Raw genomic sequence first — 144,179 nt, 5'->3', positions numbered from 1 at the left:
TTAATTTAATGCATGCAATTATTTAAATAAAGAAACGAATTTATTCTCAGAAGCTAGGAATAACCCTTATTTTTATACGTATATAATTTTGTAGATACGTTACGATAATGAAACACATTAATTAGTCAACGTATTACTTTCATCAGTATGGTCACGGACGGCCGCGCGTACTATAACAATAAAGAACCCAGAAATGGAAGCTCCAAAAGACAAACTGACAGGCACAGATAAGTCCATACCGATACCACATAATGGTATTTCTAAAAGGTTGTTTCGGAATGTGTCAAATGGCGTACACGTCGAAAGAAAATGATCTGTTTTTTTTAAGTTCTTCACAGAACGTGCAAAGTGGTGAACGTGCCTGAGCAGACCTGTGTTTATAGAAATTCGGATTTGATACCCGGCAACGCAGCCTTGTCATAGCTACTTCTTGTTCACGAGTGCGGCAAAAGTCTCTTTGCCAGGGATATAATAAATGGCGATATTCTGTAGAGTTTTTTAGTGCTGTACCTCTAAACACTTCCATAAGCGTTCGTCTGCGGAATCCAGCAACAGTCACATAAGCGGATGATGGACAGTGCGGTATAATCGATTCGCTAATTGACGACTTAGCTGAGGAATGGGCTATTTCATTTAGAAATAAACCTTTATATTCATGCACCCAGACTAATCGTACTTTTCTCAAATGCGCAGGCACTAGTACACGGAACACCTTTGTTACTTGATTATCAGCACCAACAGAAAGTGCCGCACAGAGAGATGGGGAATCTGTTAATATGACAGCTGATGTAATTGCTGTATGTAACTTGCGTAAGGCGAGCACTACTGCCAGAAATTCAGCCACAAAAAATGGGTTTGAAATCGGTCAGTCTAAGGGAATAAATCGAAACCAAAATCGGGCTGAAAATTCCAACCACTAAATTTTCGTCACGTTGCGATGCGTATGTAGCATTAACAACGTTTGTTCTATTACTGCAATGGTGATCTTGTAGTAAACCGTCCAAATTATTATGAGGAAGTAATTTGGTGTTATTAGGAAAAATCATGCCAAATTTATTGTCAACACGGTATGAATTATAACTACTCAACATGATGTCGCATATACGTACGTTTAGAGGTTCCAATAAATTTTGCACAAATAAACTTGGGGGGGGGGTGAAATCGTGGTCATCTAACACCAAGAAATTATTCCGAGGTGGAAATAAAGGTGTTTCTGAAGGTCGCAATAGAGATTCATAAATTCTTAAGAATGTCTGATCAGTCAGAAGGAGAATTCTTCAAGAAGAGGAGATACCGTCGATTCGAAATATAACACATTGTTAGCAACTGTTTTGGGCAGGCCAAGGCATAAGCGCAAAGCTTCTATTTCCAGAAGAATTAGAGACCACAACTTGTAAGCTGGAACTCCAGAGAAAAGTACACAACCAAATTCTAAAATAGGATGAACGCACATGCGATATATTATTACCAATGTGTCTCTTCCTACACCTATGAGGTAGTTGCTTAGCCCACGTAATATGCCAATGACCCGCACACCTTTTCCGGCAATATATTTGATATGAGGTCGCCAGTTAAGCGATGGTACTACCCCATCCTAATACCGTTAGGCATAATTCTTCTCCGTTGTCAACCACAGCAACAAAATATAGCACAAAATTTCTTGCAAGTGTGAAACGGATGACGCTTCGCCGAAGATTGACGAAGGATGGCATAGTGGATATTATGTTTTCTTGGCTCCAAAGTAAGTATGTGTCATCAATTCCAGGCTACAAAATAAACAAACATATGCTGGCAACAAAACTATGGTTGTAGTGGCTACCCCGCAGTTGTGCTTGTAGCGGTTACCCAAATTGTTTAAAAAAGCTCCAGAAGCTAGGCTGCTCTTCCAGCTTTAGCAGTGTCTGTGTTGCGCGTTCTGCTCAGGCAGGGCGTTCTTAAAGATGATAGTCTTTCTTGGGCACCTTCGGCGAAAAAATGTTGGTCTGTATGAGTGTCTGTACGTTTATCTGTTTGTTCACCCTAACGACACCTCAAACGGCACTAAACGGCTAACGCCATCCGCAGCGCCCTCCAATATTGCTCAAGGTTTAGCGTTCATAGTTGGGCAATTGTCAATTAAAGAAGCAAGTATTTTGCATATCAGAGGTACCATAACAACACGTCTATGTTTTGTACGTCTGCCTTTAAGACAAGAAAAGGCACACACAAGTAGCTCTAAGGACTGTAGCGTTTATCGCGTTGCGCTGACAGTGCAACGCGATGCTCATGAAGGTGTTTTCAAAACTTTGCTACGACGACAGGTTGTGGCACCTGCCCGTCGCTTTGCATTCTACACCTTATCTTCGGCGAGACTGGCGCGCATCTTTCAACGCGGTCGCGCACACCTTCGTTTTCGAAGATAACTGCCAGATGGCGCTCGTCTCTAACGTGCCTAGATGCGCTTGTTCGCTTCCGCTACACGCTCGATGCACTCCAACGCAGCGCCTTCAGAATACCATTCACCTATTTTCTTGCACAGAACATAAAATAAACGTATTGTTCACTTTCTCCAGACGCAAGACCACCGTTTTTTCGACAAAATTTACACTGTAGCACGTAGATTCGGGCCAAATGTTTTGTCATTTCTACTGTATTGGGTTTAGTCAGTTCAGTTTCTCTTATTACCATTGACATTCATGTACCCCCTCCTGCTGCAGCCCGAAAACGGTCTGCAATATATGAAATTAATAAATAATTATTATAATTAATTCATATAAATAATTATTATTTATTACCTAAATAAAAAGATACCAATTCACTGTACTTGTATCATGACAGGCTTGCCCTAATCAGTATCGTTTCAATTTTTCTACTTCAGAGATTTCCATATTCACATATCATCTGAATTCTTTGGGAAGGAGGTATTCGTTACACAGAGTGAATTTCATTCGGTACGTTCCACCCCGACTTTCTTCAGCTCTTTGTAGACAACGCAATGCTTATCAGTCGTTTTTTTCCTTTCAGTCTTCTCCCTTCGGTCGCATTGACTGAGGCACTAAGCAGTGCAGAGTGATTAACAGCCTAAGCCAAAACAAAATGGCGGCCGAGGCTGGCGGCACAGTCCACCTGCGTGAACGGAAATCTACGGAAGGATAAAACGCGCGTTTCATAGTGACCTATTCGGACTGAAGCAGCAAAGGGCGCACTTGAAAGGGCGTAACCGAAATGCTCTTGTAAATGGGATTCTGATATTCTCTTGAAATGTTCATGAATTCTCTGTGTGAATACATACGCCTGCAAACTCGAAAAAAATATTTGAGAAGGTGACGAGGGACAAACTCTTTGCCGTCTTCTCGAAACAAGATTTATCTTGTTGCAGCTTTTGGTTCCTTGCCATGCTGTTACCTCGTTTCATCTGAAGCCTTCCATCACTGTACTTAAAAAAAATCAGTGTACTTTTCAAAAAGAAAAACAAAGTTAAAAACAGCTCGTAAAAACCATAGGCAGATTCATCAAATAGGAATTAGTTTATTTCACACAAAAGAAAAGCAAGAAGCTATTGAGCGCGACGCGAAGCGTGTTGACGGAAAGGTTTCGTCTCCGGGTGCAAATGTAAGGAAGCCTCATTCAGTGATGCGCCATGGCAGAGGTGACAAGTTTTGAACATCGTCGCATTCGTCTCCGACGGCATCGTTGAGGCTAGCGTACGAGAGTTGCTGCTCAGGGGATAGTTTCCATCCTGAAGCGCGCAGCTCTATAAGTTCGAGCAGGGTCAGGCGATCATCCTCCGGAACATCTGACGACAAGAAAGCGTCCCGCAAGCAGGCCACCAGCGCCGCCATGCGGGCAGGGGCACCTCGTTCTGCAGCTTCACCGGCTATAGTTAGGGCTCTGCGGAGGCACTCGACCTGCAGTGGCAGTTTCAAAATAATAATGTATCATTATATACCTATCAGTCTGTTAAAATGTGTTGTTCGACTGAAGAAACAAATGCGCTGCTCAACAAGGCTTCAACTGACTTGACTCACGAAGGCTCATTAAAGAATCGAAGAAATGGCTTCAAGTCGCCAACGCTCGGCGCACTGCTCCTGATCTTTTCATTGCATCGGTAGTGCTTGAAAATGTGCTAGCGTTGATCCACATCTTTTTTCAGCACAGCTAATCTCGCTACTACTATCTCTCCTCCCTACACCACCTGTTCTAATCCCGCCGCAGCTTCACCTTCATTCTGCTTCTTTCTACCTTGCATGGTCTTCTCAATATTGCCACGCTTTCTTTGCCTGGCTCAAGTAGCTTCTTTATATAAGCCATCTTGTGTCCCTGATATCTTTACCATGTTCTCCCACTTGCCAGGCTTCTTCGCTCTCGCGCGTGGGCTAAAAGTGGGCACGACCAACCCTCGGTTTTAAACAGTTCCTTTGAGGAGAGCTCCATGGAACATGTAAATAACAGACATGAGTCAACTATTCTGCAACAAAGCCACACCACTGCGTGAAAGTTCTTGGAGAAAACACCCTATACATGCTTTATGTAAGGCGAGAAGCCTGGAATCAGGGGAGAGGTGAGAAGATGAGAACACGTGGCCAAAGCGCAGAATTGAACTGTAAGTTGCACTATGTCAACCAGTAAGGGGGCTTGGAGAGCTTCGCTTATATTACAATGGGCACAGTCATAACTAATGTTTTAAAGCAGTATGTCCACTTAACAGATGTAGTAACCGTAAAGCCGAACCGCGAGAGTGAATAAACAAGAAGAATAAGGATGGGATGGAGCACATTGAACACACATTCTAAAGTTACTAAGGACAGTCTACCACTATTCTTCAACAAGAATGTATGTGACAGCTTCATCTTACAGACACTTAACTGCAGAGAAGGAACCTGGAAGCTTACAGAGAGCTAGGACTCAGCAAAAATTGAGGATGACGCAGTGAGCGATTGAAAGAAAATTATAGATGTAACCTTGAGAGACAATAAGAGGGCAGAGTGTGTCAAGGAACAAACCAGGGTTAGGAGTATCATAGTCGAAATCAAGAAGAAATAATCGTCATCGGCAGAGCACGTAGCACGTAGGCAGGACCACCGCTCGTCATTAAAGGTAACTGACTGAATTTTAGGAAAAAGTAAAGGCGTGAAAGGAAGACAGAAAAGTACGTTAGCAGATGAGATTAAGAAGTTCGGGTATAACATGGCAGCAAAAAAGTACAACACCAGGTTGATTGGTGGGACATGGTAGAGGCCTTTGCTCTGCAGTGGGCGTAGTCAAGCTGATGGTGATGAAAATAAATAATCGCCATCGTTCACAATGTAAACAGTACAGCGAAATCTCGTCAATTCGAATTTCACGAATCCGCTAAAAGTATCAGATGTCATTGAATGCCGACCAATCGAACGTATCAAGAAAACAAAGGAAAAATGTCTGCTAGTATACTTCAGTTTCCTTCATGAATTCGTAAGTGCTGCACTTATTGTGCATAAGACCAGCGTACAAGCAGCAACGTTTGTCATTCTGCGTTCTAGTTTCCAACGCGACATCGGTGCCAGACTACCGTGTTTAATAAAATTGACGTTCTCGGCAGACCTCCTTCCTTGCGTGCTTACTGCCACCATTACAACCACCACACGTATGCATTGGCTATGATGAAAATAGCGATCCGGACTCCTCGACCTATTTTCTGCTGGCTGTAAATGCTGTTTTTGTTCTTTCGGGACAAAGAATTGCCGTGTTTTCGGCTAGGCGCACTCCGATGATTGTCGGAATCAACCGATTTGCGGACTAATGTGGCCGAATTAAAAAATGTTTCTCGCCGTTAAGCAACGCGTAGGCTGGCCAGAACCAAAAGACCCGTGCGAAGGATGCTATTTTCCGGATTATTGAGGTAGGACCTATAAAGCTTTAACTGTATTTGCATATACGTATATTTTGGGCATTTAGTATATGCATCCTTTTCACCTGTACAATATCATAATTATCATGATAATGTACGATGAGGATGCATGTGGTTCATGCATCCTCATCGTCGCGTAGCATCATCATCTTGGTTCGTTCATCGTAGCGGTCGGCTGCCAGTTCCTCGGGCCTAATAAAGGTCATCTAAACCAAGACTTCATACGTGGTGGAGTGTGCTGTTAGAACCCCTGCCTTCCTCTCGACCACTCTACCCCGTGGAGCTACGTTCAGATCGCCGCTTGGGCCAGGTGTCCAGAAATATGTCGCACCAAGATGAGGTCAGTGCTGCAGCCATTCCCACTCCACCACCGCGTGCCGTGCCTTGTCACGTCATCAACAGCCTCCAGCGTGAGCCCCATCCCTTCGCTGGTATGCGCGGGAAAGATGTAGAGGAATGGCTGAACAATTTCGGGCGTATCGGCAAAGCTAACCGGTGGGATAACACCTACAAACTCGCTCACGTGTCATTCTACCTCACGGGTGTCGCGAAGACGTGGTTCCTCAACCACTTCATCGACATCCCCGACTGGTCAGCCTTCAGAGATCAGCTTCGCGCTGTCTTTAGCACACTGGCTGTTCGTTCGGCTCTCGCAAAGAAAGCTCTCGCGACTCGGAAATAGCACATCGCGGAGTCGTATACATCCTACATCGGGGATGTTTTTTCACTTTGCCGCGGAGTTGACACACCAGGACAGAGTCAGACAAGGTGCGCCAGCTTCTTAAGGGGATCGCACCCATCGCTCCCTTGCAATCCAGAATCCGGCTACCGTTGCTGACGTTGTGACAACCTGTCAGCGCCTCGAAGAACTTGAGTCTATGTGCTTACAACCGGACAGTGACGTGGCCCGTATTTTAGCGGATCCAAACCTACGAGACTCGATAAGTGTGATTGTACGCGAAGAATTAGAAAGAATGGGATTCAAACTACCTTCAGTGTGTCCCATTCAGTCTTCTTCAACGTCATTGCGGGATGTCGCCTGGGAGGAGCTGACGTCCATGACCCACATGGCCCACTGCAGCCCCCTGTCACCGTAATCTCCCTTCGTTCCCGCAAACCGCCGCCGCGCCACCAGGCACCGTCAGCTCGACGTCTCCGCCACGAAAGTACGCGTCGGTTGCTGCCGCACCTCCCACAAGCTGTCCCACGAGCTTTCCGTCACCACCGTCTATGCCGTCATTTGTCCCTCTCACTGCTCTCTCTCCCGGTGCAGTTAGGGCAAGCTACTACCCTCCTTATCGATCGACTCGCCCAACGTGCTATTATTGCGACTATCGTGATCACAATTTACGGTTTCGCCACAAGCGCCAGCAAAACGAGCGGCAAGGGTACGCCATCGCGAACGGAACTATACCACAGGAGCCTTGTACCAGGGCTGCCGTTATTCGTCACTGCCGCGTCGGTCTCCTTCTCTACCAGCATCGGGTGAACTGCGCAGTAGTCATTGATCAACCCGACGCCGTTCACCATCGCCCTAACGTCGCTCCTCTTCCCCTCTTCAGCCTGCTTTCCTCGCTTCTGATCGGCGTCCGGAAAATTAAGCGATGCAGTTTTTGGAGGACACACTGCATTCCAACACAGGACTCCAATTACTCCAGCGCGTCCTTACAATATGATTGCGGTCAGAGTTGAGGGAGAGTGACGTTGATGAGGGTGGACACTGGGGCGGCGTTTTCTGTTAATGGTGCTAATTTGTGTGCCCGTCTTCGAAAAGTCACGACGCCTTATGGGTTACAGCCCAGGGAACGACGATTCGCCCTTCCGCTCTCTTTACTGCCTGTGTACTAATCAACGAAGTTCTTCATCACATATAATTTGCTGTGCTATCCCCGTGCTCCCGCGAACTCATTTTAGCTGAGACTTTCTTTCCTCTGCTTCTGCGGCTATTTGTTGTGCACAACGTGTCGTTCATCTTACTGACACGGACCACTTACTCAACGACGAAGCCTACAGGCCACTTCGACTCATCACTGCTGTAGACATCGAGTTACCACCGCACGAACATCAATTAGTCACACTTTTGTCCAACGACGTCGAATCTGGTGACATTTTGGTCACTCTGTCGCCCCGTTGCCTTACTAAAGGCATAGCTCTCGCATCAGGTGTGGCTTGCTTCAACAATGGATCAGCTGTCGTTGCTGCTACCAGCACCACACTAGATAAAATTTTACTGCCATGGGGCACTACTGTCGCCTGCGTTGCCGATCTGGAGCCCGTGTGCGTCGTGCCTCTTACCCCTGTCTCCTCTAAATGCCATCTTGCAGATCATGCTCCTCCCTCGGCCTTTACAGCAACCAAAAACAAGACTTGACAGACTCATAGAAGCAGCAGCTGCTTGATTTGTTGGAAAAGCATGCAAACTCCTTTTTTATTTATTATTCATTTATTCACACTGTCAGCCCAAAGACCAAGACAGGAGTGTGGGTTACATATCCGCCACGTACAAAGAACATATGTGGAAACAAGTTTCACACTGTACGCTCAAGACGCACACTATATGAAAATAACAAAAACAAAAACGCAAATCTATATCAAAATACATCCCGCATAGATCACGGATAAAAGAAACATGTTCGAATACATCTCGTACACGTCACCAAAAAGCGAAAAAAGATTTGAATTGACATAGTACATATTGAACTTGTTGATATAGTACATTGAACATGTTCAACCGACAAAGAACAAGCAATTTGGTTACAAATTTTCTGACAAAGCCTTTTCGAACCTTTGTAAATCGCAATGTTCGACTATGTATTGAGATAATTGATTCCAGTCATCGATGCTCCTACCCAAAAACGAATACTTGAATAAATCTGTTCTGTAGCTATGTGGTGTGATATGTTTCGAGTGTTTTGTTCTGGATGTGGTAAATGGGTGTAGTGCGATGTGTTCCTTTAGGTGAACTTTGTAGTCTCCATTGAGTATCTGAAAAAAGAATATCAGTCGATTATGTTGCATTTTTCGTTTCACCGTCATTAAACCGGCTCACTAATAGACTGAGTTCTGGAATAGGAGTTTACGTTCATTCATTCACCCTGGGCCAGACAGCCGCTACAGCACATCGTATTCAGACCAACGGAACATCCATTGTGCACTGCCGTTCGTACCGCGTCTCGCTAGCCGAACGAAAAACATTGAAAAAAACGTAGACGATATGCCGCAACGGGAGATAATCCGACCCTCAACCAGTCCTTGGTCGTCTCCCATCGTTCTGGTGTGCAGAAAAAGACGGTTTCGTACAATTTTGCGTCAACTAGGAAGGACGTATACCCCATGCCACGCATCGACGACGCCCTCGATTCCTTACAGGGTGCTGAATACTTTTCGAGCCTCGACTTGATTGATTGATTGATTTGTGGGGTTTAACGTCCCAAAACCACTATTTGATTATGAGAGACGCCGTAGTGGAGGGCTCCGGAAATTTCGACAGCCTGGGGTTCTTTAACGTGCGAGCCTCGACTTGCGTTCCGGCTATTGGCAAATCGCCATGCACGAAGATGATAAAGAAAAAACTCAGTTTGCTACCCCAGACGACTTATACGAATTCAAGGTTATGTCGTTTGGTCTATGCAATGCGCCTGCAACTTTTGAGCGCATGATTGACACCGTGCTGCGTGGCCTGAAATAGAAGACTTGCCTTTCTTAGCACGATGACATTGTTGTCTTTTCATCGACGTTTTATCAAGATCTGGAACGCTTGGGCGAGGTCTTGACTTGTCTTGCGGGCGCTGGTCTTTAAATTAACACCAAGAAGTGCCATTTCACCAGCATATCTATCAAGTTCCTCGGTCATGTTCTGAACAAGGATGGAATTCGTCCAGATCCTGATAACACTGTTGACGTGGGAGTCGCCCGCTGCGCGCTGACGTGCGCCTTGCAGGACCTCAATAAAGTTTCGCAAACAACCAACTAACCAACTTGATAACACTGCTGCAGTTCTTCGCTTCCCTCGCCCTGAGAAACCGAAAGATTTGCGAAGTTTCCTTGGTCTCGCCTCTTACTTTCGGTGATTAATACAAAACTTTACCTCCATAGCCACACCACTCCATAAGCTACTTGCTTCCAGTATGTCCTTTCAGTGGTCTCAAGAATGTGATTCGGCATTTTAGAGGTTGAAGAGATGCCCTCACGACTGACCCTGCACTTTCTTATTTTCACGAGGATGCAGCGACCTTCCTGCACACAGACGCTAGCGGCCGCAGTTTAGGAGCCGTGCTCCTGCAACGCGACAACTCTTCGCGAGAGCGAGTCGTTGCAAACGCCAGCCGCGTCCTTTCCGCAGACGAGAGGAACTACACGATCACCGAGCAGGAGTGCCTCGCTATCGTTTGGTCAGTGCAGAAATTTCGTCTATATCTGCACGGCCACCATTTCACCATTGTGACCGACCACCACGCTTTACGTTGGCTTTCGACACTCAAGAACTTGTCGGGATGCCTCGGCCGCTGGATTCTACGCCTCCAAGAATATGATTTTGACATCGTATACAAGTGTGGCAGGAAGCATAGTGACGCCGACGCTCTTTCTCGCTGCCCACTACCAGCGACTCCACTCGGGATTTCCGCAATCACTTTGCATTACACACCCTCGGAGTCCACATCTACGGTGGTTTCCTCTCTTCTCTATGGACCAGCTGCCTTCGGACGATACCCACAATTTTTCTTCTCGGCAGTTGGCTGACCCTTACTGTCGACGTATTATAGGCTACCTCACCAGCAGTTCCCATCCACCTAATGCAAAGCTCCGTCGCCAACTCTCGCAATTCAAGCTGGATAACGCGGTGCTGTACCACGAAATTTACCATCCTGACAGTCAGCGCTGGGTTCCCGTTCTACCCCAATCGCTTCGGTCGGAAGTCCTCAGAGCGCTTCGTGACCATCCGACATCTGGTCACCTTGGTTACCACAAAACCTACGATCACCTTCGAAGTCGGTTTTACTGGCCAAGCATTACCACTAGTGTGGCTCGGTACGTCGTGTCCTGCACTACCTGTCAATGTAGAAAACTACCAACATCTGCTCCAGCCAGTACACTGCAGCCTCTTCCGAGCCCAGCCACACCATTCGAAGCTGTAGGCGTCGATCTTTATGCCCCCCTTCCAGTCAGTGCTGCTGGAAACCGGTGGGTAGTAACAGTCGTTGACCATTTGACGTGCTACGATGAGACCTTCAGGCACGAGCACTGAGAATGTCTTGGCCTGCCACGGTGCACATCTACCTCTGGCACTATAGAGGAGTCACGCACCTACCCTATACAGGTTTACACGTCCTGTGAGCCTCTTCGAGTGCACCTTCGTCTGCTGACCCGACATGCACAGCACCCTTTGTCTTCGTTACAAGTAGACCTATTCGCGATGCCTCGTTACGCATAGGCACATGATCCCGTCAGGCTTTGCACCTGCCGTAATCCCTGCAGTGCCTCCATCGACATTGACTAAACCACTGGTGTGCCTTCACATACGTGGAATTTCGTATAAGTCGCCTGTTTATTATATTGCCCTAAAGCAACTGACCTTGGCACATTTAGATGACCGATACAGCGACTCTGTGCACATTTACACCGATGGATCCGTAACTTCATCCGCCTCAGCTGCAGCCTTCGCGATCCCTCAACTCGGTATTTCCCGACAGTACAAATTAGATCATAGGTCATCTTCGACAGCTGCACAACTTGTTGCTATCAAGAAGCCATAAAATTTGTGAACGACCAAGCACCGCGTAAATGGACGATTCTGTCTGATTCAAAATCAGCGCTTCAAGCTATCCATTCTTGCGCAAGAAGAGGCCAATTTTACGAGTTAACGTTAGGAATCGTCCAAGCATTTGACCTAACACACAGGAGCGGTCACGTGATTACACTCCAATGGATTCCTGGACACTGCCGCCTGGTTGGCAACGAAACAGCCGATAGCGAAGCAAGAGCGGCAATATAAAACGCTCCTATGTACGTCGAAGTGCCCTACTCGCGAGGTGACGTCAACACATTGTTGAGATCACTCATGCGCGAATGCGCTGCCTTTTACTGGTCGCTACCAGATCACCGGAACAAGCGCCTGCGGGAAACAGACCCCGGTATGACTTTTCGTATTCCAGATAAAATCAGCCGAAGACATGCTAATATACTGCACCTAATCCCCCGGGCGCCGCCTTCACTCACCACTACACCCACCTAATCGGCCGTGCGGACAGCCCGAATTGTGAACGCTGCCAAGTTCGCGAAACAATAGCTCACATATTTTGTGACTGTGCATTATACGTGGCGCAAAGAAAAATCCTAACTGCAACGTTGGCAAGCATTGGACGAACACCGTTAAGTGAAAGCCACATATTGTCAGCAATGAACGACCAAACAGTGTCAAAAACTGCTACAAAGGCTGTTCTAGACTTTATAAAAACCACTGGACTAGAACCTAGACGGTAAGGTACTATTCTAAGTGGCTACTGTACATACGCACCATCTCTTCTTGTCCCCATCATCACCCTTCATCCCTCTTTCCATCCCATTTCCCTTATACCCTGTGTAGAGTAGCAGGCTAGAGCGAACTAGCTCAGGCCGACCTCTCTGCCTTCTAATAAATTTTCACTCACTCACAGCATCCGTCACTACTGGTTCAGCTTCTGAAATTGCCTATTTCATCCTCCGAGCCATTATACTGCGTCATGGTGCTTCACGTGTATTGCTCAGTGACCGTGGAAGGGCCTTCCTTTCACAACTAGTGAACGAACTTCTTCACGCCTTCGGCACAACTCACAAGACTGCCTTTAGTTATCACCCCCAGACTAATGGCCTCACTGAGCTATTCCACCGCACTCTTGCTGACATGATCGCCGCTTATATTCAACCAGACCACAAAAACTGGTACTTAGTTCTACCATTCGTCACTTTCGCCTACAATACGGCAATTCAGTGGACAACCGGCTACTCACCATTTTACCTAGTTTATGGACGCTCCCCTACTTTTTTACCTGACAAACGGATTCATCTCCATCCTCTACAGAGGAATACGTTTTACGACTCGCACAGTGCCGCCAACGCGCTCGCATAAACACTGAAAGCCGACAGCAAAACAGAAAGTTTATGATGAATCGCATCGTGCTGTATTCTTCCAACCTGGAGACGAAGTGCTTCTTTTGACGCCTCTTCACACACCTGGTTCGTGTGACGAATTTCAGCCACGGTTTATTGGGCCATACACAGTTCTTGAAGAGACTGCACCAGTGAATAATCACGTGACGCCACTTGTGGCCCAGCAGATCACTGTTATCGTACTACAGAGGTCTTCCATGTCTCCCTTATGAAGCCCTTCATGCGACGTTCTTTGTTGGTTTGACTTGCCGCGGCCAGGCTGGCCGCTTTCATGGGGGGGGGGGGGGGGAATATGTGTGGGCATTTAGTATACGCATCCTCTTCACCTGTACATTATCATACTTATGTGTGGCTCATGCATCCTCATCGTTGTCGCGTAGCATCATCACCTTGGTTCATTCATCGTAGATTTAGGCTGCCGGTTCCTCGGGCATAATAAAGGTCATCCAAATTAAGACTTCATCATATGTAAGTGCACAGAGTGCCTTATAAGGAGGCGTAGTGATTGATTTGTTAAAGTAGCAATGACATCAACTTTATGCATGTCACGTTTATGGCATCCACGCGTAGTTCATCCCCTGGTGACGGTTCTGTACTGATTAGGCAACATATGGACGAATGGATATATGTTATCTCGATCAGTATGACTAGAATCGAACCCAATTCAAAATGGGTGAAACCCGCCAATTTTCAGCGCTACCAGCACCGCCAAGCGGTCCCCTCCCGCAGTCTCGCCCCATTTGATCACGCAGCCACAAAAAATAGTGACTCAATTTTCAGTTGACATTTCTTTTGCTTGGCGAACACGTGTATAGGCATGCCTCCGCCACAGCCATCGTCGTCGCCACCGTCCTCAGCGTCCACGAGTGATGATCAAAACACTAGGGAATATGGGATTGTGACGATTCTTGGCGCAGCGAAGCAATGTCGGTTCGATCGTTGTCTAAGGATTTATTTTGAAATCGACGCCGGACCGCACACTGACGAGACAGCTGGAGACGCACGCTTGGGCCATGCTGGCTGGTAATATATATTAACGCTGCTTGTGGGTTACTTGTTCGCGATTTGTCTATAGCTTCAAGTAATCACATTCACGCCCACTAACTTCTGACAAATCACCCGAAGCGGCAAAATGAAAACGCAGAATTAACACGAACGCCCTGCACAAACCAAGCAAAACAAGCATGTGAAGCCGTTGCCAGGCAGCCAGGCGTTTCCACCGGACGGTACCACATGTAGACTCCGTGATGAGAACATAATTGCTGCTCGCTCATCGGCACTTGGTGATGCTTCTTCGCGTGGCCCAAGAGCTTGCCAAATACGCAAAAATACTGGTAATGAGAGAGAGAGGTCAAGGAAAGGAAAAGACGCAAATTCTGCAGAAATAATTGGGAGCACGGCTCAGCGCCTGCAAGGGAGGAGGAGAAGAGGACATTAAAGGTGTGAAGAAGAGAATATAGAAAGAGAAATGACGTCCATGACCAAGGACGTGGCGGGCAGCTTCTATAGCTGGTTGTCTAGTCCAGTGTCTTCAAGGAAGCGAAGAATCACTTTGAAGACCTGAGTGCTGTGCTGTGCAGGAACGAGAAGGCCCCTCTGTGTAGCTGCGGGCAGACCGTGGCGACGAAGTGCGGTGAGCAAGACGCCGCATTGTGTGTGAAGCGCTGGGAAAACACACAACAGGGGCTCCTTGGTTTCATCTGCCCTGCACGCAGTGCACGCAGAGGACGAGGCTCTGCCAAGCCGATGACGCCGGGCTGCAGGCCAGGAGCAGCCGATGCGTCAGCGAAGCAGAAAAGACCTCTCATTCCCGATTGAGCCCCGGTCAGGCAGCCGGGTGACTCATGGCCGGGAATGCGCTGATGAGCTTTGTCACCACCACCTAGTTTTCTCGGTGGCGGTGGCTTTGGATGCTCTTTGCGCTTGAAATAGAATAACTTACACCCAACGAATCTGATTCCTACTTCACTAAAAAAAACACGTGCTTACCAAGGAAACGAATAAACTCTACATATTATCTTTGAATTATGGTGTCACTGCTCCTTGAAAACTTAAAAATGGGATTAATGAACGGCTTGTACTTAGCAACCATACTTGTTAAGGTGCGCTAACAGCGTTTATGACAAGTCCTATGACGAGCCGTGGTGGTGTTGGTGGCAATGATGATAATAACATACCTTGGTGAGGTGGTCCAGCTCAGGCGACCTCAGGACAAGCTTGCAGGAATCACACAGGAGCGCCGCGATGCAGAAGATATGTCCGGAGTGGCATGAGCCCACCGATGCAGCCGTTCCTTTTCCAGGGATGGATGACAGAAGCACGGCCATGAAGCCAACTAAAGCGGTCAGTTGGTTATCAGCATCTTGCTGCGGCGGCGGCTCCCATCGCACCCTTGCAGTGGATCTCCGCAGCGGGACGTCGTGTTCCTTGAACCAGACGCGGCAGGTCCACAACAGCCGCTCGATGAACACCGCGTCCAGCTCAGCCTGTGGTAATTCTCATTGCAAATAAATAGAAGAATATTTGTTGGAGTTTAACGTCTCAAAACTACGATATCATTCATAGACGCTGTCGGGAAGGTCTCCAGAAATTTGGACCACATGAAGTTTTTTAATGTGAACCTAACTTCAAGCATTTTCGATTCCATCAAAAATGCGGTCAGCGCAGCCGGGATTCGATCCCGTGACTTGCAGACAGAAGTCAAGTGCATTGACCCCTAAATCACCGTGGCGGGTCATTGCCAATATAGTCGTTACAAATTAATATCTAATCAGTGCATGGTAAATAAGGGCAAATTTCCGACCCGTAGTTGGAGGCAGCTCGGTCATAGACGACCAGAAATGATAAACCGCTGGCCAGAGACGCCCCAGGAAGTCAATGTCTCCTATTATGTATCTGAGTAATGTATAGCTCGTACCACAGGCCTGGCGAATTTCGCAATAAAATTTGTCCACTCATTCCTACCATTACAGTACGATGTTTGTGGAGGAATTACCAAGACGTGGACGACTGGCGAATGTTATCGCCCCGACTGGTTGCTGCTTAAAAAATCGCATCTGCTGAATAAACTTAAGTTCAAAGTAGAATGTCTGTCCTGTGTACTTCTTGTTTATGTCCCGCTTCATAGCACTTGTCTTCATTGACTCAGATTAATTGAGGGACTCAAAATGAGAATGACCAGACCTACGCAGAAAACGCAGTGCAATCGTTGCCAAATCATAGCGAAAGCCTCTCTAGCACGCTATGTAAAAACTCTTGGGGCAGTCACTTTTCGCAAGTACCCTGTGGTTATCGTGACCCTTCCCTGTCTATTTTTTCCGTCCCGCTCTCCATGGAACTGCAAAGACTGAGTAACGATGTGAACGCTACAGGTCTGCTAATTAAGTCTGTAAATCTACTTATTTTATATTAACTGTATTTATTTTAGTATTCATTCGTCAATTTCTTGATGTGTCACTCCAGAGCTGCAAACGTAACCCTTTTCAATGATGGCCTCCTATCTACGATTGAAAGTACTTTCAGGGACATTTAGACCACAGAAAACCTAACAGCAGCAGCTGCCAATAACAATAAAAATTGCCTGGTCCACTCAGAACACGTAGCGCATTCCCAACAAAAGCTGGAACGGTGTCTTTTCCACAGCCAGTTGTAGACATTCCTGAAGACTGGTACAAGTTCAAGGTACCCTATCCCATGAACCAACGTAACTTCCAGAAAGTAGGGAAGTACCCAATATACGCTCACTTTGTGCTGTTGTCACTGACGTTTAATAGTTATGGCTGAAGCTTTTACAATTAGTTAGAGTATGGAATTGCGGTCGTTGTGCAATTCATATTGAGTAACACTTGTTTGTTATGTGTTGACATGGCTCCTTGCCAGACAGACCTGCATTGCGTGTTCTAGTGAAGGAGTGTTAACAACCACCGTCTCTCTAAGTGCTCGATTGCCGCGCAGAAATCCGGGTTTCAAATCTCAGCCTTCCCGAGAAATATTTTTTATCGATTACATTTTACTTTATGTCTCGCGATAGTAGAGCGGTTGCGGACCCTAGTGCTGGCAGCGGCGTATAACTGCGGCGCCTAAATCGGTTCTTGTTGTGATCTCAATGCAGCTTTCAGTATTATATTATGATAGTGCCTGAGGCCTTTATTGGCACCACAGTGGTAGCCGAAAGCAAAGAACAAATGTTAGGTAGGTAGAGGGTGGATGTATCTGTCGCCCAGGTTGGCTCGATAGTCTGATATCACCAAGGTGAAGAATACGAAACTGACCCCACAGTTGAAGCTGCTCATAATCATAATTATGACAATAAAAGTTGTCTATAATCTTTAAAATTTTCTGGATTCGTTTTCTTTTACTAATTTCGCGGATAGTGGTTGTGGACAACAGCAGTGGTGGACAACAGCTCCCACTGCCACTTCCATTGTTATCTGATAACAGCTTTCACTGCAAAAAAACGCCATCTCCCCGACGTGAAGGAAGATGGAGGAGCTCACTCGGAACTGATCGGGAGAACCCACGAGTTTTCTAGACGAGGCCCTTCTTATAGCAAGGCGTGTTAACGAGCCGCGGCACTTGAGGTGTGTTTCGAAGGCGGCGTCGTCGGGCACTTTCCGCTGCAGACACTGCACGAGAGCGAACTCTCGTTGGAGCACAGTGATGACGTTCTCGCGGGTCTGGTCGTTGCGGCTGGAAACGATGGTCGTGATACTTTTAAACCACACGTGGTCGCGCGGTCGCATACCTTAAATCTATGGCCGAACAAGCGATTCAAAAAGTCTCGCTTGAAGTGGGCGTTGGTGCAACCAAACTCGGGTAGCGACATTTAGGTGCTTGATCGCTGTTTACCGCGACCACTCTGATTACAGATTTTCTTTCCGCAACGTACGTGCCCCCTTTTTTTCGCGGGCTCTCACTTGAGGATCCGCTTGTCGACGAGCCCGTTTTGCTTCGGCTGCGCGTGCCTTCGCCACGGCCGCCACCTCCGGATCGATGCTGGCGCTGGTTTGCAATTGCTGCTGACGCTACTGCCTTTCTTCAAACGCGCGAGCTCTCACTGCGGGGTCTAGGCGGCGGGCCCGCATTGCAGCCGTACTGCGAGGTCTCTGCGCCGCTGCCTTCGCTTAAATATGTTCATCATGAGTAGCTGCGTGGAGATGTGAACTCATTGCGCTACTGCAGCTATCAGAAAGGAAGTGTACCAAATGACCTCGCCTCGATAACTAGCGTAACGACAAGGGACATGCCACGAGCATAAGCTTGGCGAGCAAACTCCTAAAGAAAGGCGTGTTCCTTGATAAAAAGGATTCTTTTCAATTTAACAGACTCGAATTCCACATCCAGGAGAAGTCCTAGCTTGCCGACACAAGGCTTTTTTAAGTAATTAAGGCGAAAGCCCTTCATGCTTTACCAAACGCTGAATTTCATCATCGCCAGTGTACTATACGTCGTCGGTGATTGATGCAAAAATTATCCTAAAGGAAGACTGAATGGAAAAAAAGATTTTTCGCGTATTAGTGAAGTACACTGGCGGAACCGCGAAAACACCCCTCCTGCCACGCCACAAGACGACGTTTGCCTAGTGATAAACTAGCGAAAAAAAAATGCGGGTGGAGACGTTACTGTGAGATTCCCGCACTAAACACCGTGACGAAGTAAATTTTGAAAACGTTTACTCGGTCGTACATAGCATCTACTCAATAAATATGAAGTATCTTGTGTGTCGGTGTCTTAGACCGAGCATACTAGAGTTCAAAAGTTTTCATCCAGCTAATGTCGAGAACATAGCAAAAGTACGTTTCGGAATTTTCAACCCCTAGTGTGGCGATTTCGGTGCGAAATTCAACGATCAAACTTCGGTATAGTTTCTCTACTAATAATGAACTTGTGATAGCAAAACTTGAAGTGTACGAGTTTTTAGAGTGCTCCTTATCAACCTAAACCAGATCATTGCTTCTTTTCAGTGTCTAACAGGTTCAACTCACAGATTGCGAAAAATTAAGACGTCGCTGTGAAGTCATGACTACGCCACATGGTCACGTCATTGCACGTCTGTCATTCTGTGAAATATGAGCTGATCTTGGAGGCAGTGGAAACCGCGTTATTTACAGGAAGCTTTTGTAAAGTGGCGGCGCAGTGTCATTACATCTACCGAAAATAATACAAAGACTGCTACTGCCTTCGTGTCGTCTCAGCTTTATGCTTATGGGACACTGACAGTTCTTCCACGTGGACTCTAGCTGACTCGTATATTTTTCTATTTACCACAGGAATGTTTCCAGTGACAGGAATGCTGAGGACAGTGGTTATTCTGCTAGATTTAACGTTATTTGTAAGAATAAGCCCGTCTAAGGAGTTATTACGACACTGGTTTCGAGATAAGGAAAACGGTTGCAAAGCAGATCACCAGTTTGTTGATAGATACAAATTGGGATGGTATTTGTAACGGTGGTGGCCGCTTTACACGCCGGACAACTGATTACGGAGACGTCTTTGCACACGAAGTACACATAATTTCATTTTAAAATAAAGCTCCCAGGGCCCCTCCAGCATCTTTGTTAGTCTACTCTAATGCAAAGTCCAACCTCTTTTCTCCTGAAGTTGATGTAACAAAGCTTCTGCGGATTCCTCCGAAAGCTCCGTAGAACAAACCTGGTTTTGCAATGCGTTGCCGCCAGGGCCGGAGTTTTTCCAGGCTTGTTGCTTCTTTCTTTTTTTTACGCAGCCTCCGTGATCAGCCCACGTTTGACCAAGCACTGCTTCCGTGATTACGTCACCATGTGACTTCACGTTATACATGACGTCACCAGGACATTGCTATGAGGTCATTTGTTTTGATGATGGGTGGCGTCGTGATGACATATCGTGACATCATCTCAATGATGGTGTCGTAACCTTACTGTATTAACGCCACCGACACTAGGCCGTCTAATCACGGGACCCCAGCCGACGTCCGCATCTGTTGAGGCATTTTCGCCTTGAAATGTAAGGTGCATCGTTGAATGCTAATTGCTCACCGTGATGACGCGGGCGCAGAACCTCGCTGCCGGCTTGGCACTGTCGTCGTCGTGAATGGCTTTCCAGAACACAACGCGCACAAGTCGATCCACTTCCACTGGCGTCAACAAGTCAGGATCTGAAGGAAAGCGGCGAATGGGTCACGTTGCGACAAACGTGTCGTAATTTAGTGTACAAGTGCATTGGTGAGGTGAATTCATACTGAACTTAGGAATGGTTATTACGGAATACATTAGATAACCGTACTGTTTTTACCACTGTTACACAATGCAGAATATGTTGCAAAGGGAATTAATTTTTCGTAGGACGTCTTTGAACGATAATACTATTCCGCAGAAGTGCCTAATCGCGTGGCACTTTTTAAAGTACGAACATTTAGTTACTACTCAGGAAAAAGTTCAAGCCATTGTAGCTATCACGACAGATAGTTTTTATTTGAGCCCTAAATTTTGGGCTCAATGTAAAACTTCATTGAATATATTGTACTTATGAAAACACACAAAATTCTCAATTATTGAGCTAAAAGCCGCATGCACTTCATAAAAGGCGAGAATTTATTAATATTAACACAAGTGATGTAATAAAATCGTGGGAGGACGTCACCATATGACGTAATTATGATGTCACTGAGAGCCAAAATGTTTGTATCACTTCACGTGAATTCACAGATTATTCATGATCAAAAATTTTGCTGACCAATGACGACATGATGACGTTATTACGACCCAACTGTCAATTCGCATCAAAGTCATCACATGGTTCTTCTGTTGATAGGTGGGCCTACGCTGGAAGCAATACAAGACCGCGTTAGTCGCTCAAAGGTTTTGGGGGAGGGGGAGGAAGACGATGAGGTTCATTGCATCGAACTAGAGGATAGAGAAGGAGATGGATAGCGCCTTGAAGTCAGCTCAAGCGGATTGCTAAGGAATCCTGGTCCCGGAATACTGAAAAAAAAAATTCGCAGCATATCCACGGAGTGAATGATGGAGAGTGGGGCGAAACATTCGTCCGTCCATTCGTTCTTGCTTCCGTCCGTCCATGCGTCCATCCACCCGTCAGTGCGTGCGTCTGTTCGTGCGTACGTCCCTGCGTTCGTCCATGTATCCACCCCTGCTTCCGTTCATGCGTCCATCCATGCATCTGTCTGTGTATCCGTTCGTCCATCTATTTAACACTCCATCTACCTCCATCTCGCATCTTTTCATCATATATTCCTCGCATAGAAGCACCGCCATCCAGCGGACATTACAAGGACTAAACGAGAGGTGGCACAAGCACGCTTTCTTACGGCTTGCGCTTCGGGTCGATTTGCCACCTTTAACCACGTCGTGTTCATGGTATATACTAGTTCATTGTATTCATGACACTGCCGCTCAACGCTCGAAAACCCTTCTAAAACTAAGGAGTTTACACCCAGCGAGTATAACGTAGCAACCCTTTCTTGTCAGATAGTGCTCAATGTACATGCCAATGGCTGCTAATGGGGATTGCAGCGTGCGCGTTAACTAAAACCTGAATACTCCTGTCTCTCATTCTTCATTAGCAGCCATTGGTATGTACATTGAGCACTATTTTTCGTTGTTCAACAACGTGCAGAAGGAATGTCTCACCGGCACCACCTTGGAGATCAAAATGTTATAGTTGTTACACACTACAACGGCTACAAGAGATGAACAAGTGCCGTTAAAAAAAAGCTTCGCCCCTAAAAATTTGCAGTGAATCCGCAGCCACCATATTTCTCCATAAAACAACGACAGAATTCCAAAAATAAAGAATGGTATAAGCCATGGAGACATGATCTATTCAATGCTATTCACCGCGTGTTTATAGGAGGTTTTCAGGGCCCTAGAATGGAAAGAGCTAGGGGTAAGAGTGATTAAAGAGTATCTTAGTAACCTGTGATTTCCCCATGACATTTCCTTAATGAATTTAGGGGACAGATTACAGCTCATGATTATGAAGCTGGACACAGAAAACAAATAAGAAGGTCTAAAAAACCAATATGCACAAAATAAAGTAATGTGCAACAGTCTCGGCAGAAAACCACTGTTTGCGATTGGCGAAGATCCGCCGGAAGTCGTAAAGCAATATGTCCATTTATAACAGGTAGTAACCACGGAGCTGAACTATGAGAGTGGAATAACTACTAGAAGAATAAAAACGGAGTGGATTACATCCATTAAGTATTCGCAAATCATTATGGTAATTTGCCACTAACCCTCAAAAGGAATGTATAAAACAGCTGCGTCTTGCGAGTACTTACCTACGGAGCAGAAGCCTGTAGTTTTACAAAGAGCGTTCAGCTTATATTGAGGACGACGCAGTTAGCGATGGAAAGGAACATAATAGATGTAACCTTAAGAGAAATGGACAGAACAGAATGGATCAGGGAATAAACCAGGGTTAAGGACATCACAGTTGAAATGAAAAAGAAATGAACATGGGCCGGGCATGCAACACGTGGGTAGGATAACCCCTGACCAATAAGGGTAACAACCACTGGCTGGATTTTCAGAGAGGGCGAACGCACGAAGGGGAGACAAAGCTAGCTGGGCCGATGAGATAAGAAAAGTTCGCCGGTAGAACGGTACGTGGGAGTACAAAGCACAAAAACGAATTGATTGGCGGATCTTGGAAGAGGCCTTTGCCCTGCTTTGCGCGTAGTTAGGCTGCATATTATGATGATGATGGCATATGTACTCCTATGATAAAGGGGTCACGTCATATTTGTGTCACCTGTATGCTTAAGCACCTTCCCGTAAAGTCTGTCTAGGTAGCACTAGCCAGGGCTACCTATGTTCCTGTTGGCGTTGTTACGAAACACGGAATAATTGGTTAAATAAAACATACGCACTGTTTGACATACGTCTATGCGTCTGTTTGTACATATTTAGCGACATTTTGAAGCGTTTGGCTCAATTAAAACATTACACCAAGTCACCTTCTCTATGCACGCTTCTCATCACGTCCATTTATTTATTTATGTTATTTATTTTAACACCGCAAGGGCCTCCGCAGTGGAGGCATCGCATGAGGGCTGGCACAAAAGATACACTTGGTACGAGCATACATACTTACATGAGCTCCATGATTACAAAATAAATACACAAGCGTTGGGTCAACAACTTGTACAAAAATGTAAATTTCGGTGGACACATGAGCTGGAAATAGCAATCATAAATGCGAAAGGCATCAAACAAAAAAATGGCACCAATATATCGCACAATCCCGGGCGCTGTAAGCGACTTGAACTGGTCAAGGTTTCTTAATTAGACTACGTGATCGGGAAGATGGTTCCATTCCTTTGTAGTGCGTATAAAATATGGCTGCGCAATTGTGTTAGTACGGGGGCGTTTGTATGTTACTTGTAATTCAATATTGCTACAGCTCGATACATGCAGGTTCAGCACGATGTAAGTATTGGGTGATAAAGAATGATAAAACCGGTGAAAAGATGCCAGTCCCGAAAGCTTCGGGCGGCGGCTGAGGGGAGGAAGCGCTAGGCGTGATTTCAAGTATGTGCCACTAGTAAATGTTGAGTAGCCTGAGAAAGTGAATCTAACCGCGCGGTTTTGAATCGCTTCAATGCTATCAGTTAGGTACTTCTGATGCGTATCTCATATCGCGGCTGCGTACTCTAATTTTGGGCGGATGAGGGTTTTAGAGGCCAGTAGTTTTAAGTGAAGTGGAGCAAGTTCTATTGTATTCTGCAGATACCCAAGAGATCTAGTAGCGCAGGCGATCAATTTGTTTATGTGGACGGTCCAGGAGAGATCATTCGCGATAAGAACACCTAAGTACTTATAAGACTTTGCGCATTGTAAAGACGACCCTGATAGAGTGTAAATAAAAGTTAGTGAGCTCGCGCGTCGTGAAAAGGACATTAATTTGAACTTGGAAACATTTATTGACATTTGTCAACTTTTACAGCAGTTTTCAATAGTAGTGAAACCGGATTGCAACGTAAGTTGGTCTTGGTTTCAAGTAATTTTGGCATACAGCACACAATCATCTGGAAAGAGACGTATGTTGTTAGTAATGTCGGAAGGCAGAACATTGCGTTGGATTGGATTGGATTGGATAAACTTTTATTATTGGATAAACTTGCGTTGAGGTGCGTTTATTACACCGGACTGTCTCTATGAATTTAGGGTTCTCCCTTTTGGTCTGTGCTGCGCTCCAGCCACGTTCCAACGAATGATGGACAAAGTTTTATGCGGCTTGAAGTGGTACTCTTGTTTAGTGTATTTAGACGACGTAGTCGTTTTTTCTACGACTTTCGAACAGCACATTGAGCGGCTTGAGGTGGTTCTTCTGGCTATTCGCACTGCCAGCCTCTCTCTAAAACCGGAAAAGTGTCATTTTGGATATGAAGAACTGAAATTTTTTGGCCACATTGTCAGCAGCAGTGGTGTTCCCCCCGATCCTGACAAGGCTATGACAGTTGCTTTGTTCCCGATACCGAAAACAAAGCATGATGTACGCCACTTTCTGGGACTTTGTGCTTATTACCACCGCTTCGTGTCAAACTTTTCGAAAATCGCCGACCCTCTACAACAACTCGTCAAGGATGACGTCGCCTTCGTCTGGGGTCCCAAAATATCCGGCGCTTTCCGCGACCTTCAACAACGCCTACAAACGCCACCGATCCTAGGTCACTTCGACACCGAAGCAGACACAGAAGTACGCACTGACGCGAGCAACCTTGGCCTCGGTGCTATTCTCGCGCAATATCAAGATGGCGTGAAACGCGTCATCGCCTACGCTAGCCGCACGTTGTCATCTGCGGAGAACTACTCGACGACTGAAAAAAAATGTCTGGCGCTTTTATGGGCCATAACGAAATTCAGGCCCTACTTGTACGGATGCCCCTTCCGAATCGTAAGTGACCACCACTCTCCCTGCTGGCTAGCGAATCTGAGAGATCCTTCGGGCCGTCTCGCAAGATGGAGCCTTTGGTTACAAGAGTTTGATAGAACGATGGTTTACAAATCTGGCCAGAAACACACCGACGCTGACTGTCTTTCCCGCGCACCCACCGAAGTCGCTGAAGAAGACAATGATGAACACTTCAGCTGCCTTGCTGATCTCGCATCATTAAACGTGGCTGAGCAGCAACGCGAAGACTTAGAATTGCAACCACTGATCGAATACCTTGAGGGACATCGCTAACAACCCCCACATCAGTTCGCGCGTGATTTGTCTTCTTTCTGTCTAAGCCAAGGCATCCTCTACAAGCGCAACTTTCATTCAACGAAAACTGTTTACCTCCTCGTCGTTCCTGCTGCTCTCCGCGATGATGTTTTGCGTGCTAGTCACGACGAGCCATCGTCAGGGCATCTTGGCTTCGCGCGTACTCTGGCGCGGATCAAGGACAAATACTACTGGCGGAAACTTACGAAAACCGTCCAGCAGTACGTCAAGACATGCACATCCTGTCAGCGCCGCAAAACTCCAACGACGAAACCAGCCGGTCTGCTTCAGCCTTTGCGACCCCCTCACGAACCTTTTGAAAAGGTCGGGATGGATTTACTCGGCCCATTTTCGAAGTCTACGGCTGGTAACCGCTGGATTGTGGTTGCCACCGATTACTTGACCAGATACTGCGAAACACAAGCCGCCCAGCGAGCAACTGCTTCCGAGGTGGCTGACTTTTTCATCAAGAACATCGTTCTCCGCCACGGTGCTCCCGCTGTCGTCATCACAGATCGTGGTACTGCTTTTACAGCACAGTTGCTCCGACAGACCCTGTTGCTGAGTGGCACGACGCACCGAACAGCAACTGCGTACCACCCACAGACTAACGGGTTAACCGAACGTCTCAACAAAAGGATTGCAGATATGCTTTCGATGTATGTCGCCAAGGATCAGAAGAATTGGGATGAAATCCTCCCGTATATAACATTTGCCTACAATACGGCTTTGCAGGAAACCACCGGCTTTGCTCCTTTTCGTCTGGTTTACGGCCGCGACGTCACCACAATGCTTGACACCATGCTGTAACCAACTCTGCCGGACACGATTACGCCGGACGCAGATGTATTTGTTCAGCGTACAGAAGACGCCCGGCAGCTGGCGCGCTTTCGCATTTTATCGCGGCAAAATCAAGATGCTCGCCGGTACAACACCCACCACAGAGCAGTAATATACGAACCCGGTGACCTAGCCTGGGTTTGGACTCCTATACGTCAACGTGGACGCCCAGAAAAATTGTTATGTTGGTACTTCGGACCCTACTGAGTTCTTCATCGCCTCGGCCAAGTGAACTACGAAGTTGTCCCAGCAGACACGTTACACCGTCCTCGCAGACCCCGCTCCTCGGATGTGGTTCACGTCTCAAGGATGAAGCCGTACTATTCTCGTTGACTGCAAGACAAGAACTTTGTGATGTGGCAATATCCTTCAAGACAATTGCACATTACTTTCTTGCTTCTTAATTTTTCATCTCGTCCTTTTTCTTTTCAATGGACACAGACATTTCTTACTACCTTTCGTTGTTTTCCGGAGCCATGGCATTCATTCGATGCCTCTTTTTTTTTCATTGGGGAGAGGGTAGTGCCACGCTGTGTTGGTAGCAGAAGAAGAGAGCGAAGAAGTGAATGGCAGCTGTGGCTGAGTAAACAGTCCTCTACTTCAAGTTTCTGCCTATCGTTTCCTCTCGCGACAATATAAAGAAGAAACAGCAGCGGGCCAAGTATACCTTGTGGCACGCCGGAAAGAACAGGGGTTGTGTTGGATTATGTGGCATTTACCACGACATATTGCTGTCTTGTTCCGAAGAAGTTTTCTATCCAGTTGAATGCAAATGAATCTAGATTTAGCTGTGACAGTTTGCACATTAGACGGCGATGGGGTACCTTGTACCGCTTTTTGAAATCGGGTACCGCTTTTTGAAATCGAGAAAAATTACATCTGTTTGGATATCGCTGTCGAGATCAACATGTAAATCATGGGTGAAGGCGGCAGGCTGTGTTTCGCACGATAGCCCTTTACAAAACCCGTGCTGTGCGATAGAAATGAAGTTATTGCGCTCAAGGTGGTTTAAGATATTCGTAAAAATTATACGTTCCATAATTTCTGATGGAACGGAAGTAATCGAGATAGAGCGATAGTTCAAAGGTAATGATCTGTTACCACTTTTATAGGTTGGAACAATCTTCCCTAGATTCCATTTAGTGGGAACACAGCTAGATGACAAGGATTGAGCGAAACGCACGGCGAAAATGGCACTGACAGGAAATTTACCATTTTTCAGGATTTTGGACTTTATTTCGTCCGGTCTGGTGGCAGACGATAGTTTCATAATTTTAACTATGTGAATAATCGTGCTGAGTGGGATTAAAATTGGGGGCAGGCATCGGTTCTGAAGTTACTGGATGTGAGGAGAGGGAGGGATTCATATCTGCTCCTGTTGTGAACTCTGAAGAAAATGTTGTTCAGTGTGAGAGCAGTGTCACTATCGGTTAGTTCATCGTTCTTGTCGTCACAGAGTGTTATCCTGATTGGGGGAGATAGGTCGACAGCCTTTCGAAATTGCTTGGGGTTACTTTATAGCATATTTGTTAGTGTTATCTCGAAGAAATTTCGTTTAGCAGCGCTATTGGTTTCTCAAGGCTTTTTTACTGCACTTTGGTATGCTTGCCACGTGGGTTGATCATTTCTTGCCTTTGCTTTCCTAAACATTTTTTCGTTTCTTGAGTTAGAGAACCATGACACTGACATCTTGCTTTGATTAGTTACCGTTGGCACATACTTGTCAGTTCATTCTTGCATTTTATCCGAAAACAGCCTCCAGTTTTTCTCGGCTGAGCGGTCGCAATAACCTTGCTCGAAAGAAGTATAGAATTCTTCCAGTTCAGTGCTAAATCTTTTAGAGTTGCCATGGTAGTTAGGCCCTACAGCTTTGTTAGACAGACAGACAGACAGAGAGACAGACAGACCGACAGACAGACAGACATTCTTCACCTATGTAGGTAGGATAACTGTGAATGTGGAGCTCCTGAAAGTTTGGTTAAGATCAGCGTTTATTTCGAAGACCATAGAAGGTCGTACCTGATAGAGCTCTGTGAACTACGCTGATGCGCTTCTTTGCGGATGCGTCATCACGCCGTTCTTGCTTCTTTGACGTTGCTTGAGCCGAGGGAGTGGCGTCTCCATTCTTGACGTTGCCGCTGGTCCCCCGCTTTCTCCGCTGTGGCCGCGTCAGACTTGTCTTCCTTCTAGACTTGGACTTCTTCGATGCACGCTGCATGAAGGAGCGTACACGAGCAAGACGTTTTGTTTATTTATCAGGGCTTTAAGTTCACGTAGCTCAGATTGTTGGGTTTAACTTAGGCACTCTGAGAGCCTGCCTCCTCCAAAGAGGAGGCACAAAAAGCTGTCCCAATGAGCGCGAACTTCAAACATACGTACCGACCTCGATGGCTGGTGACTGCACATTCAAACACATTTCCCAGTGCATAAGCGGGAGTATTTGGGTATTTAGTTGCGGACGCGATCGTCATCCTTGCTCCCCTCGTCTGGATGTGGCGTCTCCGGATTGAAGTAGTGTGCGATTACAACTCACCTTGAATGATCATGCATTTTAAGCTTGAGTTTTTAACAACGTTCAGAACTGTTTTTAATTATCATTCACATTCTAAAATCAGCAACGATACTTATCATCTAGGATCGTTTTTGATAAGAAATTCAACACATGAAATCACGCTGATAAATTAAAAGATGATATCATGTAGAGGTACTCAGATTTTCGTTGTGCATGCTTTAGTGAAGAGGAACGAACGCTATAGTGATTGACTGTCCCCAGTGATGTCTATATTATAGTGTCAGTCTCTGCTAAGCATTGCTGGTCAATATCCTTTGCTCTCGAGGTCCGTGAATTCAGGCGTTGATGAACTATTATACTTTCATTCCACGAACGTCTTTCGGAGGCATACTTGCAAGCTTCCAACGGGTGTTATTCAATGGTCACAAGTGCGGTCCCCGCCAGGGCAAAGTTATCTCTTAGTCCATCTTTCTTTACACTTACATTACAATCACTACTAATGAAATTCGTCATACTTTGCTTGGCGTTTTTGTGTTAGTTCTCATATTTATTAGCTGTCGAAGAAAAACAATCTCTTTAATTTCCACTTCTTTCCCCCCCCCCTGCCCCCTCACACACTCAGAGAGAGAGATAAAAGAAGTATTAGTTTCGTCGTTTTGAATTGTGCCCTATAAAAGTAAGCATTTCATGCGTTTACATGAAGGATGCACTATGTTTCCCCATTCATCCACCCAAACAAAAAAAGGCGAATGTTAGTTTGCCTGAAAACGTATACTGATCGAAACACTTCATTGTCCTTAAAAGGGCACTGACTTGATTTTGAAGCACCCTAAAAGGGATATCTTTCATTTCCATGGTGTGCAGTACCATCAACGTTCTCCACACACCGAAGCCACACAACGCTCACAAAACATTTTACTTTGATTTCAAGGCTAGTCGCCTAGCGTCTGCGAGGCAACGCCACCACATAGTGCATTATCAGGACAAGTCAACGCAGTTCACTGGTTCTGTGAAATTCACGTCCTGCCTGCCACCTAGATACCAGAAGTCAATGTAAGAGCCTCTGGACGACATTTCACTCATTATTGTTTACTTGAACCACGTGTACCTGACAGCCAACATACTGCTTACACCTGTACATCGTGAGTTGCAGTATCTCCGTGATGTCAGACCTCTATGGAAATATCATTGCGAAGTCACATTCCAGATTTTAAACCAAAATCTTTTTAAGGGTCGAGGTATAAAAACAATCCCAGCATATCCACGGAGCGAATGGTGAGTGGGGTGAAGCATCCGTGCGTGCGTGCATCTGTCTGTCCCTCTGCCCACCTAGAGAACACTCCAAGTACCGTCATCTCGTGTCTTTTCATCACACATTCATCATATAGAAGTACCACCATCCAGCGGACATTCCAAGAACCAAACGAGAGGTGGCTACTATACCACAAATATGGGACGTAGAACCCACGGCGTAAGGAGCTTCGCCCCTGAAATGCATTCGCTCCATTCCCAAGCACCATGACATTCTTTTAGGGGCGAAAAAGGAATTCTATTGTTCACCACATTACACACAAATTCGGTTCCACAAACGCATACAAATTCGGTTCCGCATACACATACAAATTCAGTTTCACAAAATTATGGCACTTGATATTTGTGTTCACAATCAATCTATCACATGTCGGCACTGAATTGTTCGGGCACACAAGACAACAAAAGTGGGCTCCTTATGGCGTGGCTTGTGCGCCCCTCGTAGTACGTAACCACCAGTGGCACTTACCCGAAATAGGTATAACATTTGTCCTCCAAGGTGGTGCCGGTAAGAGATTTCTTCTGTGCGTTGTTTAACAATAAAAATAGTGCTCAATGCACATGCCAATGGATGCTATTGGGGAAAGATAGACAGGAACATTCGGCTTTTAGTCAAAGCGCATGCTGCGATACTCATTAGTAGCCATTGGCATGTACATTGAGCACTATCGGACAAGAAAGGGTTGCTACATTATACCGTCACCCCCGGAAGCTTTTTTTAAAAGATTTTCCGGGGGTGACGATTATACTCACTGGGTGTAACCTCCTTATTTTTAGAAAGGTTTAGCGAGCGTTGAGCCGCAGGGCCATGAATACAATCAACTAGTATATACCATGAATGAATTCGAGGTGGTTAAAGGGGGGAAGCAGATACGAAGCGCAAGCCGTAAGGAAGTGTGCGTGTGCCACCTCTCGTTTAGTCCTTGGAATGTCCACTGAATGGCGGTGCTTCTATATGAGGAATATATGATGCGAAATGGTGGGACATGGAGTGTTGAATAGATGGACGAACGGACACACAGACAGATGCATGGATTGACGCATGAACGAACGCAGGGGCGGATGCATGAACGAACGCAGAGACGGGCGCACGAACAGACGCATGGAAGGTCACACAGACGGACGCATGGAAGGACGAATGCTTTGCCTCACTCTCCATCATTCACTCCATAGATATGCTGCCATTTCTTATAGTGTTCCTTACACCCGCGTTTCTATTAAAAAACAGCAACCTGAAAATATTCAGAATTCCTGTCAGTACTCCCATAAGAAAAAAAAATATTAATAATCCCGGCAAATCTCCCTCCAAATTACCGGAGAAGCTTCTTCGATTGCATTACTGTATAAACCGCAATTTTAGGAGTCATCACCGCATAGAGGATAATATCTCTCTCTTAGGGATCAGTGAACCCACCCAAAGCGTAATTAGCCTTTTTAACTTTCTGGTGCTAGCCTATCCCCTTTGGTGTGCTTTTGATGGAGGCCTGGGCAGTCGGTAAGGCCAGAATGAAATCCTCCGACATGGACAGGCTCTCCGCGGCTTTCTCGCTAGGAGCCGAACGCACATGCCGTTGTATCGTGAAGGAGTCGGATCGTTTTGTTAACTTTACCGAGATTCGCGAGGAATATACGCCTTGCTCATACATGACTCACCGATATTGTATAGCAAAAGCTGCTAAATCGCATCATTGTTGTTCGCTGCATTTTTACCTCATACATTTGGATACAAATACCTGAATGGTAAAGACTCTTAAACTAGTACGTTCATGACATTATGCGAATCGGCTGCGCAATATGCTTTCTACCTCGGGACTGTGTCTTCAATGAATACAACCGAAAGGTATACATTACAATCAGCCTGAGTGTTGCTTTCGCGGCATTACATTACGCAGTTGGCGAACAATCCACCCCTGTGTTTCGTGCTATGATTGACACGTCAAAGGTTTCACGGGAGGAAAACTGCTGCCCTGATTCGTACCCTAGTGGAAAGCGATGCGTTCGTTTATGCAATCGAGGAGGGAAATTCTGAGCGAGCTGGAAGATGCGCATCCTACTTGCTCGTTTTCTCTTCGTAAAGTTTTCCTCACCACATGGTTGTTCTAATTTTGTCAACTAGTGGCTAAAAAATGGGACTATGCATTAGGCTTTCGTTTATTTTCAGACGCGGCGCAATGAATGTATGCCCAAGTACCTCTCTTTTTTATGTTAATGTACGTGATTACTTTGCTGCGGTCAATATCAAGTTTGACGAGTCGTATGGTTTGCAGCTTTCCGCAAACCATTACAAAAACTAAAACATAAATCCTTGAATAAATGCAGCCAAAAACAAAATGTGCTACGCATTTTCTGGTGCGAGATTTCATTCAATTTATGCAAAAAAACATAGCAGGGTGAATTTTGGATAGATATACCTTTCATTACTATTGGGAATAACTATTCAGAAAATAATGAACGTATTGCGGCATTAAATACATTACAACATAATGCAGTATGACTTGTATTCGTGTTCAAATTGTCCGTTTGCACACAGCTCTTGATAACTTACGCCTGAAACACAGTTACCACGCCACCTAGCAGCTTTATAGGCGCCTTTCATCGGAAGTGCGAAATCTTGCGGTCGCTTCGTCGGCGTCTCAAAAAGAGAGAGAGACAGAAAACATTTATTGAAAGAAGCTTGTGAGTGGAGGTGAGAGGGTTTCTTATTCCAGGAACCCTCTGGCTTGTAGAGCCCGCCGAGCTCGAGCGACGAGTTGACACTGCTCGACCAGGTCCGGCTGAGAGATCGCAGCTCCCACGCTTCACTGAGGTGGTCTTGGTCCGCATCTGGTGCTGCTGCTCGTAGTCTTGCGACGCTTACTTTGCACTGCAGTAGGAGGTGTGCCAGAGTGTCTGCCACTTTGCAGTGAGGGCAGATGCAGCTGTGTGACGTTTGCCTCATATGGTGCAATAGTACGCCGTGGGTGAACGTGTTGCTTAGAAGACGCCTATAGGCAGTCCCTTCGTCTCTTGTGAGTTTTGGATGTGGCGGAGGGTATAACCTGCGATCGAGCCAATAGTGTTGCAGTAATGCATGGTACGTTAGTGGTATGGCTTTTCTTGCCTCTGATTCTGTTGTTGAGTGGGAGGTGCCTCGGATCTCGTATGGGAATGCCCGGTTGACGCATTCGCGGGCGGTGGTGTGTGCCGCTTCATTTCCCTCGAGACCTTCATGACCCGGAATCCACACGATGCATGTGTAGGGAGGAGGATTGTCTATGCGCTTTAGTAGCCTAATTGCTACCGTGGCGACCCTGCCTTTCAGGTAGTTCCGTGCCGCTGTTTGTGAGTCAGTAAGGACCACGATGGGATCCTCACTCGTCTGGGTGGTGAGTGCTATAGCAGCCTCTTCAGCTGTTTCCGCACGTTTGGCGAGGATAGTCGCCGATGCCAGTACCGCGCCCTTGTAATCTGTGACGGTAATGGCGAAGGCATTACGTCCGGATATTTGGCTGCGTCCACGTATCGCGCCTACGGGTCATTGCCATGCTTTTTTCGGATCATGTTAACCCTGGCGAGCCGCCTTTCTCGGTGATGTTGAGGATGCATGTTTCGAGGGATCTGCTAAATTTCAAGGCTTTCTCGCAGCTGTGACGGTATTTTGCTTTTGCGTTCTTCGTTGGGTTCTAGAGTGGTCTGGTATCCTGTGCGTCGAAGGACGCCTTGCCCTGTTAGTGACAGCTTGAGTCTCTCGACCTGGTTGGTGAGGTGTGCTTCGGTGAGTTCTTCCCACGTATTATGAACTCCCATGCGAAGCACTTGGTCAGTGGAGGCGCCTGGCGGCAGTCCTAGGGCAAGCTTTGTAGCCCTTCGTATCAGCAGATTAGGTTTTTCTTTCTCCGCTGTCTTCAGGTTGAGGTAGGGAGTTCCGTACGTTATGCGGCTGTAAAGGAGAGCTTGTACCATTTTTAGGGTGTCGTGCTTTTTGAAGTCAATGCGGCGCTTAGCCACTCTTCGGATTAGGTGGATGATCTGTGTCACAGTGTTCTGCAACCATGGTATGGCAGCTGAGCCAGACCCATCTTTATGTATATGTAGTTCAAGGACTCGAAGCATGTCAAGTTGTGGTATTTGGACTCCCTGTAGAAAGACTTGTGGGTCAAGAGCGTCGTAGCTTGGTGGTCTACCCCGGGTGTGTGTCGCAAGTACTAACAGTTCCGACTTTTCCGGAGCACATCGGAGTCGGCAGGTCTTGAGATATCGTTAAGCGATGTTAACTGCCTCTTGAAGTCGGTCTTCCTGTTCACCCATGCTTGGACCACTTGTGCTCATAGTGATATCATCGGCGTATAACGCGTGATGTATCCCAGGGACAGCGTCCAAGAGACGTGGGAGCTTAAGGAGGGCCAAGTTGAAAAGCTCTGGTGATATCACTGAGCCCTGCGGCGTGCCTTTTTTAGGGAGTTGAAGAAGCTCGCTCCTGATATTGACAATCCCTACAGTGGCAGTGCGGTTGGTGAAGAAAGCCAGCATATAGGCGTATGTCTTGGAACCGCAGCCGACATCTTCCAGGCTACGCAGAATGGCTTCGTGGCTCACGTGATTAAATGCGCCCTTTACGTCCAAAGATAGAATATATGACTTACTGTGCTTGCTCAAGCGGAGAAGAATATCTTCCTTTATCTGCAAGAGGACGTCTTGTGTGCTGAGCATTTGGCGGAAGCCGAACATGGTGTTCGGGTAGTGACCATTGTCTTCGAGATGTGTGGTGAGCCGCTCGTTTATCATGTGCTCAAAAAGTTTCCCAGCGTCCAATCTAAGTGAAATGGGACGAAGATTCGCAATCGAGATTGGCTTGTTTGGCTTGAGTATCATGGTCACCTCTGAGTTCTTCTAGGCTTGTGGTAGCTCACCCTTTCTCTTGCAGTCGTTATAGTGCCGAAGGAGTGCCGTCAATGCCTGGGGCGGTAGCTGTCGTAGGTGCTTATTGGTCACTCCGTCTTTTCCTGGGCTCGTGTTGCGCGTAAGCTTAGCGAGGACCGCATGTAGCTCTGCCAGCGTGAAAGGCTGGTCTAGTGCTTCGTTCAGTGGTCCTCGGTACTCCGTGGGTGTCGAATTGTTGATGGAGGTAGCTTGCTGGTTAACCAAGCCACGCAGTTTTGCTTGAAGTTCTTGGAGTGACTAGTGTTCTGTGCCCTCATAGTTGCGCATGAGCCGCTGAATTTTATTTCTTTGATTAGGTTTGGTGTAGGTGTCGTTGATCAGGGCTCGAAGAATGCGCCAAGTCTTCTCGGTGCTCAATGTCCCTTGAAGTCTGTCGCAGAAGGATCGCCAGTTCTGGCTCACAAGTTCTTCGGCGTACTCCTGTGGCTGTCTAGTGAGTACGGCGATGCGGCGCTTCAGCTTGCGGTTGAGCTTCTACCGTTGCCATTGTTTAATAAGAGATCTTCGAGCTTCCCATAGGTGAAAGAGATGATTATCGACTGCCGGATTGTCTTCGATCAAGTTTATCGTTTTGGTATGTCCGTTAGCAACACTTACAGTACTGTTTAACCAGGCTTCAATGTCTTCAATAGTCGAGTCATCATCAAGGTCTTTCCTGTAGGCGGCCTAGTCCGTGAGCCGAGCTTTTCCTGTCTTGAGAGAGCGGTGAGCCTGTTCGACCTCTACTTGAATTGTGTGATGGTCACTCCCTGGAGTGTGTGGTATTCTTGTCCACGTTGCGTTGGGCACGTCTCTAATAAACGTGAGATCAGGATTTGTATCCCTTGACACGCTGTTGCCCACTCGGGTTGGATGGAGCAAGTCATTCCACAGCGTCAGACCGTGTTGCTGTCCAGCGTCATGAACACGCGCCTCTTTTTTGGTGGTGCTGTGATAGCCCCAGGCCGCGTGTGGAGCATTGAAGTCCCCAACTATGACGAGTCGGTTGCCGTTAACCATTTGACGGAGCTCGAGGACGAAGTCGTCGTATTGGTGTAACTGCTCCCGCGGAGGGCTGTAAAGGTTGGCCAGGTATAAGCTTTGTTGAGTCTTCCAAGGCGGGATTATCTCCACGATGGTGTGTTCGATGCCAATGCCTTCAAGTTCATGAGCCTGTGCGGTTAGAGTCTTCTTGACTAGAATTGCGGTGCGGAGTGAGCATGTGAGAGTGCTGTAGCCAGGGAGCTTGATTTTGTTTCTGTGTGGGTTTCCTGCAACGCGATCACATCTGGATTATTTGTTTTAACATATTCTTGCAAGTTTACAGAACGAGGTCTGTAGGATTTGCAAGTCCAGGGCCAAATTCGAAGAGTGGGGAGTGGCTCAGACTGTCTATGTGCGGAACCTGCCATTCTGGCAGTTAATTCCCGCCTGGTGCTGGTCATTTGGTGCTGTCAATCAAATTTCCGCTGCAGTTTCATCCCCTAAAGTCTTTCGCTTTTATCGCTTGGTCCCTGATTACTCCACCAGCTGCTCCTGGGTAACGAAATTTTTGTATGCATATGTTATGAAGTTATGCTGTTGTGCCATGAAGCCATCAAGCTTTGCGTCGAGCGTGCTTACAGTAGGGTGAGTGGGTCTACATTTTGCGTAATTTTAGTAACCACTTTCTCTATGGTTATGTCTATGGATACGAGGAGTTTCACAGTCAGGGCTTTCTCGAAAGCTTCAAGGCGTCGTTCGACGAGGTCGAGCATCTTCGCTTCATGTGCTTCTGGCTTTTGTTCTACCCACTTCATTATTCTGGCTTCCGTCTGTTTTAGTATGCTGTCGTCAAGTTCTAGTGTGCTACACTCGGCTGGCGGGCGTTGTTGTACACTCCGTTGTAGATCTTGGACTTTATTTTCTATAGCCCGGATGGTCGCTGTCTGAGCAGGCGAGGTGGTCGACGCACTTGTAGTATTTAGAGAACTGCGCCCATCACTGCCGGTAACTGCGACAGCGTAACTGATTCCCCTAACAAAGCGAGACCGTGATGACATGCGGGATCCAGAGCAACCTTATTTCTTAGAGTGAGAGCGACTTCGGCCAAATTTTGAGGGGAAAGAGGGGCCCGTGAAATTTCTAGTGTGATAACTGACCCGGGTAAATCATTGGTGCAAGTACTCCAGCAATTCGCACGGGCGCGGGCGTTATTGAAGCGCTGACGTCTTACTTGGTAAGGAGGGGGCTTGCTGCGGAGCTTATTCTTGCATTCCTCTCCAGCAGTCTCACGGTCTTCTCCGCAGATCTTGCACATCGGTTGGCAGTCATGTGGTTCTTTGTCCTTGTCGCGGCCGCATTTGTAGCAGAACATCGCTTTCGGCTGAGGGCAGATGTCTTGTCGGTGACCTACGGCACCACAGGTTCGGCAATATTCGATGGACTTCCGGAATGGCTTGCATCGGTAGTCTTTACTGAGGTGCGTTACGTAAAAAGGAACGTGCTGCCCGTCGAAAGTGATGACTGCAGCTGTGGACGTGGTATCTTGGGTCTACGCGAAGTCCTGCATCAATCTCTGTGGGGCTTGTTTCTGGTTCGAGGCCGTAGATCACTCCGCGGAACACATCATCGGGGTGTCGAATGTTCGGATTCACTTGATATATTACTCCACCGAGCTGTATAGCATTTACACTTTGCAGTTCGGAAGCTCGTTCAGTACTTGCTGTGCTTGCGATGATCACATTCTCTACTTTCTTCACCTGCACTCGCGCATGGTCATAAAAGTCCTGCTGGGCCAAGCCACTGGATCTTCCGACGGCACGTGTAACCTCGATGAGTGTTCGTTTTGAAAGATCTAGTCCTGGTTGCGGGCGGATTACAATTTTGAAGTCATTAGTAGGGAATGGCCGCATCCTAGTGCTGCGTTGACGTTGCGGTTGGGATTCGGCGTCTGGCTTCACAGGTTGCATAGCTCGTTCTTCGGCTGACCTGTCTTCTTTGGCTGACCTGTCTTTACGGCCAGCTTGAAGCCACTCAATGTGGGCTTTGCCTGTCGTTTCACCACTATTTTCATCAAACGTCCATTGTGATGCCTTTCTTAAGTTACCCTCCGTGTTGTCCACTTGCATCGTACTCGGGATTTTTTGACGTGGGTTAGACGTCTGCGTTTCCATGAGAGCGTTAGCTCCTTACCTCAGACGCTGCGTCTCTAAGTTGCGCGAGCAGCTTGCGCGTGCACCTACGAGACGCTGGCATCCAGCTCGTTTCGCAGGCCCGTCCTCGTGCCACAGCGGCGTTCACGTGCAGCGCGGCCTCTGAATTCCTTGGCGATGTTGCGTCCCAGAGAACAGGCACAATATGTTTAGAGTTCAATATCTAGTAAAAAAAGTACACTCGCTGCAATGAGTCTGGTGTCAAACGATGCCCTCCAACGTGAGGAATCGCAGGTCACCAAGCGCGAGCAGTGTCCAGGCAAGGCTGCACTGAAAATAGCAATAGGAGCAGAAGCCCATGTGAGGTGCGACTATACACCTCAGCCCCCTGGCGGCTTTTTTCGTCTCAAAGAGGAAAAAGAAAATTACCTGGAGAATCCGCGAGCGTCACTTTCAAGATTAGAATGTAAATGGTCCCGTGTGCAGCAATGGATAGTCTCGTCAAATGTTTCGGTTTATGCTTCAAACATGCCGCAAAGAAATGAGTGACTGTGCTCAAAACATGAGCCAGTTGGCACTCTCCTATAAACTCTACCGCAAGTACAATTGTGAAATTTCTATCAAGCCATATGTATGTATGCATACATTTATCCATGTATCCATGTATGTATGCATGTGTGCACGCACTCGTGCGTGCATGCGTGCGTGTTTGTGTGCGTGTGTGTGTGTGTGCGTGCGCGTGTGCGTGTGTATGTGTAGCTTTTTTTACGTTTTTCGGTAACAAGTGATGAAACGTATTCATCAGCTCTGCATTTGCTGCAGCAAAAAGTGCATTACACACTGATATTGAACCTGTAATGTTCACTGCTGATGATTCGCTTGAGGGCAATTTGCGTAAGGAAAGAACAATAGCCACTAGTTCTGCCATGAATACAGTGGTATAATCTGGAAGTCGAATAGAAAAGGACCAGTTAAAAGGAGAGAAGATGCCAACCCTAGCCTTTTCTTAAGACACAGATGCATCAATCGCAATGATAGTGCTTATTTCCAGGTTAGCCGAATAATCTGCTAACTGGTCATTTAAGTACGTATGTGTCAATTGTTTCATGTTATGAGGAAATATATCATCAAATTGTATGCTAAGCATTGACATTAGGTTGTCTATTGGGCCAATATGTTTAATTTTTACATTTACATTCCATTGCTGTAGAATCACTTGTACAAATTTGATTTGTGGGTCGTGTACTCGCGACCACTGTGTTTCCAACAATAAATTTAGTTCTTGAATGAAAACGTAAAATGGGAGTCCTTGGTGGGAACTGTACATCTTTAAGAATAATTGCACAGTAAGAATTTTGAACTTCTTCAGCAGAGAAGGCAGCCGAGCTTTCATATGCAACACGTTGCTTGCAACAAACTTTGAGACCCAGGCACAAACGCAATGCTTCTCTGTCCAACAGTATTAGAGGTCTCATTTTATTAGTTGCACAGCCAGAAAACAATACACATCCGCATTCCATTATAGGCCAGACATAAAGTTTATATAACATTATTAGCGCATGTCTTTGTAAACCTGCCTTACGGTTTGCGAGCTTCTGTAGCCACCCTCTGGAGCGTGTTGCCTTGAAGTACACACCATCAAGTGGCTCCTCTAATATAATGTATTTTTATATAGGCTGATTAGATATTTAGGAGAATATGCCTGCGGAATGAGCTCGTTACTATATATCACGAGATGTTGATAGGCTGCAGAAAAGAGAATGCAAAAAGTACACCTTTCTTCACTTTCAGCGTCATGTAAATGTTTTTGAGCTATTCTTCTCTCATATTGAGATAATTTTGTAGACTCTGGCATAGGGATTGCAGATCGGTATTACTTGCAAAAAAAGCAATATCGTGGACGTACACATACAACGGAATATTCTCAGTTGATGGAATGGAGCTTGAGAAGATCTTAAATAGAACTGGGGACAGGACAGCCCCCTGTGGTGCGCCACCTGTCTGTCTATATATGTTCGATCAGTACCCATCTTTAAAGCAGTAATAATCTCTGCCTCTGAAAAACTCCGAAACCCACGCAGTGATGTAGTTGGGAAAGTGGTGATATTCAATCTGTTTTAATAAGATTGAATGCTCAACCCTACCACACGCTTTAGCCAAATGTAGAGTATCCAATGCTCAGTATTGGCGCCGACGCCTAGCCAGTTGTATTCGGCTCTATGAATCCATATGCCACACCATATTGAGCAACCAGATCTAAAACCAATTTGACTGGGGTTTAAGACTGCGTTACTACCAATATATTTCATTACCCAGGCATTTAAAACTCTTTCAATTAGCTTAACCGGATTAGACGTGAGTATTATTGGCCTTACATTGTCTAATGCAAATACTGTTTCCTACTTTTTAAGAAGAGGAATCACTTTAGACAGCTTCCATTCCGCAGGTATCCAAGCTTTTGTCAAAAAAAAATTCACCAGATTGAGCACTTCAGTAGCAGAAATCACGAATATGACTTTTATCATTGCATTTGTTACCCCGTCCGGTCCAGGTGTTAAGGAGATAAGGGCCTTATTATCCCTTCCAGCTCATCTAAAATTACCTCCTCGAAATCCTCGCCTGCCAATGGGTTCACAATGTGCAGTGTTACAGTTGACATAAATATGTCCTGGAGCCCTTTCGATACATCATGACATCAATGAGATGCTTCGTTGTTCGAAAGGCCCATTCTCTGCAGGCCGTAAAACACGGCTCGTAAACCTTGCTGTGCTCTCAGAGCTCACCTTGCGTTCCAAGAAACCACAGTACGAAAGCCGCTTTTATCCATAAAGTAACCGTAATCCTTTCATCAACCGTTTTCTTGTGTTAAGCGAGTTCTAATCCAAAAAGGACGGCTCTTAGCCTTATTTTGTACATTACAATTTCTGGCCTTCGCACTGATTACCTCGCGCTTGAGCGCAATCTTTTGTTTGAGATGCGAAGCAGCTCTTTGACTAGCTCGTATAACTCAGTCCCCTGTGTCCACACAAACCCTCTCACCGCAGGTGTTAGATTTGTACGAAGTAGGTCAAGTCACAGCTGAGTGTTGACGTCACACTCTTTCTCCGCACACTCGCAACGCACTTCTCTCTCGCTTAACCCTCTCCACTGCCCGCAACGCTCGACCGCACGTCGAGTTGAAACACTAGGCAGATTCAGTTGCGCGTCCTCAGCAGCCGTTCGGACACGGCCTGCCATTGCAAATGGCCAGCAGGCTGCGTACGGTTGCTGTGAACGCGTGACTAAATCTGTCTGCTCTTTCGGCTCGCTTATCTGCGATGAAATTTACATGAAACCCAACCTTCCTCCCGTGTATTTTCGCTTCAAACAAACGTTTACTCGAGTAAAGGCTACACCAAGTTTAGCTTCAAACCCTTCTTCAAGCACAGACCTCGACGCCCGTTTTAACCGGGCCAACGCCGTGCCCACCGCCGCTGCTTCGCATCCCATCTCGGTTCTCTTCGGAGAGGTGGTGCAATGTTTTAAATGCGAAGCATTTCTTAGTGAACTTCGGCGACTTTGAGCGTATCTATCTATCTATCTATCTATATCTATCTCTATATCTATCTATCTATCTTTCTATCTATCTAGTCGCCTACGACATTTAGCTGTCCTGGCCGTTTTGATTATGGTATCAATACCAAACTTGGTATGGCATAACATGACTGTATGAAGAACATATTTGACTAGCCATATTATGAAAATCATTACATGTATGTCATGAATGTCATGATTTATATTTTCTGGTCCTGCACCTCTTGCGGTGGTTTCGTTCCCATGGCATGTTGCGAAACTGGTATGGGATACCAAGATTACATGGCGAACACAAGCGACAGACCCTAACATGAAGATTATTACATGCGTGTCAATCAACAACATGACTACATGCCACGCTCGTTATGCGCACGCGGCCGTTTTGCTAGCATCACATATACCAAATTTGGTATTACAGTACGTGAATAGATGACGAAGGTATGTGACTGGTGCAAACATGATACTTATGAGATGCGTGTCGTGTAACAACATGACTATCCAGGCTCATGATGCGCTGGTGGCTGTTTCGCTAGCTTCACTTATAGCAAATTTGGTATTACGGGACGAGAATGGGTGACGAAGGTGTGATACTGGTGCTAAAATGATAAACATGAAATGCATGTCATGTAACAACATGACTACATGCTACGCTCATGATGCGCTCGCGCCGTTTCGCTAGCTTCTCATGTACCAAACTCGGTATCACGCAACGCGAACGCCCGACATACGTAAATCACTTCCAAACCTTATAATCACAACATGCGTGTCATGTAACAACATAACTATATGCCACACTGATGGTGCGCTCGCGGTGGTTTCGCTAGCTTCACATGCCAAATTTGGTATTGCGTGACCACAATGTATGACGAAAATATGAGACTGGTGCAAACATGACAATCATGAGAAGCATGTCACCTGAGAGCATGACTACATGCCACAGTCACGGCGCCAATATATTTTGACGTCACGTGGTGCGCGTGCTCGGCGGCGTTCATTTCGTCGCTTAACGCTGGCGTTGCCACGTCAGGTACCGGTCCTGCCATAAACTCGCAGGCGCGCGCCACGCTGCATTGCTTTGACGCAAGCGCCTTTCAGGGCGTCCTTCGTCCCTCCGTCACGAAAAGACAAGACGCAGCGTTGTCTGGGTAATGCATCGGCACGAAGTGCAGCATGTCGCCTTTCGCGCCGGTTGCCGTGGCGCCGCGCCGACCGACGCTAGTCGCCCCTGGCGTCAGACTATAGATAGAGTGCTAGCGTTTTGCTAACGTAGCGTAGCTGTGCCCAGCGTGCGCGCGCGTCAACGATACGTTAGAGTATTGGGCCCTTCATGATGCGCTCGCGGCCGTTTTGCTAACTGCACATATACCAAATTTGGTGTTAGGTGACGTCAATAAATGACAAAATATATGACTGGTGCAAACATGATGATCCTGGCACGCGTGTCATGTAAGAACATGACAAGCCACGCTCATAGCGTGCTCGTGGCCGTTTCGATAGCTCCACATATACTAAATCTGGTATCAAGTGACGTGAATAAATGACCAAGGTAAAAAACACATCCAAACAAGAGACTCATGACACGGAAATCATGTACGGCATCATTTACCTCCACCTCATATCGTCATGCTGATTTTAAAGTGACATATCAAAATTTCTCCTGTGAGCTTCGCATATCATTAATTCCCACTGTACGTGGAATCTGCCAATTGTTATGTTTTGCAGAGTTTTTAACGCTGATGTCAGACACAGATAAATGGTTCTGGCTTCTACGAAGATAAAAAAAAGCTATACAGCAGCTACCACTTCGTTGAGTGAACGGCGGGTGAAGCGTACGGCGATGTCATCACCGCGACAACCATTCACTCAACCAAGTCTATGTCCTGAAAGTGTTGATGCGAACCTAGCTAAAGTACGTTTAAATACCCCAGCCACTCACAGACGTTCGACAACGCGCGTAGGATGACTCACATTCGAATACAACACAGTGACAACCGTGGACTTTTTCGTGCGAGACTCAGTCCCAGTTGTGACCAACGCCTTTACGCCACAAACGCCATCCGCACCACCAGTGGCCGACGACGGTATCTCTTTATCGGCGTTTTTCTCTCTAGACGCGATCATGTCGGCCATGTCTGCAAGAAAAAACATAGGATCATTACTTCAACAGGAACAGACAAGAAGATTGGGTGAGTTGGTGACGTTTCATGATAAAAATATAAAAGAGCGTTTAGACAAAGCTCTTTTTTATAAGACAAAAAATATTTCCGGGGTTTTGTGTCTAAACGGTGATTCATATTTTTATCATGGAACAAAATTAAAATCGCCGACGATAACGATACTTCTTAATGCCAACTTGGAGTGCTGCCTCGTGCTGGGGCAACGCAAGCCGTATATGAAGGTTTGGCTATAGGCACCGTTATAGCATTTTAAAATTCGTTACCGATTGTCACAGAAACCGCCAGCGTTGAAATGATTTTCACAGCACTCAGTGCATCGAAGGCGTCGCGAATCGAACGAAACGCCGACAGCGTCGTTACGACAAGCAAGGCCAGCCGTAGGGCACGGGCCAGCCCTGCTTTATGTGCACCCGAGCTCCATCGGAAGGGCCAGCACGCTTGTCAGAGGAAGATGGCAAGGTTGGAGGCCAGTAGATTGTGTATCGACAGACTCTGCATTCCCTCTCCTTTGTCTGTGTTTGCTCTAACGGTTACGCCGGCAAACCTCTACGCCACTCAGCACAGGAATAGGTGCCTAAGAGATCAACTCAGCGTCTCTGATCAGCTCTATCATCCCTGATGCGTTTAGTTATTTGTTTTGCAACACTGCAGGCCTGAATACCTTGTAGTGTTGTGGAGTTACAGTGGAAGTATTAGAAAATGGGAGTTACAGGAAAAAAAAAAGGAACAGCACAGAAATACTTGATAGCACCGGCAACACAAGCAATACGACAGTGTCGCTAGTACGATTTAAAAAAAAAGAACAAAAAAACAGCTCTAACAGTTTAGAACAACACTCGCAAAACTAGTATTACACCACTGTCAGTTATTCAATAATAAATATGACAAATACTACTCGAGGAATTCATCAGAACTGTCTTCCTCGTAAACGAACTCAGGTACACTGTTCTGAAGCGAAGAAAAACAACTCCGAACTCTTTTATTTTGGCACAAAGTGGGCTTTGGACTATGAGTGTTGGGCGTAGTTCACTGTAGTGGTCGTTAAACTTTAATTTGCCAAATTTACTTGTATACGAAAGCGGAACTTCGCAGTCTATAGTGCACTGATATACACACCGCCACCCGAAAGCTTTAAGCACCCTACGAAGTTTTGCATTGCCTCCGAGATCTGCCCAATGTGACCAAGCGACGATGTCGCGTGATGACGTCCTCGTGTGGCCTCACGATGGTGTCACAATTTATGGCGACCTGTAATATTACGATGACGTCATGAGACGACGTTATCAACTACTGAATTCTTTGATAGCTGGGGTTGATGCTGACGCCACTGATGGTTATTTTTCTCGTTTTTTTCTCGTTTTTCTCGTATTACTTCAACAGTAGCAATCACGCTGAATTAATGAAACCAGGGTACTATTCTCACAAATCTCAGAATTCCATCTTGCATTTCTCTTCGGTTTGTTAATGCATAAAGCGTAACAAATCAGTTTCGGTCGCGTGTTCTATTCCGGCCACGGCGGTCCCATTTCGATAAACGCAAAATGCCAGAGGCCCGTATACTGTGCGCATTACGTGCACTTTAAAGAACACAAAACGGACGGAATTTACAGCGCCCTCCACTACGACAACTCTCACAATTATATCGTGGTTCCGGGATGTTAGACCCAACTTAATATTGTTATCTTTTTCGAACTAGATTACATACGATTGGCTCAACCAAATATCGCATCTACTTCATCTTATGATGAATTTCAAAAGATGAAAAGAACCAAAAAATAAACGCCCGGCAAGACAGCTGCTCAAGAAAACTGCTTTAGAAGTGCACTCGTTTGATTGCAATGTGCTCCAGCGTCGTTTATGTTAGTGTTCCGGTAGTGTAATATCTTATAGGCATCTCAGGCCTAAAATGCTACTAATTAATTATTTCTAGGAAACAGTGAGCTCTGTTCTAGGCGCTCATTAGATGCATGGGAGCGAACGGACTGTATCCTCTAGCGCTGCTCTTCGCACTCAATGTCCGGGCGCGCACGTGTATTCGTTTGTAAGGTATCTTAATATAACGAATGTACCGACACTCATCTTCGTACCCTCTCCCAAACTGCCACCGTGCGGGCGCTGGCCCTATCACCCGTCTCGCGTCGGTTTACTATCGAAAATGCTATGCCACGCTGATTACATGCGCGATGCTCGTGGCGGCCCGAGAGAACGGTGTGCAGCGGCTCGGTTAATATAATGGCGGTACTTTCCTAAAAATAATCAGGGACTTTATTTGTCACTACCTTGTAAAACTAGAGCGGCCTTACCACAATAAAGTGCTACTCCCCTCCCCCTCACCTATGGAGAACTCTGCTCACTCCTACGCTTGCAAGCGTTTTTCGACTGATAACACAAGCATCGATACGCTGTAACTGTGACCCACAATTCATTGATAAATTGATATCTGCGGTTTCACGTCCTTAAACCAGCGTATGATTATGAGAGACGCCGTAATGGACGGGTCTGGAAATTTCGACCACCTGGGGTTCTTTAACATGCACACCAATCTGAGCACGCTGGTCTACAGCATTATCGCCTCCATCGAAAACACAGCCGCCCTTTAATCCCGCCAAATGATTTATTGATATGTGGGGTTTAACGTCCCAAAAACACGATACGATTACGAGAGATGGCGTAGTGGAGGGCTCCGGAAATTTCAAACACCTGGGATTCTTTAACATGCTCCCAAATCGGAGGACATGGACCTACAGCATTTCCATCTCCATCGGAAATGCAGCCGCCGCAGCGGGGTTTGATCACGCGACCTGCGGGTCAGCAGCTGAGTATCTCAGCCACCAGACCACCGCGGCGTGGCAGTGAGCACAATTCCTTCTTTTTTTTTGTTCTTGGCTCTCAAAAACACAACTAGCATACTAGAACTTAATCAGAGATTAAAGTTAACTTGCGTAGCGCGTAGTGAAAAAGGCGTTGGTGGACTCAGTCCATCGCGCCTAACAGAGGACAGTGGCAACATTTATTACACGGCATCTCATAAATCGCAGCAGCGTCTCGGCAAGTGAGGTACGAGTTTGTTTTGGGTAACGATTTATAGTACTATACATCATGTTTCATCATGTACTATACACTATACTATGAGAGAGCATAAAAGGCCTCACAGTCGATGCGGCCCTGTTATGAAAAATAACGCCGTAAACAAGTTCACGACAAGATTATTCCCACGTTTGCCAGTGCAATACTAGTTATACTAGGAATAAATCCTTGGAGCTGGCTTCAACATGTCCAAACAAAACCACGCCACCGTAAGAACAACTGTCGGAGAAACCAAAGTGTAGGGAGCGCCAAGGCACACATCATCCATCCCGGCAATTATTTGGCGCAAGTTTCCTATTTAACGTTTTTCCGGAAGTATGCATCTAGTCTCGAAATGCTGTCGACCTTGACAAACGACAAGGCCGCTTTTTCGTGAGGAGCACGAGTCCTTATTTTAAAGTTCTGGTTATTTCATTTAGGCACATCTTTAAGGCCGGGACTTTACCACTACAAGCGTTGTCCAGCCGTCTATAACCAGGGGCGGATGGGCTCAAGGAGGTTGAATGAAATGTCCCCATCTCCCCGAAGGAAATCGTGAGGAAATGCGAAGGCATTGCTTGCGCCGAGAGAGGGTACTGTTACGGTCAGACATTCGCCTTCATGGACTTCAGACATCGCCTTGAGAGGCGCACAGCCAGCGAGCGGTCTAGAGTGAAGAGCGAGCGTTCTCGGCTCGGTGTAGTCGTTTCACAACGGCGTGTCGAGCACACATTTCCTGATGTCCTTGAGAAGCGCCCAGCCAGCGAATGGTCAAGAGTGAGGCACGAGTGAACTTCAGAGTGGGGCGCAGGAAGGAGAGAGTGAACGGTGAGATTAGGAGCGGCGAAGCTTCGGACTTACCCTCTTCTACGCTCTCTTGCACCACGTGCTCCGTTTTCTAGGAGCAAGGTCAAGCGCGTACGCCCGCAGCTGTTGCTATTCGAGAGGGGGTGAGAGCGAAGACATAAAACCAGCAGCGCGCGGACACCACCGCGGAACACGTCGGGTGTCTGACATAGCCCGGCTCACGGTGCAAGAATAATTCAGGTGAGTGAACTCCGGCATTATCCGCTGCCCGGTAATGTCCTGCTTCGCAAGGAGCCCGAGCGATGGCGCTACGAACTTCGCAAGGGGCTATTACGCATTCACCGAACGTGACTAGAAGGGGAAAGCCAGGCTCTGCCTTTCAACAGCGAAGGTATTCTTAGTCGAGACTTTCATGTCCGGGGAACGTCAGAGTTCATGGAAGGGTATGTGCCAACAAACTTCGTTAAATCCTACACCATATGCGTGCCACCACGCCCACTATTCGCTACTCTTCCAATTCACCAATAAGCCCGCAGCTGCCCCAGGCCCTCCTAGCACGTAATTTATTCTCACTTCATCGCAATCCCATTTCTTTGAACCAGGTTATGTAGTTGGTGAAGACTGAGCCACTAGCTCACTAGTTTCATCAGTGTGTGCCAAGTAGAGCTGCCTGAATTTTTTTTCTGATTCAATTGTGTCAACCCTCAGCAAAGTATCCTTCGGGCCCACTGTTCTAGAAACAGCCCTCCCGATGTCACGTTCAATGCACAAATCATTCAATGTTTCCATCATCCCTATACAGTGGAAAAAGGCACTCTGTGCCCCACTCACCCGCGTATTCCTGAGCGTTGGATGGTGAGTTCAGTCCTATATGCACGTTGATGCCGATGGTCGAAAGAAAGTGGCTTTGTGTCGGGCAGAGCAACAGAAGAACGGTGAGCAGACGTCGGCCTTTCGGTGTTACTTCACGGTGTTTTCAAAAGACAAACGAACAAAAACGTCAAGTTCTCTTGTATCACGCGGCTGCGCCACGGTGCTCTAATTGGACTGTGACGCTACTGCCAGCCACGGGGAACTGCCGGTCTGTTGTCTCCGGTGGCTTGCGTTTCTGGATTCGAGGGACATGGGCGTTTTGATAACAGCCACGATGTCGACGATATCACGTGTTCCTCAGTTGGAAAACTATCGCACGCGAAATCGCGCTCATCTTCGGCGACGCTCTTTGAGTAGGTTATCAGCTCAATAAAATTGTATATTTGTCCAGTCACTTTTCACGCAGCCGGAGGTGTAAGGCCGTTCCTGCTACGATGAGCGCCGCATCTTAGAATACCAAAGCGAAGTAGATAGGAAACGCAGCACTTCGCTGAAGAAACGCATTATGCACCCTTTCAAACGAATAATCCGGTGCCGTGACCTGGCGTGCAGCCGACGTGAAAAAAGTAGAAAACGTGAAATATCAAAAAACAACCTTCGGGCACTTAGCGTTGAATCTGGTCGAATTTCATTTTACGATCTAAAAGCGTGCGGCCACTTCTGCACTAGAAGAAGGTGACTTTATTGAATGATTGATTGATGGATTGATTGGTTGCTTGATTGAGAAAACCTTGACGAGGTCGTGTGAGTGACACCCGCGTCTGGACCATCAGGTCTCAGCCGCATCGCGCGCTTGCTGTACAGTCCAAAGCTTGAAAGCAAAATCTATATTGCTTTCGAAATTCTTTCTAAATTCCTACTCTTTCAAAACTATTTGTTTCTGCAGGGTCGACTTGTAATTACCCTTCCTCACCCGCCTCCTGGAGACGACAACACATTCAGCACTGCCTCCGGCATCAGACTCACTGGAACCGTTCTGCAGTTGATGAGGCTTTAAAGTGTCTTTGGGACTGGCCTACCTCTGACCAAACGAGAATGCCATCTTGTGTGGTCACACATTTTGATGGCTTTCGATGTCACGCTGGTCAAAGGATCACATGACGTCAAGATGAGGTCCCGTCAGCGCTCTAATAAATATTTCTTGCATCGGTCTTCTTGACGCCCCCTACATTCACCATTGATGAGGCAACTAAGGATTCCGTCCTACTTTAAGCAGCTGCATAACGTGGTCGGCAACGTGGCTTCGTACTATAGAGTTAAGTTACACTTGTAATCACTAAATTCGGGCTTCTTTTTTCGCTGAGTTGCTTCCAGGATTTTACAGCTGCTTGATATTTTATTTGTTGGGCTCATTTGCACTTTTTTGAGAATATTAGTTATTTCGTGTCCATCGCGTTCGCCATAGCGCCTTTGGCACTTACTTATAGCACGTTTGTCGATGACGGTGGGTAGTTGAGTCATTGAGTAACATGAAAATTAAAAGAGTGGTCACTCTGGCCAAAGGTGGTGGGGCTACGCAGCTTCCCCCAGGCTTTAAGATGGCAACACATTACTTACTGCTTCAACGAAACACGTGTACTAGTTATTTACTACAGTACCTTTTCTGAAGCATTATACGTCTACGTGTTTTTGCGACTGTGACAGCGGCCTGAATTCGTCTTCATTGTCTGCGATTGTGCGGTGGGATAACATCGGGCTGGGATCAGTCATGGATCGGACGCGAGAGAAGTGCACACGGCGCCGACGCGACGGCACGGTGCGCTACGGTAACGTTGTCACGCTCTGTGTTCTTGAGCATTTAGGGCAATGAACAAGTACGAGCAGCAGCAGGGAGACACCAAAAAATATGTGGGATAACGTGCCTGGCGTGCATCGTGGTCTTCGCTTGTTTCGGCTGCTTCTTACCATGTCTGCTGCTAAATACGAACGCCATATATTTTGTTAAGTGCGCATTGCATTTGTCATTGAAGCCTTACCCTAACGTTTCTGTCAGTGCGACTTCATGTAAGACATCTTTTTGTGTTCTTCACGTCGCGAACTGTTTTTGTGGGTTGCTGCAAAAAGGAAAACTGTATGGAATGTTTCGTAGCAAGGTTGCGAGAATATTGTTTCTTTGGTGAAGAAATCGAGTCACCGCTCAGGTCGCTAGGTTTTATTTCTGCCGATATACATGTATTTGAATTCACTTCATCAGCTAGCTTATCCCGTCGCGGTGGTTTAATGGTTTAATAGCGGCAGCTCCATTTTTGATGGAGGCGGAAATACTGTAGGCCCTTTTGCTGAGATTTCGGTGCACATTAAAGAATCCTAGGTGGCCGAAATTTTCGGAGCCCTCCAATACGGCATCTCTCACAATGATATTGATACGTGTAAGGAACTGTCGCCCCGACACAGCTGAATTGGCACCCAAATGAAGAAGACGACAACGTGGTTGTTGTGGGCTGGACTCTCGAGCTTCTCCCGTTGGCCTGCTTGACTGTGTGCTCTCTAACCCTTTCGGCCCTGGCAGTGTCAACTGACATCACCGCACAAATTTTCCCATAGTATCTCCGAAACGTAACTAACACTGCTCATTCTTGGGGGCATAGTTCTTCATTGATCCCCACTGCATTCGACATCAATATTGCGGCACGTTTGTGGAGGTAGCAGCCACAAAGAAGAAGAAGCGTGACCGAGGTCTTCCGTGAAGCCTGGGCGCGTAAGTTGAGGCGGGTAAGCACCATATTCAGGACGACGTACCGAAGCTGTTTCAGCGAGTATTAGGCTGAAAAGTAAGACGTGGTTTCCATTTTGTGTGCACCATTGATTGGCAGAAAAAAATAAGCCACTTTTTTCATTTTCTAATCACAGGGCCCTAATTACTTAATTTGATGCCACGTTAATTGATCCGAAAATACTTGTGCCATTGGTTCAATTCTTTGTTTGTGGTATTCTGAGGTTCTAACTATGAGAAAATGCGCACAAAAAGTGTATCTGACCAAAATAAAAAAATCCAGGGCTGAAACGGCTAAGCCGTTAGCAAGACCAGCTCTCGGTGAATAAATCTTCCCCGTAACATCTTTTGGTGGAGGTGCTGGGTATGTGCACTGCCCGCGTTACTGTTGCTGGTCAACACACTTCCGTTCTCTTCGCAGTCCTCGATGCTTGCCCACACGACGTCATCCTTGGAATTGACTTCTTAACCGCCCACTCCACCCTCATCGATTGTTCTACCGGTATCTTACGGCTCGAATTTCCTTTGTGCACCGATTTCACTCCTCCAAGTCGCACTGCGCTACGATCCATGGAGTCTCTACGGCTACCACCCCAGGCTGCTATGCACATTCCTCTGTCGCCCTTCCAATCCGTTCCTGATGAAGACTATCTGGTGGCTCCCCTCATTGATTTGACCCTTACGCACCACATCGTACTACCACATACTATAGTGGTTGTTGCTAACAACACGGTGCTACTTCCAGTTCTGAACTTTTCGACGTCGACCCAAGTTCTTTCCAAGGCATCACTTTAGCCGATCTTTCCACCCTTGATGAATGTTCGATTGATTCTTTTACCCCTGACACTAAGACTGTGGCGAAACCTGTCATCACTCTGCAATAAAAAGCGTTCCTCGACAAAATGAAATCCGGCGACCTCTTACCTTCCCAAGTTGCAGCGCTCCGGGGTGTTCTATTTCCTTACCTGGATATCTTTGGCATCGACGACCGTTCTCTGGGCCGCACAAGTGCCGTAACCCACCGCATCGACACCGGCGACGCCAGTCCACTCCACAAACGCCCTTGTCACGTGTCACATGCTGAGCGCCAAGTTATACATACGGAGGTCGAGAAAATGCTGAGTAAAGACGTCATTGAGCCTTCATCGAGTCCTTGGACATCCCCTGTGGTATTAGTTGAAAAGCAGGACAACACCTGGCGCTTTTGCGTCGACTATGGCCACCTGAATCGGATCACCAAGAAGGACGTTTATCCTTTACCCCGAATCGATGATGCGCTCGACAGCCTCCACGGCGCCAACTATTTCTCGTCCCTCGACCTTCGATCCGGATACTGGCAAATTTCGGTCGACGACCGCGACCGCGAGAAGACAGCATTCATCACACCCCACGGCCTTTACCAATTCAAGGTCACGACTTTTGGGTTGTGCAATGCCCCGGCTGCTTTTGAGCGTATGATGGACTCTCTTCTTCGCGGCTTCAAATGGTCGACCTGCCTTTGCTATCTGGATGATGTAATCATTTTCTCGCCCTCCTTTGAAAGCCACCTGTCTCGTCTCTCGGCAATTTTTGACGTTTTTCGTTGCGCTGGTCTCCAACTGAATTCGCGGAAACGCTCATTTTGACGCCGGCAGATTAAACTACTCGGCCACCTTGTTGACGCCACTGGTGTTCAACCCGACCCTGACAAAGTCCGTGCACTCCGAGAATTCCCGGTTCCGCGTTCCACACAAGAAGTTCGCAGTTTTATTGGGCTCTGCTTATACTTCCGCCGCTTTGCCTTCAACTTCGCGGATATTGCTAGGCCCCTCACAGATCTCCTCAAAAAGAATGTGCCCTTTCTTGGGGAAGGGACCAAGAACATTCCTTCACTTCGCTAATTACCGCCTTCACATCACCACCTGTGTTGGCTCATTTTGATCCAGCGGCTCAAACAGAGCTCCACACCGATGCAAGTGGCCATGGCATTGGCATGCTGTACTCGCTAAGATACAGAATGGCACCAACCGTGTGATAGCCTACGCTAGCTGCCTTTTGTCGTAAGCGGAACAAAATTATTCCATCACTGAGCGGGAATGCTTAGCCCTCGCTTGGGCTATTGCGAAATTCCGTCCGTACTTATATGGACGTCCGTTCGCAGTCATCACGGACCATCATGCGCTTTGCTGGCTGTCGACGCTTAAGGACCCTACAGGAAGACTCGACCGATGGGCACTTCGATTACAGGAGTACACGTTCTCGGTTGTTTACAAATCTGGAAAGCTGCACAGCGATGCTGACTGCTTATCCCGGCACCCCGTTGATCCACCTAGCTCCACTGATTTGAAATCCGATGGCTGCGTTTTAGCCATCACTGACTTTCTGGACGTGGCCGACGAACAGCACCGAGATCCATCGCTGCTCACCATCATTGACCATCGTCAATCGCGTTATGCTTACCCTTCTCTTAGCAGATACCTACTTCAAGACAACGTTTTGTACCGCCGCAACTTACACCCCGACGGCACGGAACTTTTACTCGTCGTACCGCATCACCTGTGAAAGGATGTTCTGCGACAATTCCACGACGCTCCAACTTCTAGACATCTAGGAGTCTCCAGAACTTACGACCGCATTCGACGACGAGTATTCTGGAAGGGCCTCTACCGCTCTGTTCGCCGTTACGTAGCATCATGCGACCTCTGCCAGCGCCGAAAGAAGCCTACGACTCCCCCTGCCGGTCTTCCTCAACCTATTGAAGTTCCAGCCGAGCCATTTTATCGAGTGGGGTTGGACTTGCTAGGTCGCTTTCCTACTTCTACAGCTGGAAATAAATGGATTGCAGTGGCCACAGACTATGCCGCTCGGTATGCAATCACTCGAGCGCTACCAACCAGCTGCGCAACCGACGTTGCCGACTTTCTGCTGTACGACATTATTCTCCAGCATGGCGCTCCGTCTCACCTGCTCATAGACCATGGTCGCTACTTTCTATCTCGTGTGGTTGATGATCTACTCTGATCTTGAGCTACCCGTCGCAACTTCATCACATCTTACCACCCTCCGACTAACGGCCTTACGGAGCGCCTAAACCGCACATTGACAGGCATACCTACCATGTACGTATCTACCGACCACACTGATTGGGACATAGCTCTTCCGTTTATAACCTTCGCCTACAACTCGCCTCGTCATGAAACAGCGGACTACTCCCCTTTTTATCTACTCTTCGGACGTCATCCCTTACTGCCCTTCGACACACTGCTTTCATCAGACCACCCATCCTCCACTTCGTACGCTCTGGATGCGATCACCCGGGCCTTCACGGCACGCGCGGTAGCGCGCGCTCGGTTATCGTCGTCGCAGACAGCACAGAAGTTCCTTTATGACCGTCGACATAGAGATGGCGTTTTTTCTGCGGGATCTCTTGTTCTCCTGTGGCTCCCTTCTCGACCTGTTGGCCTCTGCGAGAAACTACTATCGCAATACGCTGGGCCCTACCGAGTCATTTGTCAGGTCACGCCTGTGACCTACAAGATTGCCGCTATCACAAACTCATCAGCTGCTGCACCCAGAGCGGAAGTAGTCCACGTTTCTCGTCTCAAGCCCTACAACGCCGACTCGCTCATTTAACAGGCACCGAGACGGTGCCTTACGGGCCGGGGTGATGATACGTGTATGGAACTGTCGCCCCGACACAGCTGAATTAGCACCCAAATGAAGAAGACGACAACGTGGTTGTTGTGGGTTGGACTCTCAAGCTTCTCCCGTTGGCCTGCTTGACTATGCGCTCTCTAAGCCGTTAGCAAGACCAGCTCTCGGTGAATAAATCTTCCCCGTAACAATATCAAGGTTTTGGGACGTTAAACCCCACATATAAATCAATGAGCGAGGTTTTGTGAAAAGTGCGGCTATGCTCAGTATCGTTATCTGTACCATTTGCAAATTGCCTAAAGCTCCAACGAGCGCACAAAAGAGAAGTGCTGAGCCTAACTGTAAAAACTGGCCTTCAAACGCACGGCATATACTGGTGTAATACTCACGGACAACTGTCATTTTATGAAAACACCTCGTAAACAGCCGTAAAGGGCAATGGACTTATGCTGTATATTGAAACACGGAGAGATTGGTTCTAGTGGGTAATTTTTAAATGTGGTTAGATTGGTTGCACTGTTAAGGTATCTTCCAATCAAAGACCATTACAGACTACCTTTGTTGCAATAACAATTATATGACCACGCTTGACGTGCTCTTGCCACCAGCGTCGCCGTCGCCGTCATGTTCCGTATAAAGACCAAATTGATATCCTTTCTAATCACACAGTTTGGATCGCAGGTAGAACGCAGACGATGCGCATACGGAGCGCGACACAATACAACCAATTTAACTTAATATGTCACGCTCGAGAGCAGTGAAGTAAATAATATTTAGCTATCGTCCTGACATACTGCCAGACTGTCTGCGTGTATTATTTGCAGCGAAGTAGACACGTGCAAATATTCGTGCACAAGGAATACCCAAAAGAATGTCACAGTATTCGCAGAGATAGAATAAGTGTATATTACAACTCTGTGAAAGTAGTTTCATTACACCGTAAGAATGCTATGCCAAGAGAACACCGACTACCAACCCTATTCTGCCCTGCCGCTAAGCTGAACTTCAAAGTTGAATGAATATCTTGCTCTCGCTCATGTTATTCATTTATTAACGGTTAAAACCTTGTTGTACAGGCTTATATTTTATGAATATAGTACTTTTGAAAGTTTACTGTTTTTTACTGGTTATCTCGTTTGAAAGCAAAGGAAAACAAAATAAATACAGATTTTCAATTTTTCTTTCATGGGAATAATTATCGTGATTAAGAACTGTATCCTATTTGGTCAGGCACTCTCCAAGTTCAGAATTTGAGAACTTGGAATGAAATATTTATTGCTGTTTGTTTATGTGGGCACAATTTGTATACATCTTCTTTCGATCAACATTTTTTTTTTTTTGCAAAACTAACTTCCAATTCATTGTTCTGAGCCAAAAACCTGCACGTATAGGTTTCGTCAGAATCAGGAAGGCTGTCCATGGGACCACAGTATGACTATGATTCACGCCTTAGTGAACGGCTTCGTAAATTTAGTCCATCTGGTGTTCTGGCACGCACACTGACATTGCGCACTACGCAAGCTCCTCTATCGAGACGAAATTCAGTCTCACCGCCGCGGCCAGCTTCGATGTTGTGCGAATATAACGTCACTACGCTTTAAAAAAAGGCAGTTCGACTTACCGATCTTGTACAGCAAAAATAATGGAATAAACAAAAATAAATAAATAGTAAAAGGTAAACAGTTGGATGCGTATATGAAGAATGAGAAACGATCTGCAGTGTGTTGGCGACAGATGCACGCATTGCTATGCGAAATCGATCTCAAAGACCTGTGACAATAAAATAAGTTCAGTGTGATAAACAACGCAAACGCCTGGCATTCTGTTACCTGCAGTTCTGTCGCGGGAATTCGCGCCTCACGGTCTCGCGTACCGCAAGTAGCAAAATTGGAAGCACGTACTGCACTGACGTTTGCCGGTCTTTAGTATTTCAAAACACGTAATTGCAATTAAACACTGTTTCGAAAATTGTGAGATGTGCACTCTTTTTTCGTCCCACTTGTTCCTGGAAGTGTTGAGTAAGCTCGAGTGATGATTATTTACTTATTTATTTATTTTAAAACACTGCAACCCTATTAAGGAATTTTTCTTAGGATAGAATACAAATATTTGATACAAATAATAGGGCGAACAAAACAATAAAAAACGAGCTACGTGTGGTACCAAATCTATGCAAATATATATAAAATTGAAGCAACACCTCAAATACATTTTTCAACACAACGAAAAGTAAAATAAGCTAGTTGCCCAATATGGGAGATGAATAAACTCGGAGATGGCTGCAACACCACATTGTTGGACAGTTGATTCCATGCATTCGAGACCCTGCGAAAAAAGGAGTACCTAAAGCAGTTGTTGACGAAGGGAGCGGTTGCCGTACAGCGCGACGTAATAATGACGCCTACCAAGCTTACGGCATGACGTTGTCAAGATACAAAGGTTGTCGCAGAGATAACGCCGTCACCGCGCGGTAGTACACGCTCTGCCCCGAACTATATCCCCCGCTTGCGCAAAACGCGCGTTTGCGGCAGCGCACAGCCACTTCAAGCGCTTCAACAACTGGGCGCCGGCGCTGGATTGGCGCTGGATCCGGGAGGTTTGGCGCGGGCGTCGTGGCGGAGTTAAAGTCACGTGATCGACATTTCCCGCCTTTCGTCTCGGTCGTGTGCGGACTCCCCTCGGCGCACGGGCCGATCCGTTCGAGTGTTAATTTTCGTCGACATATTGTTCAAGCAAGAGACTGCGACGACGTTTGACGATCTTCAGGACAGGACTCGCTGGCAATTTTACCGCAGGTACGTGTGCTTCACTTTGGCTTTTGCTATTGATATTCCACAAAACAGGCACGCAAAACGTATATGCGATCTAAGTAAGGCTCAAGGCGCAGCACTCCCGATCAGTTAGCAATGGATCAGCAAAGCGTATAATCTTTATTAAAAGCATAACGCCCGTGGTACAATGGCGTGAAATAGGGTTCCTGTTGCCAAACAGTTTACAGCTCTGAACAGAGTGCCACTAGGAGGTTCATCTTTTGGGCAACAACCATTCGAGACCGTACATTGTCACCCGTTGAGCGCTTAACGTTTCATGTTAGTGGTTGTTAACGTTTGAGCTGAACGTGTCGCGTGGGCTCATCGTTGTGTATTTGTGTGTTGTGCTGAGAATGGTCAGGGTTTATAAGTTCAAGCTGGCGCTATGCGTTGAGTGACGTAAACACGTGTTTCTTGAGGGAAAAGTACGTGTTGCTATATCTATTGGTGTGCGCAGGCTTCTCCTTCGGGGAAGGAGGGAGGTTTGTCGCAGTGCCCCCCCCCTTCCCCATTATACGTCTATGTGTGGGACTTACTTTGAGCCCCTCGTGCGCACGCCTATTATGCTGTCCGTTGTTACATGTGCCTAAATGCCTCGACCTATATTTTCGCGTGTTACACGTGTATGCTTCGCTGGCAGTGCACGTAGTCACGGAATATTTACTGGAGCCCTGGTGAACCGGTGGAAGTGATCAGGACCCCTTGCAGTGATTGAAAGGTCATGAACACAACATGCTGCGTCAAATAGGTGCCTTTTCTTTCTCTCTGGTATAAAATAATTCAGGTTGCCAATTCGATCTTAGCAGCTTGCCAATGTGTTGAGTGGTGTGATGCCAAATTCTACCTGTTTCTAGCTACATTTGGCCTTGAAATGTGTGAGCATTGAAAAAATATTTCTGCGTGCATATGCCGTAGAAAACCACAACAGATTTTTTTTTACCCATTTTGTGAAGAAAGGGCAACACAAGTCAACTCCGCTGCAATAAAAAATTGTCATTCGGTGATGCATACCAAAAATAAAAAGGAGCAGTTGTTACGGTAGGTAGTGTTTGTTTACGTTTGTTTGCTTGTTTGTTTGTATCAATAATGGGTTTCACGCAACCCCGTTGTGAAAATTTCTGGTGTAAAACGCCATGTGTTTTTTTTTCGTCTCCTAAGTAATGTGTCATATTTCCTCGAGTTTCTGTGTGCGATGCTTTCAGGTAGATAATTAAAGGTGTAATATTACGTAGTGGGTGGCGTCATCTCCGACCTGACACCCATTCTGATCCGACCACTGCCGTGTACTAAAATGTTCTGCGACTGTAATGAGCTGTTTTGTGTGTGTGTGTGTGTGTGTGTGTGTGTGTGTGTGTGTGTGCGTGTGTGCGTGTGTGCGTGTGTGTGTGTGTGTGTGTGTGTGTGTGTGTGTGTGTGTGTGTGTGTGTGTGTGTGTGTGTGTGTGTGTGTGTGTGTGTGTGTGTGTGTGTGTGTGTGTGTGTGTGTGTAGCTCCTCGTCTGCACTTGCGGCTGCTATTGTGGTGTGCACCATGGAACCACTCTGAGACGTTCAGAAAAGGTTCAATACTTAGAGGACCAATAGGCTAATAGCAAGTGGTCGTTGCTACTTGTTTACAGCACTGTATTTCTTATTGAAAGACTCCGTATTCGTCCATGCAGGGCGAGTAAGTGCTGGCACCTTTCGGGGATAAAATGTATTTTCTTTTTTGCTTTACCTAGCATCGCCTTTGTTTTCTTTATCAGTAAGTTTCAGCTAAAGCATCCACGTATTGCAATGTGCGGTCGCGCGATGGTTAGTGTTGTGTCGACGATGATATTGGTTTGCCCTTAAACTTGTCCATCCCGTTTCTCAACAAGATAGACAATCCTTCCTTACCCTTTAATTCCCTTCGGTTGCGGAATCACATCTGATCACAGGCGAATACTGGTGCATAAAATGATGTTAATGCTCACCTGCCTGCGTGTCCCCCCTCTTTTCTTTATTGAATATACTGAGCTGCTGAAACTCGTCGAGATTAGTCAATCGGGGAACGGAAAGGATCACCAAGGATCTGCTTCGCGTCCCAGAACGCGTGCGCCGATTTTCCTGGCCTGGGGTGCAGCATGGCCCGAGCTTCTCGGGCAGCCGAGTTTGCTCGCTTGCGGTAGCTGTGGCACGATGACAGTGTGGATAGCCGTGTTGCTAGAAATGGCTTCACGAATGCGCGTGGCGTTAGAAACACGTGTGGGGCATTTGCGGTGGTTATCAAAGAAACACCGCGTGCGAGCACGTCAGCGTCAATACTCACTCAGAATTTTAGCAGTGCAGCGACGTTAGCGTCATTGTTGGGCTGTATTTTTGCCAACTCAACACGCGCCTCCCACAGGCGTGTTTGTGGACGTATGTCCTCTTTCGCACAGGTTCTTTCGCTCCACCTGCAGCATGGAAATTTTCACTCTCGAAGGCAGCAAGGCTGCTCACGCAACGCTCTCGTGCTGATTCTTTCGGTTCCATCAAGTATTACGGATAAATGTAAGGACAAGTGGTCACCAGAAGTGCTTCCATCTTGTCGGCAACGCGGCTGTGATTGGATATTTTGTGAGCGCGGTTCAATGGGGAATGAGATCATAAGGAGGTTTAAAATAACGTTTGCGGGTGCTGCGGGCATTGCTTTAGTTGCGGGCGCCATATGAGTTTCAGAATAGCGTTTGCTCTTCCTGAGGAAACTTTTACCCCGACCGCAAACCCAAATGCACGGAAGCTACACACAGCAATTCGCGGGCCTCACGGGCCACGGTCGCCGCGTGCTATTTCGGATTTTCTGCAGGCGGGCCGCGAACGGCGGCTCGCGTTACAACGCATGTGCAGTGACAGCTACCGCATCGCAAGGGCTCGCGGTGCGCTATTCTATACCACCCTTATAGTAGCTGCGTGGCTTCCTTAACTTCTGCGTGCGTGTGTGCATAGTCTGTGCAGTAAATCTAAGAGATAAACCATGCGCTCGCTGGCGTTGCGGCGTGAGCACTGCTCTTTGGGAAAAGCAAAAGTGGTGGGGGGATTCAATACTCGCCGCGGGCTTCTGTCAATCGAACTGATGGATGAGTGAACTCGGATACAAAGTCGTTGATTCTGAGAAGGCCCGAGTTCAACTCGTGACTCTGATGGTGCCGCTGCGACTGTCAAGCGTTTGATGCGGTGAACTCTACGCGGCAGCTTCCTTGCATATAAAACATGCGACGCGCTTTTTATCCCTCTCTGTCCGTGCGCGCGCTTCTCTTGAAACGCCTACTGCCTGTCCCAGTGTTCGTGGGCGACCCGGACTGCGTGTCACTGGGACTCCGGTACGCGTTCTTTGCAGTGCACGTGGGAGCGTTCCCGCGCTCTTGTGGGACGCACACAACGCTTTCGTCAACGAGCACCGCTTGAGAGAGCTCAGCCGATGGTTACACTGCCAGTCTCCAGTCATGATAGGTTGCACTTCTGCACTCAGTGAAATGACAAACAAATGAAATAATTAAGATGCCTCTAGTTTGAAAACTCCACTCAACTTAGCCGACCGTCCCTAACGCGATGACTGGTTCGTCATAACCAATAAATCGCAGCGCGCTGAGGGGTGGATTTGACCTTTTTGTACTGTTGGCTCATTCGAAAGGGGGGGGGCTATGAGCCCACAGGTACATCAGCGCACGACTACACCTCGCTTATATGACATGAGACGTAGCAGCGAGTAGTGGGATTTGCGCTGATTTTGTGGTAAATTTACCTGTTCATAATGCCGGTAGTTTCACAGCAAGATCAAATATATAAGACGGGCATAAGCAGCTTCGCCTTTATATCTGCTCAAGTGGAATGTCCAAAATGTTGAGATGCGTTTTTGAAGAAACGTGCTCCTAACATTAGTCAAGTGTATTCCTCGTTATTTTCCAGGAAGGAATCAGCATCGCAGAAAAACTCTCTGAACTGCCACACACCCCTACTATCATTGCACTTGGTATGTTCAAATATGAGCTTTCGTTGCATTGCTATATATGTCTGAATGATTATGTAGCCTAACTTGCATTGAATTTGCCTCACATGTTATCACCACATCTGCTACCTTTATAGTAAGGAGGGCAGGAATGATTGTGATGTCAGAAAAGATTATAATGTGCTCCTTTTTCTGACCATGTACAAGAGTTTCTTTCCTTTGGTTAGGGTTTCTGCTGGCTGTGCTTAAGGAATGTTTTTGTCTTGTGTATTGAACAGGTACTCTTTGTTTTTATCTTTGTTAACTTGTGAGTACAGCTTTTAATGTGCTCTGGTGGTGGAAAACCCTGTAAGTGATAACCACAAGCAGCCTGCACATTCATTACATCACCTTGGCTAGCCTAAGTGAGAAGATTGGTTGAAATGACTACGTAGCGCATTGTCTGCTGCAAGTTGTCATCATGAGGAGAAGGTGGAGCAATTTGTGTGCACTTAACTACTGTGTAGCACCCATCTGCAGCAAACCACATGTCCAATTGACTGCTTAATTAAAGATGTGACTTTTGACACTATCTCTGCCAAAAGTTGTTTCTATGCAGCTATGCAAATGACAGCCATCTAAACTAAAAATCTGTGGTGTGCGTCTGTCACTGTAGAGCCTTTCATTGCAAGTTATCAAAAAGTAGAGGTGCTTTTCACATAAAGCTCTAAAGTCATGCAAGAACCTACCTAAATCAGCTCTCTAAGCACTGTACAGTGTTCATCAGTGAGTAATGAAAGAGATTTTTGAATCTCTTGTGCAGCTTGCTGCGCTCACAAGAAAACAGCTTCTGCTATTACTGCAGGAAGACTTGATCACTGTTTTCCAACAAGTATAGTGTTGCAGGCTTAGCTGCCGCAATGCAAGGGAATGTGCTGCATATTGTATTAGCCCTTCTTCATCTTTTCAAACGTGGTTGTCGCACAGTTACAGCTCTGACTTATTAGAATCAGTTTCATTGCTGCTGAGGGAGGGAGTCTGTATTCTGCTTAGTAGCATTTTTGGAATTTAAGAGGCAGAAACCCTCACCAATCAGTTGATGTAATCAGTATAATTGGTCCTTTTTTAAGTCACACCTAAAGGGGCCTTGAAACACTTTTTCAAAGTAACCATGATATGGATTCATGAAAAGATTTTATGGTTTCATGAATTCAATGCCGCGAAAACTTCAAGAGTCCTTCTTGTGCGAGTGGATTAACAAAAATTTGATGCACTTTGAAATTGCATTCTCTCTCTCTCGTCCCGACAAAAGCGCTAGAAGCTAAGCAGGGAGGTGGGGGTGGGGGATTGGCGTGGTCAATAAAAATACGCCACTCACGCCTCGTGATATTAAGAACTTTTTTTTTAACCGCAGCTTTTTCAGTGGGATCGTGTGTGCACACGTGGACAAGTCACAGCCTCCCGCGGCAATCCCTGTATTGACCGAGCGCGCCATGTTCAAATCACCCATCGTCTGGTAGAAGGCCTTCTACGAGTGCTTTCTGAGCTTGCTCCATCATTTGCTGAGAAGAGAAAGCAATGTTTAGCTAAATTTGATAATTTATTGCGAATTGCATGCCATGTGCCAAGCTATATTACTTAGCTCGCGTGTTGTCAAGAATCAGCAGCATTTTGAGACCATGTTCAAAAAGTGTTTCAGGGCCCCTTTAAGTCACCGACCCCGAACTGTACTCATCACGCGATTTTGTACCGCTGCCGAAGACACGTCACAGATGTCAATTACTTTTCTTGCAGTTTTCAGCTCTAGACAGCAGTTGTTGTCTATCAAAAACCACGTTTAGTGCCTTTCGTGCGTGTTTTCATCTCGGCAACAGTCATTTCATAGTGCTGTTTTGCAAGAAGAATACCAGTGGCAGCATTAGTGGCAACATGACACTTGTTGCCGACAGTGACTCGGGCGTTGCATTTGCCCGGCATAGTGCTTCTGATGACGACAAGAGCAGCAGTGACGATGATGTAGTGAGCAGTTTACATGTGTGGCATTGCGTGAACGCTGATAACCGACCACTTGCGCGATAAACATCTTAGCACTTTTCAGTGTGTTATCATGTATTGCATAAGGAAAATGCTTAGTTTCAGTATGTTGTGACCCGTTACCAGGTCATTCATTGAGTGAAAGCCGCCCTCAACAGCAGTTTTTCTTTTCTTAAATTTTTGTGCGAATTCCAGAAATCAGCGTGATAATAATTTTAAAATCAGAATTGCATAGACATATTGATGTATATCGTAAAATATTAATGATTTTTGTACAATTTTTGGAAGTTAAATAGGCATCAATATGGTTAAGTGGGAAGACCTTTTAGTGAAGTGTTTTAATTTATGTTTACTGAGAGTTAACTGTACTCAATATCACCTTGTTTTATTGTCAGGGGCCTCTATCATGTTAGTATATTGTGCAAACATTCAGTTCTCTGTTGGGAACTGTAAGCCATCTGCAGTGACACAAGTTCTATTCAGCCATATGACAAAATTGCACTTGGCTTGAAACCCAATCATATGTTGTGATCAGGTGCTTTGGATTCAGTAAATGTAGTGGGAACCTTTTTGATAAAGCAGCTATACGTTTCAGGCTGCATTGATTATAATAATAATGAAGTGATTTCAATCCGTTGGCTTGTTTGCTATCTTTTCACAGGAAACACTTTAAAGAAGGAATGCTTTGTGGCCTGCCAGCAGCTTCTTTTCATCGAGGCTGTGAACTTTTCAGAGGCTACCTGTCTTTTACTTAATAGGTACTAAATTTTCAACATAGCTTATGCACACCCTGTCTGGACAACACTGGAATTTCTTCATAGGTGAGTGATTTCTTCATAGGTGACTGATGATGCAATCAGTCTCTGTGTCCTGATCCACCACAGTGGTCTAGTGGTTATGGGGCTATACTGCTGACCTACAGGTCGTGAGATTCAATCCCAGCCATGGAAGCTGTATTTTAAATGAAGGCGATTATGCTGAAGGCTCATTTGCTTGGATTTAGGGGCCGACTAAAAAGGACCTCAAGTGGTTCAAATTTCTGCAGCTCTACCCTAAAGTGTCTCTCGCAAACATATTGAGAATTTGGGACATGTGACCCTTGAAATTGGGAAAACTGATAAGGAATCTTTGAAGCCCAATATCTTGCTAAATCTGAAGATAAATCTGTCAGTACCGCAAGATTATAATAGATGTTTTGTTCCAAATCACCCGATAGTACAACAACACCTATGCCTTCCATCTTTGAATAATGTAGGAAATTTTTTGTGATAAGGGGTTGTTCTGACGTAGACATAAGGGATCAATTTTCAGTAACGATTCAGTTGTCAGTTTAGCACTAGTCCTGTTGGGTGTGTTGCTTTATTGCCCGCATTCTTGTTTTTTTTTTTGTGCTGCTTCAAGTAATTTATAGAAAACAACAAATGAAGGGGAATTTTTTTGAGGAGCTCATTTTTTTGTAAGACGGAATGAAATAAATGCAACAGACACTAAGGCCAAAGAAATTTTTATGGATATTATATACAAATTTTGGTTAGTTGCCACTTGAAGAAGTGCTGTTGATCACATTTCAACATTTAAATAATTTAGTTCGTTTCACATAGTTACATTACATTTCACGTAGTTTAGTACTGAGACACAGAGTGGGAAAAGCTCCTGACACCTTGCATGTCTAGTGTGTACTGAAATAATTTTCCGAATTGTTTTGTGAAAAGTTAAATCGTGTCTCTATTATAAAAAAATGGAGCCTCCTCAGCCGCAGATTCATTCTTGAGCCTGGATTTTCTGAATCCTCAGAAGCTGGGGTTTGTATAGCTTAACAGCACCAACTGGCAGGCGTTATGCTCTAAAATGTTCGAAACATTGATTGTATAGTAAGACAAAGTTTGGCTGAATCAAGCTGCCTGTTTTTGAGCAAACACATTGAGCAATTAGGTCGAGTGAAACTGGCACCGCCGGTATCCGTTTCGGAAGTGTCTGACATTGGAGCAGAAAGTTCAACTGATACGTCAGGTGAAAGAAAAAAGGCCTGCAAAGGTCTGAAATCGCAAGACAATTCGAAATACCACCGCAGCAATATCAACTATTCTAATTTCTCAGGAAATGAAAGCGCAACCATGATTTTATGTATTCTGAAGTGGAAAGAGTGCTTCTCGAATAGTTGAAAAGCATTAGAAGTACAAACCTTTCTGTAAATGGGTCTGTATAGACTGCAGAATCCAAAGCCCTAGACACCTGAATGGGCAAGCAAGATTTAAAGTGCAGCAAGGGCTAGCTTGAACATTTCAAAAGACAGCACGATGTGTCTTAAAATTGATCATTAGTGAAGGTGCAGCCGTGGAGCACGATGTCGTGGATAGATGACGCAAGCGTCGGCTGAGCGCCCTACTTCAGCAGTACGCAGAAAGAGACATTTACAACTTGGACGAGTCCGCATTCTTTTACAAACTATTTCAAAAGCGCATGCACTCTACACAGGGCGAAACTTTATCATGATGTAAACAAATCAAAGAACGCATTACAGTGCTATTGGGTGCTAACAAGATAGGGGAGGACAAACTTTCTTTGTGTCACAGAACGAGCGCTAAAAAAAGAGCGCGCCGCCAAATCCTTGCGACAACGGGCGGCAGAAACGCCGCGAGGTAAAAAGAAAAAAAAAGAAAGCAAACATCCAGGGCTCCCGGGCGCGCGCTCTCCCCGCAGAAGCACGGCTTCGCAGACGAACCTCCTCACCCCACATCGGCGGCCCAGCAAGGCCGCGATTTTTCTAGAACGAAGGAGGTGGGGTCAGACCAAGTGAATCATCCTCCGGAGAGGGCAGTCGAACCGTCTCGCACCTCTCCCCAGCTTTCGCTGCGTATCGCGCCGACGAAATGACGAGAAGCGTCTGGAATGTCGCGCGCAAGGTATTTAATCGAGCGGCCGAGACGAGAAATCAGGAGAAGACGGAAAGTTAGCGCCGGCGCGCGTAGGGATTCCGCCGGGGAGTCGGCGAAGGTGCTGTCCGTAGTGACAGAGCAGGAGATGAAGAGGAGTTCCACCTGTGGGTGAAGGCTCGAGCTACAGGCAAGAGCGGGGGTTTACCGCTATCGAGCGAAGACGCGGGCAACAGCTGCGTGTGGGAAGCCGACGGATTTCCGGCGAAGAAGCTTGAAGCTTGGAGAGTGGCCATTTGAGGACACGAGGTTTCCTGGAAGAGAAACTTCGAGAGCTACGGAACGACAACAACGCTGGACTTTGAGTGAGTGATTCTCGGAAGAGTATCATTCAGACCTTTGATCCAAGGACTTTGGACTGAATAGGTTTTCTATCGTTTTAGTCCTTAAGTGTCTTGGTTGTTCAATGCATGCGACTGCATTGTAGAGCGTATTGTTGTCTGTGTCCGTTGTTTTGAGTGTGGCTGATTGTACTGTGTAGTACGTTGTCTGATTGGTGACGTATTGTATGTAACTATTGTGGAGTGTGCATTCTTGTGTATTGTTTTCGATCTGCCATTTTTGAGAATATAATATTTGTTTTGATTATCAACTCTCGACTCTGACTTGTTCTTTGGGCCACAGCCGGCGTCCGCTGGCGCGCCAAAAAGGACCACTTCTAAATTGTCCACGCTTTCGTGGTGCGGTTCGGGGGGCCGATAGTTCGGCTCTTGGAATTAGCCCGGCGATCGCCTCCCTAATAAACGGGACAGGTGTGACAATTAATCTGGCGTCCGCGACAGGACCTTTTGGTGCACAGTGTGTCCAAAGTAGTGAGAAAGAGCCTCGAGTTGTTGATAGTGCTATCGGAACGATTTTGTGTGTTGTTCAGTGTTCTCGTTAACGAGTGCAGGAGAGTGTTTCGATAGACTGATTTAGGCAGATACTTTTTGCACGCGGCAAGACTTTATTTGCGAGACACAATGGATCTCGAAAAGTTAGTAGCTCTTGGTGAGAAGATGGGTCTTTCTGGCGCCGAACTACGGAAGTGGGTAAGCCGGAAGGAGAAAGAGGCGGTGGGGAGAGAGAGGTTGGCAGCGGAGAGGGCCAAGGAAGAAAAAGCAGCTGAGTTGGAACGAGAGAGGTTGGCAGCCGAGAGAGCGAAGGAAGAAAGAGAGCAACAATTGAAGTTGGAATTGGAGAGAGAAAAGTTGGCAGCTGAAAGGGCGAGAGAAGAAAGAGAAGCAAAGGAGCGACAGCTGAAAGAAGAAAGAGAGGCAAAAGAGCGACAGCTGAAGGAAGAAAGAGAGCAGCAATTGAAGTTGGAGCTGGAGAGAGAAAAGTTGGCCGCCTAAAGGGCGAGAGAAGAAAGAGAGGAAAGGGAGCGGCAGCGGCAGCACGAGATGGAACTCGAGCGGCTCCGTTTGCAACAGCGAAGTGAAACTCCGGTCCAAGCTAGAGTTGAAAGCAGCGAACGGGAAGATCACGGCTTCCGCTTGAACCCAAGCAAGCTGCTCGTAGCGTTTGATGAAAGGAAGGACGACCTTGATGCGTACCTTCACCGATTCGAGACGATTGCGAAGAGCCAGAATTGGCCGGAACATCAATGGGCAACTGCTTTGAGTACTTGCTTGAGTGGTGAAGCGCTCAGTGTGTACGGTAGGCTGACGCCGACCGATGCAGCCAACTATGCCAAGGTGAAAGCTGCTTTGCTGAAGCGATTTAGATTTACTGTGGAAGGATTCCGGGACAGATTTCGGACAGGAAAGCCAGCTGATGGTGAGACGGCTATGCAGTATGCCGCCCGACTTTGCCATTATTTCGACAGATGGATTGAACTTTCAGGGACAGCGCAGGAGTACGATGAACTTAGAGAGCTGCTAATTAGAGAACAATTTCTTACTAGTTGCCACCCAAGCCTGTCACTGTACTTGAAAGAGAGGAGAACTAAGTCACTTGAAGACATGCTTGAATTAGCTGATCAATTCTTGGAAGCGCAAGGTGGCACTAATTTGGCCAAAGTCAAGAAGGATTGTCCCGATGATTCGAAGAAATTGGCTCCCGAAGAAAAGAAGCGTGCACCAGAGAACATTCCGCGATGTTTTCTGTGCAACCGAGTGGGTCATCGCGCGAAAAACTGTCGAACGATCTTTACGAGCCCTACGGCAGTAAAATGTTTTAAGTGTGGTCAGACTGGGCACAAAGCAGATGCATGTCGGAACGGAGTGAGTCAAACTCACCAGGTATCCTGTGTGCAAGCAGCACCGAAATCTGATAATAATGCCGTCACTGATGGATTCGTAGAGTTGAAGAATGGGGAGAAAATTCCTATTGTGGGTGCTGTATTGTCAAAACAGCCAACCGGTGTTACGAAAGGAATGCCAACGCTGCCTGGAAAAGTTGCCGACAAGAAGATTACGGTGTTAAGAGATACCGGCAGCTCCACTGTTATCGTGAGGAGAAATTTGGTAAGGGAAAGAGAGTTGACAGGCAGAACGAAACCGGTTTGCCTAATTGACCGTACGGTTCGGATACTTCCCGAAGCAGAAATTGAGGTGGAAACCCCGTACTTCAGCGGGAAGGTTACTGCTTTATGCATGACGACCCCCCTGTATGACCTTGTCATCGGAAACATCGACGAGGCGCGAGGGCCAAGTGATCCAGGATGTTTGGGAGAAGACCCGAAGATAGAGCCCTCGCCAACACAGCGGCCGCGAGATACAGTGGAGGAGCACCCCATGACGGATCTCACTAGAGCCCGAGGCGAAGCCGCGGCGCAAGAGACAGCTAAGGAGAAGACGATCGTGTCGAATAAGTTCACGGGCCGAGCAACCGGACTTACGTCGGCACGACCTCAACCGACCGACAGTGTAAAGGAGACGGAGTTGGCCAGCCGGGCAAAAAGTAGAGGCATGATCAAGCGGGTAAATAAACAGACACGACCCGTCGAATGTAATGACGCGTTAACGGTGTCGGAAGAGACAACGATGGCTGAGACGACGCCTCAGATATCGTCGTTGGAAAGGGCTCGGCGAAAAGGAACGTGGAAACACAAGAAGAGATCGAGCGAGCACCGCAAAAAGGGGCGCAAGCGCTGCTCGAAGTACTCAGGATAAGTGCTGAGGTCAAAGAAGAATGGGTTTGGCAGTGCTGAGTGACATATGTTGTGTTAATGTTCTTGTTATCCTGTGTCACAAGTGTCGAAGTGTTGTGCCGTGATGTGATGTATAGTGTTGTATAATTGTTGTAATGAGAGAACTTTGTACGTTTGTATTGTTTAGAATGTGTGATGAAGTGTTGTAGGCATATACCTGTGGCTATATTTCATGTGTTGTGGAATTGAACTACAATGTACGATTGTATTGAGTGATATATTGTGAATGTGAAGTGTCATGAGCGACGGATTGTGTTACAGTCTGTGAGAATGTGTGGTGACTGTTCGCGCTCGTTTGTGTGGTTTTGAATATTATAAGATAATATTCTTAAAGTGGGGGGCAGTGTCACAGAACGAGCGCTAAAAAAAGAGCGCGCCGCCAAATCCTTGCGACAACGGGCGGCAGAAACGCCGCGAGGTAAAAAGAAAAAAAAAAGAAAGCAAACATCCAGGGCTCCCGGGCGCGCGCTCTCCCCGCAGAAGCACGGCTTCGCAGACGATCCTCCTCACCCCACATCGGCGGCCCAGCAAGGCCGCGATTTTTCTAGAACGAAGGAGGTGGGGTCAGACCGAGTGAATCATCCTCCGGAGAGGGCAGTCGAGCCGTCTCGCACCTCTCCCCAGCTTTCGCTGCGTATCGCGCCGACGAAATGACGAGAAGCGTCTGGAATGTCGCGCGCAAGGTATTTAATCGAGCGGCCGAGACGAGAAATCAGGAGAAGACGGAAAGTTAGCGCCGGAGCGCGTAGGGATTCCGCCGGGGAGTCGGCGAAGGTGCTGTCCGTAGTGACAGAGCAGGAGATGAAGAGGAGTTCCACCTGTGGGTGAAGGCTCGAGCTACAGGCAAGAGCGTGGGTTTACCGCTATCGAGCGAAGACGCGGGCAACAGCTGCGTGTGGGAAGCCGACGGATTTCCGGCGAAGAAGCTTGAAGTTCGGAGAGTGGCCATTTGAGGACGCGAGGTTTCCTGGAAGAGAAACTTCGAGAGCTACGGAACGACAACAACGCTGGACTTTGAGTGAGTGATTCTCGGAAGAGTATCATTCAGACCTTTGATCCAAGGACTTTGGACTGAATAGGTTTTCTATCGCTTTAGTCCTTAAGTGTCTTGGTTGTTCAATGCATGCGACTGCATTGTAGAGCGTATTGTTGTCTGTGTCCGTTGTTTTGAGTGTGGCTGATTGTACTGTGTAGTACGTTGTCTGATTGGTGACGTATTGTATGTAACTATTGTGGAGTGTGCATTCTTGTGTATTGTTTTCAATCTGCCATTTTTGAGAATATAATATTTGTTTTGATTATCAACTCTCGACTCTGACTTGTTCTTTGAGCCACAGCCGGCGTCCGCTGGCGCGCCAAAAAGGACCACTTCTAAATTGTCCACGCTTTCGTGGTGCGGTTCGGGGGGCCGATAGTTCGGCTCTTGGAATTAGCCCGGCGATCGCCTCCCTAATAAACGGGACAGGTGTGACACTTTGCTTATACTGGGAAAGGCAGCAAAGCCTCAGTCGACTAGCCGGCCGAAATAGACAACTTGCTTGGAGGCCCTGATGAGGAAGATGAGCCGCTAGACTAACAGCTCCGTGAAATACCAACAATGGCACAAAGGCAAAAGAGCCTCCGTCTGTTACAAAATAGAGTGTAGGGCTCGAGCGGTGACCATGACTTCATAGTTTGCCTCAACAAACTCAAGCAGGCAATCCTTGCGCCCAGCCAAAGCACCCGACAAAGATAGCTGAATGACTTTTATGTGTGTGAATAATATGTTTCACGTGATACCACTTCTGGGAAGTTGTCATAGCTAATTTGGCTGTACTTGCTTATCTTTTATCAGGCAGTTGCGTATATCGAATCACTGCTTATATGGAATTTTTTCGCCGTCCCGCTGACTTCGTTATTACGAGGGTTTACTGTACTTATTGCTACAGAAAAACAGAAAGTAAAGTTTTTTTGTAAGTACTTTTAGGAGTTACATATTTATGATCTCTAAAGGACAGTTTAGTAATCATGCTTAACGTGGTCACCCTTCAGTGTCTCCCTTTTGTGGCATCCACTGAGAAGTCAATCAGCTTTTTTGTTTTGAGTGATAATTTTGTTGACTCGTCCAGACAATTTAGGTATACATGTCTTTTATTCTTCGAGGAGTTTGATTGCACTGTGGATGCATTAGAGCCGCTTTATATGTTTCATTTGTTATTGCTAGGTAGATGCAATAGTATTTTGTTTTGGCAAAGATGGCCTTCTTTCATTAGTCGACGTGTCCTAATATTTTCTGTTTGTTGCGTTTCTTTTCAGGTAAACCATAAGGCATGGTGCGATCGGCAAAATAAATTCCACCTGTATATGTTCAGAATGGCTGGATGTTCAGAGTTCATTTTGCAAGTATAGTAGTATGTATGCACACTTCCTGTCAAGGCTATGGACTGTCTCACTCTTTGGAGGAAGCATAGTGAATGCAATGAGCTCAGCTGAGAAATATCAGGCTATGTTACCACAGGAGGCGTTTTATTGCTTTACTGTAATCTACGTGCTAAACTTGAAATGACACTGTTTTCTGGGGCAATGCATGCCACAGGAAGATGTGCTTTTCACAGTGACATGCTACAACATTTGACCAGCTAGCAGAATCGCAATGTTTACTGACCAGTACCAGCAGTTGCTTCCACTAAACTGCTGAAGAAACGCAAGACAGAGTTCAAGCAAAGCATGCACGACCATGTTTTTTTTAAATATTGCTTGCAGTCAGTTGCATTACATTACAAGTTAGCGAATCGAATACACAGTTAAGTACTGGGTAAACAAAAACAGATGTGCATATTTATTGTCCCAGCTTGAACATCTATACAGGTCAGAAAAACAAGCCTGGTTACACTTTATTTACAAATTCACACATGATAGTACGCTTCTGCGAGTAATGAATTTTAAGTTCAAAGTGAATAGTAATTTATCTGGAATAATTTTAAATCGAATTCGAATAGTGTATTTCACATATTATAAAAAATGGCCATGTTCATCGTCATCCAATCAACTTGCACAATATTATTTTCAAGTGAAACAAGGCGCATGCAAATGTCGTTCTTTCTGTTTTTGTTTCAAAGAAAGTGCAATTAACTTTGAATAGTGCTAGCATAATTTGTCTTTCTGCAGAATGCAAGTGATAAGTAGTAAAATATGTTAGATTTTAAGATTTGTTATACTTGGAGCATATAAGCCAGCATAACAATCTTTTAAAGTTGAAAACGAAAAATTGATTCGAGGGCAATATGTCAATTTAACCTATAAAAGTAAGGCTTTGCAGCAGTGCGAATTATTTCTGCAAAGAAGTTTTCATGGCATAGCACTTTTATACAGCAGTGAAACTACTTTTTGCAGGGGATTACCTGCACCTATGTGTTGCACGTAATTTTGAGCACATAACTTTCAATAATTTATATTGGAATCAAAATTATTTAAAAAGCATTAATATTCATTTGAACATTTGTCGTGCTCGAGTATTCCCATAAGCCTACGATATCGCATGAACAGTGCAATATGTATATAAACCGCATGTATTCAATCCACATATGGTGAGTGGTAAAATACATGTGAATATATTATCAATGCAAACGATAATAATATATCAAATTGCCTTATAAAGAATTTTTAGTTTACTTTCATCCGGGATGCACTGCAATATTGTCTATCTATATTCCAGGTGCAAATATCGGGCCTTTATTTTTACGTGGTGTCTTCTGCAAGCACTGTGCATTATTTCACTGCATGCGAGTCTGAGTAAATATTGTGGTCTGTCAGCCCGAGGGGAAGATCAGCAAGGGCTTCACCCTTGCTGGTCTTCCCCTGGGATTCGCATGGAACAGAAACGGAGAAGGAGGAGTTTTGATATTTACTTAATAAATTCGTAAGAACTCCACCACAGCATAAAAACAACACATTCTGGCTCGCAGCATTTCCGCTAGTGAAAAGTGAGGGGGGGGGGGTACCGGCAACGGCTTCAAGGGGCAATCGCCCCTACTGCTCGCTCTCTAGATCCACCACTGGTCAGTACATCCCACAAAATATAATATTGACTTGAAATGACATCAAATTAGTCAGCAACAGTGTCCGTTTTACTTTCTCGCTATCATAAAGACCTACGTATACACTGTTCTTGGAGCGGAGGGTTGCGTTCACCTGTAACGTAATGCGTTTGTAGGAAATTCCTTCATAAGAAAACAGCTGTGAAACAGCCACGGAAAGGTGCTTTTTCCGAATGAAGTACTCTGCGGTGACCGTTTCAGTCACGGAAAGGTGTCTGTTATTAAAAAAGCTGGGACGGGGTGTTTTGTGATGGCCGTGCTAACGTTAGCATTCCGTAAGAGGACTCCTTCTTACAGAAACCGGTCTAATCTGTTTCACGGAAGTGCTCGGCACCGCTATACCTTCAGCCTTCTCCGTGAAGAAGGGCCCTCATTTTTCACAGTTAAGAAAAGTTTGTTAGCTTAAGGTAGGTTGTAACCTTGAATAAACACTACTGCCTCATTAACTGCTTGCAGGACACCTAAAATTGCATCGTTTTGCTGCGGCAACTGCTCATGACTGTTTTTCGCGACAGAGCGTTGTAAAATGCAAAGTATGAAATTAGTGAAATGGTGGCAAACAAAATTTAGTCAAATATTATTTTCTTTTTTTGCATGCCGGAGTCAAGTGTTGGAGTAACTATAGCCGTTTTGCGTTGTGCACTCTATATGTGGTTGTGTGCATAAACTGAAGTTTTACTCTACTCCTGTTCTCTTTATATTGTTGCCTATATGTTTATTTCTTGTGTGCAATTTATAATCATGATACCCCAGCTGTATTTCAGCGTCCCGCAGTGCAATGAACCTCTCTTTGTGCCTGCGTTTATCAAACGTTGACAAAGTTGGCATGTGCTTACCAAGATTATCATTTGAACATAAAAGTTTTCCCTCCTCTAAAGATTCTCATGTTTTAATTAAAATGTGTGCATAGACACACTCTGGCATCGTGTGCTTGCTGCTCTAGCGCTGCAGCTTACACGAAGCTAATTGATGCATGCAAACAACGTGTGAAAAAAAATTAAGGTATGGCCACAGACCAGCACACCAGTAGAAGTGGTCTCGGAGGCTGTATAATATTCATTCCTTGTCGCTACAAAATGGTCTTTGAGACATCCTTTTCTGTGGTCTTTATTCTCTGAGGCTGCGAAGGTTCCCGACAACTGCTTGGAGTGCTGAGACCCCAAATCAGGAGCAGGAGCCTATGGGAGTGTCCCCTTTTAACTTTATACGTTACTCTAAGGTTAAGTGTTGAAGTCAAACATACGTTGGGAGAATCAACAAGTAACATTAATCATGCATTGGCAAACGTGAATTGAAACGAATTGAGACTATACTGGGTATACTAGAAACAATGCCTACAGAGTGAATATGTGTTTCGAGGGATCCGGAAGTTTTGACTACATGATGTTTTTTGAAGGGACTGACAACAAATTTTTTCGACCCCATTTTTTTTCGGCGCGACCGAAAGCTTACCCATCACAGTGTTTGCACCTGCAGTAGTTGTTCCTAGAAGCACTTAGTTATTTTATAAGCAGTATTTATCAATTTGAAAGGCGCTGAACACCGACGTGCCTTTTTGTCCAGCAACGCTGTAATATATAGCGATGTCTGTGGCCCTTCTAGCCATAGAGTTTTTTAAATATACACTAGAGAAAACTCTGGTGCTAGTGTCTATGGGAGCTGCAACGCATGGCGCTTCAGTGAGCATGGGAATCAGAATCATTGTAATTTTCACGTCACACAAAGGAGAGAATGCATGATTAGTATATAGAGAAAGAGGTCCCGTAGTAAGAACTAAATTGGGACCTCCTGTACATGATAACAAAGTCAATAACACAAGTAAATTGGCAATTCCTGGGCCCAATAGTAAGAATAACGATAAATACTAACTCTAATCAAGTAAGGAATAACTTTAAACAGCTTTAACAAAAAGCACCGAACAAGTAATGTACCGTAGTCGATGAGAGTAAGAACAGAGCGGAAGACATTTCAAAATGCAACATAGTAAAGCTCAAACTAACAAACAAAATATAAAGACCAATAAGGGAAATCACAGAAGTATGAGGAAAGATGAGAAGATAGACATAAACTTCCAAATGCGAACAACTAAAGCAGTGAGGAACAAGAATCCAGCAAATCAAGCAGAATATGTTAAAGTTCAGATCAGAACCTAGGAGCATTTATTGATTTTAGAGTAGACGGTAGCGAATTCCCTAAAGCAAGTGCTGAGAAATGTAGCAACTGCTTGCCGTAATTTGTGCGAACGATGGGTAAAATTAAATTATTGTTTCCACCAAGTCTATAATTGTTAGCATTAATGATGGTATTATGGACCCTGGAATATCGTTCTGTAGTGTCCTTAAAACTAAAATGGCGAGATTATATTTATTGGATTATTGTAGGAGTGCGATAAATGATTTGCGTTAACAGAACGTGATGAAAATGTTTTTACACTAATGGCCCGGTTTTGAATGGTCTGCAATCATGACAGGTGGCTGCTGTATGTGTTGCCTCATGATTCAATGTTGTAGTTAAGGTGAGAATGAACGAAAGTGTAATAAATGAATAAGAGAGTAGAAAAGGAGAAATGCAATAGCTCTTTGATAAGATGATGGGTAGCACAAGGATTAGTCTCGTTTTTGTACTTCCGGCTTCGTTTGTGTCCGCGTGACTTCGAACTTTCTTGTTACAAAAAAAAAATCTGCAAATGTTCTGTGATTTAGGCTTACCATTTGAAATCGGGTAACGAAATTCAAGAAGGTTTGCTGTTTCCTTCAAAACAAAACTGAAACACAGTAACAACGAAGCCAAAAGAACGATTCGTCATTTGCAAGTAAGAAGATTATACAAATCCTTGAACTACCCATCATTGCCATGGTCGCTGAACGATCGCAGCGCCAGAGTCTCCTTTAGTTGATATTAAGAAACACTATGCTTCTAGCGACATGTGCATGCTGTCAATGTTCTGCTTTCACAGGAGTTCCTGTAACTATGCTTAACCAGGTTTAGTCGAAGTTTTACAACTATTTCTGAAAACACCTAAAATGCCTTAATACCTAAAAGCAGTTACAATGAGATGATATGGCTTTATGCAGGTTCTCTGTAACCGCATTTGTGCCGCATTGCGGGTGCCTGTGCCCCAGGCTGATGCACCTGTTTCGTGGATGGCTTGTCCCGTCGTCGTCACTTGCTTGACATACGACGAGCCAAGTCAGCGAAAGCGTCACTGCGCGTCATTTCTGAGAGAAAGTGTAGGTAAAAAAACCACGTCACTTCAAAATCTTAGCAACCTGGAAACTGCGTGTACGGATTAATGAGCACAAAGAAAAGTTGACGCGCTGATGAGCACTGGATCACAACATCATGCGAAGGCAGCGCCACTATAATGCGTACTACTAACGCAGGCACATAAGTACATTTTTATAGAGTATTATCTTTTACTATAAAGAAGCAGACAATATTTCACTACTAACAGGAAAATTGTTCACCTAATGCAACAGTTTACGGTCATGTGACAGGGCAACTCAGATATTAGAAGCTTCGGCCACCAGGTGACGCCACAGGCTATTTTTGCGATTTACAAGGAAAAAAACAAAAATGTAATTACTTCTCGATAAAATAAGGTTGGTTTGAGTCGCTACGAGGGACAATCTTTACATCCGCGCTGTCATTTCATTTCATGTTGTAGGCAGTGGTCGGTCCCTTTAATGTGCATCCTGATAACCCTGATAGAGGTCTGTATCAGTCTGATACAATTTCCTATCAGTTGTACAAGTGTTGTATCAGACTGGTATAAAGTCCTATCAGTTCTGGTACACACTCGTATCAGTCTGGTACAGTTACTTACCAGTTGCACCAGTCTTGTATCAGACTGATACAAAGTCTTACCAGTGCTACCAGCTTTTCTATGAGACATATATATACATACGCACGCACGCACGCGCGCGCGCACACACACACACACACACACACACACACACACACACACACACACACACACACACACACACACACACACACACACACACACACACACACACACACACACACACACACACACACACACACACACACACACACACACACACACACACACACACACACACACACACACACACACACACACACACACACACACACACACACACACACACACACACACACACACACACACACACACACACACACATATATATATATATATATATATATATATATATATATATATATATATATATATATATATATACATATAATTAATCGGTCATTTTACGTATGCTGTCTATCAGTTTTTTTGCTGTTGAAAACTGAAAACTTGGTGACCCTCGTATGATGCATCATTCAGAGTGCCACTGGTAGTTTTAGGGTGCATACAATGCTGTTTAATACTCCATAGCGGTGTTAAGCAGTATATGAATGCATTGCATCTCTTCTCTTTTCTTGATTGTTCCTCTTTTCTCCTCTATTTCTGGTTGTTCTATTTCCTCCTGATCCCTCATTTTTTATTTATTTATTATTTTATTTATTTATACAATACTGCAGGCCACAAATGGGCCCAAGCAGGAGTGGGGGTGTTACAGAGCCGTTAGAACAATGATACAATCTTTAGCGAGGTAAAAACAATAAACAGGACAATACAAAATATTTTGAAAACACTGTAAAATATTAATACAAAATTTTACAAGTCAAACATTTGATCAATAGATTTCAGAACATTGTCAGATGAAAGAATTTCATGCGGGAGGTTATTCCAGTCGGTTATAGTGCGGGGAAAAAAAGAATACCTAAAATTCTTAGTGCGCGCTGTGATAGGCGAGAACTTTGCAGAATGGTAATTCCTGGTGGGACGCGATGATAACGGAGTCAGGAAGGCCGATGTTTCGAGTCTGATATTCCCGTGTGATAATTGGAAAAGAAATTTTAGCCTATTCATTTTGCGTCGAGATTCCAAAGTATGGATTTAATTTATCTGGATTAGTTCTGTCGGGAAGTCATAACGGCGGTATCGGTTGTAAATGAAGCGGACGACTAATCTTTGGATTTTTTCGAGATTGTCAATGTCTTTTGTAGTATGTGGATCCCAGACTATGCATGCGTATTCAAGGCATTGTCGTACTATTGTGTTATACGCAAGAAGCTTTATGTTCGCAGGCGAATTTTTCAGTTTATGTCTTAGTAAGCCTAGTTTTCGTCGTGCTGAGGCGCATACTTTAAGAATGTGGGAGGACCATGTTAGATTACTAGTAATTGTAACGCCAAGATATTTAAAGCTATCAGTTCGCGAGATAGGAAGACCATTGATTGTGTACTGATGTTCACATGGTTGTTTTGTGTTAGTAATATGCATAAATACGGTTTTCTCAGTATTTAGTTTCATGTCCCCAAGGTCGCACCAATTATTTATTGCGTCAAGGCTATCGTTTAGAATTTGCTGATCATTAGAATAATTAATTGTGCTGAATAACAAACAGTCATCTGCAAATATTCCTATTTCAACGCCTTCTTTACCACATGATACTGCATCGTTGATATAAATCAGGAAAAGTAATGGTCCCAGAACACTTCCCTGGGGGACGCCGGAGTTAACAGGAAGGAAGTCTGAATGAGAGCCATTTATATCTACAAATTTAACGCGGGAATGCAGGTAAGATTTTATCTAGTTTACGATTGTAGATGGAAGACCCAGTAAATTAAGCTTGAAAATTAACTTTTAATGGGAAATTCTGTCGAAGGCTTTACTGAAATCTATGAAAACTACGTCGGTTTGGCCTGATTTGTCAATTACAGCAGAGAACGAATGGCTACCCATATAGGGTAGCCAACCATAAGCGTTTCTGGTTAACCTTCCTGCCTTCTCCTTTTTTGTTTCCTCCTCCTCTAGATGAGCACAAGGAGGCCTAGTCATGCAAAGCAGGTTTCAGGCTGGATGATCATTTCTTGTTCTACATGTACAAATAAACAATAGGGGTACGTGACAGGTGCCAGATACCAACAGTTTATTTTGACAGTCAATGAATCAACGTGTCTCAGGAACATTAAACTATAACTTATCCCACAGCCATACAAATATATCGTGTAAAACATAACTCACACAACAATACAAATAAAACTTATCACTCAGCAATATACAAACATGACTTTCTAATTTGTAACTTATAAGGTCAGTAAACATGCCAAGACACCAAACTTCATGATTAGTGCACAATTGTGTGCTAGTGTGAAATGAGCATGCTGACACAACAATTCTTTAAAACTGTATGAAGGTTAAAGCCCCAGTGTCTGGGTGCTGCAGTTTTTTACTTTCACAACTCAAGCCATCCCTCACTGCCCCACATGGTGCTTTGCCTTTAATGACAAGTCACTACGCCAGTGCCATTAAGCCATACTGGATGAAATCCTTTAAGGGGAAATGAACCACTTTTCCAAGTAATCATCAAATGACCTTAATATCAGAGTTCATTGTCTCACTTATCAACTGCCACAAAAATTTCAAAGCGACCTGAGTTGCATGGGATTGCTGCACACTTTAAGTGGTCTCTTCTCTCATCCCAACGTGCCTTGGCAGTTACATAGGGAGGGATGGCACATAAAGAATAGCTGAGTAAGCACACATCATGACCTAGAGCACATGTGATCACTTTTACCTGTTGCAATTCTCATATGCATGAGTGCGACTCACTACACAATGTTAGCACAATATGGAGAGCGGTGTCAGCATGTGGCAGCATCCTATGGCAAGAAGCACGTCTGATCGAAACACCCCTCCTGATTTATGTTATCTGTTGTTTTATAACATACAGCAGGGGTCTGAAAGTTCAAAGAAAGCGAGCAGAGGCATCTCTATGAAAAGAGGGCACTTGAGTAATTCACAACTTTGTACATCACTTCTAAACTCCCCTTGCTGCACACCGCTGCAAGGTTTGACCGAGGGGTTTATACGAGCATCTGTTATCCACAGGATGTCTTTTCATTATGTCTAAAGAGTGTTTCTGACCTGTTTAATACTTGGATATAATCCTACAAAAATTATGAACATAAAAAAGCATGTACTAATAAATGTTAAAGCATTTGGCTGTAAACAACACAAAAAGTTCTTAAGAGAATATTACAGTTGAACCCTGCTACAACCAAACTCATAGGACGCAGAAAACATTTCGTTGAAGCGAGAATTCAGTTGTACTGAAATTGAAAAAATGTAGCTGATCTGAGCTAGCAAAGCAAAGGAACGTTTATTCTTAAAATTAAAAAAAGTGTCCGCTGCTTCCTATTCGTTCCCAGCAGTGTCACGACACGATTCACAGTCATGCATAGCGAGGCCATGGTGAAAACCATGCTGAAACAACGCTTACAACTGCTTTCGTGAAAGTACCAAACAGTTGTATTGACACGTTAAAACAAGGAGCTGTCCGCCATCAAAGTGTATCCGAGAACGCCGAGATGGGCAGGGTATCGTGGAGCGGTGACTTTTCCCTTATTCTATGCCATTCTTATCGTCCATCACTCGTGGCTAGCTGATTTGGCTGATAATATGAATGAACAGCCGCTCTGATTAGGTACCACACTCGCGAAGCGCGAAAAAGATTATAGGCATTGGAATCGGAAAAGGCAGCGCTCCGCGTTTGCACCCAGTAGCTGCGTGAAAAAAACCATGAACTGAGCGACTGAGCTTCAGCTTCTGATTGTCTGCAGCTCTAAAGCAAGCCAGTGGCAAATGCAGGGCCTGGCAGGGCAGTCTCATTGCCATCACTATTGAGCAATGGAAACGCCAATGCTTGCTGAACAGCGGTGGTTTCTGGTGGTGCCAACACGTGTTTTAGACTTTGTCGACCTATTTTCAGGTTATTAAAATGCATCAAAATGTTAAAGATTGAGTTTCCTGTATAAATATCAGATATAAATAAATATCTGAGCCTGGAATTGCATCCTGAAATTCGGTTGAAGCGGGACGGCAGAAAAGTGTTCATTTTGGCGACAACATTTATGCATTGGCTCCTATGGGCTGCTGATGGGGAACCGTGAATTTTTCGTTGTAGCGAAAATTTTGTTGAAGCGACGTTCGTTATAGCAGGGTACGACTGTATTGGCAAAGGTTATGAGAAGTTAGCTCTTCATTGTACTACCATGATAAACTGAAGTTTGACTACATTTGTCACTGACCCCCGATAATCGATCTCGTTCGAACAAGTTCGGTACATCACCGACATAGCAAGCACGACCAACTTTCATCTGCACGCACACTCTGTCCAGATCTTCTGGTAAAAGAACATTTTCTTCAGTTTGTGTGTAAAGACTGATGTGAGAAGTGTTCTTGTATTGTTCAGATGCAAGTCGCACACACATGAGTACACACATGGAGTCTTGCAGTTCATAGACATGTAGCAGTGTGCAATACATGACATTTTTGCATTTGTAAAAACAGTTTCTTGTTCTTTCGTGCACCTAGAGTCACTTCTTTCTAGATGTTCGCCATGCACCATGATGCGCTGGAATCTCACCAGTTGTGTCGGGACATAGCCTTATTTTTCTAAAAAGGCACTCCTTTCACTCTCTTTCACTGTGTTACACACAACACATTTTCCCATGGGGTGTGTGTCGACAATTCTTGGAGGTGATGTGGTCATCAAGCGATGGCAGGTTGTTCTGAACCCTGTGGAAAGATCAAGGGTGTTCACAAGTCTATTCTGCTGAAGTTTCATCACAAAGCGTTCAGAAATTAGTGATGGCACACCATTAGCATCGCTAATTAGCTTCAGAAGGGTGCCATTGCCAGATTCAAAGACAAATGCAGAGTGGGACCACAGTGGGCCCAGCTCTGCTACACTTTTCGGAAGGTGGAGTAGCTGGTGCACGTTAAATGATATGGCACCTGCATCATACAAAGGCTCCATCTTCAGAGCGAAATCGGACAGTCTGTCCATCGCTGCCCTGACTTCATCTCTGCTGATTTGATCCTTCAGAAGAAAGTAGAGTGATGATGCTAGCAGGCACATGTGACTGTGGTACGAGCGTGGCAAGATGCCATCCAGGCATGGGTTAGCATAGAAAAGGGCCCACCACCTCCATTCACTTGCCTTCCACAAGCCTCTTTCTTTAATGCTTTGTGGTAGTCTCGTGAAACACCGCGGTGGCTTTACATTAGCGAGCCTGTGGTCCAACTTGCGTATATTTTCTGGCTGCCCAATATAGTATGGAGAGCCCGGCGAGCCAAACCATATGTCTGCAAGTTGCTTGGCCACGCCTTCTAGCACATTGTGCATATAATCGGGGCACACAGACCACACCAAATCAAACCCTGGCAGCCGGGCGAGTGGTGAAAACCTTTTGATGCCATGCAATGGTTCACCCGACTCCAGGGATACCTCCATGTCCCTTCGAAAGGTAGCATCCGTCCTTGGTTCTGGCTCGTGGCCATCTTTCAAAAATGGATATTTCAGTGACCCTGTAAACAAAGAAAACAAAAAATGCACCTTTCAAGAAAGTTGTAACATGACACTGTTTGCCAAAGGTGTACAAGAAGTCGGAAGCGCTGCCCAATAGTGAGCAAACAAAAAATATATATTTACATTTATGTTTAGTCCAATTTCTCATCAAACAATTATATGTTAACATAAAATTACAAGCGTAGTTAAAAGTATGCTTTGTTTCGAATGCTTACTGTTCTAAAATGATCGTTAGTAGATTTCTTAAATGGTACCACTGTTGTTCATAATTAGCAAAAGGCGAAAACTCACTGAATGCAATAAAATATATGCATGTGGGAAACTTGGAAAACTTTTGCTTGGGCACACTAAACTGAACTCTTGCTTCAACAGATGTGATACTCACCAGAGATATAAACGCCCTTGTGGTGACTAAAGCTGCAGCCGTAATACCCATTGAATTGCTTCATGTTGAGTACTGCAGCCCGTGCAGGGGCATCGACGTAGCAGCAAAGAACACTGACTTTAGATGATAACTTGAAACTATTGCAGTCCCACTTTATAGCCCCAACTTTGCTGATGTTTTCAATGAATAGCTCCAAAAAGGGTGCCATTTTCGTATGCCCCTTCCCAAAGTAGAGGCCACAAAGTAGCATGTTGCTCCAGCGCAGTGTTACTGGGAGTTCATTTACAACAAACTGAAAGGGCCACAACGATGATTTGCTGCACTTGAATGCCCTTGCTCCGTCAACGTTGAAAGTCACTGTCAAATGGGACCATGACGCTTCCTTCATCTGGTTTGTGTACAACTTGCCATCAGTTATGTCGGTGAAGTCTGTCTCATGAGCACGTGACTGCTTCTCTTGTAGAGCAGCTAAAAGCCCTTTTGCAACACTGCTGCTAGAAAGGAGCACCTCTATTTGTTTTTTCGCATCAATCATGACAAAGTGATTTTCTGGGGGTTTCAAGGCTGTGCACTGTGGACACATGAATCCCTCTCATTAGGATTGGGTACGATCGATCCACATTCTTTACAGTAGTAATGGCGTTTGACTGTACCAGCCAGCCACGATTTCCATGTCTTTCAAAGCAGGTGCTTGGATGTTGGCAGAATTTGCTTTCCCAAAAAAAGGTTTATCACCCCCACCAGTTTTTCCATATTGGTCCAGTTCAGTCCCGCAGATGTACTGTACGCCATCAAGATAATCATTGCTTCTCTGACGTTTAGGTTCGAGTTCGGCAAGCGTTGATCAGAAAACAAGCGGCAAAACTCATCTTTATCCTGCTCACGATCTGTGTCGCTATCGACATGGCGGTCGCTCATGCTTGCATCGTCGCAAGCCGAATTTGTAGTTTGGTGGGAATCGCTTGAGAGCGAGCTTTCCTCGAAGCCGTAGGTATCGTCGGGACCAGTATTTTCATTGCTGTCACTATGTACATCAATGAAACTTCGTGTGTCGAGCGTCGCTACACCAGAAGCCCCGTTACCAGCTGAAGTTTGAGGAGCATTATTGCTATAGAGCATGGCTCGCTGGCAGATTGCGCCTCGGCCGCTTTTTGATATGGGCTCGTTGTCCGCGGTACTACATAATGTGATCCAGGCTCCAAATAGCGCTTCCTCTTTTTTGATCGAGGCACGGGTTGAATTGAATCCATCTTCCGTCAAGTTGTACGCTAACTTCAAGTAATGCGCTTCATGGTGTCCACGCAAACTGAGGCCACGATGAACAATCTAGGTGGGTCCAAGATGCATTGAGAGAGGTAGGATACACCCTTGAAAGAAGCTTCACATTCACACTTTGCTTGCCTTGACTTGAAGGTGGTGCACGCGGTACCGTCAACTAGTATAAAACATGCAGCGAGACCAGGTGTTCTAAGGCGAGACTGCCATGAGGCCGTGATGTCTCTAAAACAACGCATTAGCGGCGTGGGCCGACGTGAGCGACACCTGGCAATACTACTTGTTTGTTTTCATTCATATTTACTGTGATTATAAAAGCATATAAATTATAATAATAATAATCAATTTTATGGCATGTGGTAAATTTTAAAAAATAAATTCAGTTACTTTAACTCAAAATAACTTTGTTTTGATCATAGAGTTTGTTTCAATGAAGTTGAAAATACTCACTGAGGACACCACCATCGTCATTGTGATCGCAGTGCACGTTTTTTTGTGTGTGTGTGTGTTCTGTGTTGCTTTGTAGCGTACGTGTACGCCGACGATATGTTCGCATTCGTTCGTTTCCGTGACGGTAATCAAAAGCGGATTGTTCCAATCGCTTCTTGTAAGCACCTAGAACCGAAAAGTACAAGCGACTTCAATCATTGTAAGTGGTACAAAGTGTTCTGGGAAGATGACACGCACTGCGGCCACTACCATGCTCAAGTGATTAGGCTTTACGGTGAGTGTGCCTCTTCCTTTCCACATTCAAAAAGAAAAGGAGGAAGCAGTCAGCCTGAAGTTATCCACTGATCTTTTTTTTTTTTTTAGAAACTGAGGACGATGCTCGAAAAGCTACGGAAAAACGAACATCTATTCCTCAGAGACCAGACAGTGACCCGTCTGAAAGCTGCTGTTCAGATGAAGTGGAGGATCTGTCGTTTGAGGAAGTAGGTTCAATCGTTCACATGCAGCCGATGTGATACTTAGCGGCGTGATTATTACCGAGAGCCAGCTTTGATATGGACCTGCCGAGTTGCACACGGAGCAGTGATGCTCTAATGTATACACACGTGCGCCGGTACAGTCATATTTACTCTTGAAGGTGGTGATAAACTTGCAATATGTCGAATAGCTACTTATGTTATTCTTATAGCGAAGTATGAGTGCCGCTTTGCCACTTTTTTCATACAATTGACTGGTTGAGATAATATTGGCTAGGGCAGATAGAGTGCACCACAATGCATGCGCCTTGTTTTTACATAAAAACAAACCATAAGCTGTGTAAATTAATTCGAACTGAGTTATTTCGAAATCTCCCTTAATTCAAATATTTCTGCGATCCTGTATTTTTCAATGTAAGTCTGAACGGACAACTAGAAACGGCGGTCAGCACCAGTCCGTTTAATGGGATAACATTGGGTGCCATGTACGTGCCAATTCCCGATTTCGCCGCAAACAGGTGGAAACAACTGCTCTCAAGAGCCAAATGGCAATGCCACGTAGTGATACTAATGAGTGGCAGCTGAATTCAGCACTCCAGCCTCGATCGCTACTTCCAGCGAAAAAAAAAACGGTCTCGTGGTCAACCAAAACGTGCGCCTGCGGGAAAAAAAAAAACGTGTTTAACTGTAATAAAGCAGTGGCAGTGACGTGTGGGCAGTATGTCGCTCGTTTCTCTCAACGTCAGCGCGTTATCATTTATCTGTTCTTTCTGGGACTGTAAAGAAATTTAATGAAGGGCAGTTTGGCAGAATTCGCAATGTATACGAACCTCCAGATGCCGGTTGCTCCAGCAATTTGTGCACTTGCACTGCTGGCAGAGTTCTTGCTTCCAACGCCTACTTCGAAAACTAGCGCAAAAGCTTCAATGGTCATGCTTTTCAGCCAGAACATATTGCCAATTTCGACACACTGGCCATCATTCAATTCTTTATTTTACCAGGAAGAATTAGTGAATAGTCGGATCAGCACAGCGAGGACTAGGTGACTTGTTACCCGCTTGTCATTCCTGTATTGCTGTGAAGCACATATTGTTTTCTGCAGGCACGCATTTTTGTTTACCACGCCTGCGTTTTTTTTTTTTTTTTTGGTGGCAGCAACGAAGCTCACCATTCCTTCGTGTTTAAGACCAGGCATTGCAGGAAAACATAACCTTTGGAGCCGCAAGCTAGCTGGCACAGTATAGAATCAGCCCTGATTGCTTTGAAGAATTGCAAGTCCCTTGCACCCCATTTATTGTATGTTCTGTTAATCCAAAGCCCACTTAATTCGAAGATTTCTCGCAGTCCCAGTGACTTCGAATTAACGAGGTTTTACTGCATTTTGGGTTGGCTATGCATTTGCAGGACACACGACATCAAGCTACTGTTCAACAGAAAAAGAAGGCTGTTGACAAACACTTCAAAAAAAGGAATCGAGACCTCCTGTTTGGTGATGCTGGCAAAGAAAAGACGGAGGCAGAACGTCTCAAAGAAGATGTCAGTTTGCTCAGGGCTGAAAATGCCAAGCTATTGGAGCGCATTAGAATACTTGAAAAGGCTCTTTGCAACAAAACTTTCGAAACAGGTTTGGTTATTTCCTTATAAATTGTGGTCATGCACTGTTGCTACAGTTGTATACATCACTATGTTGCAGTTTTCTTATATCGATCATACAGTTTTGCTGTAAAGCAGAATGCAACCTAAGCTTATATCTCAAACTTCCCAGTGATGCACACATCATTTTAATCACTTGCAAGTATGCTTTTCCATACTGTCGCAGCTTGGTGTACGTTAAAGAACAGATGGTTAAAATTTCTGAAGCCCTTAATTACGGTGTCCCTGATAATCACAGCATGACTTAAAAACGTAACACCCAGCCTATTATTCTGCTTTCACATGGTATCTCTTCTGCATGCAATATTTGTCACTATATTTGGCCTTGCTAGGTTGTGCACCCTAGTCTTTTCAGTCGGACCTAGGATGCAACTGTAATAAGGATGCGGTACAGTTCCTTTTTCTGCATACTCTGCTTTTTTATTACAGAAAAAAAGCTCATGCTTTGCGAGTGCTGCAGCCACAGGCCAACATCTTTAAAAAAAGCTGCGCCTTTGGCACTACCATGCACTGCTACCGTGGAACCACTATGTACCGCCGTCGTCCGGCCACCAGAAACCGTGGCCATGCGGCCGCCACATACTCCCACCGTGCAGCTGCCACGCACCGCCACTATGACCAGGGGCAGCACTGAAGGTTTTGATCACCGAGTGGTCTCCGCAAGTGTGAGGGAGAACAGTGAATAGTTGCCAGGGCAAATTTTCAATTAGGTGCCCACTAATGGAGAGGTATTGTAAAACTCTGCGTGTAAGCTTTGTCATAAGTGTGTTTGCAGAAATGAGGGAATGTGTATTGACATACTGTTGTGTACACATTATCTTCAATTTGTTTTATAGATGAAACTGGGCAGAGGAATCGCCATATCTGAGGGCGTTTATAGCTGTCTAATGAGCACAAAAAGTGAAACTCGGTTTGTGCGTGAGGCGGCTGTGGCCAATTTTTCAACGGCAGGCCTAGTTAAGTGCTCCGTCACTTGTGCAGCCTCCAACCGCAATAAAGGAGAGGCGAAACCTCCCTTGGACAAGGAAAAGTACACTGTGCTTTCTGGTAGATAAAGTTTCCCAGTTTGCCCAAAATTTATGAAATTGATTGGCTTCATGCTTGTGCATATCAGTAAATTCCGTCGAGGTTCCACAGCCAACTTGTGTTGTAACTACTAAGGCTTCAAGCCTCGTATTTTTGTCTGTTGGAGTTGGGCGCTTTTATGCAAGAATCAACAAAATAATTAAAATTGAATGAAAGACAGTGATGGCACTCGTATTTGTTTCTTTGTCATATTTACTCCTCTGTTTCGACATAATTGTCACGAAACAAGTGTCCATATTATGCTTCGTTTTTGATCATGCAGATTCTTCAGTCATTATTTGAAGAACTCAGTGCCAATTGGAGAAGTCAACGAAAAGATGAAGATTTTGAACAAGGCGCTCGCGAACAAAATTAACGACCTCATGAAGTCCAAGAATTAGTTCATGAGGCATGAAATTAAAGAAATTTGTCTGATTTTTGTGTTCACTTTTATTGTTCGTCCAGCTCGCTCTAATGCAGTGGCGAACCCACCAGTCGGTTAAGCATGCACCAATGCACTTATTAGCTTCTACTAAACAGATTGGGGCACCTATATAATGGTGCACCTATATACTGGTGCACGTATAGACTGGTACACCTATACACTGGCACACCTATACACTGGTACACCTATAGACTGGTACAGCTGTCAATAAACTGATAGCCTATCGGTTTCTCTATCAGAATTTTCGCTAGGTTAACTTGTGTTATAATTACTTACTAAAGCATCATGTCTAGCTTTTGCCTACTGGAGCTGGGTACTTTTATGCAAGAATCCACAAACTAACTTTAAACGATAATAGAGAGGCAGGCTGGTATCACTCCTACCTATTTCCTTGTCATATTGACTCCTCTATTTAGAGTGCACTTAATTGTCGCTTAATAAGTGCCCATAACTTGGTTTGTTTTTGATCATGCAGATTTCTTCGATTTTTTTGAAGCACACTGTTCTGATTAGAGAGGTTGAGCAAACGAGAAACTCCTCAATAAAGCTTTGGTAAACAAAATTAATGACTTGATGAAATCAAAAGATTAACAAAGGAATGGCACATCAAATAAAATATTTTGTTTGACTTCTGTGTTCATATTTGTGTCCTGCTTGCTCTGATGTAGCGGTACACTTGCCAGTTGGCTAAGCACTGATTCACTTGTGGGCCTATCAGAGTAGAATGCTACACTTATAGGCTGGTAGACCAGTACTGGTACACTGATAGATTGATACACTCATAGACTGATACATTTATAGACTGATACACCTATAGACTGATACAACTGTCAATAACCTGATAGCCTATCAGCTTTTCTATCGGAATTTTCGCTAGGGCACGAAGATAAGTTCAGGGATCACGCTTTCATGATGGAGCGCAGATACACACTAGCCACGTGCGTCACCAGCAAAGCGATAAGAATGGCAAGTCATTGCGGCAGTATGTTATTTACTACATGAGTGTTACCCGCAACGATATACTTGTATGTTCAATACCACATCACCACTGTATTTAAAAATGAATTGAAGTTCAGAGGTTGCACGTGACGACGTAGCAGTACCCTATTATGAGACAATTAAGGGGGGGGTCAACTCTGGTATATAGTATTGACCATATATGGTTTCTTAACGGGCACCTTAGCGATAAGATCACGACCTTTCTAAGTGCATTTCTTTGATGTAACATTCCTGCGAGCTCAGCAGTTCAGCGACATTGCTAACGAGCTACCAAGTTGGTGTGACGGCGTGAACAGAGTGTTATCGTTTAGACACGGTTCAAAAAGTCATGTTCCTGTAAGCATGACAAGGGGGTTCTTGTGTCTCGTTGAACGCATCTCATGGTACAACTAAGCTAAGTTTGTCTAATGCTCTCTTCTATGGCTTTTGTTTTTCTTCAATTAATTATACCTTGTGATTCGAAGAAGCCTTGGCAATACTCCTACTGAGCGAGCTCTCGAAACGTGGCTCCAGGACATGCCCAACTCAGGAAAGAGGGAAAATTTCTGTCATCCTTTAAGATTGGCAGCTAAGCAAGTGTAAGGCTCGTTTTCTCGTCTCCTCGTAAGCTCAGCCACCTTTGCAAGAAAGTGAACGACGACAATCCCAAGGAGCATGCAAGCGTCAAGAAACACAAGACGTGGTGCGTTGACTGCGTGAGCAACGTAGTACGACATTTCGTTGTCCTTTGATCTGTCCTATACTGGACACACCAGTCGCTGTTTGAACGGGCGCCTGAGAGAGCACGCAAATAATCTCAGGATTTCAACAAGCAGCACGTTTGCAGCCCATTGCTCCTTGCGCGGCTTCGTCCCACTCTTTCATGAATGCAAGATACTCCCAAGGTATCGTAACAAAACAGAGTGCCAAATCAACGAGGCTTTTCATTACAAGATGAAAGGAAATGTGCATCAGTGAGCCTTCACTCGCCCTCTTGGAAAAAGAGGCAATGTTTTTGTGTAGTTAACTTGCACTTTGCGACTCGTGGACGATTCCTGTTTGCCTTTCACTACTATGTGCATGTGATGGTTTTTCTTCTTGTTTTCAGCTCTATATTTCCATGTATAATAAATTTACACACAGTTGTTCGTCAGCGCTTGTGAAGATTGTGCAATCTTTCTCCATCCCCTTTTTCGCGATGTTCCCCTCAGAAGCATGCTTTTCTTGCTTTGGCGTGTTTCTGTTATTTACCCTTCACAGGAAGCGAAAGGGGTTGCAACATGACGTACTTCGCCTTCTATCTAGAGCAATGTGACGCGGAGTTCCGGCTGGTAACTCGACTTGCTGAGCGGGAATTCAAGGCTGCATTTTCATGCTCGTGAGTAGTGGTGGGCGTGCGCCAACGACAGCGAGAAATTTATTTAATTGGCTCTCCATGCTTAATAATACTGAGTGCAAGAACTTTCCAACAAGAGACGACAACGAATGCTAATTAGAACTAACTTCCAAAGTGTAAACTTGCTGCCCATGTTCACGTTCGGAATAATTTTTCTCCTTTAAGTTTTCAATAGACTATTCATTTGAAATAAAAATCAGTTCGAAGTTACCACTCACGCGGGTTTATTGCTGCCCATTGTCTAAGAGCTTTTTTGTTTAGTATTATTGAGTATGCCCTTCAGCTTGGATCGTGAGTACTCCTCGAAACTCTTGCACTTACGTCGCTATAGGAAAGAAACATTATTGCATTGTTGCCTAGTGGAACAATCACATATGGTCACATCTGACCCTATATGAATTGAAGCCCCTTAATACAAAGTCATCTCACACTAGAATTAATCGTAACAGTAATTTTTAGCCAACCGTGACGCTTGACGTGCTATTCCGTATGTCACCGCGAAAATGGCCATGGGTACATAAAAGAGGAATGCTTTCAAAATTTGACGCCGAATCTGTTATACTCGATAAAGGTTGATACTTGACTCGGGAGCACTTTTTTTTTCGCATTTAGTTCAGTGAGCTAAAAAAAGTAGCGTTAATAGTGGTTACATGCTACTAATCAAAATTTTCTATACACCTAGGAAAGCTCTTGACACACTAGTCTAGACAGTACAAATGTTATTACGGTTAGTCTCCATCGTTCACTGATCGTATGCATGCAGCTTACAGAACTGCTCGGGGTGGTAGCTGCAGAGGCCGATTTGATGAGTATGTGCAACTTTTGATATTACTTCAATTTCACACCATGTTCATACTTGAACGCTGTGCTGTACATCGAAGTCAGGAAGGGGGGAGCGAGTTAGTTTGACTGTAGAGCACCCATGCGCAATCACTTTTAGAGCATCACGAATGTTACGCATGAAAACGTCAAGCTCTGTTCTTGGTGTGATGTGTTGCAGGTTCATCGGCGAGTACAAGGAGTGCCTTGCCGAACTGATTCAAGAAATGGAATGCGCCAAGAGGGCTTTCCTCCTGAACCAGCTGAAGCCGATGCGACGCCACATTGAACTGAGCCACACCCAGTGCAGGCATGAACAGAGGGGTACGCTACACGCAGTCATATTGAATTAGCGTTTCGGTGTACAGCATAGAGTGTATCACATACTCTGCTATGCTATAGGGGAGGTAATGGTTTCAAAGTAGAACAAAAGGAGAAAGAAGTGAGCCCCGCCAATGCCTGCAGATAAGTGTGACACCGCAGCAGCGGCTCATGACGGAAGTTGATAACGAGGGACTAAAATAAATAAAGTGAGAAGTAAATATAGAGAAAAGAGAGAGATTGGAACCCGGTCGAACGAGTCCGATGACAGACGTTGCTGATCGGCTAGAGTACATAGCCTCAGGACTCGGGAGGGTGACGGTGGGTGGATTGGCGAAAGCTACGCTGGCGCGTAGGACATCGTGGAAGACACAACTGTTGAGCACGGAGTTTATCGAGCAAGTTCGCTATGCTATAGCCTGTGGGCCCTATCATCATAATCCCCATCACCCTCACCCTGCATGCAGGGCAGAGGTCTCCCGAGTGTTTCTCTAAATATTCCTGTCCAGTTCTTGCTGGGACCATACCACAAACTTCCTATGTCATTGCGTGTGTGTGGGTGTCACACGAAATGAAACCCCTCGCTAGAATTTAAACGCTTGCACAGCTGGCTGTTGAAACTTCGCCATCTCATTTGGAAACACACAAGGATCAACCCCAGGTAACGCAAAGTATGAACGAAAATTTGGTGTTATGTCCCCCGTTAACGTTGCACATCTCCGATCAAACCTTGCTATGACACACTGCTCCGCAATCACTTTGAACTGAAACTTTTTCTGTGCCCTGTCGGTGTATACAATAAAGATCACGTTGACTGGAATAGAGGAGAGGGATACGTCATCCCTTCATTACGCATTCCATTGTAGGAAAGCAAATCAGACGTGTGTCATGCTAACCTATCAACTTGTCTGTCTCTCTGATGACAACTGAATAACTGTTTTACTATGATTTTCAAGATTATTAAACAACATTATTTTCTTGAGGGAACATGCTGATTTACATTATTTTTCATTTTCTTGAACAATAGGTATATGGCTACTGTGCTGTTTTTATGACGAAAAAATTATTTCTGGTTCATCATATTTCTTTCCTGTGTGTTTTCCTTCCTCAATGTTTGCATCAGATCATCAATTTTTTTACCAGGAGCCCTAACCTTTCTGATGCAAGCAAGGCGGCATCCAACTGATGACACCAGTCACTCAGCACAATGTTCACACAAACTGTGATCACGTGCACAATAGTGTCACCTTTAGCCGGGAGGAGTATTCTTGTTGTGTGCCACGTCAATGATATTTTTTAACAAGTTTTATTAACAAGTTTTTTTAGTTAACAAGATTTATTAGTGTGAACCAATAATTAAAATCGAGCTTACAAAAGGCCTACTCACGGAAGGTTACGGGTTGCCAACAGGCAAAAAATGAGTTTTCCACGCGCCGTAATGGCTACTTGTGGCCCAGACTGATGCTCCCACATTTAAATGCACGTACCGTATTTACACGATTGTAAGACGACCCTTTTTTTTTCAAATTTGACAATCCAATGTTGGGGGGTCGTCTTAGAATGGAAATCGAACCATGTACCTTAGAATCGAAATCGAACCATGTATTGTCATTTCGAATAGTTTCCCGCTCAACCCAAAGCGCATAGTTTTCCGCGTGCTTATACAAAAGCTTTTTTTCTTTTTTTAGCATCTACTGCGCACATTACGAGTGCCTTTATGACGAGCGCACGGCTCTTGAGGGAGCACCGGTAATCGATGGAAGAGCCGCCGTAGGGGGGTATGGGTAGTTGACGGAAGAGCTCCTCTTTGTGATACAAATTTCTAAGCGGGCGCGTCGCCGCGTGCTCCTGTCGCTTGTGTCCACGACCGGCTCTCTCGAGTCACTTCTGTCTGACATGAGTGCCGTAGGCTCGAAGAACACTCGGCGCTCGTTTACGGCAGCGTTTAAGCGGGCTGCTATTCTTCATGCGGAGGAAACCAACAACTGTGCAGCAGGACGGAAGTTCGGAATCGGTCCTCTCCGCATGGGCGGCCGTCCCACGCGATGCCGTGGTGCGGTCGTTCGCGAAGTGTGGACTCACACTTGACGACGACGTGCTGTGGGACTGCAGCAGCAATGACGGCAGCAGCACCAGCGGGGACGACTCCAGCGACGATGAATAATCCTCCGCAACCACGTGAATAAATTTCCCCTGTGTAAAATGCGCGCGTTCTTTTTTTTTTGAGATGCGATTTTGGGGGGGTCGTCTTACATTCGAGTCGTCTTACAATCGTGTAAATACGGTAATATGCCCTATAAAGGGGACAAATGAACGACTTCCACCGTAGCTTAGGGGTAGAGCATCGGATGCGCTATTCGAAGGTCGTAGGTTCAGTCCCTGTGGGCGGCAAGTTGTCTTTTTTTATATTTACATTGTAATTACTGATAACATTTCTGGTTGGAATCATTGTCTGTTCTCATTATTATTGTGTCTAGCTAAAAATTAAGACCTGAACTGTAGACTTCCTTTCGTACGGAAGGTCAAGCACTGATGAAAGCCTTGGGCCTTTATTGCTACATGTCACCTGACAAGCTGCTTTAGCATGCTTCTGACAGCGAGCGTTCCGTGGAATTCAAGAAAAGGTGTAAAATATAATGCGGGCTTTTAACGGTGCTTTTTTCAGAATCCAGGTCAGAGGCAGAGTTCGCATGAACCCTGAATCGACAAGCCGAGAGGTAAAGGCGGGGCTGACGCAATTTCTCTGCGCCGAGGAATTTCAGGCCAACCTGAGAAGGGGCAAGCGTGGCGCTCCCGTGGTCGAGACTCGTCTGATTTGCTGGTATGCAGTTACAGATATAACATGCGCCTAATCTACCCCTACAGTGAAACGTTCAATAGTTGCAGTTTCCCTTGCGGAAACTTTGCGGTTATGAAACACACTTTTCATTCAACCACTCTCTGGAATTATGAGCAATGGAGTATTATTTATTGTATTTATTTATCTTATTTTATTTTATTGTATTCGAAGCATATTTTGTGCAGCACTGATGTCCTGTTTTTCTCATACAAGGAAAGTGGTTTTTCTCATTCAAGTTAACAGTTCGGTAAATATTAGTCACTGCATAAATCTTGGATACTGTTGAATATTCAAGACATATCGTATCGGAGCTTGCACTTATAAAGTGCTGATTACTTTAGGGGCTCGTGGTGTCGTACGCTGTCGCAGTCTTATGTAGGTAGGCATAACGATGAAAAACTCGCGTACAGCATAGCAATCTCATAGATTTCAATTCCGTACTTTCAAACACCATCATCAAGTCCATCCTAATGAACCATGATATTGAGTATGCTTATTAAAGTTTCTGTACTTGATTTGTTACATCCTATCTATCAATTTGAGTTATGTGTTGTAGTTGCTTTTCTTATGCTTTATTTTACATTCTGTATTGAAGTTTCTTTTCAGATGACACTTTTGTGATAAAGTGATTTTTCTAATGTTTTCCCTGAAATATTGTGACAAGACCATGCTGAATTTTGTTGTGTTATGGTTTATTTATTGTGTTATTTATTTATTTCTGTGTGTTATTTGTTGTGTTACATATTTATTTCTGAAAACATATGTGCCAGATTGAGCGGCCTGCGTGCCAAACTGAATTTAGGAGCAGAGGCCCCATGTCAGGCTATATAGCCTTTAGCCTCTGCTCCAGATCCTTTAAGAATTCCAGGACAAATAAACTTCAATTCAATTCAATTCAATCCGAAGCATATTGAGAGCGCACTTGAACCAAAGAGAAGTCTTCTTTCTCTTTTTCTTCAAACACCTTGATGATGATATTAAGTGCGCAACACTGTAGGCACCCAAGCTATTGCATGCTGTTGTACGCTGTCATCATTCAATGTTACTTATTCGTACAGGATAAGATGCCGTTACGGAACAATATACAGACGAGGGTCCCATGGTCGCAGACTGCGGCGGGACTCTCAGGTAATAATAGTTGACAAGATGTCTAAAGAGGAAAAAACGGCGAGCAGGTGAACAACAATAGAAGAGAAACTCAATACCACATAAGTAATTTTGCTTGACATTACGCAAGCAAAACCACATATTAACATAGAAAAACAGAGGAGGTAAACTATAAATACAGCAAATCAGAAAAGAAAGGAAAAGGAACACAAATAGAAATAAACAAAAATAAAGTTCAAAGTCAGACATTAAATAAAAACAGGGTAAGAAATGGGAGACAACCGAATATAAAAAAAAAAGGCTTCGTGCAACAAGTGTGAAGCTGCCCTAATTATTGTAAGGTGTGTGTTATTATAATTCTAGGATTACTAATATAAATAAAATTGTTGAGTTAATTGCAAAAGGTTGTGAGGAGCGGGACATCATTGCGACCCTCGTTGGAGCAGATCGGAGCAACGCACTTTTTTTAAATGCGAAGCATTTCTTGGCGAACTTCGGCTACTTTGAGTGCATCCATCCATCCATCTATCCATCCATCCACCCATCCATCCATCCACCCACCCATCTCCCCATCCATCCATCCATCCATCCATCCATCCATCCAAGCCCACCCATCCACCCATCTGTCCGTCCGTCCGTCGGTCCGTTCATTCGCCTATGACTTCTAGCTTTCCTGCCCGTTTGGATAACGGTATTGATGCCAAACTTTGTATGACCATGACTATATGACAAGCATATTTGAATAGTCAAACATGAAAATCATGATATGTATATCATGAATGTCATCATTTACATTTCATGGTCTTACTGCTCTTGCGGTGGTCTCGTTCACATGATATTTTGCGAAACTGGTATGATGTGACATGATTGCATGGCGAACATAAGCGACAGACCCTAACGTGGAAATCATAACGTACATGTCATGTAACTCATGAGTCATGGCTACATGCTACGCTCATGGTGCGCTCGCAGCCGTCTCGGCAGCTTCACATACAGCAAATATGGCGTTACATGATGCGAATGGATGACGAAGGTATGTGACTGGTGCAAACCTGATAATGAAATGCATGTCATGTGACATTATGACTACAAGCCACACTCATGATGCCCTTGCAGCCGTTCTGCTAGTTTCACTTACATCAAATTTATTATTAAGGGACGTGAATAGACGACAAAGGGATGTGACTGGCGCAAGCATGATGATCATGTGATGCCTGTCATGTAACAACATGACTACGTGCTTTGCTCATGATGCGCTCTCGGCCGTCTCGCTAGCTTCACATGTACCAAATTCCATAATACGTGACGCGAACGGATGACATATGTAAATGACATGTCCAAACATGATAATCATTACATGTGTGTGATGTAACAACATGACTACATGCCGCACTCATGATGCGCTTGGGGCCGTTTCGCTAGATTGATATAGGCCAAATTTGGTATTACGTCACGTGAATGGATGACCAAGGTAAATGGATGACTGTTGCAAACTTAATAAATATGAGATGCGGGCTATGTAAGAGCATGACTACATGCCACACGCAATGCACCAATACACTTAGACGTGACCCGGTGCGCGTGTGCTCCAGCGTTCGTTTCTTCACGTCATGCCGGTGATGCCACGCCAGGCGCCGATCTGCCTGGTATATACTCGCAGGCACGCGCCGCACTGCGTTGCTTTGACGCATGAACGTTTGAGCACGCCCGACGTCTCTTTGTCATCAAGCTAGGCAGACGCGGTGCATTCTTGGTAACGTGGTTGGTGCGAAACGCAGCATGTCGCATTTCGCACCGGCTGCCGCCGGGCTGCCGCCGGGCTGCCCTGAATGACGCTGGTCACGTCTGGGATAAGACTATAGAGTGTTCGGGTTTTGCTAGCGTAGCGTCGCTGCACCTAGGGTGCGCTTGTCAACGTTGCGTCGCAATATATTGGGCCCTTCATAATGTTCTCCCCACCTTTTCGCTAGCTTCACATATACCAAGTTTGGCATTACGGGACGTGATAGCACGACGAAGGTATGTGACTGGTGCAAACATGATAATCACGAGATACAAGTAATGTAACAACACGACCACATACCACGCTCATGATGCGCTTGCGGTCGTTTCTCTAACTTCACATATAACAAATTGATGCTGCATAGCGTCAATAGGTGACGAAGTTAAATGACACGTCCGAATATGATAATTATGATATGCGTGTCATGTAAAACATGACTACATGCTACGCTCATAGCATGCTCGTTGCCGTTTCGCTAGCTCCACATAAACCAAATTTGGTATTAGGTTGCGTGAATAGGCGGTGAAGGCAAATGACACGTCCAAACATAATAATTATGACATGTAAGTTATGTATTGTATAATTTACCTCCACATCGTAACGTTGTTCTGACTATAAACCTACATATAAACCTTCCTCATTCGTGCTTCGCATATCATCGATTCCCTCTGTACGTGGGATCTGCCAATTTTTTTTTTCATGCGTCCTCTGAGGTTCACCTTGGCAGGCTCGTTTTCATTCTGCTCGTTTTTCATGAGTCATAGTGGATACGTGTAGCGAAGAAGCTTAAATTTAGTTGAGGTAAGTGCGAATAACTGCCAGAATCAACGGTGAAAGTTAACTTATTTGAATGATTGTGAGCAGCTGTGATAATTGTGACACTTGCAGGATCGAAGGTCGACCAGGCTTCCATTTTTTTTTCGGCGTGGTCCTTGTTTCTGCAGCGCGAAACACAAGTGGATACACTTGGACACACGAACACACGCCTATGAATACACTTGGACACACGAACGCCGAGGAGCGCATGCTCCTATACTGACGCGTCATTAACAGGGGACAATTGTGATTTGTGAGGTTTGTGTAAAATACACTTCCTGACAGAACTGAGACAATGCCACAAGAGAAGTAGGCACAAAATACGACTTACGTCATCACAAGGTATACACGCAGCGTGCAAAAAAAAAGGGCAGCATATTCACGGAGTGAATGATGGGGAGCGGGGCGAAGCATTCGTCCGTCTATTCGTTCTTGCTTCCGTCCGTTCCTGCGTACGTCTGTGTAACCATCCATGCGTCCATCCACCCGTCCGTGCGTGCGCCTGTTCGTGCGTCCGTCCCTGCGTTCGTCCGTGCATCCGCACCTGCGTCCGTTCATGCGTCCATCCATGCATCTGTCTGTGTGTCCGTTCGTCCATCTATTCAGCACTCCAAGTACCACCATCTCGCATATTTTCATCATATATTCTCCATCTAGAAGCACCACCATTCAGCAGACATTTCAAAGACTAAACGGGAGGTGGCACATGCACACTTTCTTACGGCTTGCGCTTCGGGTTTACTTCCCACCTTTAACCACCTCGAGTTCATGGTATGTACATGTTCACTGTATTCATGGCTATGCGGCCCAACGCTCGCTAAACCTTTCTAAAACCAAGGAGATTACACCCAGCGAGTATAACTTAGCAACCCTTTCTTGTCAGATCGTGCTCTATGTACACGCCAATAGCTGCTAATGGGCATCGCAGCGTGCGCGTTACCTAAAGGCCGAAAGGTCCTGTCTCTCATTCCCCCTTAGGTTCTGTCTCTTCTGGTCCTGTCTCTTCTGTGCATTGTTCTGTGCAAAGATCCTGTCTCTTCTGTGCATAGATCCTGTCTCTTCTGTGCATTGTTCAACAATGCACAGAAGAAATATCTCACCTTGGAGGTCAAAATTGGAGCCACCTGGAGGTCAAAATTGCAAGGACCGCTATTTCAGGTATGTGCCACTGGTGGTTACGTTCTACGAGAGATGCACAAGTAACGCCATAAGGAGCTTCGCCCCTAAAAAACACTTACCAGCTAGAAAATGAAGCACAGCCGAACGACGAGTTTCTATCATGGCATACGTTTTGGCTTGTGCTATGTCTAAATTTCTGTGGAGTGTACACAACCTAATTGCTGGTAAAGGAAACGCTAAAGCGTGGTCATACGTATAAGTGCTGCAGTATAAGGGAAGAACACTATGAGCGGTTTAACATGAAATTTACTGACGAAAGACAAAAGTGACGTGGCTGAGGTTGGCATACGTATGGACAGATAGGTAGATCTATTACCAACACGACTGTAGTGGCTGTATTATAAGTGAAGATACTGAATTTATGCAGCCAGTCTTGGCTCTAATTTTACAAAACATAAATGTGTGTGGCGACAATCTGAGCTAATAAATGCATTTCAACAGTTCTATATTAATTAGCTAGCAACTGTCTGTATATGACTGTTAACGACGAATAAGTAATATAGATGCATGGCATGGCAGAAACAAATAGTATACACATCAATTTTCTAACAAACGATTTAAAAATAAGACAAAGTCAGAAATCGTTAACAATAGAAACTAAAGTGGTAAGCACTGAGCCAAGAAACCAGCACCGAAGTTTTCGAACACGTCTTTTGTGAATGCAGGTACCTTGGCCGCTACCAAGGCTGCGTCGACACGGTGCTGCACGGGAAGCCGGCCAGCGAGAACGCGGAACTCGTGGTTCACATGGAGTACTTTATCGGATCGCTGACACGGAAATACCGGGCGATGTGCTTCGACACGCATCAGCTTACGACTCCCAGTTGGCCAAGCGACCGCAAGGTAAGCCTCGTGTTCGACAATTCAAGTGAACCCAATACGTCCAAGTCAATGCGAGTTCGATCATTCCTGTACTTTACAACGAGAGTGACCTTAAATATTTCACTGTTGTTTCAGCAATCAAAAAGTCATCGACAATTAGCATAGTGCCCAATGTGGATTTTGAGCGCAGCTATTTAGTTGTTTTGATTTCGCGATAGGTTGATGTGTGACTGTCTCGCTAACCGAGAGACCGCTGAAGAAAGCACGCCGGCGCGTTCCTCAACAGCCACCTCAGAGAGGCCTTGTTTCATGAGGCGCTTTATTTCCATATATGGGATCGGCAGGCGCCCTCACCACGCACCGTAGTGACGATGTCATCAGCGACCGCACAACGGCTAGCACTACTGTGGTGTCACGGGTAGTAGTGACAGAACCTGTCGTCTCGCCACTGTCGTTTTCTCCTCATCGGTTTCTCGCTGTCTCCATATTTCATCCTCTGTTGAGGGCCGCGTTCTCTATCTTTTGCCCTCGTTCACTCTACCGAATTCAGCGGTGCCGACGCTGAACACCGCAACGACCCCGCCTATGAGATGCATTTCAACTTAAGGTAGCAGTGCATCCGTTTAAAGTGCGAGAAGCAGTCTGTGTTTCTCATTATGCACCGACCTTGCCGTACGGGCAATCCGGAAATGGAATGGCACTAAATCAGAAAGGTCGCCAACATGTGAGCAATGTAATTATCTAACGTCGTAGCATTTTATGGAATCCAAGCTTGAGGCTAGCATTAATTTATCGGCTATTACAGGCCAACAGCATGTTACGACTATAAAACCTGCAGTAGTGGAGGGCTCCGGAAGGTACGACCACTTGAGACGTTAGCGTACACATTATTCCTAATTCACGGACCTCTAGCACATCGCCTTCATCGAAATGTGACCACGGTTGCCGAGACCGAGTGCATGAGCTTCGACTCACAGAGCTCTGTAGTACCATAAACTCAACAACTGCCTGCGCACAGAAACAAAAATCACAACGTATTCACGGAGTGCATTATTATGAGTGGTTGGAAGCATCCACCAGTCTGTCCGCACTTCCATCCGTCCGTTCGTTCTTGTTTCCATCCGTTTGTTCAACCACCCGTGCGTGCATCTGTTCGTGCGTCCGTCCATATGTGCGTACATTCATTCGTCCATCCGTCACTCCGTGCGTTCGTTCGTTCGTGCGTCCATGTGTGCGTTCGTCCGTTCGTTCGTCTGTCCGTGCATCTGTCTGTCTCTCCCTTCGTTCTAGTGAACACTCCAAGCACCGCCATCTCGCATATTTTCATCATATATTCATTCTATAAAACTAGCGCCATCAAGCGGACATTCAAAGGACTGAACGGGAGGTGGCATGGCCAGACCTGGGGAGCGGCACGTGCGCACTTTCTTACGGATTGTGCTTCGTGTCTAGTTCCCATCTTTTACCACCTTTAGTTCACAGCACTGCGGCCCAACCTTCGCTAAACATTCCTAAAACATAGGAGGTTACGCCCAGCGAGTTTAACGAGGCAACCCTTTCTGGTCAGATAGTGCTCAAAGTGCGTCCTTCCGATACTAGTTTTCTTTAGCAAGCATCAACTTCGAAGAAAATTTTATTATAGATTAAGTCACCGATACTCGTCTGTGTAGGTTTTTTCATCAGAAACAACTATTTTTTATTTATGAATAATGTGGGTTTGTTTCCTCCTCAATTCAAATAAGTGCGCACATGCTTTCCTGTAGTATGGCCGTAGAGGTGGCTACGTACTACTACGACCCACTACTACTACATACATCGCGGACGCACGATCCACGGCTCAAGGAGCTTCGCCCCTAAAACGGGGCTCCTTTCGATCTACTGGCCTGTCTTAATGACTCTGAGTGGATCGCTTTCGTTTGGCACATGTGTGTCCTTGTTTTGTTCTTTTTTTTTTCTCTTTCAACTCCCTATACCCTACCACTACAGTGCAGGGCAGCATAGCGAATCCTAGCTCCGCATTAGCCTCCCGCCCTTCCTCTTTTCTATTTTATCTCTCTCGACTGTCTAAGATGCTCTGGCATACCGGTATTAAAAAAGATAAAAAGCTTCGTATTACAACATTGCGGGGTTGGTTGACAGCTTTACACCTTCAGGACAATTCTCACCTCCTTGAAAACTAATTTTTGGCCGCATTTTGTATAGCTATGTATGGGCATGTTTTCATTTTTGACATCTCTTCTTTATCTGCTAGTTTTCTGGTCAGTATCCGGGAGAGGCATATAGTCCTGGGTTCACTCACATAGCGGATTGAACTTTTCTTCACCAGTGAAACTTGCCAAAATTACTGCACAACTTTTGTAGGTAGGATTGTTAAGTATTTACGTGTACAATTATTTCTCTTTTACGAAAATTCTTACAAGCAATGGCTTCAAGACTTCTGATGAACTACACCGCTTTTTTTTGACAACTTGGTGTATCGAATGAAGTAATTTCCTTTCAAAGTAAGATCACCTAACCTTGTTAGTCACACATTCCCACGTGCAGAAAAAGATTTTGTCACCCGGCGAATTGTGTACGGCCATACGAAAGGTGTGATGCGCCAATGTGAGCACCCGCCCTCGCATAGTATATTGTGGCCTAGCTAAAGCCCCTATACCATGGGAAAAGTACAGCATTCTTTTGATCTGTGCTGTTTCCTTCTCTCACTGGCTCGAAAGTAAACTGCAAGGTCGTGGCGCGTTACAGGGGGTGCCACTGTCGCAAGCGAAAGAAAAAAAGCAACAGGCCGGAGAGGAGAGCATATGGCGGTAGTTGAAAAGTACAGCGTTCTTTTTATCTGCACCACTTCCTCTTCTCACCCGCTATACAAAGGAACCTCCTCTTCCATGCAAGGCACCGCACCCAGGTCTTCAAAGCGGTTCTTCGCATCTTTGGGGACACAGGACTAGACAACCGGCTATAGAAGCCGCACGCCATGTCCTTGGTCATGGACGCCATTTCTCTTCTTCTCTCTTCTCCACATCTTTAATGCCATCATCCCACCCCTACAGGTGCTGAGTTGTGCTCCCAATTTGTGCTGCAGAAGTTGCGTCTTTTCCTTTTCTGAACCTCCCTCTCTCTTGGCTCGAAAGCAAACTGCAAGGTCGTAGCGGGGGCGGTTACAGGGGGCGCCAATGTCGCAAGCAAAATAAAAAAAGCAACGCGCCGGAGAGGAGGTGGAGAGGGCGAGAGCAGATGGCGGTACCTTTACGAAGTATAGGAACTTTAGGCCTAGCTGATCAGAAGCGTCACCTGCGGTGCTATTATGGCAACTCAACTGCATGGCCAATCGTGGGTCGGGGCTCGATAATTTCCCTCACATCTCTAGGGCAGACGGCACGTTTTGAGTAAGTTCGAATAAAGCGCCTTCTTCTCGCTTAACCACGCCTCAGCCTTAATGCATATAGCCCTCCGAGCCTTCACACCAGCAGGTTTTCCAGCAGCTGCCACCGCGCAAATCTCCAAGGACACGGAAGCGGAACTTCGTAGTGCACATAAATTCCAGGAGGAACCCTGGTGATCTTCTCTTATGCATCATACTTTGTTTGCAGCGAAGCTCCTGCGCTTTATGTACGGTTTTGACAACGGGTCCTCGCCCGATGAACAGGTTTGCGACCTGCATGACAACATAGCCGCCTTCTTCGCGTGCAAATTACAGTTAGCGAAATCGTGTGTTACAATCTGCCGAAAGAAAAGGTCTGCATGTGAGTTTTGGTCTCCCTTCCCATTTGAACAGCCACAAAATTTAGTTAGCTAGCACGACAGATTAAAGTTGAGCTTGATCTACCTACCTACCTATCTACCTATCTACCTACCTACCTACCTACCTCCCTACCTACCTACCTACCTACCTACCTACCTACCTACCTACCTACCTGATGACATCGTTTCTTTTGTTTTTCGGGGGAATTACATCTGTTTCATTACGACCCGTTATTTTTGCAAAATATCTGGCTCATGATTTTATAACTGAACCGCTTACTGAGTGTGTGGTGAGCTTTCGCCTTCGAGCATTGCAGAGGGTGATATGCTGCCTGCAAATTTTTTCCTTCTTTGCAGCATCGTGAAGGAACACCAAGGTTGCCTCGCTACGGTCAGGAAGACGTCTCATTGTGACGACTACGAACTCGGAATCAAGGCGGTTCTCGACTATGTCAACCAAGAAGCATGGTCTATCAGAGGCGTGCACTGTCCCAAGGAAAACTGCAAGAGGAAAACCGGTATTTTTCATCATTCCTATCTTAAGGAGACACTGAGGAGCAGAAAAATTTTTCCCGTATCAGTAGAGTACAATTTCACAATCCCGAAAACGTCACTCTTACCGCGACTCGACGATTGGTGAGCTAGAAAATGTGAGAAGATAAAATGAGGGCGGCGACGCCTTCTTGAGATTCCCGCACTAATCTACGCGACGCAAAAAAATTCGAAATTGTCTACTGGCTCCAGCGTAGATTCGAATCAATAAAACTGAAGTGCATTGTCTTCTGGGGGTGACGTAGGTTCCACATGCAAGTTTTTACAAAATTTCATTGCGCCAATGTCAGGAAAATACCGAAATTATAATTTGAAATTTCTGACCTGACACCTGGAGATTTCGGTGCGAAGTTTAATAATGAAGCTTCATTGATTTACTCCGCTAATAACTAACTCACGATACTGGAACATATGATATTAGTGTGATCAGTGCGCAGTTTTTTGTCACTCTAAATGAATGTATTGTTGGTCATTAGTGACCCTTTATATACATATTCTAGCCAGCTGTATTTCTCTCAGAGTAACAGTTGTGTTAGCAACATTAAAAGGGCTATGAATTAGTCATCGCACTAATCTAAGTCTATCGTTGTCATTGGGATTGTCATCTGTTAAGTTAGTCACAGAAAATATAGGCACACTATCTCAACTTAATGCGTCAGACTTAAAAAGAGCTATCTCTAACCTTATGTCACCCACTATCTTTCCGCCAGTCTGATGGGTACTGCGTGACGTAGAAAAATGTGGAGCTACCGCTGTGTCACCTGGTGTTGCGTTCGAAGCTTCACGGGGAAACACCGTGGTATGATTGTGGGCTGGACCGAGGCAAGGGCGCTCCTCGTTTTTTCGGACAAGGGGGATTCATTAATGTGCATCTATAATGTAAGCACTTATTAGTAAAGTGCAATTTCACAATTCCGGGAACAACAATTTCACCCCGACGTGGTGCTGGTAGGCTAATAAATTCACAGCTTTGCCGCAAAGGCGAAGCAATAAACGCGATAGCAACACTTTGAAAGGTCACGCGCAGAATGGAAAGCAGATCGAAATGTGGCCCACATTTCTCGCGCACAAATTACACACGAAACGTACTCATGGGTACGGATGCATGCGAACAAGCGTCTCATTTGTTACTTAGGTGAGTCTCTGAAAAGCGCATGCTTTTCGCAAGTAGAGACTGCAATAATTACAGTGACCTTTGTGTACTCGGTAACTACAGCAGAATCGTTCCACGTAAGGCCCGTGGCCAGCCAAGGCGTACGATCTTCCTCTTCTCGCCACCACGAAATGAGGGCGCGCGAGGGAGCGTCGTTCCCCTTCTTTAAGCTGAGCAAAGTAAGCGTAGGAAATTAGAGCGGTTGCCGCTGCACGATGTGGCGACGTGCGCTCATTGTGCCATCTTTCTGGTAATGCCAAAAACACAGCAGCGGTGAGTGGTGGATATAAATAGTTTGCCATTTGATCTATGAAAAACGTTCTCTTAGGTGACTTAGTGGTTAATGCAAAGGTTTCTCGTTCGATTCCGCGCGCCAGAGTGCTTTTTCTTCTGCACTTTTTTTATTTCTCGCATTTTCATATATATTTATATAGATACGTATACATATACGGTGCATGATGCCGGCGTCGACGCCAACACCGGCGACCAAATTCACCTGAGAGTGTCCATATAACTGTTATCGCAATAAAACACGCGAAACGAAAATGCGGGGGGAGAAGTCACCGTGAAGTAGTACATTTTGAAGGCGTCTACTGGGTACTGCATAGCCTTTATTAAATGCGAACCATTTCTTAGCGAACTTCGGCGACTTTGAGCGTATCTATCTATCTATCTATCTATCTATCTATCTATCTATCTATCTATCTATCTATCTAGCCGCCTACGGCTTTTAGTTCTCCTGGCCGTTTCGATAATGGTATCGATACCAAACTTGACATGGCATAACATGACTGTAAGAAGAACATATTTGACGAGTCATAACATGAAAATTATGACATGTATGTCATGAATGTCATTATTTACTTTTCATGGTCCTGCAGTTCTTGTGGTAGTGTCGTTCACATGGCATATTGCAAAACTGGTATGGTATGGCATGATTTCTTGGCAAACCCAAGCGACAGACCCTAACAATAAAATCATGACATGTGTGCCATGCAACAACATGACTACATGCCGCGCTCATGATGCACTTGCGGCTGTTTCGCTAGCGTCACACACACCAAATTTGGTATTATGGGATGCGAATGGAAGACGAAGGTATGATACTGGTTCAAACATGATAAACATTAGAACAACATGACTACAAGCTACACTTATGATTTGCTCGCGGTCGTTTCGCTAGCTTCACATGCACCAAACTAGATATTAGACAACGCGCTTGGACGACATGGGTAAATGACACAACCAAACGTGATAATCACGACATGCGTGTCATGTAACAACGTGACTACATGCCACACTGATGATGCGCTCGGGGCTACTTTGCTAGCTTCGCATATGCCAAATTTGGTATTACATGACGCCAATGGATGATGAAGGTAGTGACTGGTGCAAACATGATAATTATGAGGTGCGTGTCATGTGAGAAAATGAATACATGCCACATTCAAGGCGCCAATACATTTACACGTGACGTGGTGCGCGTGCTCGCCGGCGTTAATTTTGTCGCGTCAAGCCGGCATTGCCACGCAAGGCACCGGTCTTGCCATATATGCTCAGGCATGCGCGGCGCTGCGTTGCTTTGATGCATGCGCCTTTCAATGTGCCCGGCGTCCCTCCGTCATGAAAAGAGGGAGAGGCAGTGTTGTCTGGGTAACGCCTCGAGGCGAGATGCAGCATGTCGCATTTTGCGCCGGTTGCCGTCGGGCGCGTCGACGGACGCTCGTCACGTGGGGCGTCAGACTATAGAGTGCTCGCATTTTGCTAACGTAGCGTCACTGTGCCCACCGTACTTGCGCGTCAATGCTTCATTGGAGTATATTGGGCCCTTCATGATGCACTCGTGGTCGTTCTGGTAGCTCCACATATACCGAATTTTGTGTTACGTGGCATCAATGGATGATGAAATATATGACTGATGCGAACACGATAATCCTGACACGCGTGTCATGTAAGAACATAACAACATACCACGCTCATAGCATGCTCGTGGCCATTTTACTAGCTCCACATATACTAAATTAGGTGTCACGTGACTTGAATGAATGAAGAAGGTAAACGACGCATACAAAAACGATAATCATGACACAAAAGTCATGTACGGTTGCATTTACCTCCACCTCGTAACGTTGTGCTGATTACAAAGTGGCATGACAACTTTTCTCATTCGTGCTTCGCATATCATCGATTGCCACTGTACGAGGGATCTGCCAATTTTTTATAAAAGAAATTAACTATTGTCATCTGTCTGTTCTATATATCTAGCATACGAAGTTTCAGAAAATTTTATTGAGCCAATGTCGCAAAAATACGAAAAATATTTATTAAATGCGGATCATTTCTTAGCCGCATGATGTCGTGTTTCGGAGGCAGCGCCGTCCACACCCCCGATACGCATGCTCGCGTCTCGTGCCAGCCCAAGAAGGCACCTGCAAAACTGTCACCCCCTTTCTCTCTCTCGCCTATATGTATGCACTGGATCGCGGTTTCGGAATTCAGTCAGGGGTGTCTTTACTTGGCTCTTTCTTGTCGTTGGAGGCGACGCTTTTCCTTTATTCAATAAATAATAATAAAGACGAAATGACAAGTAAACCTTCTCAAACCATACCCAATAACGCATCATTCACGCGATACACCCACCCCTCGGCGAATCGTTAACTCAAGTTCCCCCCTCCCCCCGTGGGAAGATGTGAGTTGCAATTTTTTTAATTTGCTACGTCACGCATAATCATTTTCTAATGAAATTAAGGAATGAAAGTTCCACCTTTATTTCTCTGCTAATAATAAACTTATCATAAGTGAAACTTATGGCATTAGAGTTTTAAAAGTGCAGTTCATTATTCTAAACCGAGCCATTGTTTCTTTTTAGTGTCCCATTTATCCACATTGAAGTGTGGACTAGTAGCAGGGATTTGAACTTGCACCTTTGAACTTAGCAGAGATGTTTTGCGTGTTCAGGTGTATCTTCAGGGAGTTGGCGGAAGCACGACTCAAAACTTCGACTGAATGATTGATATGCAGGGTTTAACGTCCAAAAAACACCATATGATTCTAAGAGACGCCGTAGTGGAGGGCTCCGGAAATTTTGACTACCTGGGTGTCTTTAACATGCACCCATATCTGAGCACACGGGATTACAGCACTTCCGTCTTCATTAGAAATGCAGCCGCCGCAGCCGGGATTCGAGCCCGCAACCGGAGGGTCAGCGGCCGAGTACCTTAGCCTCTAGACCACCGCGGCGGGGCTCTCCTGCTGACTTCTGCACCTGACTTCTGACTCCTGTACTTGATGTTCGTCATCAAAATATGTAACTGCTAATCAAAGATCGACCAGTAGATTTTCATTTTTGATCTTTTTCTGTCTCGCGGCCTTCAGTTTGTTTCTTTTATGCCATGCTTTCCTAAAACCATCCGTTCAACTTGTTTGGCAGAACATGAGCATCAACATACATAGGCCAGTGTTTCAGAAAGCTCTCACGCATGCACTAGTACTGTTTTATTTAGTGCATGACACAGCGTCATACCTCGACAACTGATGAACGGAAAGTTGTTTGTACTCTTTTATTGAAGTCAAAAGAGTAACTACGGGATTGCACATCTCAGTGTATGCCCAAATGTAGAGAGATGTATGATATCTTGAATAGAGTGTGCCATATAGCACAGGAAAATGTTTCCGTCTCAGAACATCTTGTAGAAAAACGACCATGACGAGACAGCGGGATGAAACGGCGACGCACAAATGCCACGGCATGCAGGCGACGGCAAACGTCACGGCGGCGCCGGGTGCCCAGCTGGTGTGGTGACAGCAAGGGGGGGGCGTTTCTTTCTCTTTTTTTTCCGCGCTCACGCTTGTGGCTGAACGGTTCTGTGTAAGTTGATGCCGGTTCCTGGCGCCAGGCTGGCGCGACGGAGACGGCGGCTCTCCCCCTTTTTTTTCTTTTTTTCTTTCTTGCCCCTGCTCTTACCGGCTGTATGCATGACTTTCGTGCCGTGCGGCTGTCACGGGTATTTTTTATTGATGGGCTCCCTATATACAGGATTTTAGTCAGTACGCAAGAGCGCGTCGCCTATGTGCCATTCGTTATCCGGCACCTGACTTAGAGTGTACTATAAACTTTCTTTCCAAGCTTGAGATTTTCAGCTTGTATGTGTATCTACATACACACAGAAACACAAACGCACACGAATGGTCACATATGGTTCGGAGCAGCGCTGGAATAAAACCTTGGCTGTGACCCTCCACAGTTATATGCCATTGCAGCAGAACACGTTAATTCATTCTATTATCTACGGAGCACAGTTGCATGTAGCGCTGTTGCGAATCGATGGACGAATGGATCCATGTAAGGGGGCATTCTCTTTGAATTGGGGTGATGGCAAGCACCAAGATGCCTACGAACCTTCTCCGTGATCTATAGCTCGTACCACACACACAGTTTCATAACAGCCCTCTGAAGGGTAATGTGGCGCTCTTATCTGTGGGTGCACAAACGCATGACAATTCAGGTACAATGCGAACGATGGGTGGTTCACGGATTTGCGGAAGGTTTGTCTTGACGACTCCGCTTAGCTCCATGTGGCCTGCAGCCTCGTTGCCCCAAGATGAGGTTCCGTAAAAGTTCAGCATTCCACGTCGCCTTAAAAGTTGGTCAATTCAAACCAGCAAACTAGCTTCAAGACCAACTATTTTTACTTTAATTAAAAGCGAGATTTGATTGATTGATATGTGAAGTTTAACGTCCCAAAACCACTATATGATTATGAGAGACGCCGTAGTGGAGGGCTCCGGTGATTTCGACCACCTGGAGTTCTTTAACGTGCACCCAAATCTGAGCACACAGGCCTACAACATTTTCGCCTCCATCAGAAATGCAGCCGCCGTAGCCGGGATTTGATCCCGCGACCTGCGGGTCAGCAGCCATGTACCTTAGCCACTAGACCACCGAGGCGAGGCTAATTAAAAGTGGAAAAGAGACATAAAAGAATCAAGGCAGGTTTGTGTTGTTGGTGCCAAGCCTGAAAGAAGTGCTTAGTTGGGCACCCTTTTTTGCTTCTCTTCAGTTTTCTTTTTCTTTCTTCCTCTGTTTCCTGCTTTATGTCTGTTTGTTTTTCTTTCGTTCCTTATAGCACACCTTCCTGTCCCGTTATCTATTTCCTTTTGTTCATGTTCTATCGATCTTTATTGCTATTTACTCTTTCTTTCTTTCGCTTTCTGTTTCTTGCTTTGCTTCTTCTTTTATTCTTTCATTTGTATGCGTCATTTTTCTTCTTTACGCCAAACGACAACAGCATTCGATAGCGCAGGCCCACAAAGTGCTCCTCACTTATCGTCATCAAGGCTCTCGAGGAACAAGAGAAAGAAGACTTCTCCTTGGAGCCAGCACACGCTCAATACACTACACACGACTACTCTGTTCGTGGTTTTGCCTGAGTTACGCCAAACCACGGTGGCAGCATGTGACAATATGCGACAGCCCGGACCCCTGAGGTCACCAAATGTGCCTCGGAAGCTGCAAGCATGATGACTAGACATATCCATGCACTACCTATCTTTATAGTCATAGTTATTATTTTATAATATAGTTATTATTTTCCACAGTGCCATATAGTAGAAAATTTAAGAAATGTAGTGGGGAATACAGAGGAAGTATTGTAGAAAGTTCTATGAACGGTGCCAAGCGTCTATCAACTATGACATTCTCTGGTGACCTTCTCCTGCCACTTATTTTTAAAGTTTGTTTGCGCCCACCGCTCACCCTGCCGTTACAGGTTTTACGTGGAATTCCGGTCGTGCATCCAAGTGCTCGCGCAGTGCTACTCTCCCAGCGACCTCCAATTGTATCTGGCACACTTCACGGCGGTGCTCATGGACGGCTACGCTGAACTGTGCAAGCTTCACAACGTAACCGGTAAGAACATAACAAAGTGAAACACAGTCGCACACAACCAAACGTCGCCGAGATCACAAACTGTGTAATGCGGCAGCGGTGTAAATCATGGGGGCCACTCTTTCGAGTTGCTTGTGTGTAGCGGGGCTGCTGCATTCTATAGCCGCCCAACTTATCCACTCTTGACGGCCGATTGGTGCCAGAGCTTCAACAGCGCTGCCGCACGCGAGTCAAGGCCTCAACGAACGTACCTGTTTCGGCGGGTCATCGCGCGTATTTTTGACGCTACCCCGCACCCTCTCTTTATGAAGAGAGAGGGCGCGCAGTTGCGTTTTTTCTTTCCACAGGAATAAAGTGCGGCACCGCGTCAACAAGGCGAGCGTTGATGCGTTCTGATGGGTACGTGTGGTCGGGCCTTTACAAAAGCTAGCGGTGTATCAGTAACAGATGACACGAAGCATGCACCGCGTTTGCGCATGCGCTCGGTTTTCACGTTTCGCGCTGCATGGCGCTGAGCCTGGACCAACCTGTACAAGTGCACTTCTACTGCATTATTAAAGCGTAGTTTCTCAAGTATGTTTCGAAATCATTCGGAATGCGCACGCCGCTTGAAGGGCCCCACCAACTAAACTATCAGGGCGAAACGTTCTCTGCACAACTAAGTTAGTTTCTACTACTTAAATTGTAAAGACATGCAAGCATACATGATGCAATGAAATCTGAAGACGCTATAATGTCATGTCGTCTACATGCCGAACAAAGCTGCTGCTCTGTACAAGTGGTATCAATCACCGCGCCGTGGTGGTTTAGTGAGTAAGGTACTCGGCGCTGACGCCCAGGTGTCTGGATTGAATCCCGGCTGTTGTGGGGGCATTTTCGATGAAGACGAAAAAGCTTTGAGCGCACGATAACAAACCCCAGGTGGTCGAAATCTCCGGAGCCCTCCACTATGGCGTTTCTCATACCCATATGGTGGTTTTGGGACGTTAAAACTCACATATAAATCAATCAATCAATCAATCGAGTGGCATCGATCTTATGGAAGGTTCAACATGTAATGTATTGGATATTCAGATTCCACATCTGCTATCGCGTGTTCAGGTCAACAACAATCGCAGATCAACTGTCTGCAGGTGACTCAGCAGCATCGCTATGAGTGTCCATGCATGCTGGGAGACAACAAAAGAACTCATCAATACTCAACACACTGAAACTTGTTACCAATCATTGGACAGTCTAGTGTTTCGTTTACCCAACAAGTAAGCAACTCATGTGATACTACAAGCCCCACACTATTATTCCTCTCCGACGCGTCCGCTTTGTTAGATGATAAAAATTCATAATTACAGGTTCAAAGCATTCACAGTGTCACCTGGTTGTGACGTTGACGAAGGCAGCAGTCAGTGTGCTCAATACAAAAATATGCGGGTAAACTTGAGCTCGCGAAATGAAAGATCAAAACAAAAAGCGATACAGGCCTCGCAATATTAGGGGTGACAACAGTATTCGGCCGTCGAGTTATCTGCCATGCGATCAAGTGCACACATATACAGGCGTGAATGAACATCCCTGTGTTATCGCTGGTGGCTGCATGAGCCCTCGTATGAACTAAACTCGTCCTGCACGCATCCTTAACGAAACAATTTCGAAGACTCGCAAAATTCCTCTAACAATAAATTTGATTTGATATGTGAGGTTTAACGTTCCAAAACCACCATATGATTATGAGAGACGCTGTAGTGGAGGATTCTGAAAATTTTGACCATCTGAGGTTATTTGACGTGTGCCCAAATCTGAGCACACGGGACTACAGCATTTTTGCCTGCATCGAAAATGCAGCTGCTGCAGCCGGAATTTGATCCCGCGACCTGCGGGTCAGCAGCCGAGTACCTTATCTCTTTGAACACCACGGTGGGGTTCTTTTTATTATTTTCGCAATTCTTGGAAAAACACGGTGTTTTTTCTGTGTCGACTTTGCCTCAGTGGTTTCGTTCACTTAACGCGTATTAATAACCGGGCACTGTCCGCAGTCTCCTCACCCACGGCTCTCTCACCTTGTGAAGTACTCTGGTTAAACCTTCTTGCCAATGAGGCCATCAGCAAATCATTGTGCAATGTTTATTAAAACTAACGATGTAAGCATTTATCAGGGTCTCATAAGTGGCAAGATTTTCGCATATAAAAGTCATAATTTGTACAATATATTGCCACATAGTCACGACGTTTTAGAAGCCAGCAGTCTACAGGTTGAAGACGAAACTTTTTATTTGGGCGCACATGTACCAGGCAAACGAAAAGTCAAACTACAACCAATGCACGCTGTGCAGTAGCAGCGACGAACAGAACGACGACCGTAAATAATGTGATCTGCGGTTACGCACGTCGATATTCCTTCGTGTGCATCAAATATTGGAGTCTTATGGCTAGTGGCCGCGAAAATTCCAGAAAAATATCAACTGTCAGGGTTTGACGTCCCCAAACCACAATATGATTATGAGAGATTATGCGATGTGATTATGGACAGCTCCAGAAATTTCGGCCACGTGGGGTTCTTAACGTGCACCTAAATCTAAGCACACGGGCAAAAATGCGGCCGCCACAACCGGGATTCGATCCACGACCTGCAGGTCAGCAGCCGAATGTCTTAGCCACTGCACCACCGTGGTGTATGACAGTTTCAGAATAAGCTCAACTGTTGGTGTTCGCGGGCTCAAGTCTATCGAAAAATTCTAAAATAACCTGAAGGTTCTCAGGAATGCGGGTGCCCTAAGCGAAAGGCAATGTCCATACGTGTGATGCACCGGTTAATAGAAATGCAAAAAAGTGCCACCATATCCACGAAGTGAATGATGATGAGGGGGCGGAACTCCGGAGGTAAACCTGATAAGCCATGAAACCTCCGTACATTTTGCACACTAGATTTTATTACAACGCATCCCTAGCATACGTCGCCGCACTAAATCGAACGATTGCCTTCCACCAATGACACGCGCCTTATGTGACATCATTCCTATTTTATAACATCTCGCATCTTTCATCATCAACTACCCAGACAACACAAACCTCACGGGGGCATACTGTCCTCACGGGGGCATACTGAGGATGTCCCCAGGACATCCTCAGTATATCCCTGTGAGGACAATCCGATGCCCTCAGAATGTCCTCTTATGGTACTAGAAGAGCACTAATCCCGTCCCCTTGTCCGTACACATAACAACCTCAGCGCATCCTCAAAACAACAATTCAGGACTTTTTCAGTATCTTTTCAGAACAACGATAGCGTGGCCGGTTCGGTTGTGGGCAGTGATACTACTTAGGATTTACTTCTTTTCATGACATTTTCATACATCAAAAGAAAAACACCGGCGAGGTCTCGAGTATATATACTGTATCAATCAACAGAGAGGCGACAGTGCTAGACTTTTAGAGTAAAACAAACAAAGCTTATTGACTGAAATTTATTTATTTAACAGTAATTATTCACAATAGACAGCTTTGTCAGGCATTCGAGTCCGCGTATAGTCTGAAAAAATAAAAGCAGTATCAAGGCAGTCAACACAGCTCAATCAACTACATTTGTAATCTTCTTCGAAAGTTTGACACAGTGTCCTCATCACCACGTGTATCGCGCCCAATGCACTTACTAGTGCTAGAGGCTCCGCATGACAGCTTTTAGTACACTTGACATGGGCGTTGACTTGACTTGCTTGAGGTCGGGCCATGTGTCAGATGCAGAAGTTGATCCTTTCACGTTGGGACCAGGCTGCTTCGAAGCCCAATTGATCGCGATTGGCTGTTGTTCCAGGCTGCTCCGAACCACACAACGCCGCGGTCGGCTGGTGACAATGCATCCATGATCAGTCGGAACGTTGAGCAGGCCAGTGCACCCATCAACACGGCAAATTACCTACCGTCATCACCTACGACTTACACTCTCACACATATCTCACTTATAATCATGCACACTAACAACAAAAGACACGCACCTTCACTAGTTGACTGCACTTTCCCCACTTCGTGACTTTCTCTGACAAGACCGCCGCTGCCATTTTGACAGTCAGTTGACTTGGAATGGCTTGGCTACTTGACTATCTAGAATGGTGCCGCATAGTCAATGGTTTCCAGCTGTTATTTTGTCACTACGCGCTAGAGTGACGTATAATGACAAATTTAGGACTGTGACATTTAAGAACACACTGTTTCAAATGGACATTTCGCAATACCAGGTTCGATACCTAAGTCAATTGATTACGTGTGTCTCATTAAGCGCGTCACATAGTTTGAAAATTTTCTGCAAAAAAAACGTGGCGGAAATATACAATAACTTATGACTGTAAGAAACAAACGTGTGGAGAAAGTTTTCACGTATGAAATGCATCTACTTGGTGCGCAAAAGTCTTCAGGAATTATATCTAAGTGCTCAGTGCAATGCTTTTGTCATCCCCAAAAGATCCTTAACGGGACCTTTTCCGGACCAATTGTTGTCCTCAGAAAGCACTTGAAAGGACGTTTCCGGGGCAAACCAGCTTGTGTCGTCCTCTGTGAGTACTAAGGTCAATGAGAATTGTGCGAGGACGATTGTAGCATAGATTGTACCGAGGACGACCTCGGATCGTCCTCAGATTGTACCGAGGACGACCTCAGGACATCGAGTGTTGTCTGGGTACAAGTGCCACCGTCTAGTTTATAACATCTTGCATCTTTTCATCATCAGTTATCAGTACCGCCATCTAGTGAGCACTGCAAAAACTAAACCAAAAGTAGCTACATACAAGTGACGGTGCCGCCATCTAGAGAACACTGTAAGAACTAAACGAGAGGTGGCTACATACAGGGTACGCACAGCCCATGCCTTAAGGAGCTTCGCCCCTAAAAGAAGCAAGCGTTGCAATATCTCCACACCTTGCTTTGGCGTTGATTGATTGATTGATATGTGGGGTTTAACGTCCCAAAACCACTATATGATTATGAGAGACGCCGTAGTGGAGGGCTCCAGAAATTTAGACCACCTGGGGTTCTTTTTAACGTGCACCCAAATCTGAGCACACGGGCCTACAACATTTCCGCCTCCATCGGAAATGCAGCCGCCGCAGCCGGGATTCGAACCCACGCCCTGCAAATCAGCAGCCGAGTACCTTAGCCACTAGACCACCGGGGCTGGGTTTGCTTTGGCGTTGTGCTTTTTATTTGCGATTGTAGAAAGTCGCAGTATTTGATTTCACACATATATTGCCTTCCTGTCTTCTGTGTCTTTCAGTGCCCTGCACCAAGCTGCGTCTGCTAAGGGCCTTTTTTTTTTCGTGAGGCGTGACGTACTAAGAGGCGCGCCACAAGTATGCCCACTTGTACTGCTTCGCCCAGACTGGAGAGTGCGAGTACGTTGAGAGCTAAAAACCCGCGCAGTGAGGTTGTGCTGCGCATAGGCGTTTCAGCCGGCGGAGGGGGCAAGGGCGGCGTTAGCCCCCCCCCCCCCTTTGAAAAAGGTTTGAGGGGGGGGGGGCTGAGCTCCCCCGTCCTTTTGACAGTGGTCACCCTGGGCTGCACGCTGCATGGGGAAACCAACAAGGCGAAGTTTTCTGTCATAACAGTAATCACTCAATTATGTTCTTACGAGAGAATAAAAACGTTACAAGGCAATGTCACAACGTGAAATTTTGCCAACGTTTCAGCTGCATTGATTTTCCTTGTAGGCTCTTTGAGGTGCAGGTCCTTATGCGGTACTTTCGCATTCATGTGTCGCTTTCTTGTGCTGTAAAATTGCAGAGCAGGCAAGCCTTGAACAGAGGCCCTACATTATTACATCAGTTTTTCTTGCTTTTATTCTGCTGTGACTTACGGATGCAGTTATGGATGGAAACGCGCAAGCTTTTTAAAGACCGGTAAAAGCATTTGCCGCTTCTGGAAAAACATTTTCTTTGAAAAGGATACATGATCACCGCGACTCTTTCGAAGCTGCTGCGAACCGATGAGTGTGACGAATAATTTTGATGTTTATATTTGCCCGTACTGAAACGCGAAAAATTGTTTCCCCTTAGTCTCTAATAAACCTTATCCGCCGTGTTTATGATAACTTGGAGCCATAGCGGCAGCTTGCAAAGTGGACACGAATAAAGCAGTGGACTCAAGCTCAGTAGGAAGCTCAGCGTTTAAGCTTGCTCCACAACTTAACCCACCAGACTAGGTAGAGGGTGAAAAACCGTAGTTTTAGCACTATTGAGGCTTAGTTAAGACTCAGGCTAGTTGGTTTTCTCTTAACCAAAGGTCCGATAACAAAGAAGTCCTAGGAAATGTGAGCGCAGCAGATAATAGAAAAAAACAGTGACTGCAACATTTGCAAAAAAAAACTATGTACATTTCTCAGATCATCAGAAAGCAAATAGATTAACCAAGAATTAACAGATTATGTTACTGAAGAGGTTAAGGCCAACATACATATATGTATGTTGAAAGAAAAACAGACATGTTCAAGAAAATGTGCTGTAAGAATGTCGATTAAACTTCATCCAGCAGACCAGATGAAAATATTGAACTGAAAAGACTCATTGGAGACGTCCCCAGACGGAATCTCACGTTTACACGCCAAACGTTGCTGACCTTTGGCATGTGTGTGCAAGCTGCTTCCACCGGCTGCGACGAGTTTGCCGAGCTGGTCTCGAAGCTGAACCAGATCGTCAAGTACATTGGCAAAATACACGGGCCCGGCTGTCTCGACAACGAAGGTGCGGCGTATATGTTTGTATAAAGTGCAGTAGAAGATATCATTGCTCGCTTAATAACTGTAAACACAGTGTACTGATCAGATGACTCTATGTGTACCCCTCAATCGGAATCGAATCTCTAAATTTAAGTGTGTTTCGTAAGGGTGGCAGAGAGTAGAAATATTTCTGAAGCACTTTCCATGCATGGATACGCAATTCACAGCCATCGACAGACCTGAACATCGTGAGCTGCATACGTACCGAAGCCACCGCAGGCCTGCGCTCCTCGTCACACTGGAAGTGGTGTGCGCCTTCTGAAAAGAACAAAAAATGCTCAAGTTCATCACACACGCGTCACCTAACTTTTTTTCCCCTTTCTATCCCTCCCTGCTCAACTTACAATGTGCTCGTAGGGTCCAGAGAAGAGAGACAGCAGTTGCAGCGTATGGCAAATATCTAATTTTGCTCATACTTAAGGGACCCCAAACATTGTTGTAGAGGTCGATTCGAGAAAGATTAAATTATTTTATTAAGTCCATTCGATTGCTATCTGAAAAAAAATGTTTCAGGGACCCTTTATTTATTTTTTAGGAATGATTTCCTGCAGTTTCCATGTTTTGATACATGACCATGAAACAAAACTGGAGATAAGCGTTGACATTTCAGCCATATTTAGAGACAAAAATTGGTATACATATGGTATGAAATCTTGTCACTAAATCTCCTTTAATAATGACTCATATATTGTATAAGTAAAGGAAACTTCAAATGACAGTGTTAGCTACTGACATACTGTGCGGCCAATCTTCCCACCACTTTTACTCTGGCGACCCTACCTATTTTACTTGCCTGGCCCTTGCAGCAGTCAGTTTTCGTGAGTGCGTGCGGCCCGCTAGCGGAGATGAGTTCGGGAACTCTAGCATGTGCGAAACTCTTCTATTCACTCATCTCTAAAAATAGTATACTTCGAATTAAAACCTTATCATACCTTGGTCGTGCAGTTAAGACGCCGCGTTGCTTTGTGCGACTCGACTGGCAGACCTCGTGCGACCAGCCCAAGGCCATCAGAAGCGACGTTCTGTGCGGCGTCGCCTTCGATTGTATGCTACTGTCATTGCTGAACGGTTCCATTGTTGTGATTGACAAGCCAGCACGACTCGCCACCGTGTGCCCGTGAGTTCCTCCGACGGTGTTTTTTTTTTCAAAAACAGCATTGAATAAAAGTACCCATCTTGTCAAATTTTCAACTGGCACTTAAAATATACAGTGCCTGATAAAAATTCGCCTAGCTTACTCTGGAGCGTCAATAGTAAAGAGGCCGCGCAGCGGCTTGACATATATGGACCTATTCCGTGTTTGTAAAGAACGATAGGCGTCGCTTGTAGCGACGTCGCAGCGAGTAAGCTTCGTTTTTATGATCACATGACAAGTGGCACAAGCTGCAAAGCTGCCTTCTACCATCGCACATCGGGAAGCCTCCCGGGTTGGTGGCGAGGGTGGGGACCTCTCACCCAGCGGCATTCACACGACGAAGAATAGCCACGTTGGTACCACTTCGTAGTACGGTTGCCACGCCCCAATAGTGCATGCCTACCTGGGTAGTTGTGGGCATCACCCTCGCAAGTTGCTCGTGACATGTGATTGGACAGTACAATCTGCACCCATTCCCCAATCTAGGGATCTGGGGAGAACGAACTCTTTATAATGAGCCACACAGCTCATTCGAGAGCGCTCGCCATGTTCAGATTTTGCATGGATTCAATGTTGAGTTCAACTTTCCAGCCACTACATCATTCCTACGGAGTCAACGGTGCCCCAGAGGCCGGTTGCAACAGGGGTGTTCGGAAACTTAGACGGCTGCGATGAGAGCTCGAGGCAAATCCAGCCCTCCTCTTTCCTCACCGTCCTCTCCCCTTGGGGAGATCGCGGGAGCAGAGTATGAAAGTCATCTCATGACAATTCTGGCGCCAGAGTAGACCACCAAATAATCTTTACTTCTTATTTACATGTGCTAAATAATGAATCTGGCTTTACTTTGATAGCAATTTAGTGGATACTTCAGGCAGACTTTTTGTTCCTGCACTGTCGGCGTCGCCGTCATGCTCAGCATCAACTCTAGATACGTGACATCCCTCCAAGCATCGTATGTTCCATGTATGAGTGCAGGTCTGCGGCAGGCGTCCACGGTCCTGGCTCAAGTAGAGATGAAAAATGACGGCAGTCTCCTTTGCTGGCAGAGGCATGATCGGGTGCCGGAAAGCAGTTGCCTAGCTAAGTCATGAAAAATGCGTACTTCAACCAGCTGGGCATTGTCGTGCTTGTCGTGTCTTTAAAGGAACACTAAAGAAGAACAAAATTTTTCGCGAATTAGTAAAGCACAATTCACTATCCCGAATGCACCACTCTCACCACGATCCGTTGCTCTGTAAGCGAGAAACCGCGGGAAACAAAATGCAGGTTGGGCCACTACCTGGAGATTCCCACACCAAACATCGTCACCTCACAAATTTTGAAAGCGTCTTCTGCGTGCTAGGTACCTTTCATCGATAAAATCGAAGTACATTGTCATCTGTGGGCACCATAGCCATTGTGTACGAAACTTCCAAAAATTTCCTCGAGCAAACGCCACAAAAATACTAAAAAAAGATTTTGAAATTTTCGAAGTGACGTGTGCATATCTCTGCGGAAAATATAAAAATTAAACTTCAACCTTGATTTTCTCCGCTAATAATGATCTCATAGTGAAACGTACGACATTAAAGCTCAAAATGCGCAGTTTTTCAATCCTAACCAAGTGATTGTTTTCACTTAGTATTCCTGTAAAGGGGATCAGCAGACGGGTACACCTTTCTAGTTGTTGCGCCCTCATCACAAAGTGTGTGTTGAAGCAAAGCACTGTTCGAATGTGAGCGTTTTGCTGAAATTTGCCAGGTTGGAAAGGCGCGAGCTGTGTGCTAGCCTTGCTTGGTAGAACACTTCAGTTGATTGCTATTGCATTGAGTTTTTTCACCTTCTACGTGAAGCGGTCACTTATTACCAGAATTTCGCAACCAAATAGCAAACGCTATATAGATTCTCTGGTGGCAGCAAATGGACACGTTCAAGTGCATTGTATATATTTTAACATGAGAAATTAGTATCTGAAACTATTTGACATTCTCTTCCTTTACCGTTTGTGATCGATCGTTTCTGCACAATGGTAACGTTCTTTCTTTCTATTTTTCTAGGTTAGTGCGAGAAATGACCCACTGTCTGCGTTCGACTGCCGAGGACAACGGCTGCTCGGATTACCGTGTACTCAAGTTCGAGATATCGGGGCTTCGAAAACACCTGCTATCGGAGTTTGCTGGAAAGTGCGGCGCCGAGGTTTCTGTTGCTAATGGGTCCCAGGGGTACCCTGCAGGTAAGTATGAACGAATCAGTGGCATTATTGGTCGTATGAATAATAAAAATAATAATATAATAATAATAATAATAATCACTTGGACTATAACAAGAAGCCTGCTTCTTTTATACACAGACAAAGAAAAAACGAAAAAGGGCTTGTCTTTATATACAAACTTCTCTGTTACTACGTAAGCGAGAGGCGGTTACAGGAATATCGTAACATGGCTAGAAAATCTTTTAGGCAATATTCAAATGAGTGCTCATACTACTTTTTCAAATGTCGGTTCGCAGTCTATGAGAGTAAAAGAAGAAAAAGGCAAAGGCATGAATTACGTGAATAATTAACAACGCTTGCTCGGGACGAGGAAAACTATTTACACTTTTGTCGCAAGGGCGAAGCAGCACCATCTTGCTGCTCTGCAATAAAGCGCCTGCTGAATCATGTTATTTCCATGACAACAGCTTGTGACGTTAGGTGAAGAAGGGCAAGGAGATGGAAAGGATGGACGAAAATAACTCACACAAGACGAGCGCGAACAACGATCACAACTCTACACTTAAGGCGCTGCACAAATACAAAGGACGCGCAAAAAATAAGCATAGGATAGTACCACAGGACGAGCGCAATCAAGTGTCAGTGTTGTAGCTCACTGTGCTTGAACAGCGCGCTTCTTTCGCAAAGGGTGCTGCTACAGCGGGTGAAGTGACCTTCGTGTGCTCTGTAACCTAAACGCAATCTTTCTGACGAAAGCACATGACGAACGAATTGCGCCATGACAACAGAATTGAGAGCGCGCAAACGGGCGACAGCACTCCATATGGCAAGGAGTAGGGTGACGCGCCAACGCATCGCAACTAGTGGGGCATCGAGCGTGCACTTCGCACCGTTTCGCAGGTTCGATGGTAATGCAAGGGACACGCTGACATTCTCCCGATAGAGCCGTATCGTCAGCGGTCAATGGTGTATGTAAACAGCTCACAGCTAGTACACTGAAGGACGTGCGCTTTGGAGGCGGAATGGTCGGCGCTGCGGAGCGAAAAATTGCCCGTTCGATTCCGCATGTCGTAAAATATTATTCCCATCAATTTTTCTTCGTGACGTTTATACATATATACGTATCGTGTCGTGTGTGTGTGTGTGTGTGTGTGTGTGTGTGTGTGTGCATGTGTGTGTGTGCGTGCGTGTGCGTGCATACACACGGGTCATGCAGCCAATGGCAAAACATGGCTGAGGACGTATAAATGTTAATAAAACATGCATGAGGACTCCGTCCAACCTCGTCTTCTTTTCTTCGCCCCTTGTTCGCGCTGGTGCTTTCCTTTATGGTATTGACCCAGTTTCTATAGCACACAAGTGTCTAGAAATCTAGAGATTTTTTTGCGTAAATAGCTCAGAACATAAGCTATTTCTCCTTGACATCTGTTTGCCCTACAAAGAGAGATAATTGTAGTAATACTTACTTCGAGTCTTTGCCAGCATGATCGTGAACGTACAAAAATGCTCTCTTTGTGAAATGCCTGTCGTCATCCGGTGACGCTTGTCGAGTTTTGTTTTGTTAAAAAAATATTCGAAAATAAACTGTGATTTCGTGATATTAGGCTGTTAGCCAGGTCATGAAATACAATGTTATCAGGATAATCGGAGGCATCAAATTTACCACATTTTCTTATTTTTTGTCGAATCCGCCAGTAGTAGCAGTAGTTTGTAGTAATAGTATTAGTACTATACTTTAGTCTCTCATCACCTCCTCACCTCCAGGTCACTCTGCACCCTCACTTTACATCTCCATGAAGTGAATCATGACGAGAGAGAGACAAAACTTCATTTTTTCTCTTGCTGATGTCAAGGGAGGTGGGGGCCTGGAGACTATCCCCACCAGAGCCTCCTCCCTCATGTGCCAGTTGCACAGGCAAGACCTTAGGTCCTGGCGGCGCCTTCAGTCAGCCGGACTGCCCACAGTTGGTCATCCGGGCAGCCGCCGTGCAGCAGTCTCCCACTACTCTGGTGTAGTTATCCTAAATGTAGGATTAGCGCTTTCGACGGCATGTGTCACTGTGGGGCATGCCGAGATAATGAGGCCGACAGTTGGCGCGAGCCACCCAGCAAGATTTTCATTGATGTATATTAACATTTGGGTATATGTGACTACAAGAAGTGGACGTCGGGAATAATTCTTGCTTGTAATAGTCGTCATGCCGACGAATGGTGCTTATTTAACGACTTGTTAGATGGTGAACACTTCAATCTTGCCCTAAGCTATAAGAATTTCTCCTTGCGCGACCATTATGTCTTTTGTGTGTTCGCACCACGACTCGACTTCTTCGCCCTCAGCGTCCTGAGCTTGTAGGGACGGTAGCTTCCCTGATTATAGGTGACGCGCCCAATGTACGATTTTTCGGGCAGCGTCGTGAGCGTCTTTGTAGCCGGCAAGGCCCGAATGACCCGGAGCCCAGAATGAACTAACTTGGCAGCGAAGATGTGTAGATGTGCTTTCTTGTCTGCAGTTCTCTTGCGGTGAGATCAGGCCCTTGGTGAAGTTGCCGATAGCTGTCTTGCTGTCACTAACAATGCAAAAAGCGGTAGTCGTCACGTAGGCTAAACTGGTGGCAGCTTCTTTGACTCCTTTAGGTTATGGGGTGAGTAAGAAACTGCTGGTGGTAGTAACAGGAGAAGTGGGTGCGTAGGGCAGAATTAGCGTCCCCTTTCAGATTAATGGGTGGTACGACCACCCCACTCCCCCCTTAGCTCAAGGCTATGGCCTGCGTCCACTGGTGTCGCTTGATTCCCCATACACATCAACCCCGAACAATCTAATGATCATCTCCTGACCCATGGCCATGAGCCACAAACACTCGGCTGGAATAGCTCAGGGGGGCAGTGGGTGTCAAAACTTGCTGTCGTTGGGCCGGGGAGCCCATTATTGTGCCCGTGTACTCAAACTGGGTGCACAGGTAGGGCCGGAAACCCAATCTGCGGCGAGGTTATACTCAGTGTGGATTTAGTGGCTTTGAGCCTTCCATCGCTACCCAGTTTTTTTTTTTCTTTAGTGCAACTGCATGGAATGCGTTGGAAACTTTCTGCTGTTTCTGGCATGTCTGTCAACCTTTCTCGACTTTCACACCAAATAGGGTGACGAGTATGTCCATGGGCTGGTAGGTAATCAAAATGCGTCGATCGACGTATCAGTAGAAGTAAAAATAAGAAATAGAGTCATTTGATTTCTCTGGCTTTTCCGATAATTTTTTACGTTATGACCCATACCGAATAGCAATAGAGCGGATTTTTGTGGTGCTTGGTATTCCATTTTTGAAAGAAATATACATCCTTAATGCGCAGAAAACTTTGCCAGGAAGGTTTATTTCTGAAACTTTCCCTACGCACAAAATCACATTTTTTACGAAAATGCAAAACCAAAAAGCACTAAATCACATTCTATTTTCAAGTATAAAATTTCATTTCAACAAAAAAAAGTCGATAGGCGTTTTAAAATGACAGCCATTTTAAGCGACAGACAACAGCCATTTTAAAAGGAGTGCGTTTCCTTAAATTCACAACTATATGGTAACATGACTAAAGCTGAAGATTGCAAATGTCTTTCTTGGTATGACAAAGAAATGGGAAAACAGCGAATGTCATGCTCTCGAATTCCGGGCTATATATGTACCCTGAAAAAATCTCTAAAAATGTCGCATTTTTGCCATTTAGTAGATTTCAGGATGCCATTGCTGCTTCTCTCCACGTTACTTTTTTCATGCTTACAACACCTCTGGTCCTTTATGTTAATAATAGAAATTTGCAGATGTATTTGTTTATTAACTTTGAAATAAATTAATTTTGTTGCTCAAAACACCAAGAAAATTAACTGTTGCTCTTTTCATCTTATAAACATAAACCCTTAGTGAGGGCCATAGGGCCATAATTATTCGTCTTGATCTCAACGGACTGCAAAAAGATACGTTCGATTATTTTTATCAATATATATATATATATATATATATATATATATATATATATATATATATATATATATATATATATATATATATATATATATATATATGCACTTTAATGACATATCTTGCTGTAAGAAAATAAACATGTTTTTTTTATTTGCGCAGGCTTCCAAATAACAACAATGAAGTATTTTCGGTGAGAATGGTTCTGCAAAGAAAACAATTGCACGGATGAGCTCTACTTCAGTAGTTGGCTGACTTGGCATCCGTGTTCAATATCCCTCCCTACAAAAGCAGCTCTTCCCGTTGTACCCTTCTTTTCTTCAATCTGCAAGATTGGAAGGAAATTTATATGCTAGATGTTCATGACGGCATTCTGTCAATGCATCTTTGATGTCACACTGTGCCAGAATATTAAGGTTGGTAAGAAAGGCGAGGTCTCTACAGGAAAGACAACAAACTTCTAGGGAGGAATCACCAAGATGTCTGGTTTTTTTGGCTCGAAATTGCATATTTTCAAACCATATGTGGTTATCGGATTTTAAAACGTGGGGGTTACGCGTTGCCCGGTGGCAAGCTTCCTCGCCACTGACAAATCACGTCGTGTTTGAATCGCATTCGGTCTGCATTGGCAAACACGTCAGGAACAGATGCCTTCCGCAGAGGTATGAGTCTCCACTAATTTCTCTTCTATCTCCAAAAGCACTCAGTTGCACACGTATGTCCATGAATCAGCTGAATATTCTTTTGACATGCCTAGTAACTGTGAGAGCAGTTCGATTGCTCACTGTATTGAGCCGTCGTGTGCGGCACCAGCCCACGCAACGGACGTTACTCGAATTGCACTATGGCGCGAATGTCGGGCCACTCGATCAGCCACAGAATCCTTGCGGCGGTATACGGAGTGAGTGTCGGAAAGGGACGGGTGAGGTAAAATGTGTCATATAACGCATGGAATCTACGCCCCAGATCTGTGTTGCAGAATAGAAAATTTGAGCAATGCTTTGCGAGGCGGTTGTCCCCAAGTTGCATTGTGGTGCTTGGCATTCCGCACTTTTTCCATTTCTAGTATTCGTTCTTTTTGCACTGCACATAGTTGGTATACATCAAGCCAAGTAACGAGTCCGGTATAGTGTAGCAAGACGGTGGGAAAGGAAGAAAGGGAAAGCGTAGAATATTATACTGTCTTGTACAATAGGAATGGGGGCGAAATCGGATTGAGGTCCAGGCAGCCGGGATGAAGGGGAGGAAAGGTTCCAGCTCCTGTGTTTTGCCAGTCCTCTCAACATTAATGCATAGCTGCCCAATTTATACCTAATCGTTTTTGTGAACACTGAAAAAACCAGAAGTGCTAGACCATATATTCTTGGAAGAGAAACAAGAATTTGACTTTATTCTCGTGCCGCGAAAAACAATTAGGCTTATTGAGAAATAGTCAGCAAGAGTGGCTTGGTATAACATCTTTGATAGTGCCAATACACAGGCTTTTTTTAACGTAAAAATAACATTTTACAATGAAACGCCAGAGTTTGACGGTGTGTGAAGGATATGCAAGGCATAATAATCTCAGTGAAATAACATTGTTCGAAGCGTTGTCCTTCAAAGATTAGTGGTGTGGGAAGAAATGGGATGAAAACTATTATTGCATTCAGTAATTGTCAAGAAGGCACTGACTTGCAAGTGTCACTGCATATTCACTGCTTCTGCCTTGACCAGAACGTCATGTTTGCCCAACTGTAACGCCGAGCGTTGGAGCTGCAGTGCAGTCCTCCAAAAGTGTTAAGGCCTGACCTTACGCAGCCGTTGCAGCGCGGGGCTTTTGAGGTGGCATCGTGCCCTCTCCATATGGAGGGAGTGAGCGCGCAGCTTCTCGTAGCCGCGTGCCCTCTATGTAGATAGCGAGAGGGCACGATGCCTTCTCACTCTCTCCAAATGGACAGGCCACGACGCCGCTTCAAAAAGCTTCGCGCTGACGCACTCGAACGGTGGCGTGTGGCCAGGTCTTTACGCTTACGAGAGGCACAGCACAATGCACGCGTTTCCAAAATATTACTTGCGAACATCCTCAGTCCAGTATTCGTATTTGTTTCCCTAGAAGTAACATGACTACTGCACTCCTTTGACCGCTTTCGTTATCCAGAATTTAATTTTACAGCCTGCAAGCTCAAGGAATTCACCAGGGAATCGGAATCGTGTGACGAGAAGATGCAAGATTACTACGCTATTCCTTCGTACCGAAAGGGAGCCATCAATATGACAGCACGTATCGGTCACTAGCCGCGGATCAAATTGTGCGAGTGAGTGTCCTTTATTGTTGTTGTTGTTTTTGTTGTTGCGAAACCACTTCGCTTCTGGCTCCTTACGATGTCTATGCAGGATTACGTATATTACATAGTGGCTGTGCACTGACCGACTTTGAGCATTGAAAAACGATCTTATAAGCATGCTCTGTTTAGCCTGTTGAAAAAGTTCTCCAACAATGAACAAATATACATAGCGATTCTTTCCAACCTGTCTCTATAGATTAACTAATTCGTTTGAACAACTGAGTTTTTTGTATACATATCTACTCCTGACTTGAAAGGCACTGCTTCAATCCCGACCACGACGGTCACATTTTCATAGAGGTTAATTGCTTGGTGCCCGTGCTACGCGGTGTCATTATAGTGTCTGTGCAGGTTAAAGAATCTCATGTGGTCAAAATTGCATAGAGCGTTGCACTGCGGCGTGCCTCGTAGACCGGGCCACTTAGGGTCGTAAAACCCCATACCCCAAACAACCAGTTGGTCTGCCACGGTATAGTATAGCGCATTGTTACGGACTATAGGCTGATTACCCAAAGGGCGCGGGCTCTATTCCGGCCGTCGCGGTCGCATTTATATGGAGGCGACATATGTAGAAGCTCATGTTTTGTTCGATGTCAGTGCAGGTCAAGAAACACCAGACGGTAAAGTATTCCGACCCTCCAACATGGCGTCTCCAATACTGATCATATCTTGGTTTTATTTGGAATTAAAAAATGTTGTTACGTAAAAATGACATGAGGCGTGTCTATTTAAAATCTATATTCAAACTGATGCGTATGGCGTCGACTAAGATGGAAGACAGCACGCAGAACCGACAGACCCCTTCCTCGTTGTCGTCTTCTGACCCCTGATACGTCAGCTACGTAGCATTACCCCCCCCCCCCCGGTGGTAAAAGCGCCGTCTCTGTGCACATTAACTACGGTCTTCAGTAAGCAGGTGGTAAGGTTTTAGCCTGCTGACGTGCATAACATCACAAGGTGTGGTTGCAGGCAGGCTTGTGGTCTCAGATGCAGGAATGATCTCATAGGTGACGTCGGTTACCTGGCGGATGATACGGTAAGGACCCATGTAGCGAGACAACTTCTCTGATAAGCCAACTCGACGAACTGGGCACCACAGGAGAACAAAAGAACCGGGTGAGAAGTGAATGTCAGCATGCCGGCTGTCGTAGATGGCTTTCTGGGTGACTTGTGAAGCCGAAAGTCTAGAGCGGGTGATCTGACGTGCGTGGTCGGCACGAGCAATAGCGTCGCGTGCATATTCGGTTGACGGCGTTGTAGTTGTTGGAAGTAGGGTGTCGAGTGGTAACTTCGGGTCACGGCCATAAAGCAAAAAAAGGGTGAATAACCAGTAGTGTCGTGGCGCGAAGAATTGTACGCGAAGGTCACGTGAGGTAGCGCCAGGTCCCAGTCATGGTGGTCGTAGGACAAATACATCGCGAGCATGTCCGTTAGGGTCCGATTTAGCCGTTCGGTAAGGCCATTTGTTTGGGGATGGTAGGAAGTGGTCAGCTTGTGGTGCGTCGAGGAAGAGGGCAGAAGATCGTCGATCACACGTGACAAAAATGCGCGGCCGCGATCCGTGAGTAATTGCGGGGAGCGCCATGGTGTAGGATGACGTCGTGGAGCAAAACTTCCGCAACGTCAGTAGTGGTGCTGGTGGGGAGCGCTCGAGTGATGGCATACCTAGTCGCGTAGTCTATAGCAACGCGACCCACTTGTTGCCCAATTTCGACTCGGTAAAAGGACCGAGAAGATCGATACCAACACGGAAGAAAGGTTCGGTTACGATGGAGATCGGTTGAAGAAGTCCAGCCGGGGGCGCAGTAGGTCGCTCCCTACGTTGGCATTTATCGCAGGAGGACACGTAACGGCGAACGGACCGGGCGAGACCGCGCCAAAAGAAGCGGCGACGCACACGGTCGTATGTCTAAGGTACACCCAGATGACCAGCAGTTGGTTCATCGTGAAGCTCGTGCAGCGCGGTTGAACGCAAATTTTTCGGCACGACAAGAAGGAGCTCAGGGCCATCTGGCTGGAGGCTATGACGGTACAGCGTGCCATTCAGGAGGACGTACATGCGAAGTGACGTGTCGTTCGGAGCAGATTCGAGACTGTCAATAAGTTGTCGCAGAGAAGCGACGTTGTTCATCACCAATCTGAAGAAACTGGGACATTGACATGACGCTGAGGCTAGGCTCGATGTCTGGTTCGTCGGGCTGATCAACAGGGTAGCGGGATAAGCAATCGGCGTCCAGATGGGACGTCCAGACTTATAAGCAACCGAGTAGGAATACTCCTGTAGGCATAATGCCCAACGACCAGGTTGCCAGTGGGGTCCTTCAGAGAAGAAAGCCAACACAGCGCGTGATGATTTGTGATGACATGGAAAGAGCGGCCATACAAGTAAGGATGGAATTTCGAAACCGCCCAAACAAGAGCGAGACATTCCCGTTCAGTTATAGAATAATTGCGTTCAGGCTTAGAAAGCAGACGGCTTGCGTACGCGATTACACGGTCGTTGCCCCGCTGAATTTGCGCCAAAACTGCACCAATAGGCAATATGCGAAATTAACAGTGCCATCTAGTGAACGCAGCAGGTACCATATCCACCATTTTGATGCTGGCGAGGCTTGACCACTACACGCGAACGTACCCGTTTCAACGCTTCGACTGTCGCAGTCAGATTTTTTTTGCTGGCGAAATGCCAGCACACTGCTGTGTGCTGCTGTGCAAGCAGCGCGGAGTCACAGACAGCGATAGGAGCAAGGTATGTGGCATGAATTACGATTTTGAAGCGATCATTTAAACGCAAAACAGGGTATGGCGTCCACAAGCTTTATGGGCACACTCTAGGATGCATGTGTCTCCGCGGTGCGCGGGCTGCACGAGAGCACTGCAGGACTAACCATTTTTCTGTGTTACGCGAACAGGCCGTGTTTTTATAGGTTTGTCAGCTTTGCGGCTAGGTGTTTTCACTACGTCGGGCCTCTACACGACAGTGGTGCTCTTCAATTTACCGTCTCGAACTCGCTGAGAAGCTGTGCGGCATTCAAATTTTCTTGACTTCAAGGAAGCCTCGGACTACCCGCGGACTACACGCGGTGAGTCTGAGATGGTAAATCGAAGAGCCCCGGTGATTCCCTGCATTTGAATAGAGATTCCGCCACTGCTGGTGGGGTAACTTGTGTGACAGAACCGAACTATTAGGACGGGCTTTTTTGTGACGAGATTACACCATTAAGTAGACGACGTAGAAATGTTATTTTCGAAGGTGATTGCGCACTGAGACGTGCAGAGCTTCCGCTACTCCGAGTAACATGCCGTACACACATCCTAGAAAGGCAGCACGGTTGCTTGTCCGCGTTCAAGCTCCATTGTGTCCGTAAGTACGGTCACTGTGCAGCAATAAAACAGTCGTTCGGAAGATAAGGGCTATACCCACTTTGGAACAGAAAAGTATCTGCTCAAGCACTTAACTTCAACTCCCCCAATGTGTGCGGACGAAACTTTTTCATTGGGGCCTCTCTCATTAATTTTCCTTTACCAACGAAATAAAATCGAAAAGATAGCGGGGCGCACTGCCGTAGTTTTCGAAAAGTGGCACTATGAGTATCGCCAGGGCTGACTGAATAACGTTCTGCATGAGTTCAGAGCACGGCAGTCCTATTTATTCGTAAGACGGGATTCATTTTCTGCATTTCAGTCTCTTTGGTTCAGTTGCGTTGCAGCTGTTTTTTGTGTTGCAACTCACCGCACTTGAACAATGTTTCATGTTGCATTATAAAACATACAGCTGTGGAGACAGCCATAACATAGTTGTATGGGATTCATAATTTTGGCTGCCTTACACTCGCAGCTCCTAGAAACCTTTAAAGCTACTTAGATATAAAAAATAACTGATTTAAATTCCCCGGAGTGTCCACAAGTGACTAATGCCTCTTAAGGCTTGCTGTGAAGGGCCATATCTAGGAAAGGCTGGTAAGAAACGGGAGTGTGCACAGAAAAAAACTGAGGGGGAGGGGGTCACATCACAAGTGCATCATTAGTCCTGCAATGCACATATAAGTGTGACCTCTATTTTCCTGTGAGATGAATTTGTGATAGTGCTTGTGTTTGTAAACAACAATCGTTTAAACAGCTAAGAGAAATCTAGCTCATGACGTCGCACTGAATGTTTGTTTGCTTATATCTTGTAGGTATCCTTCGACCGCTTTCCGAAAGATGCAATGACATACAAGTGGCAAGATGTGGCAAGATTCCTAAACAGTTTGTCCACATCACATGTTCGAGCACTGGGAAACGTCTTGCTGTGGCCATCGCAATAGCTCAGCACAATGAAGCAAGTGTTCAGGAGTCGTACGGCCGTACTGGCGAACGCGTTACCGTCGACTGCTCGCCCGCATTTAAATGGCGGCGGGGTCGAAACTCACAGTGTTGCCAGAGCACAAAGCAATTTCGCATATGGTCCATTTCGTGACCACTCGCGTCTGTTCACACTTCTGTAGGAGCATCGGGGTCGAAATGTGCAAGAGTAGGAGGTGTCGTTAGAGCGGTGATTAGCTGAGAGAAGGTGTCAGCTTGAGGAGGGCCCCAAGAAAATGGAACGCCTTGTTTGAGAAGGTCGGTGAGTGGCCGTGCGAGTGCCGCAAAATTTTTCACGAACCGGCGTAAGTAGGAGCAGAGGCCCACGAAACTGCGAACATCATGGACAGAGCGTGGGACTGGGAAGTTTGTTACAGCGCGTACTTTCGCCGGGTCTGGCCGTACGCCAGCAGCGTCAACAAGGTGACCCAATACGGTAATCTGATGAAGACCGAAGTGGCACTTGAAGGAATTGAAATGCAGGCCGGCCTGTCGAAATGTGGATAGAATGGTCGAAAGGCATTAAAGGTGGGTTGCAAAGGTAGGTGAGAAAATGATCACGTCGTCCAGGAAACACAAACATGTCGACCATTTAAATCCTTGCAGGAGCATGTTCATCATTCTCTCGAAAGTCGCTGGAGCGTTGTAGAGCCCGAATGGCATGACCTTGAATTGGTAAAAACCGTCAGGGGTAACGAAGGCGGTCTTTTCTCGGTCCATGTCATCTACAGCAATTTGCCAGTAGCCAGATCGGAGGTCGAGAGATGAAAAGAAGGTGGCGCCATGGAGGCAATCAAGGGCATCGTCAATGCGTGGTAGAGGGTACACGTCTTTTTTGGTAATTTTCTTGATGTGGCGATAATCAACGCAGAAACGCCATGAGCCGTCCTTCTTTACTAATACCACGGGAGATGCCCAAGGGCTGGTTGATGGTTCAATTACGTTTTTCGTAAGCATTTTGACCACTTCTTTCTGCATCACTTCTCGCTCGGACGCTGACACGCGGTACGGCCGACGGTGAATGGGCGCAGAGTCACCAGTGTTGATTCGGTGAGTGACAATTTTAGTCTGGCCCAAGGGACGATCGTCGGTGTCGAAAACGTCACTGTATGAGGCCAAAACTTGGCAGAGAGCGTCGGCCTGGTGAGGCAATAGCTCCGATCCAATCATGTTTCGAAAAATACCATCGTCTGAGCTGGGTGACCGTGAGACTGCGCTTCGATCAACAGCAGATACAGCGACAACACTGGCATCATCCTCTGTTATGGCAGTTAGCTTGGCTAGAGACATCTGGCAGGGCAACACTTGAGGGGTGAAACCGAAATTAAGGAGCGGAAGTAACACACAGTTATCCGCTATGGTCGTGATGGTATACGGCACAGTAACTCTGCGCGTCAGCCGAACGTCAGTAATTGGCGTAACGATATAATCACCGTCAGAAACGGGAGGGGTCGATGACAAAGACACGTACGTGACGGCTCGAGGTGGCAGGCGAACGAAAGTGGTTGGGCTCAAGCGGCTGGTGAGCTTTGCAGAGTAGTCGGCAAAGATTGGTAGATCAAGGCTGAGGGTACCAGACGAACAATCAATTAAGGCCGAGTGTGCTGAAAGGAAATCAAGGCCAAGTATGAGGTCATGAGGTCAGCAGGCTAGCAGGGCAAAAAGGACCACGGCGTGACGACCGGCAATGCTGACACGAGCAGTGCACATTCCGATTACTGGTACAGTACCGCCATCGGCAACACGTATCGCCTGCGTCGTAGATGGCGTCATAATCTTTTGTAAGCGGCAGCGTAGAGAAGCGCTCACAATAGACAGGCGCGCACCTGTGTTAATGAGGGCGGTCACAGGAACATGGTCGACTTGTACTTCAAGCAGGCTATGGTGCGTGGGAAGCGTCATTAGAGGATTTTCGGCCGTCAATGGTATTGCAGCTTCACCTCTATAAGCTGCAATATCTAGTTTTCCTGCTGCAGTCGTCCAGAGAAGCTCGGCGAAGAAAAGTGCCGAGGTGGTGGAGAGCGGGATTGGCGACGTAGCGGCGACGGAGAGTGAGAGCTGCGGCGACCGGACGAAGGGGCGTCAGGGTAGCGGCGACCGGGCAAACGGGCGTCAGTGGAAGGCTCGTAAGATGACGACGAATAGAAATTGAAGGGTGCGGCGACTGAACGTCGAGGGGTCGTCGGATGCAAGAGCGCCGAGGTAAAGAAAGTCTGACGTGGTTGGTTTGACCAACGGCGGCGGCAATAGCGAGAAACTTGCCCAGGCTGGTGGCAGGAAAAACATATAGTCCGGTCGTCGGGTGTTCACAATTTCGAAGGGTTACGGAAGGGCATTGTTGGAGGTGAACGGTGAGCGTGTCCTCGGGAGTAGGACGGGACTTCAGGGCGAGTCAAGGGACATGCTGATGGAAGGCCGAGGTTCCCAAACTCCTGCCTCACCACAGCTTGTGTTAACGCCACTGACGGCTGTTGTTGGTCAGAGGCAAGTGTTGCGAAAATGGGTGGCTGAAGAGGAGCGAGACAGGCGGCTTTGATTTCCCGACGAACAATGCGTGTGGCGTTGTCATACGTGGAGGACTGGCGGGCGGCTTCACACGATGAGGTTGCGGCCGTGTTGGGCAGCCGGGTGAATCGCTGAATACGGCGGCTCTTGGCTTCTTCGAACCGCCGGCACTCTTTAATGATGGCATCGACGGTGGCAACGTTGTTGTAAACTAGAAGATTAAATGCGTTGTCTGCTATGCCTTTCAGCACATGGGCCACTTTCTCAGACTCACTCATGTGCTCGTCAATCTGGCGGCATACGGCGATGACGTCGTGAATGTACGCGACGTACGACTCCGTCGACGTCTGTGCACGGGCCACCAATTGATTCCGCGCTGTGATCTGCCGCCCAACGGTGTCGCCAAAAGGTCGCGGATCTTCTCTTTAAAGGAGTCCCAGCTCGTAATCACCGCTTCGTGCGTCTCGAACCACACACGCGGTGGGCCATCGAGGTAAAAAAGCACATTGGCAAGCATACGAGTCGGGTCCCACCTATAGCTTGCGCTGACCCATTCGTACCGGTTGATCCATTTGTCGCCGTCAACGCCATCCTGACCGGAAAATACACCGGGATCACGAGCAGGAGGTATAACAACGTATATAGAAGTCACGGTAGGGGCAGGTGGCGAAGACGATGATTCTTCAACCTGTGACATGGTTGGACCTATGATGATATGGCCGTTGCGGAGCTTCGTGATGAAGACGGAGAAGTACCCTGCACCTCCACCACAAAGATGTTACGCAAAAATGACACGAGGTGTGTCTATTTAAAATCAATATTCAAACTGATGCGTATGGCGTCGACTAAGATGGAAGACAGCACGCACAACCGACAGACCACTTCCTCGTTGTCGTTTTCTGACCCCTGATACGTCAGCTACGTAGCAATATTATTGCGACGGATATTATGTGGACACTCTCGGCTAGATTTTGCCGCCGGTGTCACCGTCATTCACCGCATGTGTATACGTATTTATACATCTTCAAATTAATCTGCAGGAAACACGCCGCCGCGCAAAGCGTAAACAACGGCGTGCTGCCGAGGGTGATTTTGGTACCGGCGCAAAGGTCTAGTCCTTCCCATCATCTGGAACGTCCATACCTACTACCACAACAGGCTTGTTACAACCTCAAAATTTAATAGCATTACCACTTTAATTGAAACGATAGGTATAAAGACGTAAACAGATGGCGTTCCTGCTATTGGTCGATAGGTCGCGTCCGAATTGCATCTTTAGAGCATGAAACAGTGGAACAAGCATGCGAGAAAAATCCAGATTGTCTATGGAGGTCGTGTCATGAATAATGGCACACTATTTTTCAGTGGCCCGGCGTACTGTGCATTTAACGCTCCTTCTAGGCAACATGATCTTGGTACATTATCGAAGAGATTGTAACGCAGGGTGATGAAGCCTTCATAAGAAGGTGGCATACAAGTTTTATTTTATTTTTTCAATGCGGAATTTAATCCACTGGCGAGGACAGAAATATCTCGTATCTCCTCACAAATCATATGTGATTTTGTTCAAACTTAGTGTGTATTGTGTTCTTTTTCTCTTTGTTTTCTTCAGTGATTTGTAATCTGAGAGTATTGCAGTGTTGTAAGTTGCATCGTGTCCATGTTCTCTTGTTTGTACGTGCCACTCAAGTGATTTGGTACATCAGACAGTTGTACACACCCGAAGTGCTGTCACTAGTATGCAATGAGCTTCCCCAATTCCGTTTCGTGGTAATTCGCTTTGATGTCCGTTCGCCAGTAAATCGGGACGTCCACTGCTCCCCATAGGTTGAGTATGAAGTACTAAAATCACCAAACACTTTTTTTAATAACACGTTGTCATCTATCTAAAATACTCGAAATCATCAAACATTTTTTTAACGCATTCTTCTCCATATGGAACTAGGACGGCTTCTGCTCTCCCATAGTGGAGTATGAATTACTCGAAAGCGTTAAACATTTTTTAAATGCGGCGCACTTCTGTGTTGCGGTTCGGCGTCGGCAACAGCGCTGTCCACACCCTCACTGCGCATGCTCGCGTCTCGTGCCGGCTCAGGAAGACACCCGCAGAACTGGCGCTCTTCTCTCCCTCTCTTGCCTCGCTGAAGAGGTGGCCATAGCGGTGGCGCTATCACATGACAGTTATCCAATTTTATTATCAAACTCTAAACGAGCTTCCTGAAACTTTCGACTGGCATGGATCACACGCCTAGCTGCCAAAAATTTTAAATCTTGTCCCCGAGTAGGTTACCCCTCTCCGCGTTTACTCATCTGGACTCCTGGCCATCAGGGCCTCGCAGGCGATGAGGCGGCACGCACTGCCGCCCGCGCACCCATTCCCCGTGCCACTGCCTCGCCCACCGATAACCCCTGTGTTCCAGAAGAGAACGCTCTTCTCCTAACTTATAGAGAGATATATTCGATCAGGACGTCTTGAGGGGCTAGTTGGTTCATTCTATTCAGGTAAAAATTGCGCTGAAATAGAAAGGACACCACAAAGAAGGAACACTTGCGCTCGATCTGTTTAAGTGTTCCTTCTTTGTGGTGTCCTTTCTATTTCAGCGCAATTTTTACCTGAATTATAGAGAGATAATTACCTATTATCGGGACTCCCACCGCCGTTTTCCTCCGCCCTGCAAAGGACTCAGGAAGGCGGACGAGAGAACTTTCTCTGGCTATTTCATCATCATCATCATCAGCCTGACTACGTCCACTGCAGGACAAAGGCCTCTCCCGTGTTCCGCCAGTTAACCCGGTCCTGTGCTTGCTGCTGCCAATCTATACCCGCAAACTTCTTAATCTCATCTGCCCACCTAACCTTCTGTCTCCCTCTAACCCGCTTCCCTTCTCTGGGAATCCAGTTAGTTACCCTTAATGGCCAGCGGTTATCCTGTCTACGCGCTACATGCCCGGCCCATGTCCATTTCCTCTTATTTATTTCAACTATGATATCCTTGACCCCCGCTTGTCCCCTAATCCACTCTGCTCTCTTCTTGTCTCTTAAGGTTACACCTACCATTTTTCTTTCCATTGCTCGCTACGATGTCCTCAATTTAAGCTGAACCCTTTTTGCAGTCTCCAGGTTTCTGCTCCATAGCTAAGTACCGGCAAGATACAGCTGTTATATACCTTCCTCTTGAGGGATAGTGGCAATCTACCTGTCATAATTTGAGAGTGCTTGCCGAATGTGCTCCACCCCATTCTTATTCTTCTATTTACTTCAATCTCGTGGTTTGGCTCTGCGGTTATTACCTGCCCTAAGTACACATAGTCTTTTACAACTTCAAGTGCACTATTACCTATCTCGAAGTGCTGCTCCTTTCCGAGATTGTTGTACATTACTTTCGTTTTCTGCAGATTGATTTTAAGACCCACCTTTCTGTTCTTCTTGTCTAACTCCGTAATCATGAGTTGCAATTCGTCTCCTGAGTTACTCAGCAATGCAATGTCATCGGCAAAGTGCAGGTTACTAAGGTATTCTCCATTAACTCTTATCCCTAACTGTTCCCATTCTAGGCTTCTGAAAACCTCCTGTAAGCACGCGGTAAATAGCATTGGGGAGATTGTGTCCCCCTGCCTTACACCCTTCTTGATTGGTATTCTGTTGCTTTCTTTATGAAGCACTATGGTAGCAGTTGATCCCCTGTAGATTTCTTCCAGAATGTTTCTATATCCTTCATCTACACCCTGATTCCGCAGTGTTTGCATGACGGCTGATATTTCTACTGAATCAAACGCCTTCTCGTAATCTATGAAGGCTATGTATAGTGGTTGGTTATGCTCTGAGCATTTCTCTATTACCTGATTGATAGTATGAACGTGGTCAATTGTTGAGTAGCCTGTTCGAAATCCTGCTTGTTCCTTTGGTTGATTGAATTCTAATGTTTTCTTTACTCTGTTAGCAAAAACCTTTGTATATAGCTTGTATACTACAGAGAGCAAGCTGATCGGCCTTTAATTCTTCATGTCCTTGTCATCTCCTTTCTTATATATTAAGATGATGTTAGCGTTCTTCCAAGACTCTGGTACTCTTCCCGTCAGGAGACACCTCGTAAACAGGGTGGCTAGTTTTTCTAACACAATCTGTCCTCCATCTCTTAGCAGATATGATGTTACCTGATCCTCGCCAGCAGCTTTGCCTCTTTGCGTGCTCTCCAAAGCTTTTCTGACTTCTTCTATTATTACTGGTGGGGTGCCATCTGGGTTACTCCTTGTTCTTATAGTATTAAGGTCGTGGTTGTCTCGGCTACTGTACAGATCTCTGTAAAACTCCTCCGCTATTTTAACTATCCTATCCATATTGGTAGTTATTTTGCCTTCTTTGTCTTTTAGTGCATACATCCGACTTTTGCCTATCCAATGTTTCCTCTTCACTGCTTTGACGCTTCCTCCGTTTTTCAGAGCGTGTTCAGTTTTCTCCTTTTTATACTTTCTTACATCGCATACCTTACGTCTATTAATCAACTTCGAAAGCTCTGCCAGTTCTATTTTGTCTGTTGTACTTAACACTTTCACGATTTGACGCTTCTTAATTAGGTTCTTCGTTTTCTGGGAAAGCTCGCCAGTGTCCGGTTCAAGTACCCTTCCTCCAACTTCCACTGCACACTCCGTAATGATACTCGTCAGTTTATCATTCATTGTATCTACGCTAAGGTTGGTTTCCTCATTAAGAGCCGAGTACCTGTTCTGCAGCGACACTCTGAATTCCTGTACTTTCCCTCTCAGTCTCGCTCATTGATTGGCTTCTTGCGTATCAGTTTCTGTCGTTCCTTTTTCAAGTCTAGGCGAATTCGAGACCGTACCATTCTATGGTCACTGCATCGTACCTTGCCAATCACTTCCACATCCTGCACGATTCCTGGGTGTGCACTCATTAAAAAGTCTATTTCGTTCTTATTTTCGCCATTAGGGCTCCTCCATGTTCACTTGCGGTTTTCTCGTTTTCGGTAGAAGGTATTCAAAATCCGTAAATTATTGTGTTCTGTGAATTCTACCAGTAGCTCTCCTGTGGCGTTTCTAGTACCGATGCCATCATCTCCTACTGCCTGGTCTCCAGCCTGCTTCTTCCCTACCTTTGCATTAAATTCGCCCATCACTATAGTATAACTGTGTTTTTACCTTACTCATAGCCGATTCCACGTCTTCATAGAAGCTTTCAACTGAAGCGTCATCATGGCTGGATGTAGGCGCGTAAGCATGTACTAACTTCATCTTGTATCTTTTATTCAGTTTAATTACGATACCTACCACCCTTTCATTAATGCTATAGTATTCCTCTATGTTGCCAGCTATGTTTCTGTTAATTAGGAACCCCACTTCCAGTTCTCTTCTGTCTGCCAAGCCCCAATAGCAAAGGACGTGCCCATTCCGTAGCACCGTATAGGCCTCATCTGTCCTCCTAACCTCACTGAGCCCTATTATATCCCATTTAACATCCTCTAGCTCCTTGAATAGTACAGCTCGACTTCCCTCACTAGATAAGGTTCTAGCGTTAAACGTTTCCAAGTTCAGGTTCCAATGGCGGCCTGTCCGGATCCAGAGATTCTTAGCACCCTCTGCTGCGTTGCAGATCTGACCGCCGCCGTGGTCAGTTGCTTCGCAGCTGCTGAGGACTGAGGGCCGTGAGTTATTTGACGTAAGCATGTGGGAGGTAGTGGCCAGATACTGCACCATGGTGGCCAATCCTTCTGTGGTGAGGGAGTGCGTTCTCGGCAGTGTTTGCCGGTGAGGCCGCACCCCAGGCCTCTTAATGCAGTTCCATCGACACGCGGATTTTTTTTTAATCCGGTTTGGAACTGCGTGGTACCGGGATTTGATCCACGGACCTCTTGCATGCGATGCGGATGCTCTAACCACTACGCCATGGCCGCATCTGTTGAGATGTAGGTAAATCGATCTGTCAGTTCTACATCTTGATAATTTGAAGATAAAAAAAGTGTTCCGGTGTGTCGATGACTATCTTGTTTTATTAACTAACGACACGGTAGCGGATGAGGCAGGTTTGGCAAAAATAATTTCACATTTTTCTGAGTGTTTAAACCCTTGACTCTCACACACGAACTGCCTGAAAGCAATGCCATAAAATTCCTCGATGTCCTCTTCATATTTCATCCTAACCGCATATGTTGGGCTTACCAACCACGTATGAACAAGCCGGTCCTTCCTTACCAATCAGCTCACTCCAAACTAGTGAAAATAGGCATCATCAGTCATTGTTTTCGTCATGCTTTAAGCAAATCTTGTGAGCACGAAATCGCCAATAGTTTTCATCATCAGTCAGACCGTTTGTTGAAAGCAGGTTATCCTATGCACGTCCAAACTTCAGTTGCAGAAGGCTTGCTTCGTACGCTTCACAACCCAGGATGTACAGCGAGTCGTGATTCCGAGAAACCGAAGCACCTAGTCGTCATACCATACTATGACAAGATATCGCACAACCTAAAGAAACTAGGTAAGCGCTCTGAAGTTAGGGTTGTCTTTTCGGCTCCAAAGAAGTTGGTCAGCCTTTGTGGCCTTCATGACCGTGACGGAAAACCCAAAGGTTGTAGTAAGAAGCATCGAACTGTTTATGTTCCCTGTATCATATGCGTTGTTTATCGTATCCCGCTTTCTTGTGGTAAAGAGTATATTGGACAGACGGGCCGTTGACATAATGATCGATTAAGAGAACATAGTAATAATGTGAAAAACGGCCAGGGAAGTTTGTTGGCCATACATTGTAAATCCTGCGGCTGCGCGCCAATATTCAATGCATGCACAGTTATCAAGAGAATGTTTGACAAGCTTACTAGAGAGATTATTGAGGCTGAGGCTATCGCTTCACTGGGGTCTAAGTGCGTCAGCACTCCCTCTCTTACGCTCGGTGATAAAGAATTGTATTTTCCAAGAAACTAACTTTTGTGCGCATCATTCATGTCATGTGATGTTATTTTTCTTGGTGATATAGGCGAGCGTGCGGTGGTAATAAACATTATGTTGGAAGTTAGCGCCTGTGCCGTGTGTCCTCGTCTTGTGTCCCCGTTTCTTTGCGCTATTTTCTGTCGTCACAATGCACCAACAAGCCCAAATTTCGACAGTGTTGACATGACTGCATGGCAAACAAAAGTGACAGACCCTAGCGCGGAAATCATGACATGCATGTCATGTAAGTAATGACTCATGACTACACGCCGTACTCAAGGTGCGCTCGCGGTTGTTTCGCTAAGTTCACATATGCCAAATTAGGTATTACTCGACGTAAATGAGCTAAGTTCACATATGCCAAATTAGGTATTACTCGACGTAAATGAATGACGAAGATACATGGCTGGTGCAAACATGATAATCATGAGATGCGTGTCATATAAGATGATGACTACATTCCACACTCATGTTACAGTCGCGGCTGTCTCGCTAGCTTCACATGTACCAAATTTGGTATTACGAAACATGAATACATGAAGGTACGTGACTGGTGCAAACATTATAATCTTGAGATGCGTGTCATGCAAAAAACATGACTACATGCCACGCTCATGATGCGTTCACAGCCGTTTCCCTAGTGTCACATATACCATGATTGGTATTACGGGACGTGAATGAATGACGAAGGTATGTGACTGGTGCAAAGATAATAATCATGAGATGCGTGTCATGTAACAACCTGATGACGTGCTACGCTCATGATGCGCTCACGGCCTTTTCGCTAGCTTCACTTGTACCAAAGTCGGTATTACGAGGGACGAATGAACGACATAGGTAAATAACACGTCGAAACATGATAATCATAACGTGCGTATCATGTTACAGCATAACCACATACCACACTCATGGTGCGTTCATGGTCGTTTCCCTAGCTCCACATATGCCAAGTTTGGTCATACATCACTTGAATCGATGACGAAGCTATGTGACTGGTGCAAACATAATAATCATGACATGCGTGTCATGTAACAACATGACTACATGCCACATTCATGATGCGTTCGTGGCCATTTCGCTAGCTTCAATTATGCCAAATTTGGTATATCACGTGAATGAATGACGAAGGTATGTTGCTGGTGCAAATTGCAAACATAATAATGATGAGATGCTTGTCATCTAAGAAGATGACTATACATGAGGTGCCAATACACTTCGACGTGACCCGGCGCTGTTACGCCTGGGAGTCCACATTGAACGCCAGTGTCTCTGCAAAGGCAATCATTGCCAAGGCCAGAGATCGAGCCTTCCTGACGCGATATACTCAACGACGCCATCAAACTCCGGCGCCGGTCTGTCTCAAGCAACGCACAGCAAGCTCCTTCAGCCCACGTGCCCGGTGAAGCAATCGGCGCCTTCCAGTCTGGTGAGTCTTAGCTATGCGTGGCAACATCACTCGTCTTTGGGTGTCACCCAGCGTAGCGGCTCCGAATTCGAGGATTATAACGAAACCCGGAGGCGGGTCCCCATTCGATGATTATGACATCACGGCCATCGGTGCTTCTGGTTGGACGATGGTGACGGAAAGGTCAACCCGGTGCCTATTAAAAAGCCAAGCGGCGCGTCTTCAGCAGCTCACCTATGCGTCATAAAGCAGCCGACGTATGCTTAAGAAAGAAGACATCTCGGCTAATCGAGGCCCTTTCGAAGTCGGCGCAGCGGGTTTCCTTGGCATCAGCGAGTTTCGTGGCGCCCTTCCTAACCTCGCAACCTCGTCGACGGCAGGCTTTGT

At 45.7% G+C, this 144,179-nt stretch overlaps 4 protein-coding genes and 1 long non-coding RNA gene across 7 annotated transcripts; 3 read left to right on the top strand and 2 right to left on the bottom strand.

Annotated features, from left to right (window-relative positions):
• Positions 1-3,487: 3,487 nt before the first annotated feature.
• Positions 3,488-48,637, bottom strand: LOC119185936 (MIF4G domain-containing protein B). The gene is made up of 6 exons (XM_037434744.2): positions 48,373-48,637; positions 43,460-43,623; positions 28,082-28,274; positions 20,029-20,147; positions 15,190-15,498; positions 3,488-3,887 (listed from the first exon to the last, which is right to left on the bottom strand). The coding sequence occupies exons 2-6, from the start codon at positions 43,619-43,621 to the stop codon at positions 3,603-3,605; spliced, it is 1,068 nt and encodes a 355-aa protein (XP_037290641.2). The 5' UTR covers positions 43,622-43,623; positions 48,373-48,637; the 3' UTR covers positions 3,488-3,602.
• An 8,674-nt stretch (positions 48,638-57,311) lies between these two features.
• On the top strand, positions 57,312-74,549 carry LOC142774817 (uncharacterized). Its single transcript, XR_012886569.1, has 4 exons — positions 57,312-57,555; positions 61,478-61,541; positions 64,192-64,351; positions 71,892-74,549. It is a non-coding gene; the product is annotated as an uncharacterized LOC142774817 (long non-coding RNA).
• Positions 74,550-81,444: 6,895 nt separating this feature from the next.
• LOC142774816 (uncharacterized) lies at positions 81,445-84,240 on the bottom strand. The gene is made up of 2 exons (XM_075875925.1): positions 83,477-84,240; positions 81,445-83,090 (listed from the first exon to the last, which is right to left on the bottom strand). Exons 1-2 carry the CDS (start codon positions 84,057-84,059, stop codon positions 82,168-82,170), a joined length of 1,506 nt encoding a protein of 501 aa, XP_075732040.1. The 5' UTR covers positions 84,060-84,240; the 3' UTR covers positions 81,445-82,167.
• A 941-nt stretch (positions 84,241-85,181) lies between these two features.
• Positions 85,182-89,015, top strand: LOC142774815 (uncharacterized). Its single transcript, XM_075875924.1, has 5 exons — positions 85,182-85,475; positions 85,565-85,683; positions 87,082-87,301; positions 87,760-87,995; positions 88,679-89,015. The coding sequence occupies exons 1-5, from the start codon at positions 85,298-85,300 to the stop codon at positions 88,769-88,771; spliced, it is 846 nt and encodes a 281-aa protein (XP_075732039.1). The 5' UTR covers positions 85,182-85,297; the 3' UTR covers positions 88,772-89,015.
• An 11,057-nt stretch (positions 89,016-100,072) lies between these two features.
• Positions 100,073-137,972, top strand: LOC142774814 (uncharacterized). Of its 3 annotated transcripts, XM_075875923.1 has the most exons (7): positions 100,074-100,921; positions 104,999-105,159; positions 112,115-112,254; positions 119,933-120,104; positions 122,159-122,334; positions 128,428-128,569; positions 132,778-137,972. In XM_075875923.1, the coding sequence occupies exons 2-6, from the start codon at positions 105,107-105,109 to the stop codon at positions 128,547-128,549; spliced, it is 663 nt and encodes a 220-aa protein (XP_075732038.1). In that variant the 5' UTR covers positions 100,074-100,921; positions 104,999-105,106; the 3' UTR covers positions 128,550-128,569; positions 132,778-137,972. The 3 variants fall into 3 exon arrangements, with proteins under 3 accessions (XP_075732036.1, XP_075732038.1, XP_075732037.1); XM_075875922.1 differs by having other exon boundaries at positions 128,428-137,972; XM_075875921.1 differs by lacking the exons at positions 128,428-128,569; positions 132,778-137,972 and having other exon boundaries at positions 100,073-100,921; positions 122,159-123,572.
• The last annotated feature ends 6,207 nt before the right edge of the window (positions 137,973-144,179 follow it).

Source organism: Rhipicephalus microplus, chromosome 10 (assembly GCF_043290135.1).
Source record: "Rhipicephalus microplus isolate Deutch F79 chromosome 10, USDA_Rmic, whole genome shotgun sequence".
NCBI classification, from domain to species: Eukaryota; Metazoa; Arthropoda; class Arachnida; order Ixodida; family Ixodidae; genus Rhipicephalus; species Rhipicephalus microplus.
The sequence above is the reverse complement of the archived record's forward strand: the minus strand, read 5'-3'. Positions and strand labels throughout refer to the sequence as shown.

Bases quoted from the DNA above. Each gene is read 5' to 3' on its own strand.
- LOC119185936 (XM_037434744.2), bottom strand. From the start codon at position 43,621: ATGGCCGACATGATCGCGTCTAGAGAGAAAAACGCCGATAAAGAGATA. The intron at 20,148-28,081 runs GTACGACCTTCT...GCTTTCCTTCAG, and splicing joins AGTTCACAGAGCTCTATCAG to ATCCTGACTTGTTGACGCCA. The intron at 3,888-15,189 runs GTATGTTATTAT...CTGCCACTGCAG, and splicing joins AGCTGGACCACCTCACCAAG to GTCGAGTGCCTCCGCAGAGC.
- LOC142774816 (XM_075875925.1), bottom strand. From the start codon at position 84,059: ATGTGTCCACAGTGCACAGCCTTGAAACCCCCAGAAAATCACTTTGTC. The intron at 83,091-83,476 runs GTGAGTATCACA...CTTTGTTTACAG, and splicing joins CAAGGGCGTTTATATCTCTG to GGTCACTGAAATATCCATTT.
- LOC142774815 (XM_075875924.1), top strand. From the start codon at position 85,298: ATGTTCGCATTCGTTCGTTTCCGTGACGGTAATCAAAAGCGGATTGTT. The intron at 85,684-87,081 runs GTAGGTTCAATC...ATGCATTTGCAG, and splicing joins AGGATCTGTCGTTTGAGGAA to GACACACGACATCAAGCTAC. The intron at 87,996-88,678 runs GTGAGGGAGAAC...TTGATCATGCAG, and splicing joins ACCGAGTGGTCTCCGCAAGT to ATTCTTCAGTCATTATTTGA.
- LOC142774814 (XM_075875921.1), top strand. From the start codon at position 105,107: ATGGTCTATCAGAGGCGTGCACTGTCCCAAGGAAAACTGCAAGAGGAA. The intron at 105,160-112,114 runs GTATTTTTCATC...CTGCCGTTACAG, and splicing joins AAACTGCAAGAGGAAAACCG to GTTTTACGTGGAATTCCGGT. The intron at 120,105-122,158 runs GTGAGTTCCTCC...CTATTTTTCTAG, and splicing joins CGACTCGCCACCGTGTGCCC to GTTAGTGCGAGAAATGACCC.